General features: G+C 46.7%; 3 protein-coding genes and 1 pseudogene across 5 annotated transcripts; 2 read left to right on the forward strand and 2 right to left on the reverse strand.

The window, feature by feature from the left end:
* Positions 1-18083: 18083 nt before the first annotated feature.
* On the forward strand, positions 18084-45896 carry LOC144165303 (chymotrypsinogen A-like). Its single transcript, XM_077695420.1, has 6 exons — positions 18084-18590; positions 30235-30433; positions 32181-32316; positions 32929-33073; positions 42167-42306; positions 45539-45896. Exons 1-6 carry the CDS (start codon positions 18419-18421, stop codon positions 45743-45745), a joined length of 999 nt encoding a protein of 332 aa, XP_077551546.1. The 5' UTR covers positions 18084-18418; the 3' UTR covers positions 45746-45896.
* Positions 45897-59692: 13796 nt separating this feature from the next.
* Positions 59693-87654, forward strand: LOC144165305 (chymotrypsinogen B-like). Of its 3 annotated transcripts, none has more exons than XM_077695422.1 (6): positions 59693-59897; positions 63110-63302; positions 70712-70841; positions 80457-80595; positions 83022-83161; positions 87306-87654. In XM_077695422.1, exons 1-6 carry the CDS (start codon positions 59819-59821, stop codon positions 87513-87515), a joined length of 891 nt encoding a protein of 296 aa, XP_077551548.1. In that variant the 5' UTR covers positions 59693-59818; the 3' UTR covers positions 87516-87654. The 3 variants fall into 3 exon arrangements, with proteins under 3 accessions (XP_077551548.1, XP_077551549.1, XP_077551547.1); XM_077695423.1 differs by having other exon boundaries at positions 59750-59897; positions 63031-63302; XM_077695421.1 differs by lacking the exon at positions 59693-59897 and adding an exon at positions 60078-60142 and having other exon boundaries at positions 63042-63302.
* A 2072-nt stretch (positions 87655-89726) lies between these two features.
* Positions 89727-100994, reverse strand: LOC144165127 (chymotrypsinogen B-like). The gene is made up of 7 exons (XM_077695233.1): positions 100845-100994; positions 99614-99685; positions 98691-98871; positions 97830-97959; positions 96418-96562; positions 91743-91867; positions 89727-90014 (listed from the first exon to the last, which is right to left on the reverse strand). Exons 2-7 carry the CDS (start codon positions 99672-99674, stop codon positions 89805-89807), a joined length of 852 nt encoding a protein of 283 aa, XP_077551359.1. The 5' UTR covers positions 99675-99685; positions 100845-100994; the 3' UTR covers positions 89727-89804.
* A 15721-nt stretch (positions 100995-116715) lies between these two features.
* Positions 116716-117722, reverse strand: LOC144164934 (uncharacterized; annotated as a pseudogene).
* Positions 117723-126210: the final 8488 nt, after the last annotated feature.

Consider the following 126210-nt stretch of genomic DNA (forward strand, 5'->3'; position numbering starts at 1 on the left):
GTACGCATCAGTACTTCTATGTTTACATGTGCTTTCGTAACTTCCATTGTTTGTCCCACCATTCTTATTGCTTTAAAAGCAATGTGCCCTTCATTTAGTCACAAATAGCTCGTTCTGCAAGCTTATGAGTTCAGCCTAATATGTGTTTGCTTTTGCCGGCCTCCGCCAATCGCAGAGCAGTCTGGGATGACATCATAGGTTCTCTCGCGGGAAATGAGCGAGTGGGTCGCATGGACATTCCCTTTTTTCCTAATTATATAGGTTCTTTGAGCGAAGTTTACGTTATAACTAGTGCCAGTATGATTCTAACGAGGCCGTCTTTTGAATGAACCAAAGTTGGGTTTTGTCTTCATGGCTCCTTTAAGGAAGACTAGAAGGCTAACAATACAATACGGAAAGAACAGTGGGGAATCCAAAACAGCCAAGGTAACCAAAAAAGAGGCAAGGCAGATGGAAGCGAATAAATGAAGAGGAAAAATTGAAGCTAAAATGTCGCTAGAGATGTACAGGGTTGAGAAATTGAACATCAGAAAGTAAAATTTCTACGGTAATTCCCAGAGCAGTGCTTTGCTTTTTGAGGTTAGAGCAGGTTGCTTGCCAACTAAGAGCTATGTGGGGACGTAATCAAAAAATTATGGTGTATGCGTGGTCTGCGGAGAAGAAACAGAAACTATGCGGCACATAGTGTTAGAATGGGAAGGTGTCCATCCAAATCTGCATGAGGGAAATGTTCTGCTTCCAGAAGCCCTAGGATTTAAGGGTAGCACAGAGGAAGTTAACTTCAAGGCTGTCGAGACGACAAAAAGAATATTAGAATGCTGTAGGACAAAAAGCAGACAGGTGAATATTGCCTAGGACAGTTACCACCCGTACGAGAAAAAAAAATATTTTGGGCGTAATAAGCTTTTTGTGCCTGCCCTAAGCAGCGCTATTATTAAACCAAGAGTATAAAACGTAGGTCTGTTATTCCTTTATGGTAAGATGACAGGTCATCACCCCGCTACAAAGGGGAAACTAATAGCAATCATCATCGGTCATGAGTGATCGTGGGTGACGTGGAAGAAAAAAAACGCTTCCCGTGGGCGTAATTAAACCCTGGTCCATCGCGTTCTGAAGCCAGCGTCTATCCAATTGGTCCATTTCGATATGGTCGAAGCAAATGCCAAGCAGCAGGTACCTATTCGCGCAGTACACCGCAAACCCGCACGTTAGGCTTACGGAGTGCACATCCGAAAGCTGCTGCGGGTATTCTCGAAAAGTGATGCGTACCTCCATAGTAGCACGAACTCGCAGTGTGGGATTCGCCAAGCAAAGAAAACATCACGAGAAAGCTTCGCACTAATGTTGTGTGCAGTCTTCCATTGTTTGTCTCAAAATGCTTGCTTTCTATTTCTCCCAATATTTTTATTTTATGCCTTGCTATTATTTTCTCCTTTCTTGAGTGTATTTTAAATCTTATGATTGCTACGGGCAGAAATTTCATGCACTTAGGTTCAGCAGGTTCACCAAGGAAAGAATTATCGACATGATTTTCTTCTATTTCAGTTTCCAAGCGGTAGGAAAGACACAACTGGGGCTCAATACTTGACTGCCTTGCGTGCAACATTTAAGCGGATGTGTTGTCTGCCCTTGTGTGTCCGCGCAGCAAGAGCGGTCCGAAGCAAGGAAGTTAAGGTCAAATTGCAATACATACGAAAGGGTGCGGAGAGGCGACAGCGCGGGGCAAAAAAAGAAATGGGTGGCTTAGCTTAGTTCCTGTTGCGCCTCTCAGATATAGATATCAGCTGCGGGAGAGCTACTTGGCGGCACGGCGTTTGCGGCGTAGCGCTATCTAGTTTTACAACGTAAGAAGCAACGCTACTTTTCCCCGAAAATATTGCGACCTTCTGTACGGCCCCGAGAGACATGCAGCTATGCAATATTTTGACATTTTTGTTTATAGTACTTTACAAGCCTGTGGTAGGAAGTTCATAAAGGGGGTATACCGATTTAGAAAGGAGGGGCACAAATAAAACAAATTTATGCGCTAATTTTTCGGTATCTTCTTTTTTTGGTATACTCTAATTGTTTGGTAAACTTTTTTTGCAAGTTTACGAGGTGAGCATACATTAGCTGGGAAGAAACATGCACTGCGGCAGCGAATGACTGCGCACAATGGGACCCCGAATCGTGAGCCGCGACGCAGATATGTCTTATTACTTTAGACGTCTTGTTTGCTTCTGTGATTCGTTGTCTCCTGAATTGTAATGCCATGGTACATTCGATGCGTTACTTCGAAAAAAGCTTAAAGGGACACTGAAGTGATATGTAAAAATTGCGGGATTACTAGCGCAAATTGTAGTCCGGAGTCCCCAGGCCATCTTTCGACCACTTTGGGCGTGTTTACGCAATTTTATTTAGTAGAAAAATTATTCGAAAATCCTGTCCTCCTCTTTTTACGCTCGCCCATTTTCTGTGGCGTTTTCGTGTGACGTCGGGAGGAGCCGAGCTCGCAATTGGCTGCGCTACTGCACGGCTCCCCGGCCTTCAGACAGAGTCAGTCGGCCCAGCGTTTCGTTCGCCGGCGGCCGGCCACCGACGGGCCGTCGCAATTCGTTCGCTCAGTTGAAACGAAGCCAGGACACGTTTGTGAATGAAAGAATGTGCCTTTCTTTACTTTGTTAGTTTGTACACTGTATCTAGCTCCAAGTCGAGCCAAGGTCGCATCACACAAGCGCTGAAGAAGGGCACATGCGACGCTTCGCTGACTTTACGCTAGTAGGAAAATCTAAGGCCACTTGAAGGCGGGAGAAGAGTCAACGAAGTCAATATTGGTACTAAGAAAATACAATCAACTGAAACTTTTACTGTACAGCGCAAAACTAGGGAGCAGTAAGCACTTTTTTGCGCTAGGTGAACAAGCACAGCGATCAGCAGCACGACCGCACATCTGCGAACGCTTTTCCGTCCAAGAAATGCAATTGCTAGACGTGAGATATTCTGGAAGTTTGGGGTACGCTTACTGCACGGGCGCTATACGACAAATAGTCACCTGAAGTACTTGAAATGATAAAAGTGTAAACTCCTTATACATTATCTACCTTATATATCCAGCTTCGCAAGAACTGGCCTGTGGCCTCGTAACGTGCACCGTGTCCCTTAACACATACACGGCTAAGCAGAACTCAAGTACCCGATGGCTAATGAACTCCACAGTACTTAAAAACGAGACATTTGTCGAAAAGACTAAAAAAAATTGAAGCACTTCGGTCGGGAACCACTAATGTGGAAAAGTGGGAAACGTTTTAAGCACGCATAAAGAATTTTGCAGTCACCATAGGACGCGAGGAGGCCGCAGGAAAAAAAGAAAAAAAGGGCCGCCTCACGGAGACTCTCTGCGCGCTCATTGAGGCTGATGAAGAAAGACCAGGGGAGTTTAAAGACGATATCCGGTTACTTAAAGAAGAGCTCCGGGGAGAGCTTGAGAAGAGTTTTTGGGGAGCCCTGGTGCGGAGCAGGAAGCAAAAGGTAGAGTTCGAGGCAAGGCCATCGAAGCTTTTTGCAGCCTTCGAAAGGGAGAACTCGGCACAGAAAAATATCACGGAGGTCAAACATCCCGCAGGCGTGGCAAGAAGCAATGAGGAAGTCGCAAGAGCTTTCGCTGAATATTATGCAGAACTATTCTCTCGACGGTCAGTCCTAGATGCAATCCCAGCTGAAGTGCTAAATCAAATTCCCAAAATACCTGAAGAAACCAAAGATTTGATCAACACCCCCTTAACAGAAGCGGAAATAGAGCGTACCATCAAGAGCCTACCGCGGAACAAATCGCCTGGACCGGATGGTATCATCTCAGAGTTCTATATGGCCTTTAGAAAGGAACTGAGCCCCATACTAGCCATGGTCTTCGAAGAAATAAGAAAACAGAAGCGCCTGCCATCCTCCATGCGGACAAGCCACCTGGCCTTAATCCCCAAAAAAGTACCCACCGATTCTATCCCCGACGTCGCCGATTACCGTCCGATCAGCCTTCTCTCAACAGACTACAAGATCCTGGCCCGAGTTCTCGCCGGACGGCTGGAGAGTGCACTGAGCGCTGTAGTTGGTCCTCACCAGACATGCGGTTTCAAGGGGCGGTCCATCAATTCCAACCTACATCGCATGAGGGTAGCCGTCGAGGCGGCTGAATCAGGTCTGCTACCTTTGGCCATCGTTCAACTGGACCTGAGGAAAGCCTTCGATCAGGTGGACCACAATTTTCTACTGGATCTCCTCAAACACTGCGGAATCGGTGACACAATGATCGATTGGATCAAAACTTGCTACGAGGATATATTTACCTGCGTAGTAACAAATAGGTCTGTGGGAACGCCCATAGACATCCACAGGTCGGTGCGCCAGGGCTGCCCCATGTCACCCATCCTATTCACCCTCTATCTTGAGCCACTTTGCCGTATGGCCCTTGCATCCGAGGTCATCAATGGCCTGAAGATGGGAGACGAGGAGTTCCGTGTTCTCGCCTATGCGGACGACGTGGCCTTCATTTGCACGCGTGGATCACAAGTGGGCGAGGTAATTAAACTAGCAAACCAGTTTTGCCGCTTTTCGGGAGCAGAGCTAAACTTACTTAAGTCGAGGGGAGCCTGGTTGGGTGATTGGGCCTCCAAACCAAGTTGCCTATTTGGAATGGCCTGGGAAGAGGAGATGTCCAATTACTTGGGCGTCGACCTCACCCGAAGCGTCGCAGTCAAAAGTCGGTGGAAACCCAAGCTGTCAGCTGCAGAAAGAAAGCTGCAACCATGGAGAAATAGAAACATCGCTCTGTTCACGAGGGCTCACGTGTGCAATGCGATTGCATACCCCGCAGTGCTGCACGGGGCCCGCATAACTTCCATCGACGCAGACACCCTGAATAGGCTGCACCGGTCCTGGGCGGTGTTTCTCTGGCGGTCCACATTCGAGCCCATGCGCCGCTCAAACCTCTTCTGGAGCCTAGAAAAGGGTGGGTTTGGGCTCGTCAACGCTGAGCTCAAACTCACTGTCCAACGGTTCTTGTACTTTCTGGGTCTACGCGATCCGTTCCTAGTGTCAGCCACGCAGTGCCTGGGCACCAGAGATTTGGCCCCGTGGCTTGCCACGACAGCATCACTCCGCTTTGACACGCGCGGAACGAGGTTCTACAAAGAAATCGCGCTAGCCTTAGCCCTGCTCGAGCAGCATTTCTCTTGGGATTATCTGCTGAAAACAAAACCCAGAAAACTGTACTGGGACCTCGTGGAGAAGGTCCTGCCGCCCCCTCTCTACCGACAACCCCCCATACCCAACGATGTCTTGAAGCGAGTAAGACGACTTCCTGTGCCCACCGCCTCAAAGGACTTTTTCTTCCTCCTCCACATGGGGGTGCTGCCCGCAAAGGCACGTCTGGAGGATAAGGGTTTCTTTCTCCATGGCGGCGCGGGTTGTCTTCTCTGTGGAAAACGCGAGACGGCAGAACACGTCCTCACAGATTGTAACGCCGCGGCCGTCTTCTGGGACGAGCTGCAGACCGCGTACACCGAGCGATGGGACCTGTCGTGGTCAGGCCTCCGGCACCTGAGTGCGCCCACAGAGAACAAGGCGCTTCGGGACTGCGTGCTTGTCCTGGGGCTCCACTCGCTGTGGAGGGCTCGAGTGGATGCAGTGGAGTGCGCCAGGAACCCAAGGCCTACCTGGTGGCACTTCACGGCCAAGGCTGAATTGACAGTGAGCGTGTTGGGGGCATCAGATTCTGACACGGAGCTTTGCGACTCACTGCAAAAAGGATGCCAAGCACTGCAGCGCTTTAAAGAAAAAGAGATGCAGCGCTGGCAACGGCTGTGATCTTGCCTCACCAGAACTTTGTAGAGACGCTTTTCCCCCCTGAACAGGCTTTGTACATCCTTGCCCAGAGTTTACACTCATGTGTGAACATGTTACCTTTACACGATTCCCAGTGCATGTACTCTGATATAACACTGTCTCAGGATGTCATATTTTCCTGCTTGTTTGTTCGTTGTTGCCACCGCAGTCCCACTACGTTGCTTACTCTGCGGCTCAAGTTAGGGCAAGCCTAAAGGGATTGGAGTCCCTGTGGCAACAGTATGTACGCGTACCAGCACTGGTCACCGCATCGAGCGCGCCAGTGCATTATGTATATATGTATATCCTTGTAAATAAAAATATTGTGTTTCGGAAAAAAAAAGCCTGTGGCCGAGTGGTCTAAGGCGCTAGGTCACCGTTTTGGAAGTCGTAAGTTCGAATCCCCAAGGGTGCATCGTTTTTTTTTTGTTTTTTTTTTACAGTTGATTTTTTTGTTTTCGGCCGATGTTTTCTAAACTAAGTTCACCATTTTTGGGCCGTAACGTTCACTGTTCCACGAGCGAGTTTGCAGAACACGCGCAGACTGCCACTGACGCTCTAGCGAGTTCTCGTTAGCGTGCTCTGCTTGCGGGCAGTGGGCACAGGCCTGAATCAGCACACCCTTGGCCTGGTGCGAACACGCTTTTTACGATACAGGCATGAGTGAGGCAAGCTCCGAATATGAGGGAAAAGCGCATGGCATTTGAGCGTCAGCGGTGACGCGGAGGGCGTCATCCACTGCCTAGGCTTCGGCTAGTGATTTCTACGATTCCAAGCTGTCCTGGGAGGCTTATCTCAGGCATTTTTGCAGCCGACAATATGGCAGAAGGGCGGTACGGCGATTACTGAGATATCGAGAAGGCCCATCCAACGATTCCGTCGGATGTCAAACATGTTGTTTTACAGAACCGAAACCGAAACTTGTTTGAATGCTAACCTCGGACATCGTCCAATCACGGTGCCATCTCCTCGCGACGTCACAGCTTTAGTTGGTGCAGCCGCCACAGCCCGCGCATGGTAGTTTTTCTTTTTTGCCGTTTTAACCGGATAAACGATGAAAAGTGTGCTAATTTGAGCCAGTCTAGCAGTGCAAGCAAAAACGGGAGCTTGACAAATTCACTTCAGTGTCCCTTTAATACCGCCCAACGTGCTTTCACCACGCTATCACTTATCGAAAATACTTTTTCTTTTCAAACAAATCAAGAAAACAAATAATAATTCTCATTAGTTCTCGTGCAAATCACAATCTATAAATTTTTGAATTGTGTTTTGTTTTACAGCAGTGTAACCCAGACTTCCCGAAAATGTGTAGTTCCTCAAAGTTGTCCCCCATTAACCACACATATGCGCCTATGTGCCAAGCTCATCTGATCTTGCATTGTGTGTGTGTGTTCGGTTGCGTAAAAGACCCGCAAATAAAATGTATAGATGAAAAATTAATAAGAAATGTAAATTTCGTGTAAACAAATTTTTGACGAAAGAAATGAACAAGGACCATGAGTTCCAGTTGTCTGTTTTTTACTGGAGGCACTTTGAATCGGCAAACGTTTTCAGTTCACTCATTTTGTACGTTGTGCCTTCGCGTCGATAACAACTTAGGGCAAAAACATAACCATTTTCTAAAGAATGTGCATATGCAGGACGCGTCAAGTCGACGACTTAATTATTCTACCCAATAAATGTTGAGACATCGCTCCATTCTGGTACTGGTCCATGGCAGCGCGTCTTTCTCTGGAACCTCCCCGGCAAAAAAAAATTAGTCAGAAACCATCTCCCATGTCAGTTGATGTAGCGCAATCAGTGTTCTTCTAGTTTTGTGACGCATTTCTGATGGACAACTTCATCCTCCGTTCAATTTGCGAATTCCCCCCATTCTCCAGTATTTTCCAAGTCACCTTTAAACCTCCTTTTTCGGCTTGAACGGGAAATTGCCATGCAGTCTTTCCCCAACGCTGTCCCTGCATCCCTACAGTTCCTTCCACCACAGCTGCATATCTGCACCCTGGTTTTATTTGACAGAGAAATTCGCACCCTACCCAGAAGAAGCGCGTACACAAATGCCAAAACAAACTTTCGGAATGCCAAAGAAACCATCACAACAGAAAATTAATTAGTGTATGTTGAGGGAATAAAACATGGAAAGTGTGAATGTCGGCTGGCTGCACTGCCGCTGAGTAGTAAGCGCTGCCTTTTAAAACTGCGTTTCGGGGGTCAGATATTTCACGAAGCATCGGCGAACTCTCTAACACGACAGCGCAAGTTGGGCTATAGTTGACAAAAAATTGAAAGTGAAAGGTGCACATTAACAAAGGACCGACAGAAAGAATAGAAACAAATGCTTAACCAGCGCCTTCCGTCCTCTATTCGTGAGGGTTTTTTACTTAATGACAATTTCCCTCATATGAACTGATTGCGATTCAATTGAAAAGTTTATTTTCAGCATTGTCACTACGTTGGCATTCACGTTGGCGACAGCCTGAACAAACCCATTCACTAAACTAGAGTTTTTTAACTACACAGACACTGTCACATAATCATTATCTCAGTCACCATCATTATCAGCAGCCTATCTAGGTTCATTACAGGATGAACGCCCTTCCCGCCCACTGCACCTGCGCGCACCGCATGCTTCAACGAGTTCCGCTTGACCACCTGAGAGGACGGCTTGATGGCTGGCGGAGTATGCAAGGAGACGGGGCCGTGTTGCGTTTCTACCAGCGTTAATTTCGGCGCACGTTTAAGATCCCCAGCTGGTCAAAATTCATCCCGAGTCCTCCAATACGGCACGCTGCATTGCCTGTGCAGCGTCGGCGTGCTAAATCCCCTCAATCGATAATTCAATCAGTCAATCTACTAACGTTGAAAATGGGCTGCCATGTAAAATAAGGTCAAGGTTATATCGTTTTTTTTTAATGCAGTTTACGGTCACAAGTGGTTAAGGCTAGATTTGGTTACAGCAGTCCTCACAGCGCTGGGCCTAGGGTGTGTAGCGGTCGGCACAGTAACGACCGCTGTCAGGAGGCAGATCAATTGCGCAGGCATGTGCGCTACAGGGCGTGCTTCTACGGGCTTACGTTTATGCACGACTAGGCCGTTAATTACGCGCCTTCGTGATTTGATCTGTAAGTGCTCTAAGCAAAGCGGCATGGCCAGCTTACTTCAGGTGTCTGCCTGCTATCACTACAGGGAAGAAGATGCCTCCACTGTGCCCTCATGTTGCCTCTGGATAAGGATAAAAGCAGAAACAAAAAAAAAACAATAAACAATGCAGCAAAGATAAACTAGAACAAGAAGCGAAACATGATAACACAACAACGAAAGAAGAATTGTAGGGCTCCAAAAATGGAGCACCTCTAGGCTGGATAGCTGGCGGCAAGGTAATGTGGAGCCGTTATGTCTACACTTTGCCTGACACGGTGGTATAGTTTTGTTAACATTTTGTAAGCCATTATAATAAAATACTCACTGGGAGGGAAAGCAGCCCATGCGCACGCAATCATTGGAAAAAGGTCTATTACAAGCATCAAGTACAAAGCCCCATCCCAAGCCCTCAAGAGCTGGGAAGGCGCACGATCCCTTGTTTCATCAAGAGGGCACACAATCACACCGTGGTATCCCCGATATGCACCTCTAACGAGAAATTTGAGGCACTGAGAGTGTTCAGTACCGTTGAAGCGCTCATCCAGGAGCCCCGCACAGGGCACCTCGAACACCTCCCCAAGGGGCCTACCGGCAGCCACCTCCTTGACCACGTATACGCATCCCCTACGAGAGTTAACTTTCGGAGAAAAGCAGTCCGTCCCAGCAAACTATGTTGTGGGAATATTGAAGTATACAAAGACGCAGTGGATTAGTCCAAATGTCACATTTATTATCCCCACCAACGGGCAAGGGGATACCATGATGCTTATTGGGGGCCATAAAATTTAAGAGTGGGCCGTCCAGAGAGCCCAAACAGGCCTTTCCTCTGTGGCTCCCTCCTTACGTCTGGTCCCGCGCTTTGTACATAAAAGCCTAGCGGTACTTATAAACGATCTCTTTTGTCGTGCTTGCGTCTCTCCGCTGTTGTTCATCCGTGTTTCTGCTCGAAATACACCGGCAGTTCAAATGGCGACACTTCACGCTAGAGCTTCCCCAGAATCACAGTCATCCGTGGCTGACATACACCTGTTCTACTGACGTGTCGTCACCATGGCTTTCACGCTATTTCACGGCTCCGCCCTACGCAGGAGGCTAACTCTAGATCCGCCACGGGCAAACTGTTAGGCAGAGTGGTGTCAGCGCACTCGGATCCTACTTTGCACACCCTGGTTCAGTTTCCTTAAGAATCGAATTGTTTTCTTTGCTATTTATAATGGCAACAATAACGCCGCTTTTATTTTGCAAAATGGCTACTGGGGCTTTCGACCCAAAGCTAACTGTTGTGCAGCGCATACAGCAATGCCATATTAGGGGCCCAGCCCCTTCGGGGCTCGTGTTGTCGGCGTCTTATATCGTCGTCTCATGTCATCGTCGATGTAGTTACGGTACTAAGCACCGGGGCACTCGTTTACGCCTCGCGCTAGTACGTAACGCGTACTAAAGGAACACACCGGGACACTCGATTTTCAACGCCTCGCGCTAGAACATTTTCATCTCCCTGGGATACGTCCCAACGGTTTCATCTCCGTTGGAAAAACGTCAAGGCGCCAAGAATACACTAATATGCCATATGCTTAGCCCCTGCCTAGGTTCACCTTATGGGGGATGACCCGAGATTTTTTTTCGTTTCCGCCCTCTTTCGACCATCTCTAATCAGGACAAAACTATTAAAAGGTATCGCGTATGTGCCCTATTTCCGATTGATTCGAAGCATTAGGTTCAACCTGGTGCGTAATGTTTGTAGATTATTATCTTTCTTTATACTTTTTCTCTTATTTTTTTCTACATTGGGGTGTAATGATTGCAGTTCTTTTGGTTTTTAAGCCTCTTATGGTTGTGCTTTTTTTTTTCTCGTGTGGTAATGCATTGTTTGGGGTTAGTTTTTGGTATGCACTTTCCGTTTTTAGATGTTGCATTCATGTACAGCATCTACGCTTTTATTCTTGTGTTCTGGCGAGGAAATTTTCGGTACTTGCGTATGCAACCCAACTAAATTCTGCCTATAAAATGGCCTCAAGAGGATTCAGGGTATATAATAAAATGCAATAAATAAGGTAAGGCGAGTTTTGCTGTTTCAACGGCTAGATTTTAGCACCAACAGTCATTACTTATTTCGCATGCAATATGCAGTAAAAACATTGTGCGCACTGAACTCAACTCACTGTAAACAAAACTATTCCCGTGAAAGGGAGACATACACCAACACTTTTGTAAAGTAATGTTTTTTATGTTTCACGCCATAGTAGTACCCAGGCCCAATGATTTTATTAGAATAACTCAAAACCAACAAAATAAACCACAGTTCCCGCAACAATTACTGAACGCACGGAAAAAGTGGATTTTACCCGATCTATTAAAAGTTAAGGTTTAGTGCCCTCACTGATGCCGCTGTACGCCAGTACACCCTGCAGGAAAGCCAACTTTCTCTGACGATGATGATGTATGATCGTGGGTGAAGCGAAATAAAAAGACGATAGTCTTTATCGACTTTTACCAAGTAAATGCCTCCCTTGGCTTTCCCGCTCACCTCTCATGTTGTTCCTCTTGCGTCGCGCTCCTCCCAAGGTAAAGACGCCAAAGGTTTGCTTAAATCCTTTTAAATTTCCCGCGTTCCACTGCTCCAAACCGGGTGCCTCGATGCCAACGCTGCCGTACGGCGAAGACGCGTGTGAATCGAGGCGCCCTACTTCAACGTTTATAGAACCGCGTTTCCCTAGTCCACGTGCGTTCCAAGCAGAACGTGGAACCTATCTAGTGGAACCTTTCGTAACTCTTGCCACTTGACTTCTTCAAATGCCGCCAGAAGCTATGTTGCGCGGGTGACAGCAGGCGACGGCGGGAGTGATATTTATTTCTTCAGTTGATGAAGTATTTAATCTCGCGAAAATCAAACATGTAGAATTTTTTATAAAGGAACGCTGCAAATATCACTTCTGCATTAATTTGCTGTCTTATATATGCGTAATGTCTTGTTGTTCTTCAATAATATTGACAAGTATGAACATTACACCGGACACCGGACTTAGACGGGCACATTTAGCTGTGACTATATAAGACTATCGCGCAGACATTGTTTTACTTTGGCCGGGTGGCGGAATCAAGTCACAGACAGACAGACGGACGGACAGACAGACAGACAGACATACAGACAGACAGACATACAGACAGACCAAAATATCTGAGTTTAAGTAGCCCAAGAAAGACTATCGTCTTTAAAAAACGGTTCCCGTGGTTGAAATTGAACCTGCGCACCTCGCGTTATTAAGCCAGCGTCTATCCGATTGCTCCGTTTCGACGTGCTCAAAGCGAACGCCACGCCGCAGCCAGGCGCGTAGCCAGGATTTCTTTTTTCTTTTTTTCTTTTTTTTGGGGGGGGGGGTGGCTAAAGTTGTTCTCAAGCCCTCCGCCTCTCTCCCTCCCCTCGAAAGAAAAAAGCACGGTAGTTTGCAAGTGCCCTTAAAGGCTGTGAAAACGATATACGTGTTTGGTTTATTAAACACTGCTTTGTCCCGAAAGCAATGATACCAATCTTATTGCCAACTTCAAAGGAATAGTCGAGAGAATAAATAACACATAAGAAGCAGTGGCGACTACCCAGCCACTGTCGGGCGATTTCTCTGACATCACAGGATCTCCTTTGTACGATCGGCGCCCGACGACATAAGTTACCGCCAAAAAACATGATCGCGAGATTGTAAAGGGGCCTCGCCTTCTATTGATCATACCATTTGAATTCTGAAGTGAAGTTAACACATTCAGAGTTACGTTTTAGTACTGGTCTATAGTACATCACTCCTTCCCGTATTACGTCCCTGCAGCGCGAAATTTGGAATTTTTTTGCATTTTTTGCATTGCTTCGGTTGAAAAACGTCTTCTCTGATTGCAATGGGGCTGAGTGAGTTACGAAAGTCTAGTTCTTTCAAATTCAACGAAGTTGTATTTTGTCTTCAAATGGGCCCTTTAAGGTCTCTTTCTTGATATTGGTGTTCATTTCTCTTTTTACAGTTTCTCTGTTTTGCTGAAAATAAAGTATTATGATGGTATTTAGTGCCAGATGAAGTTTTAAACTGGGAAAAAATCCGCAGACCGCGTGGTGCAAATACGCACCAGTGATACGGGACGTATACTGCACGCACGGCACCTTGTGCAGGCATTGATTGCAATAAATGATCATAGTTTCATGCGATTACTTGCTTTATTTCAACGCGTGTGGTATAATGAGTGTGGTCTCCGAAATAAAATAACGTAGACCGTAAGAATGCGATTTTTTTATTGAGTTTGTGTTGTCCAAAATGCAAAAGAAAACTTTTTGCTTATAATCATTCTACGCCCGTCCAGCAGCTTCCAGTGTAAGGCCAATGGAGCTCATTTCGTGCGGTCTACATCGAATCAATGCACTTACGTTATGTGTAGCGCAGCTCTTATCTTTAAAAAACGAGAGGCTATGGATTATGCATACAAGAAGCGTTATATCCCTAGTAATCATTTCAGAAAATGCCAACCCTAGACACACAGACATTATGCGCAAGACTCGTGCAGTCAACGGCGGAAATTACACGAACATCGAAGGATGAGCTCTCACGCAAAACGGAACAACTCAGCCACCCGTATTTGTAAAGCCATGCCAATTGAAATTTTTGCTTCTGTTTCGAGTCTGTAACGCAGTCTACCTCGTAGCTTCTAAGAACGCCGGGAGGGCATGAAAAGCTCGTGCTTTGTAACTACGTCAATCTGGTTAACATTTCGGTACAGCCAAAATCTCGACTCTGCTGTGATGAGCACCCCCTTGGTTGGTATTTTAAAATTCTTGCATTATTCTCTGTCAAGTTTTCAATGCTTCCAGCATAAATGCCCTACAGCCTGCCAGAAGGCGGGTAGCTTGCCAGTAAATTTTCTGCGGTGGCCATCCCCTTTATTTGTATGAACCACTCCTGGATAAGGTAGAGCAAGTCAGTGGAAATTTCACTATTGAATGCTATATAGAACTTCAAACTTAGCAAGAACAAATTATAATGCAAAGACGGCGTTGTCTAACCACACTCTTGCGGTTGGACACGTTCTACGCAAGTTGAACAAAATCTTGCTGCGTTCGAAATTTTATCGTGAGATCTGAGGAAGGCATTGTAATGAGGTCCTACCATTCTGGTTTGAAACATTAATGAAAGAACGTACTTTTTAGGGTATGCATGCGCTGCTTTGTTCAGCCGAGTATGCACTGCCGGTTTAAGCTTAACGATAAAAAAGCATGGGCGGCAATGTACAGGACGCATAGGAATTTCGTAGTTTTGGTTAGCGACACGGGAAATGGAAATTATGTTGGGAAGCTCCTTGGTCCACCAGAAAACGGAGCATTGGGCAGTTGTACAGAGCCAGCGTGAACTTCGGGCGTCGGTTGATGCTCGAAACCAGTTAGCATTTTGTTGCCCGCAGTGCACCAAGAAAACATGCGTAAGGGCATGGCCTCGCGTACATAAATGCTACAGACTACCGTGTTTCAGCATGAAATGCACAGTAATGACACAGTTAAGGTGCTCGTTTTCGTAGACAGCGACCGTGATGTTCAAACTGAAGCATTGTTTGAGGCTACGACATAATAGATCGGCAAGAAATCTCAAAGTTGTATAATGTGATACTTCCGGTCATGTTGGTTATTTACGTAATGCTGACTATCGCTCAAAGTTTCCTTCAGGCGTCATTTTAGGACGTATAACAGTAGTAGATACCGGCAGAATCACATCAGCGCGCACCCGTAAGTGAATACGGGGGAAGACGGGGGGGGGGGGGGCGGGGGGGAGCTCGGAAGTGTCCTGGTGTTCTTGAGAGTGCTTGTGGTCTGTAGCCTGTTTTCTTAATTACGACATTCGATCATCATACCAAATTGATTCAGCATTGATAGAACAATATCCTTGAGCCCACAAAACTTCAAAAAAAAGGCCAGAACGAGGTAAAGGAAAATTCTAATAGAAAGGCACGTTCGTGTCTTCGCCACACGTACGAAGGTCCTTCACTTGCGCACGCTGCTATGAGGATTTTAAAATTGGATGTAGAAGTGGATGCACGCGTCGGTATGAAACGGAGTAACAAAAGTCGCGATAACGGGCGCATCAGGCGACCGCGGCTATTTTTCATTGAATAGCGCGCCTGTAAATAAAGCAAACTACTAAAACTGCAGTGAAAACAATTATTTTTATCTCTTTATGTACTTTAACTGTTCATGCACTTCACGGACAGCGGTAACTTTCCATGTACTTGACGCTGTCCCGATACGCTTTCAGTAACCCTCGCCAAATTTGTGCATCATAGGGTATTGAGGCGTTTATTTGAGTGGAATTTACGTTTTGCTCTTTCAAAGTTACCTACACGCTTCATAGCTGGCGCTCCTTTCAAACACCAATTTAAACGCAAACATTGCGTGAGAAATGGAACTAGATATAGTTTTTTTTTTTCGGTTTGCAGACATAAAGGTACTGTGACATCGTGTAAATATTAAGAAGCGATTATTTAATTTTTAAAAGACATCAGTGATCACGCAAGGATAAATCAGTGGTCAGGGGAAGAAAATGACTTACAATTGAGGCCTCTTGCGTGTATGAACTGCGAGTGTGAGCTTCCCAAAGCCAGGGCACTTCGGTCCTTGCGCTGTTGTTGCGGCTTTGGCCCTGAATATAGACTGCTCTGGGCAGCCGACGCCCAGAGAAAAAGCGGCTGTGGACGCAACGGAGGGGCTTTAGTTGGGACCGAGGTCGAAGAAGGCCATCGGGTATTTGTTACTGTCGCGACAGCCGTGTGCCTATGGCAGGGCTGGTGACCGTAGTGCCACGGCCGGTCCATCTCCCCCCTTTAGGGGTAGTTCGAGCGGCCGTGGTAGTGCCTTTACGTTTAGGACAAAGTCTGGAACTAGCTCGGCGAGCCCCAGTGGGCCCTTTTTGCCAACTCCCTGACCCACAGTTTTCTAGGTTAGCGAAAATTACCACCGAACGAATATGCCTAATCGCGGAGGAGAACATGACTGTCTACAACAACGCTTTCAGTAGGGAACACGCAGTGCACGCAAGCTGAGCCCATACAATTAACCCCCGCCAACACCCTCCCAGGCTCCACAGAAACGCGGAAAAGACTGAAGGGTTGACGCGCGAAAGAGGGGCGTACTTTGCTGTGCGCCTCACCCGCAAAGGCCCTCTGCCCATTTATCCCACATTCATCCAGCTAAAGCATGCGTTTCGCCAAATACGCAGACCCATCGCTTTCTTCAGTTAACTTGGCTTTCTGACGCCGTCGCTTGCACGTGGTTCTGCTTACACACATAAAGATCGTCTTTTCCCTTTCGGCCCTTCATCGTACCAGTCTTCACCCATCAATGGCCGGTGGTCTCTGTTTTGTTACGCCGCCAGTTAACCCGGCCGTACCGTGACGAATCAATTCCTCTGCTAAGAATGACTCAGCGGGACAATTATTCTCTGTGTGGTGACATGCCACACTCAAAGGGACGAAACGCACGCCTTTCGCGTCCCGTGCGCTGAGTGTAGCAGAGGGCTGCCATAGGTTTTGGAGCTGCACCATTCCGACGCAGTTATCCGGACCCGCGCGCTTCCTTTTGTGTAAGCACCAATGCGTTAGGACAGGCATTGAGTCCTGAATTTTTTTAAGTGCGAATGCACTTTATAAGCGACCCTGAATTCCGGTGACCGCCGTCCGTCCACATAGCAACAGCTGCGGGTGCGCGCGCTCCTCGTCTTCCTTGGCAACGGGGGGAGATGGGCGCGCGCTGCCTGGCCGCTGACATGGCACATACCCACGTGGGGGATTGGCCAGGAATCGGGCGTGAGAAGGGCTAATGCACCCGCTTAAAGGAGTACTGACACGAAATTTCAAAGCTGAGATCCGCTCTAGCAATCAAGTACAACGACAACACAAATAGGTGTCTGTGAATAAATGCATCTTTCTTTCTTTGTAGTTGTGTGTGTGTGTGTGATCTCTCTTTCGCGAACATTACCGAACCGCGCAAATTCAACTCCTGCATTCGCACTTTCACATTCTTCCCCTCGGGGAAATGCGGGGAATTTTTTAATAGTGGCAAGTCCGAAGGATATGCGCCTTTGTACCAGGCATACAGGCAACACGGTGCCGGCTGGAAAAATTTCGGTAGGGAGGGGGGGTCTGAATCTCTGTCAGCCCCCCTCTGGATGCGCCACTGGCCACAGGTACCGATTCAGACCGTACGCCCCAAATCCAAACGTTAGCGCTACTGAGTGCAAATCCAAGAGTTTTTTTTTTTTTTTGCGATAGACTGCCCGTTGGCATAAAATAACTTATTTACAAATATACATGGGCACCCGTCTCTCGAAGAAAGTCAAGAAGGGAGCGGTGGTGGGGTCCCCAGAGCCACCGCTGAAGGTCGGGGGGTCTTCCAGGATGGAGGCCTGTGCCTCTCAGGTGTCGCTTTCTGGCTGAGGCCAGTGAAGGACACGCCCATATGAGATGGTCCGCAACAGCTTGTGCGGCCGGAGCTGTGCAGAGAGTTGCTGTGGGTGTTCTATAAAAGAGGTGCGAACCTGCAGAAGTAGCGCATACTCGCAGTGTGGGATTGACCTACCAGAGAATGGAGCGCGAGAAAGGTTCGCGTTCAACCATCGTCGTCGTTAGACAGAGGGGTGTAATTTTTAAACTGCTGTTCGCCCTTAAAGTTATTCGATAAATTTGATACTTTGAAGCACTTTCACAAAGCGTCGCTAGAGGAAGGCAAACGCAGGGTAAGCGTTGTTTCGGCTAACCATTCCCGAATATTCAACAAGTATTCTGGAACCGGCGTCACTTAGACGGACATATCGATGCGAAAGACGCGTCACTGACTTGCGCGCGCGCTCCTCCGTGCAAGTATTTAGGCTTCATCAGCTTCAAGAGCTCCTCACGACAATAAAAGAAAAAAACAAATAGTGTGCGCTAAGGGTCGCTCATTCTCCGGCGTCATACAGAACAGTCCTTCCCCCTCCCCTTTCCGACACTTCCTCGGCGGCCGATAGGAGCGGTTGCACGCGCGGGCCCTGCGCCGGCTTCGAAATACGGGAAGGCGCCAAAGCCCGCGATCCCACTTATCTCGACTCTCTCAAGACGCTTCGCCAGCGCGGTATCGCGCCCCGACCTTAGTTAAAAGCCATAAGGCTCGCAACCAGGGAGGTCAGGCCACGCGCCGAATCGCACCCTCCAGACCGCGCGAAGAAAAAGGCAGCACGTAACACACGGCTCACGAGGGCTTTCATTCTGAGGACCTGCTAGGTCACCTCGCCGATATCTGCTCTTCTTTTCTCTTGACCACGTAATACACGCCGGGTTTTTCTTCCCTCGTGGGCGCAGCTTTACATTGCTTTGGCTTCCGCTTAAGTGACCCGCTGAAAGTAATTGTCATTTTTTAAGAGTATTTTCAATGGCTAGAAGGAGAGGGCATTGCTGCTTGGCACGAACGACGTTTTCTGCCGGAGTGTTCGCACCGGCAGCGTTCCATGTGTTGCTACTGGCGTACTCCACTGGCCAAGTTCAAGCTGCCGCCGTGATCCCATCTCCGGCATCCGAGATGTCGACGACGGAGCAGGCGACCGGTGAGTGTTTCTTGACAGGAAACCCTATACTCTCTTATATTTGCAAGTCAGGCAGTGACTCTCGTGGCTTTCCCCAGTAGAGAGGCGACGCTGAAACCTTAAGAAGCACGCGTCTGACATGATGTAGGCACACGTGTTCTTCACGTGTTTCTTCAACGGGATAAAGTTGTTCACTGGGTAAATGTAAATTGCTTTGTGAGCAACTGAAAATAGACGCTACCTCAACAGCACGCGAGATATGTAATATATTTTGGATATATTTCCTACATGTTAGAAAAACGGCGCAATGGGAGCGTGCAATGGGCAATATTTATTTGTAAGGAACATTGAATTAGCGCTGCCACTGCTATGTTAAGGATGTTTATATGCTGACGAGAAACCAGATTTTTGAAAACCTTGTATGATGCTAGGCGCTGTAATCAAATGAAAAACCTTGACGCTGTTATACACGGAAGTATTTTTAAATGTGCTTCTTTTGTGCGGATTTCGTAGTGAAATCCGCACTGTGGGAAAAAAAGAACATGTAGAGCACTGCTGACAAAATGAATCACATTTAACGTGAAGTGCTCTAAGCATTTATGAGTCAGTGTACCTTATTTCTTTTCAGCATTTTTATTTCTATAGCCTATAAACTTCATGCAAACAGAAAAAAGGCATTCGTTATTACGACGGAGGAAACATGACACGAGCCGTCCGAAATAGAATAATAAATTGCCTAGCATATGGTGGTGGTACATGGTGGGGGTTGTTGGTCTGTGGGATCAGGCGGGGTTAGCCTGGCTGGATATGCCGCTAGTTGCTCCGCCCATACCTATCATGCATTTATTCTGCATAGATTCAATATACCTAAAAAGAGCGAAACCCTCTATTCTCATAATCAGTGGCCCCTATATTCCCTTGCACAGCCTGAACCAACAAACAAGTCGTTTATCGAAACCTTCCGCGGAATATATATGTATTAGCAGTTGGGTATTTCACTGCATGTTGGCAGAACTTTATTCCCAAAAGGTTGCTTCAAACTTAAGTCTAGAAATACTTTATGGACCTATTACGTGCAACACTGCGACAGTGCAAGTGGAGCTTCAATTATTTTTTTCTTTAACAACGCCTTCGATCAAGAAATGCATTGACATCTCTCCCAACAACAAAATTATTTTAACCTCTGAAGTGTGCCACAAATCTTCGCACAATGCGTTTTTACCTACCAGAATTGTACGTAGGCCAGGCTACAGGCGATATGAATTAAAATCATTCTGACATGCTGTTTCGAACTTCGAAATCACACAAGAACAGCAGGCGTCGAACTTGTATCCGGGTAAATATGCCTGTGCAATAAGGTGCAAAAAAGTTGAGTTAGCACACCAAAGTATGGGCAATAGGTCCCTCAACTAAATGTAAAACTCTTGTGACACCTGTTTTTTAACTATGCTGATATACCTAGTTTCTAGCGAAATTGGAGAAACCAGTATAATCATACTCACACACTAACCCAATTTAAAGATTGTTTCGCCATTTTATAAGCAGGGCATATTAACAGCAAGCGCACTTTTTGCGTTCTTTTACCACGTGTTTTGTGGACGTTGCTTACCTGAAATTAAACCCTGTTGGTTTCAAATTCTTCAATCCGACTACGAGGAATCAGCATTCCTTATTTCATTAAATTTTTAATGCAAAGCTTTCTAGCTCTACCAGCCAGCGGTTCTTTCGTGGCATGCGGGACAACAAACGCCCAACGCACCGGAGGCGGCGACGGGGGGGGAGGGGGGCGAAGGGTTTCACTCACGGAGCACACTGTAGATTGCGCGGCGAATTACCCAGCGTTCCCCGCGCGGAAGTTCCTGCTCGCCGGTGGTGGCGTCGGCGGTACGGCTTTGTCGTCTGCTATAGCGATGGTTGTTTTGGGCCTGTTCTGGCGCAGCTTCCCGTCCATTGAGCGCTGCCTTTGCACGGCTTGATTCACTTCTTCGACAGCACCTCCAGGGTAACCGGCACCCGACGGAATTAAGTATTTGTACGACAAACATACGTTTAGTATTTGTCTGCAGGGCGGGAAAACCAAATGTAAAAACCATATACAGATATCTGACCGCTAGAGAAACGCTACCTATTGCGTACTGCTTGTTACTAATGGGGCTCCGTTTTCTAAATTGGTGAATGCCATTTTAGTTGTGTTTTGAATGTAGCAACTGGTTTTGATTAATAACGATTATAAAAGTTCCCTCAGCTTTTTCCCAATTCTCAAACTTACTAAACTAACTAGTTTAAATTGGTATAATTGGGAATCACTAAGCTCACATGCCGAATTGTTTCGGTGTCTGTGCTTGGGTCGCGCGGTGGTGTAGCCCCAAGCTAACACATCAGGATGGCTAGTTTCCGTGGTCTCACCCTTCGAAAGACGCTCCTCTCCGTTTTCTTTATACAGACTCAAAGCGGTGGCGTCCGTCGCACAAGCCCGGCCATGGCCGACGCCGCTGCTGTGTTCGGGGTGCCGCTACCGCGAATTCCAGTAACGGCTGCCACAATCTCTGGTTTCAGTCTTTGTAGAGCCATGTGTGTGTGAATTCAAGTGATGTCGCATCGGCAACTGTTGGGGGTGTCTTATAACTCTTTGCTTTCCAACCACCTTCACAGCCTGGATTGGAGCAATTTTTTTTTCCTGTAGTACTAACGTGTAATCTCTTTACACTCACAGCTGTTCGAAGTGAATGCTCTTAATGCTACAAAAGACGTTGTCGCAACCATTTTTAGCGCGACAAATATAAGAAATGAAACGTCTGTCCGAGGCAACTTAGCACAGGTGATTGTGGAAGCATTCATGTGTCATTAAACACCCATGACGCTTTCTTTCCACCTCGCGTTCTCGATGGGCTTCGTAATCTTGCTACTTGAGATGCTTTGCTTCAAGATCTCCCTTAACGCTCTCGTGCGGCTTTGACCTGTGTCCTACGAGTAGCCTCCGTTCCTTCAGCCCTGTAATAGGCGAGATGCTGCTCGGCTGTTCGTTTGTTTTGCTGTGTTATTTCGCCACCTTCATCTGTCTGGTTGTGAGGCCTACGGCCACCTCTCGCTACTTCCGTAGTTAAGCTAGCGTTATAGAACGCCGATGCCCATTTATCGTTCGATAGGTCACTTATTGCTTTTACAAGAAATGTATCCAAACCAGCTTAGAATAACACGTCTTCTGTACTAGTTAAACTCATGAATTCAAGCACCTCGACCACAGTACGTTGCAACAATCACTTCCGCACCCAAACCTGACAGGCTATTCACCGCGTGCCCGAGTGGCAAAAAATGACAAAGCTGACAGTGCGAATCGTCTAACCATGCGCGTATCAGTCCAGAAACACGCGTGGCGGAGCTCTGTTTATCTGCGTTATAAAGGTCGACGCATTCAACAGAATGCCCCGGTCAAGGTCGGCTGATTCAGCGTCGGAATCGTGGGACAGAACACGATCTCTGTGGGAGTAATGCGGCCTCCGAAACATGATGTGGCGGTCAATGAACATGCATATTGCATGTACATTCATCTGGACTGCGCACAAAGCTTCAGTGTCACTGGAGTGTGTCAACTAGGAGCTATATGCAGTGATTACAAAGCGGCCCTTTCACGCCGAGCGACTGCAGCTAAACATTGCTCCACTGCTGAGTCAGCTGAATGAAGTGTGCTCCTTGTTATCCTATGATCAATGTGGCGGAGAATATCTGCTTATCCATCCTGGAAACCATTCATATACAAAATGCCTGGGTGACATGCAAAAATCATATGGCCAGCCTATCCTTGACAGTAATTTTGATTTTGGCGAACACCGCTCTGTGTAGCTTTATACGGCTTTTTTTCACTCTTGCTGTACTCTGCACAAGGATTGACAGAAGGTTATTATCTCCTTTTTTTAGTTAAACATTTTTATGATAGGAAATTCTCGTTTTGGACTTGGTCGAGAGCACAAAAATTAGGCCGAATTCAGCCTATTAGATGTACTGGAAGCGCTAAACCAGTTGACAATGGTAAAATCAAATCAAATGGTTCCCAAGAATGTGACAAAACTGAATCTACATCTCTAAACGAAAATGACGTTACCAAAATTTCTATAAAAATTGCGTGCAAGAAATCTTCTCCAGCAAAACGTTGGACGATTACACAAGGAGGGGCTTCCAGTAGATCTACGTGCAGCTATGTCGCAATGAACTTTCTCTGTGGCAATGGCATCGGAGTGTTGTATAATCATTTCAGGTGATAATAATAAGGAACACGATTCTCGCCTTAGAATTATTCGCATCACATCGAGTTGAAGACCATCGAGGGCGCGAATGGTTTAAGGACCGGGCGACTATAATGGCTTAAGGAGCGGCTAGGCCTTTATGAAACTTCCAAGAGGACGGGATGGAGCGCCGGCAAACATTTGTTCACACGAAAAATGAGTAGTGGGAAAATTCACTACAGACACCACTTTCAAAATGATGGTAATCCCCGCCATCATGATGTGTTGTTCAAATGCCTTTCCAAGCACAATTTTTGATGCATTTAGTTCGAGGCGTTACCATTCTTCTCCTATTTTTAGTCACCACCCTTGGAAGCCATTTACTTCCACTGGTGGCCCATTGATTATCAGTTGTCCACTGGACATCACCATTGAATGCAATATCTTTCTCTTTATTTGAGTTGCGATATCTTCCATCCAAGTTTGCCCTCTATTCAAAGGCACTCGGTTCGTATCTCTAAGGGCCACTCTTATCATTATTATCTCCGTGAGCCGTTGAAAGAGATGCTGTAATCAAAAGGAGGGTATCTTTTATTACGTACAGCAGGAGGGGGTATCGGTGGAAGACCACTTACTAAACTTCCACCAAGTGGACATCACCCCATTGGAAACGGCCGCAAAGTGCATGACCTCTTTATTGCAAACAGGCCCTTGTCGGTTGTATGGGCACATTCGAACTCTGCCATTACTGCTATGTCAGTGGAAACTATAACGCACAGGATATTCAGTTTGCCTAAAGGGAGTACACACTAACTTTGTAAAATACTGACCACTCAAGAGAAAGAAAACTTAGGGAGAATTTTGCAGAGTTATTAGGGTTCAAGAGGACCTTGGCAGGTAATTTGTAACTAGAAGGGAATACTGGATTACCAACTGCGATCCTGCAACCACGCTCTATGTTGTGACCCCGAGACAAACAATTGATCAACGCAGAAAAAAAAGACTTGTTGGCAAAGGAGTCTTCACGCGAGCGCTTTGTACTCTTGGTGGCTTTTTTACCCTCGTCTTGCATATTCCTTGATAGCTTTTTATTATCCCAAGGCAAACATTTTGTTCCACCACTATAATTTAGCGCATATTCTGCAGGAAACATCATCGTCAGAATTGTTAAGACTAGGATGGTATGGTCTGCCGTTGCCCGACCCCACAAATCTAGTAGATCTCCCTGTAACGCACATTGTAATGCACATTATGGTCAGGTAGTCAAACAAATAAGAGTGCTAGGAAATTTCGAGAACACAATTTGCTCCTGCATGTAATGTCCCAAGATACACCTATTTTTTCACGAATAATGCTCTAGAGAAAAGTTTGTTTCACGTCACAACAAATTCAGCGTATTTTTCGGCCGTTTTCCTCAGATATACACAACTTCCTTGAAACTTTAAGATGGCAATTTAAAACTTCGGTACCCTACTAGGGATGATTTAGAAGAGATTTAACACCATTTGGAGGAACTCGAAAAATTATTTGCATTTTCATTATTAAAAATTCCGAGCCATGTGTTATCACACTGACGCTTGAAGAAACGCTGGGATGAAAATTAAACGGTATTTGCCCAGGCATAACCGTTATGTTATGGGTATAAATTATTCACTGTGCCTTGTACAAGCACTTTTTCCGGCAGTGTGTGTGTGTGTGTGCTTTCTTTTGTTTCTGTGGACCTCGTCTGCGGCTGCGAAATGGACCTAAAAACGCAAATAATATTGGCCTACATAAGTCCAGCTGTCAATAGCTTAACTAGACATCAATATTTCAAAATAGAAATTCTGCAGAATTATGGCCATATTTCAACACCTTTATCGGCTAGAATATAATGACATTTGCAGAGCACGTTTTTTAGCTGGAAAGCTTTCAGACATTCTGGCCTGGTTGAGCGTTTCTTCTTTTCACCGTTGGTAAAGTAGCCGCACGGATACCTCAAACGTCCAGTAAATCATAAGTCGCAGTTTAAATGTGGGTGATTGTCCAGAATCGCCGCCCGTAAATGTTCCTGTTTTATCGTTTTATTGTGGCAACATCTTATAGCCACTACAAAATTTTCACAGCTAATCTTTAGGGAACTGTAGACATCTCTAAACCACAGGTTTATCTTGCTTCGATTTCGACTTATTACGAACCATAAAATTCAATTCATTTGATACATTTCAACCACTATGCCTAATTTCAAAATGTAGGGTTGGATGTAGACATAAACATTTCCCAGTCGTTTTTACTCTGAGCATAAAGTTGGTAAAATTGGCGCACATTTCGCTAGTGGTGTAAGGCTGGAGGAACAGCAGAGCTGCGAGCCGACCTAGCTTATCCGCACGCTGACAGCGGATGCAAGGAGAGAGATAGAGCAGCCGTACGCCAGCACTGCAAAGTCGTTTTTGACGGCACTGTAAAGCAAACACCGATAGGAATGTACAGGGATTTATTCAGTTGCAGTCGTGTCCATCCCTTCCGTCTTCGTCGTCCGACGGCACAGCCAAGTAGGGCAAATCCTCTTGTAGTGCGTCCTCACACAGAGTTTCGTGCTAATCTATACTAGAGGGAAATCTGGCGCCACTGTCTGAGGGAGCCGCGATTCGGCGGGCGTTTCGTCATGTAACGCGCAGGCACGTTGCACTTGTCCTTGGCTTGGCTCATGAACAGGCTGAAAAGTTGGCTCTGGCTACAAAAAAGCAACAATATTACTGTGGAAGGTTCGTCAAATTTGTTTTGTTATTATAAAATTGAACCTCCAAAGAGAATAATTTGTTAGTGATTTTGTTGAAGCTTCATGCACAATGAACAGGAAAAAAATGTTACCCTTTTTTGTTGATGTCGGCTTCCAGACAAAAAAAATTCCCTCGCACTTCCCCGAGGGGGACAGTGTGTAAATGCGAATGCACGGTTGTTGATTGCGCGATTACGGTGGATATCGTGATCTTGGAGTGGAGAGGAGGCGCCCAACACCCGCAGTCACTGAGCGGAGAGAGGAGGAGGAGAGTAGCGCCCGCCGTTACGGCGAGGGCTACACGAGCGCCCTCACGCGTCGGAATGCGGAGCGCCCGCTACGCGAGCGAGAGCTCTCCCGCCCGAAGTGGAGAGGAGGCGCCCAACACCCGCAGTCACTGAGCGGAGAGAGGAGGAGGAGAGTAGCGCGCGCCCATCTCCCCCCGTTGCTAGGGAAGACGAGGAGGAAGACGAGGAGCGCGCGCACCCGCAGCTGTTGCTATGCGGGCGACGGCGGCGGACGATTCAGGCTCGCTTAAGAAGTGCATTCGCACTTAAAAGAAGCTATAGGGCTAGCTAAGCCAAGTAAGCCAGGAACCTCGCTAGCGGCAATGGCGCCACCCACGGCGGCCCGCGACTGCAGCGACAGATTTACCTCTAGTATATATTAGTATAAAACTCTATGCGTCCTCGCCTCGGTACACATCCACTTCTTCGTCAACTGGTGCGGTGGAAATTTGCTTGTACCGATTCAAGCCACGAAATGACTGTTCAGCAGATATAATGAACTGCAGAAAAACAGTTGCTGTTTAAGTAGGTACCGGTTCCTTTTGTTCAAGCAACTCCATGATGAACGTAGGAAATGGGGGGAAAACTACACAATCAAGGCAAGTAAACGGATGCTATACAGCACAAATCAAATTTCACGATAACCCCCCCCCCCCCCAACTTTGACATTGACTCATCCTTGACATCCAACAAAAGGGATCGGCATCCTAAAGTGTGGGCATACTTAGGTAGCAAGTTAATATAGGCGACAATATGGGCAATCTAATGCACACAACAATATGGTCGTCCCCCAACGTAACGCTTGCAGCAGTTGCTCAAGATCATAATAGTGGTTCCTACTAGAACGATTATTATTATAATTCCAGGGTAATTATTAGGGCCCGTTCACACTTGTGACTGGAGGGACAAAATAGAGGCGATTTCTGTCGCTCCAGCCACCCACCATCGTTCCTGTGGCATCGCTCAAGCAGCTGTTACCTACAGGTCTCGACCAATTCTTGTCGACGTGACACCTGCGACTTAGCAATGCGAGAAGAGTGCGCAAATTTGCGTCGCTTTTGTCGCTCCAGTCGTAAGTGTGAGAGGGACTTTACAATGACGGCTGATTTTATACGGCGACGACAATCATATGATCACGATCTTGACGATAAGCATGAAAGCTGCTATTGGTGCTTCAAGTATACAACTGTAGCGATTTCCAACGGCAATTTAGAAGGCGTACCGAGAGGGTGTATTTCTGATGCAGGCTTACACGAAAATCACCTGCGCGTAGGAAATCTCGGCGCATATAGAATATATCCAGCGGCTCAAAGCAATCCATCGCCGTCCACTAATAAAAGCCTTATACAGGAGTGTAGACTTTTGACACCACCCCAGCGATTGTACTGAATATGAATTTTGGAGGCACCGGCCAGTTGAGCTTGTGAACACCGACACTGTATGACGCTATTTGTCTAATCAAACATGATACAATTAGGCTTCACATGATGTATTTGAAACGGACAAAATTTGATTATCTCCTTTTGACTTCCATCATGAAAACCACGTCTGTGAAACGGCAACCCCAAACTCAGAGCTTGCTTATTTAGGCAATACCAGTTTCCTATCACGCGCCAATGCGCAGGCTGAAAAAACGGTTTGTTTTCGACCTATATTTCTTAACATTTCTTAATGTTCGCTACCATTCACCTAATACGCGTATCAGGTGCTTTTTTCTTGAAATTCCAAAAATGTACGCAATACATTTACACGTACGTTTTGTTCCAAATAGTACGTGTAAATGCTCTGTGTACATTTTTGGTATAATCCGCGAACTTGGAAAGTAGCGTTTGTAATTAGGGCGGAGTTATTTCTATACGGTGCACTGGGGGACTCCATCTGTGTGTTGTTTTTTTAATTCTTCGCTATCGAAGTTACCGCGCCATTAAGCGCGAAAGGGACCAAAACCGATAAGATAAAAACGTGAACATAATATAATAACCGCAAAATTTTTAGCCAGGATGAGTGCCTCCGACAGCATCGTCCAAATGCCCGCAGCTACATTGAGCAGCGCCCTAGGGGAGCCGCTGTATTGCCTAACAGCATGACACTTGTCGCTAGGAGAGCAGGAAGGCCTAAGGACTTCTTAAGAATTAAAAGCTCCAATTAGCGAAAAAACTTTCCTTGCTTTTCTCGTTGTCCGGTATGGAAAATGGCCCCGCTGTCAAGACCAAAGAATTACACGTGTGATCCGATGGAATTTGTACCCCGGATATGCACAGTTACCAGCCCTGCGCTTTTCAGACTGTGCTATCTCCGCACGTTTACAGCGCAGAACAAAGTTGTTGTCGTGATTGTTTCTTTGTTTGTTGCATGCGCACGTACACGCACACGCACACGCACACACACACACACACACACACACACACGCATGCACACACACACACTTAAGTGTTGGCGAGGAATCGGCAGGTTTGAAAGGTAGTATTCACGTTTTACAAACTTCACAAAAGTATGCATTGAAATAAAAACCACTTACATAACCACTGTTCTGGCGCGCTTTTTCCCAGCTTGCCTTGCACCATTAACATCCAACCATCATCACCATAAACTGTGTAGAATAGTACGCGACGCGTGACACCTGAACGTGGTGGCACATGAGTAGAACACGTTAAACCCAGCCACGCAGAACCCTGATTCCCAGGAAGCTGTGGCACGTGACAGTCTGCTTGCTGACGTAATTCGTGCTGTACGACGAAAAAACTAAAGCGTAGAAAGAGACCACACACGGCACAGAACGACAAAAAGCCGGTAGAAATTATTTGCACCAGAAGGTAAACAAACAAAAGCGAAGAAAGAAATACAAAGACGCTGTACCAGTAAACAAGTTGTTAGTAAGCATCGACAGGCATTCGCCTTCACCGCACATAAGGAGACTTTTGAGTCCGCAGAGTTTTTCTTTTTGCAGGAGATGTTGATTGTAACGGCGACCTTGTTCATACAGTGGAGCCGGAGAATTTGTAAGAGTGAGCGTGTGATAAACCAGCGCAGCTGGCCAGCGATATCTCACGACAGTCGCCAGCCCAAATTGTGACACTGTGCGCGCACGCAATCCTGCTTATCAGCAAGATAGCGTAGTAAGTTATGCAACTGACGTCAGCCTCACAGCCAATTACTGGAGATTATAATCGTGAATTTTGGCACATGGTTATCAGTAAATATCGCTGGTAGTACCACGCCGTGGCATCTGGCGTCTTCACCGTCTTACACATTTTCACTGCAGAAAGCCTAATCCTGTTCAACTCAGTTTGAAGCACACGCACACGCTAATATGAATGGCTAGTTTCACAACAAAGCGCCACTTTAAATCAGTTCGCTTAGTCATGAGTAACTGCCCTTCATAGGCGGCTATTTCAAAAGAATTGCAACATATTTTAAAACTTTTCATCATCTATAATGCTTTCTGAATGTAATCAACAAGCGCATCTAGTGGTTAGGGTAGGAAGTCAGAAAGTTCCCAGCAAAGTACTACTGCCCATTTCGATCAGATAACACCGAAACTTGATTAAAATGTTTCGTCTTTTTTTCGATCTGGGCATTGTTTGCAGTCTCGAATGACGTGATTTAAGCGATGTCGTGGCTATTGGGCATGTTGCTTTAAGCTGCAGCAAATAAAGCATTCCACGCCACTTTAAAATCGCAACAAAAGCAAAGAAGAAACTTGAAGACGTACCAGATGTGACAAGAACATGACGCAGTGTCGCACCGTGCTTGCGATAACTGTAGCTTTCATAGTGCTTCCAGGTTTGGGAAAAGTAGTGGAAGCGTTTGTCGATGGTTTTTCAGTGTCCCTTTAATTGTGGCAACTTAGAACTACAATTGAGCGAGTATCTCTATTCCGGCCTGTCTAGAAAGAAAGCGAGACAGGAGCGCAACACATACTGAAGTGTTTATTTATCCTTGTCGTATAACTGAACCCCTTGCTACTTCATATGTGACATCACAGTAACGTAAAAGTTATTGAGCGCTAGAAGAAACACGGCATTTGAATGTGCAACGGGGAGAGAGCGCATTCAGTCACACATATCTAAACAGATTCTCTCTTGCATACGTGCTTCTCCGAGAGGTCATCGTGTAACTTTCACGTATTTGTATGGATTGTTTGAGCTAAAGTTCAGCGAAATATATGCCAGCTGTAGCAACATCGCATCCGTCATGCGCTCTTATCACCTAGGCACGCACCCAAAGTAGTTTAAAGGTACCCCCACAGGCTGAATCCTTCATAGAAGCATGCAAGTGCTTCTGCTCAAATTACAATAATATTGCCCTGACAATATCTGGCACAACACGCATATCCTGCTTTCTAGGTCCAACAGGTACAATGTGTCGTCGTGTTCCACCGCGGTCTCTCTGTTCCGCAGACGCAGCCGCACAGGCCCTCTGCGGGCGTCCCTCGGTAGAGCCACAACTGGAGCCCGAAGACCGAATCATGGGCGGCCAGCCTGCAGTTCCAGGCTCGTGGCCCTGGCACGTGGCCCTTCACAAGCACACAACGGGACACAGCTGTGGCGGCGCACTCATCACCAACCGACACATTATAACGGCTGCCCACTGCGTCTGGTGAGATAATCTCCCGGTCGTGAATGACGTGCCCGGTCTTTGGGGCGACCTAGCGCATACACCCCTACGAGGGCCTTGAAGCCACCATTTGTATTTCGGCCAAATAGGCACAGGCTGAGGCACATATACGCCTTTAGGTGCATAAACAGAAAAACAGCGTACAGTCATGGACAAATTGAATGCGGACACAAAAACATTAACCAGAACACGCAAAATCAACAAATACAGTTCGTGGAGGGCCCAAAATTGTGCACTGTCGGTTTAATTGCAAAGCCGCATTTAGAAACTTTATTACCATAATTAAGCCACGGGACAATATGACTTCATGCCAAGAAATCGCCTTATTTGTGTATTCTGCTTCACATTTTTGTGATCGCATTGCTTTTGTTCATGACTATGCAAAGAGGCGCAAGACGAGAAAGCAGGCAACTCTGATGGCCCCTGAAAGTTTATATCCTGAAACGTGGGTTTTTACATCAGTGGATAAGATATGACGTTTTGTACTAGATGTGGCAAAGCATCGCCGACCGATTCGCGCACACGTGGCTCGGAAAATTGTCGAACTCTCATCATATATACGGCTGCATTAAGCCAGCTAATGTTCAAAGATTGGCTATGGCTTCAGACCTGGTTTTCTTTCGGCAAAATGTTATTTTAGGAAATATTTAGTACACAGTTTTGACGCCTTCAGCCGCACGTTATATCTCCTTCCGTGTTCGCTTAACCACCTCTCACTAAGTTTTGTGGCATTATATCACATGTACTATGGCATACTTTCATAAAGCAAACAACTAGTAATTAGTTTCGTCCTCGCATGACGTCAACTGCAAGAACTAACGAAATTTATTAGAATACACTGTCACCAGTTTCTTTCATTCGCACTTACCTTGATAAAACGGCATTCCATGCTGTTTAATTTATTTGGCAATGTTTGTGCCTGTATATTTGTAATGGCCAGGCTCAGGCTTTTGTTGAACCTGGACGTCTTTGATGTAGACATCTCTCTCCCTCTATATCGAGGAACCATAGTGCATAGCAACTCGGCGGGTCTGTCAGTTCAGGAAATATTTTTCTTTGCCGCCAAAAAAAAACCGTCTTTTTAAAGCGAAGCTTCCAGCCTCTCACTGCCGTCGTCTGTACTTCACCCAAACCCACTGCATGAACACCAAATTTCTTTGACAGTTTTGGTGGTCGTGGGGGAAGTGACGAAAATTTTAATCGATTCCCGTAGTCGGAAGAGAACCTGGGTTCGTCACGTTATGAAGCAGGCGTCTATTCGACTACGGAATTCCGGCTCGGTCGAGGCAGTTTGGATATGTAGAGGGGTCACAGACATACAAAGTTAAAAAAATGCATCTTCCCGTCCAACGACGACTCAGGTTCAAAGTGAGGGAAAGCTACAAAATGTGTTTATCAATAAAGCACTAGAGAGCGTAATCGCAGTGCAGTAAACCTTCCGATAGAAAATACCTTATGTGTGTGGTAAGGTGGTGTGATGCGGGTCTGCTCGTCTCTGGGTTGGTTTGTTTGGTGTTGGACTTGATCTTGGAAAGCTTCGCGTTCCCCCATCGTTATTGATTTGATGGAGAGCAGTTCATTTTTAATCATAAACTCTTCCAGAATACGTGAGATCAGAGGTCTTTCTTCGCTTGATAATTACTGACACCTACCATTGTCCGCTTTCGAATCATTATATCGCATTGCTTCGTGCTCCTGCGGGAGTTTCCATCTTAGTGTTTTTTCTCAGGGCGCCTCAGCCGGGCCAGCAGTACATCAAGGTTCACTTGGGTGCCCACAGCCGGGACGCTGTCCAGGGAAGTGAGATGTGGGAGGAAGTCGAAGAGATCTGCGCACATTCAAGCTTCAAGCACAACCGGAAAACAGTGAGCTATTCGGCACGAACGCTATGTGTTTTAAATGAACGTGTAGTGTAAGCAGGAGGGAATCAGCCCAAACATGCCGAAATCCGTATAAATTAGGGCACAAGATTGGAAGCCCCAGTCGAGTCGTGTACGCGTTTTGATGGTGATTTTTTTTCGCCTTTGCCCACGTCCCTTCTTCCAGTTCCGTATACGTAATGCAAAATATTTTTGTAGTGTTAGTTTTTTCAAGCATTGTGAAACGCAAATGTGAAAAAAGGCTCTGGGTTACACAAGTAAATGGAAGTTTTCCGTCTGCTCTCCAGTTTTTATCTCTTCTTTTGATTTCGTGGCTCTTGTTCGCGTTTTTTCGCCTAAATTAACACCTATTTCAAAGCATTCTTTAAGTTTGACAAATTCTTTAAGTTTGACAATTTGTTCTTTTCAACAATCCTCAAACTGTTGTTGCTTGTTTGTTTTCTAACTTAGGGCACGCGCTCACCGTACTGTATTTGCTCTGACATTGTATACGGTCAAAACAGGCACATTAGAGCACTGGAATTTTACGATGCCTGTGTAGTTCTGTTGAGTGCCTTCCCGCTCATCCATCACCTCCACCCCGTCGTTTTTTCACAGAGTTTCCGAGGTGATATTGCCATTCTGAAATTGAAGAACAAAATCAACTTCACCAACGTGGTCCATCCCGTGTGCCTGCCGGTGAGCTACGAAGAAATTGGTGATGGCTCTCACCTATACGTCACTGGACGGGGACTTACAGGCCGTGAGTAATCCTGCATAGAGCAGATAAATTTTAGCATGCCCGTTTTGTCGTTGTTTCGTGGCTTAGTGGACTAACGTGCATGCAGCCCGAATACGCAGAGAGGTAAAGTAGTCGGTGCTTTCGGGCACTTATGAGCCACATTCGTAACTTAATCCAAACTAGACGACGACACCAGTTAGGAATCGAGCCAGCTCCACCCACCCCCAGGCATATTGTGAGCGCTTACTTGTACACCTGTGAACTGCCCCACACTGTGCCCGTCCACCGTCTACCGGTGTGGTCAACCTCTCACCTGTCCATAACCATTACAATCATCAATTGTACATAATCATCATCACAGGTCGCTTGGATGTGGAATCGCGATCTGGAACCTAACGGACGGAACCGTTCGCTCTGCTGCCTCCCTGAGCGAAGCGTCCTGTCTCCTTACAATATTTACACTGAGAACTTCAGTATGAGAGACAGTACGAGCAAATAGCAAGGTAGAGTGAATTACGGCCTGCAAAACAAATAAAGGCGAATTACCGGCGCTGTATTCAAACAGTAGCATTTGGTGGGACGTTAGAACGTAAGGTTATGTTGATAAGTAACCATTAAAATAAAAAAGAAGCCACACCATACGATATCGCGACATAAAACAAAAAAGACAACCCAAGTTATGGGCATTACAGCTGTTGTACGCCTTTTCCTAAAAGCAGTTTCCATTGTTTATCCTCACTGACACGCTGAAATATTGTTCAAATCCGACCCACTTCGCAGCGCTGTGAGATTTATTAGCATCCAAGCTCTTTATGCTCACTTAAACAAGCGTGAGGATACGCAAGTTTGACTTATAACACGCATCAGCTACAAAATGACAATTTAGGCACTCGTTAAAGACAGCATGGTAATTTAAATTAACCCTTAGGTGTTCCAGTACGAGGCGCCGCAACAGCCTCGGTAGGCAGCGCATCAAAAATATTTTTCGGAGCCCAGCATGCTTTTGATTATCGAACCGCCTATTGTCCTGCATGTGAACAATACTTTACACAGGAATGAAAAAAAAAATCACCCATCGTAACTGCAGCAGCATCGTGGCGGAGTAGCAAAAGCACGCTGTTGGGCTTTACTTGCTTCCGCTCATTTGTTTCTCGAACAGAATTATTTCGTGTAAGCAAACGTTGGTGATTCGTTGCGGGGTGCATATTTCTCTATACGTTTAGGCATGAGAGAAACGCTCTCCACCATAATTCATCCTTAGTTCTGTCTTAAAGCGAGACGGCTACGCGAAAGAAACATCCTGCGGTATCGTGTACGCAGAAAATTCTTCCGGTGCAAACCCATGCGTGTGCGTGAAAAAATGGAGATGTAGCGGAGTTAGATATAACGGGGGCAGATATAGCGTGGTTTTGTAGATGACGTCGCTTCATAAGAAGGACGTGCTACTGGGCGAGTTGGCGTGAACTTTGCGACATGGTTTTAGCGTTAAAATGGATGAACACAAGACGTTAGAGCGTAAGGTTACATTGATAAGTATCCATTGAAGTAAAAAAGAGCAAATCCGTACGATATCGCGACATATAGCAAAAAAGACGACCCACGTGAAAGGAAGGCCCGCAAGAGGAGCGGACTAGCGCCTGTTCTGTCCTCTTTCTTGTGTTCGTCATTGTTTAGCGCTAAAAAAACCACGTCGCGACGTAGCTACACTCTCACATCTGCCGGCACTGGTGAGCGAGAACGGCGCGACAGAGACAGCAGCACTGAGTCTCTCTTGCAGGAGAGCGCGCGCGAAGCCAGATAAAACGCGAAGCAGAGCTGAAGCGACTACGCCGGGCAGAAGCGGCGGTTGTTAGATCGTAGCAGCGCCAACCTGGCAATGACACTGCAGCTTTTCTGGTTAACTACCTATGCGTATTTTTGCTTTTTGTGTGTCCCGCTGGCTGTTATGATGATTGATTGATTGTAGGGTTTAACGCGCGGACGCAACGCAGGCGATGGGGCGCGCCGTAGTGGAGTGCTCCGGATTAATTTTGACCACGTGGTGATCTTTAACGTGCGCCGAAGTCTAGTAAACACGGGCGTTTTTGCTTTGGCAGTGGCTATTTTGCCGGCAGCCGGCAGATTAGCCTGGGAGAAAAGTTGCCGGCAGTTCCTTCCCATTGGCTGGCACAGACCACGTGATTCTTCTGCCGGCGCATTTCCACGGGGGCTATTTTGCCGGCTGCCAGCACATTTTCAGGGTTGCTATTTTGCCGGCTGACGGCACATCAGCCCGTGAGAAAAATTGCCGGCAATTCCCAGGCAATGCTGCCCCTGGGCGCCAATTCTGTGGCAGCCGGAGATGTCAACTTTAACCTACTTTAACGTTGGGGACAAGTTTTCGAGCTTTGCCGAGCTTGAGGAGAAGAGTGATTGGTACTGTTCAATGAATTACGTCAAGTTATAGATATGAGTCGGCAAGATTGCGGTGGGCAGTTGAAGTTTGACTCAGCCCGACGCGAACTTTGACACTTTGATTACGGACAGTGAATGTTCCTTGGTGTTTCCTTTGTAGAATTTCAAGCAAAAGTCGCACAATAAAGAAATGATCAGCCAAAAAATCAAGATTGCATGGCTAGAATTCACCACGGTTTATTTCAATGCTATGAAATTTTAAACACGAACTTCAGTAAAAACATATATTTCTGCATGGAAATATGCAAAGCAGGCAGACGTCCAAAAACATCTAATTTTGCGTTCATATACCAAAGACAATCAGACAGATTAAAAACAGCGACTTATGCACAATCACCACACTGCCAAACTTTAGCTCTCGGCTGCTTGCTGCTACGCACACATCGCAAGTGGCAACAAGCACAAATCAAAGTGTCAAAGTTCGCGTCGGGCTGAGTCAAAGTTCGACATGCCCGCCGCAATCTTGCCTACTCGTATCTATAACTTGACGTAATTCATTGAACAGTACCAATCACTCTTCTCCTCAAGCTCGGCAAAGCTCGAAAATTTGTCCCCAACGTTAAAGCAGGTTAAAGTTGACATCACCGGCTGCAGCAGAATCGGCGCCCAGGGGCAGCGTTGCCGGAGAATTGCCAGCAACTTTTCTCACGGGCTAATGTGCCGGCTGCCGGCAAAATAGCAACCCTGAAAATGTGCCGGCAGCCGGCAAAATAGCCCCCATGGAAAAGAACCGGCAGAAGGATCACGTGGTCTGGGCCAGCCAATGGGAAGGGACTGCTGGTAACTTTTCTCCCAGGCTAATCTGCCGGCTGCCGGCAAAATAGCCACTGCCTTTTGCTTTTCGCCTACATCAGGCTATCATGATGAGCTGATACCGAAGACATAAATGGCATTTTTCCTGTGCTCCCAATTTCATTCATATATCGGCGATTCACTAGCAACATCAACGTTTGCATTGCACTCTTGTTGTTCTGCCCATTGCCCAGAATGCTTCCAAAAATCTGGGCCAAATGGTATGAAGGAAGCCGTAAAATCAAGTGCATAAAAAATAGCCTCGTTCTCACCGACATTGCTCGGTTGCTCATTCGTACATTGCTCAGCTTACTGGGGGAGTAAATAAGCATAATGATTAGAAAAGAAACCACCCAAGGAGTAAGAAGGTATTCTAGGGTACTTCAGGCATTTTCGTGCTCGCTTGTTTTGAGTATGTCTGACATTTGTGTCGTGTTAACAAACTGCTGCAGTGTGGAAGCGTAAATCGGCTATGGTCGCGGGACAGACTTCATTTACCGAAGTTGCGAAAATAGTTTTCTGCTCCCCTTTCACGTGCACCCTTGTCTGTACTTGGACCCATAGCTAACTGCCTCACGACCAGCCTTCCTAGTTTTCTAACCATTGATATCTGTGCCATAAGAGGCTAAACGAAAAATCTATAGGCGGAAAACTGCGCACAAGCTTTCTTTTTAAATTTTTTTGTTCTGTTCACCCATACGAGATATTCATACAAGCAGGAGATCCGAACCTATAATTTTCGCCAAAACCTACGTCCCTATGAGAAACAACATCAGCACGATTGTTATTTGATGTCATTCAGTGCAACGCTTCTCGGGTGCGTAAAAGCAAGAAGAGGAGAAAAAATGGGGAATGGAGAACATGAGCAAAATAAGCAAACTTTAGATCTACGAATTTTTTGCTCGCTACACAATTAAAAAAAAAGCACTGTTATTCCGTTATGATGATGAGCCAGTTTTTTCAACCATTTTGTAACCTGATTTTCGGACTACTCAAGACAAACTTCCGTTTATTATATTAAAATGCTGCGAAATTCACGTTCGATGTTTTATCTCGCAATCTTCCCCATCACTCTCATCCTATCTGTTTTGGTTCCTGCGAAGAAAGTGAGCTCGACATTGAGGACATCAGACGACGTTGTTGACACAAGCGTGGAGAAGGGTTTCACACAACCTTGATCTGATTCCCTAGTTAGAAATGGGGGCACGACATATTTGGCCTGTTTGCGACCTCATCGCCACACACTCAAGAGTAACAAAGATGCAAGGGTTGCCTCCATGGAATGCAACGAGACGTTTCAGTCCCGCCCAGTCTGATAGCGCGCTCCTCATCTTCGCGAATGGGTGCTAATGTAGCGGCTCCTAAAACAGGAATACGCCACAGGTTCACCCAAAACGTAGGATAGAAAGCAAACATTGTCAGCATGCGTTCCAAGCCCCTTACGTTGGCCATGAGCAAAACCGTCCGCACTAGAGGATCTTTTTATATTTGAGTGAGTGTTCTTGTTTTTACAGCTGACTGGGCAGAAGAACCCGATCCCTGAAGCAGCAATGTACTACTGTATACATGTATAATTTGGAAGTTGTAACTCTTAATTAAGTCGGTACAAGACATTTTACGCACATTCCTCTGCAGAAATTTATTCTGCAAAAGCAAGACTGCTGTCCATTATAAAAAAGAACTAACGCACCATAGGTGGGAACCGTTAGTATTTACAGCCTGATTTCAAAATAATTTCGCTATTTTCATTTTCTTTTGCCTGTTGAGTTGTAAAACTGGAGGCACGCTTCGTTCTAGGTAATGTTAAATATAATGAACACTCCTTAGAATTTTATAAAGGCGCCGTGGCTGCACAACGACTATTAGATTAGGTTCATACTAATGCAACTTTTTTTGGCATGTTGAAGACTTCATAGAAGGAAGATGGTTTCGCAGCAGAACGTTAGCGTGTGTAATACTGCTTGCAGCGATGCTTATTCAAGTGAGACACACGATTACAAGTGTTAGTTGGAATCGCAGTTTTGCCTTTTTATGGGAGAGCCTCTAAACACAAATTACTGCGCAGAAAGGTGAGAATTTTGCACAGCCACTGCATTATGGAATAGAATTGCAGCGACAAGCATCATGCGCATCCCCTGTATATCTCCTCACTCCGTGGCAGTTGCCCTTCTTGTGAGGCAAAGGAAGGCTTCTCAAAAATAATGCGTAAATGTACTACGTTGTACGGGCTGATAAACATATTACTAAGAGGTAGGTAACGAAATACTTTTAATGCAATGGGCACGCGTTACAACAAATAATTGCATAGCAATAAAAGCGGCGCCTAGTGCACTTATTACATCTGGAGCTTCTAACCATGTAAAAACACAAAAATATTTTTGAACACAAAGGAAGATACCAAATACTCACCTCCGAAATTAAATATTTTAAGGTTGAACGGTGTCTAGGACAAAGCTTATAACATACCTTGATTTACGTTATTTCCTTCTGCAGTCGAACCTCATTATAATGAATATTGATATGCCGAAATATCGGCTATAGCGAACTAAATATAAATGTGGTTGGTCACGCTTCATTTAAGTGACACGTATCCTTTTTATAACGAAACCGGAACCGCCATAGCCGAGCGCGATATCGGCTATAAGAAAGAAATATTTGGTTGGCGCGGGGCTCCCAACTCGAAAGCTAGCTTTAAAAGCCAAAAAACATAATTAGAAGATAACTGTTTGTAAAACTGCAAATGCAGAAAAGGCCATTTTGTGCACTCACACTGCAGCAAAGTTCATCCTGCAGCGCTGTGAAAATCTTTGAGGCGAAGATCACGTCCTTCTTCAAATAATTACGAGTTCAGGCCTGCATTTTCAAACGAACTTTGATCTGTTGTTTCGGTCCATATAGTTTGAAATGCCACAAGGTGGCATGTAAGAATTACCTTGTTTATAGTGGCTTCGAAGCATAGAATAATGTGTTTTTGTATGGAGACTTTCGGCGACAGTCATTATGCCGATGTGTTAGAGCCGATTTTTATATCTACTGTTACAACGAATATCGAATATAAGGAACTAATTTACTGCCCCGATATTACTTCGCTATGACGAGGCTCGGCTCTACAAATATACGAATATTTCGCCGCATGGTAAGAAAAGAACTATCACTTGTGCCTTAGCTTGCCGAGAAGGAATTAAAAACCGCAATAACGGGAACAGTAAACGCACCACGTTTCCTTTATTTATGATCATGAATGAGCGCGATAAATAGGCTTTCACACGAACAGCTTCGTAACAAAAAGACAAATTATGTTAGTGATAACAGGAACATAATGAGTGATTGAACCATTCTTAACTCGCCATAATTGCCTATGACATTCATGGCAAAGTCAGAAAATCTCGCGAGAACTAAAGGAGCAAGTTAAACTTCCCGCGTTTCCCCGCCCTGAATAAGTGAAGTCAATAATTTTTTTCGCTATGTGACAACTGCTCCGTAAACATTTCGAGCTACTAAAAGTTGAGCCAAAAGCAGCTACTAGCTTTATCCGACAGCCGTTGCAGTCGGATGTTACTCTGCTCATTCTAGAGATTGTAGGTAAGATACCATCATGTGTTTCTAGAAAGAACTTCAAGATATTATTTCGCACGCTTCTGTCCTGAATAAAATTTGTTTGTAGACAGTAGGGGCATTCGCTGTGAATGGCTGGAAATTTAACTACGGCTTAAAAAATAAGCTTCACCCAGTAAGAATATTTAGCACTACTTTAATAACTGTAACGAAAGCCTGTTTGTGTTATTTTTCTGGGCAGTAACAGCAGGTTTTGTGCAGTAAGTAGAACCAGAATATCTTGTAACAGTATAGCACTTATATCTGTGTAACGTGCAGCTGACGTCACACAGTGTTTTGATATGAGCTCCTCAGCATGAGCTTGTTTCTGCGATGTATAAACTAAACAAAATTTGCTGGTTCAGTCAAGACTGAGGCTCCCTTTGGCAAATAAGGCCAGCAACGATGCAGATTCAGTATTGTGTTTGCGTAGCTGGAGCAGCTCAACTAGTTTTGTAGCCCTTAATTTCGTAAACATGAGGATTCCCTTAAAATTTACTTTGCGGGTTGGAAATACTTTTACTCCTCAGAGCTCCCACCTCCTTTTATCGTCAGGCAATTATAACGTAAATCACTCCTAAAGTTCTCCTTCTTTCCTGAAATTTTTTATTCTTCGTATTGCACCGCTCTCACCTGCAATTCTTAGCAGATGTACTTCAGGCATTAAACTACTCCTTTTTCTGCACTCGTGCGGGACATAGTAATGTTAGGGGAGGACACGATATTCCTACACCGTGGGGGAGGAAGGCGCAATATATTTACACTATTTACAAGGCATCCGCGACTGCCGCAGGATCCAACGTCAAAGCCGCTAGTATGAACCACTGAGGCCCACAATCAACCTTCGTCAATCAACAACCTTCGTAAACCTTCCTCTTTGTTAATCATCTGCTGGACGTCGATATTATATAGAGATAGAGGACTGAGAAGGGACATTGAATACCTTACTTGGGAAGTTCATCAGCGTGAGTCGTAGCCTTTCAAATGCACTGGCTTGCATATCAGCTCCAACCTCAGTTCAGCCCAGCTTGGCTTGATCAGACAAAAATATTGATATAAAGCTGTGATAAAACCAGTCACGTAGTTTTGCGACATTACAGTCATGGAATCCCCTTCACCTGCTGACAACCTCAGCAAGATGTAAAATTTTCAGTTCTGAATGTCAGCGAGTACTATCAGTTCATGGTGGTCGAGGGATGCATGCAGACATTAAACAGGGCAGGCGGATACTACATACCGATATTGCATACACGCTACGAGGTACCGAGAACCTTAAGTTGAACATTTCTCTGCGGCGTTTAGATAATCAACACAAAGTTCCACTGCTAAAAGTTACGCGTTTCACAATCGCGGCACCCTCGGCGGTTTTTATTTTTCTTTCCTTCTTTGGAATGCACCTCAAAAATTAAAAATGTATGACCGCCGTCATTCCCGCAATACGCTTTATTGCAAATATAATATTGAAGTACGGGAAAGTTTCCTGTTTGGCGTGATTACCTATCTTGTACTCGGCAGAAGAGACGAGCGGACACAACTTATAAATCCTGCCAAAAGGTGCGAGGTTGGAAGACAAATGTTCGCAGTATTCTCCCAAATATTCATGAACATAGTATGGTTGGCAAAGCAGAACTCACGAACAAATTGCCTTCGAAGAGTCACTTTAGCGGAAGCTATGTGCAGACACGATTGCACGCACACGTGCATGCCTAATGAAAGATATGAAAACGCGGGATTGACATATCCGCAACGCAGTTACATTACTAGTATACGGTAAGGTAATCTGCCCATTGCCTGTGCGGACATGCATACACAAGACACATTTTCCACGATCTTGGTTTTCCTCGTTTCAACGTGGTAACTTTGGCATAAAGTATGCCCCCGGAGGACCATCGTACTTGTAAAGCTGCATGTGAATAGCTATCACTACTACCACTGCTGGTTGCGGAACATTGAGGTACTGTTAGTTGATTTTTGTAGTATTGAAACTTCTGAATTTGCTCTATTATTGAGTGATTACCCTAGGGTTGTTTCACCAGTCTCAAACCCCGTGAATATTTTAAAAAAGTGGTTTTTCTAAATGCTTAGGGAACCTGCCTCCCTTTTTTGTGGCTAAGTCGATAAAATCAAACCACTGAAAACTTTTCTTGGGTAACTTATCACAGTTATTTCAATTGCCCTTCAGTACTGCTCTCACAGTCAATCATTTTTGTACAGAAGCGACGACAATATCGGCGCGCGATGCACCGAATTATTCCTGTTTTCGTTTTCCAACAGGTCCTGGCAAGACTGAAACCACAGACCTAAAACAAACTTTAACGAAAGCCATGAGCACAGAAGCGTGTCGAGACCACAGCGGCCGCAACGTTCCACCGACAATACTCTGTGGAGGACATGATTACGGGTCATCCTGCGATGTGAGTCAAAACGTGGTTCCTCGTCATGGTTTCGGCTGTCAGCCTTTTGTCTTTCGCGATGGGACGCTTATCGCGTCTCAATTTCTGTATGTAGATTTCTCCAAGTTGCTCACAATGATTTATAAAGATTCCAATATGAAATGTATTTGCTAGCAACTCTTAAAACATCGATGTAGCGACTCTACCAGACGGGACTTGCAACTCATTTTAAAAACACAATATACCGCGCTCGTGAATTATCCATTTCGGTGAACAATAGGCGACTAATCAAAACCCAAGCTGATTCTCGTAGCATATTATTTCGTGCAGCAATCCCTGTGTTTTAGTAAGTAGAAACTTTGAAGTGTACGCATAGCTGTTTTGTGCCTGTAAATTACGTGTATATCATTCCAAGCTGGGAGTATCGAAACAATTGCCGCCTGGCTCAGTACTGTGTTCGTCAAGTTCACTACAACCCAAATAACTATTGTTCATGGATTCCATTACGAAATTTAAGACTGTCTCAACTCCCGCCGGCATGGTTTTCTATCACCATTACGTCTTCTTTAGAATGGACAAGGTGCTATCCTGTTGTGAGTTCGGATAGTGTTACTGGGTTACTGGGATAGTGTTACTGGGGATGAGTGTTACTGGGAGAAGTAATTCGGGGCGCCAATAGCGTCGTCATTTGGGAGTACGCTATATACAACCCACCTACCGTTAACTTCTCCCACTGACAATACTATCATTGGGCGTTACCTTTGAACGATGAGATAGGAAGTACTCAGGGCAATGCCGTTGAGATGTAGTGTCAGCCGCGCTCTTCACCCTACAGTTTGCTTCAGAAAATAAATCTTGCATTGTAGCAAGACTTACCAGTTAGTACCAATTAGTGTTGCCAACTGGTGCTGTGCCAAATAGTACATTATTTATACAATAAGAAAGCGCAAACTAGCACGAAAGACTGTAATAAGCAAAGTGCAAGTGCTCTATCCAGGCGTCTTCAATCTCTGGATTTTCTCCTGGTGTGCAGTCTTTCATTAACAGCGGAGCTGTTTAAGCTTCAGCTTTCTCGCGTGCCGTTAGCAAAAAAAAATACCAAGCAAAAAAACTGCGCCGCCTGTAAAGGTTGTACCACCGCAGGTAGGGTATTATAACAGTGAAGATGGCCTTCGCGCCTGTTTCAGTTGAAGCACAAGTGGCATATGCGTAAGCGCACCCATTACTATAGCATTCAGAAGCGACAGCCTTTCTTTGGCTACTAAAACAGAAAACAAAATTATGCAGCTTACACTAGTGGTGCAACGTCGGGAAAAATGCGGGGCTGCGGGCCGACATAGCTTCTTCCCGCACAGTATCTGCTGTCAGAGTAGGAGGCACACTGGCCCAGCCTTGTAAATCATGCTAAACTTGGCCTGACGCCTTGATACTTGGCCTGGCTAAAGCCCGTACTACATGGAGCGATTTCGCCTGCGAATTCGCTGATGCGGCGCCGCTCGTGCGGCAAAACCACCTTTTTTCGTTGCAGCGGCAAAGTGCCAAACATTTGCAGCGGTCGAGCAAACGCCGCTCGTGCGGCGTGTGCGGCGTAGAGGGGCCGGACCTGCGGCCAATAGGAGCACAGCTCGGCACCACTTGCACGCTTGGAAACCAGATTACGTTACTTGTATGAGCGCGACAAAAGCGCGGGCACACCAAAACGTTTGTCTTCTCTGCTGTGTGTGCGTATATTGATAAAGAATTGGCGATTCTTATATAAAACCGCAAATAAACTTATATTTACCGCAAACCAGGCAGAAACAACTTGCCAAGAAAGTAAAATAAAACCAACCTTGTTAAAATCACAACAACCTTTGCTGGTGGCAAACTTAATTCAGTCTGCAAACAAGGCGCATCTGAAAGGCGAAAATCGCGGCGTTCGCAGGCCCCATGTAGACGACAATTCCAGGCATTGCAAACTTCGCAAGTGCGAATGTTCGTTCCAGCGGATTCGCAGGCGAAATTCGCTCCATGTAGAACGGGCTTAAGCAAGAAAACCACAAAACCTAACAAAACTTAGCGAAACCTAGCAAAAGTTATCAAAACTTCGCAAAACCGGAAGAAGCTAGGCCGACCCCTAGCTCCACTGTTCCTCCAGGCTTGCATTACTAGCGCAAGCTGCGCCATTTTCTTTAAATCTAGCCTACTCCATAATTACGAGATCTCACTTCTACTTTAAAATACAAATAATATAACACTTCGGACGTGTTACCATTTTACGCCATGACTGTTCATCCTAAGACTGTTCATGAACATGTTACGATGACACGCATGTTGTCACGGTACAAACAGTTATCACATCATCGTCAAACTGTTTTTACGCGAGCTAGAGGCAGACGCGTTTCTGCCTCCGTGCACCAAAAGGTTTCTCTTCTCTGCTCCCAATTATTTCGATTAGGCGAAGCCTAATAACTTTTCTTGCTAATAGCGGCAAATCCCAAAAAAAAACCTGCGAATTTACTTCTTTTTTAGGAGTTTGTAATCCCCATCCGCCCTGTCCGCTTAAGCCAACTGAAGCGTTGGGGTTTTCTGCATGGCGGGGGATGGTCGCCGGTGTCAAGGCGTTGACCGTGGTCAAGGCGTTGAACGCCTTCAAATAGGCTGAGACTTCTTCCGCACTAAATAGATGGTGCCAGTTAAACTGCCCCAGTTGCTGAATGGAAATATTAGACAAGCAAGTTATTCCTTCCACAAACTTCTTTCTTAAAACGTTACATATCCTTGGGATGTTTCCAATAACGAACTTATAGGTGGATTGAATGTCCAAAGAAATTACCTAACTACCAAATTTTGAGCTCGTTTTTTTAGCGTGCAGAAAATTACTACTCAAAAGCAGTTTCTAAGGGTGAAGCATTTTTGCACAAATCGTTCAAAGTTTTTCTACAGCCATTTAGTAAGAATCAGGAGCATCGATTTTCTTTAAAAGTGCGACCATTTGTTTGTTTCGAAGCGCGTTCATCATTCGTTCCTGTCATAGGTAAGTGCAAAGCAGTAAGGTTCAGTTTCTGACCATAACCTTGTTGAATGGTGCTCCGGATAAGGTGAAGGACTGCTTATCCCCTGTTCCTCAGCGTTGTAAGAGCAACAAATTTTGTGATGTTCATTTCGGTTTGTGCCGCACCCACCGTGCGTATACAAAAAACCTTGCACATGCATTTCCGTAAAGGCTTCTTATTGTTTTCAACATACTTTTCCGGCTTTATTCTCTCCCTAGGGTGACAGCGGAGGCCCCGTTGTGCACAGGAACAATGGAACGTGGACACTGCATGGCATCGTGGTGGGCGGGCCACAGCGGTGCGGCCAAGAAGATGAGCCGCTGTACTTCGCCAAGGTCTCTCACTATGTCCGAAATTTCATCGACGTCTACGTGAACGCCAAAACGAGCCGAAAGACATTACGCAAAATATGCAACTTCCTCTAGGTAGTGAAGATGGTGTTTTTGTTTATTCGTGCAATATTTGTGCGCGGCTTCGACGGGCATATGCATTTTTGTGTGTGAAGTGGTATTACATTTTTATGTTTAAAAAATCACCCGCATTCATTGCTAATAAAATCACCAACATCAGTCGAAACTCTCCGTTCCTACTTTATCCGACACTCGTTTTCTTACGTTGGTAACGACCAGTAAAAATAATGAACAGGGCAAGTTTACTCAGGCTGACTTGTTGATGCATGATGCATCATACAGCCGCCTTATAAACAAAACCGACGGACGAAAACGAATACATTCCGCTGTCTTTTTCTGTTGCGCTCGCCTCTTGAAATGATTGTGATTATGATGATAGTGAGAATTATTATGAAGATGATGGGAATGTTCATAATGATACCGTAGGTGCTTTTGGCTCGTACCCATAAGGGCGGATTGGTCAAGCTTAAATCATCGACTTTACATCGATTGAGCCTGAAAAGATTAATTTATTCTCCAGAAAAAAGGGAGGGACACAAATTTTGCTATCATGAAACACCAAATTACCCAATGAATATAGATTCCTTAGCAATTTAGCCGACGTTTACAAGACTGATCAGCCTAACTGCATATACCAATCTTTCGTAATGCCTGCCAAAATTTGTTTTCCCAAAAATTAAGCTGAGGGGGATGGGACTGGTCTGCCGCCTATGCTCAATGGGCTCCTTCAAAAGCACCTGTCGAGCTGCCAAAAATCGGGGGCAGTGGAAAAGAAAACGTTTCCGGCACCTGCCGCCGAACGCAGAGTTTAGAAGCTGAGGGTCGAGGCTGAATTTATGTCTTTTTATATCAGGAGTTTCCGCTTCTGGACTGTGTGTACGGTGGCTCTCCTTTAACACCGGGATGGGGGCTCGGCCGGTAGCGTCGGGGACGGTCCTCACACGCTTACAAAGAGAGGGGTAGCCGCCTTGCTGCTGCCAGTGCCCGAACCGCGCCTTCTGTGTGGAGATTCTACACCGCCACCTCAATACAGAGGTATAAATTGTGCTCGAAAGTAAATATTTCATATCAGAGTAAATAATTCTGTGCCGGCACGAGATAGGTGCAGGTTCATAGCAAACGGCACAGCCATCCGCTTTTACCATTGATATGACACGCAGCTTAATTTTTATTCAATGTATCTTCAAATAGCGCTTCAACAGCTGAATATAACTGACAGCAGCAGCTACAGCTCCGTGGGTTCTCTCAAAGCTATGACGTCAGCGCCCGGCCGGTGACAACGAAACCCGCCCTCAAATACCCATCTTCCATCGGCGTTGCTCATATTGGCATCGCGCAATTAGACGGCAACGCTCCATGTCCGACTCGCCATTTAAACGCCTTTTGGTCCCTGCTTAGAGACGACATACTATTTCGCACGTTGTACAATTAACTTCGCAGTCCGAGAACCAATTTTCTACAAACACTCTGGCCTGGGCACCCAATGGTGTTCACGCCTGAGGAAAATAAAAAGTGCGTTCGTTGTTTTCGTCCGTTATATGACGGCAAAGTGATTTAGGAAACTTATGCCTTCATCGCAACACATTTTAAAACCGAAGCTACTTCCTTGTTCTGGATTACAAGTTGTTGATGAAACAATTGCACAGAGATACCTTTAGCACAATCTAACCTATGTTTAAAGTCGTTAGCGTGTATGCGAGATCGTGAAAGGACATTTTGATTCTAAATTAGAATTTTTGAACGCCTAATGTTGCATGTTGAACCGACATCGCACAGTTTTACAATCCGGAGCTACCCGGTGGAGACGATGTTAGTCTATACATTACCTCGGCGCCCCTTCAGAAGAGGCGCCGAGCCGAGTCCACCGAACCTGTGCCGAGAAAGTATTGGCTGCAGGTAGCGCTACCGCATCTGTGCGTGTTTTCTTGTGTTCCCGTGTGTATGCCTCGGGGTGTGTGTGTGTGTGCGGGGAAGAGGGAGGTTGATTATGTTCATGCATTTTTAAGCGTCTAAGCTTTTCATGCGGACTCACCAAGGAAATCCGTCCGTCCGTCGGTAACGTTTGGTATTTGACACTCTCGCTACGTACGAAACAGCTGTAAAAGTAAATATAAACTCGCTATCTGGGAAAAAATCTATGCCTCAAAATTTGCTTGTTATGCTTGAAAATAAGGTTTTAAAATTTTCAATGATGTGATTCGTACCCGGGACTGCTGTGTCTGAACACAGACTGCGGGGTCATTCTCTTAGGCGGCGCAAAAGATAATAGTGGTTGCACCGTTGGCTGCCAAATGCGGCAACAATGATACAGAACCTCGCCGCAGTACACAGGAGCGACATTGAGTCAAGCGGAATCATACATGTTTCAATTCCGAGCGTACTGGTTCGTGACTCGCCCCAGCCCAGTCGGGCTTCACCTTAGCGTCCCTCCGCGGCACACAGCTTGTTCTATAACTGAAACGTTCCATAATCTGAAGACGATCGCCTTTTTTGGCCACTTAAGCCAGAAAAACTTGGTGTGTATGTGTCTGTCTGTCTTTTAGAAAGAGTAAATTTGACAATACGCACAAAACCTTACACTACAAACGCACAGGACACAGAACATGCAAGCACGATGCATACAGGTGCATAAAGACACTGGAATGGCCAGAACAATTACGTTAATTAGCTAAGTTCAGTATAGGAGGAATGCTATTCTATAACTATACAACCATATATGTCACTGTGTCTCTCGATTCAGCCTCCAGGTTAGAAGTTAAATGAATACTTGAACGAGAGGTTTATATATGCAAAGCATTTCCAAACAACAGAATCTGGAAACGCATTTTATGCTTGCCAACATTGTTTCGCAAAACGAAAACATTAGGCATAGTTGACACAAGCTATCAATACACAAGTGGTATTCTCAGTGCTCTTTCAATTAAAGCACTGGGCTGCTTCATTTTTGCGATAGCAAATAAAAAATATACGTTAAAAAGAATGTTTTAGCTAAAAAATGCAAAAATGGCTAGCGCTGAAGGTCGGACCTTGTGGCGCCGTTCCAAATACAACAGTAAAGTTCCAATAAGTGTCCAGCAAGCTGTGGAACGCGGGAACATCGAATTGTCTTCATCAAACCTCCTCTGGATTATCGTGCGAGGAGCGAGACCAGACGCGAAGAACGTCAGAGGTGGGGGGAGGATAGAAGGGAGGCATGTACGTGGCAGATGCAGCAGAAGACTGTCGTCTTTCGGTGACATTTGCAGCGATGCGAGCAGATACGTGACCCATTTTTTTTCACCACGGTGTTGCGCAGTGGGAAAAAGGACATCGCCGACTCGCGTTACCAGCGAACGCACCCCATTGTCTACCACACTAAGCCGCCATTGCTGAAGAACCAGGATCCTGAAACTGGGAGAGAAAACGTGCGTGTCCGGTGCTGAAGAAACAGCAAAGGGAAGAAACGCAGGGTCGAAGTAGCTGCCAACTCTAACGAAGCAAAGAAATATGAGGGCAGCATTGTAACGCATTCAGACAGCGGCGCTACTCGGAAAGCCGCCATGCACCACAAGCACTACAAATACGATCGCGTGGTTCTGACCGCCGTAGGCAACAACAAAGAGTTCAGTTGTACGATAAACAGGACGAGACAAAATGCCACAACTACGCCTAATGCCCCCGTCAGCAACGCCGGACACCCGCCATAAGAAGAAACAACAGTGATAACCCACTTACGACAAGTTGTTTGAGGTCAAGTTCCTCGAAGACGAATTCAAATAATTGTGTGAAGTCAGTGGTACATTGTGCTTTTCTATCGAGCGGTCATGGGCGGCGGGGACACGAACCGTACGCGTGCTTTAGAAATGGGGCACGAAGGAAGTGAGCACGCGGATATGCGCACAGCCTCATGGGAAAGCCGACAGTGCCACGAGTCAAGCCAGCGGCAAAGCAGTCACAACCGAGCCAGGCTGCTTTTCGCGGCGGAGTTTAGTCAAACACTAATGTTTTCACATCCACAACTCATAATATATATATTGGATGGCCTCCGAAAATTTTGTTGGTTGCTCTTCGGCATTGAGGTTTTAAAGCAAAGTTTTACGAATCTTGTCGAGCGGTTTCAGCGTCGCTGTAAACTTGACCGTCTTATCACCGCAGCTGAGCAGCACATTTGGCAACGCATCACGTGACTTGCTGGCCGAAACAGCAAGTCACGTGACTTGCTGTTTCCCGTTGCCTTGGCGCATGCGCTCTCCGCAACTGGTTTGCGCCTGACCACGTGACTATCCGCATGCATGTCAGCTTTGCAATGAATGAGAGCGGGGCCGGGCCATCTTCTCTGGACTCCAAGCGGCGTCTGACCATTACGCGGAGTACTCCCGGCATGCCGCTTCAGTTTTAGTTTCATATTCAGTTTACTATTGCTCGGAAAACACCGCAAGCGGGACCACAAGTGTAAAAAAAGTGATGGTTTGGACAAATATTACAATAATACAGCTAAATTGAAGGTTAGCCAAATAAAACCGAGGCTTAACCCGGCCAAGCCAAGCTTTAGCTTTTCATATCCAGGGTTAGTTGAACTGAGCCGCAGCGTTTTCTAAGTGCCGAGGCCGAACAGGCGAAGACCTCACAGCGGATGTCAAGGCGAATGGCGGCACCATAGTACCACGGCATCACCTTCGGAAATGTCAGCAATACTACCGACAGCATTCAACTCCAATTTTCGCCGAACTGTTTCTAAAGTCCCAGCGATTCACCACCTTTTGTGGGATTGCCATGGCCCCACGAAAATATGACCAAACACCTTGCATGTGTCACCACTTTCAGGAATGGACGATACCAACAGCGAACACGATAGCGAAATTGTTAATATTGTGACACTTCGATTGCGAGGCGGCCATAATAGCACCTAAATAGTTGTTCCCTTTCTTTTTCCCAGCAGTCCAAAGATCATTGTCAAGCAAATGCTACCCCTCTTTCTCGGTGGTATGCATGTGTGCTTCATTACCGACCACAAAACTTGCGTCAAGTAGAGTCTCACGTGCCATATCCGCTTACCACCAAAAAACAACGTCATGGAATTGTGGGTTATTCGCAGTATCAGCCCTCACACAATATAATGATAAAACACCAACATCAGTACGTGAAGTAATACCCTTCAGAAGGAGGATGTTTTAGTAATGTGGAATTATTCATTACTGTTGTTCTAAACGGCACTGACGGCAAAAAATTCAAAAGAAACGGTACTTTGCTGTACTGCTTTGCTACCGTATTAAAAAAAATTACACAAGTTTAAGTCAAGGTGAACGCTGTCAAGTGCTGAGCAGTGATTCGGCAGAGGGGCTGTGGCGCCCTTTATTGACTAGTTTCAATATCAGTTTGGTGTTGATACCGAAAATAGACAACATAGGCCGCCGCAGACACTGAAAATGCCCATAAAGAGGCCCTAAAATGAGTTTTCATTTAGTTGTGGTATTCGTGCGTTATTAATGATATTTTCGCTATTTTATACTATTGTGCACTTATTTGTGGCCTAGAAACATCAGCATTCGTGGCAACGGCGCAGCACTAAGATCACCAAACATTTTGCATATGAGCAATGTACACCTCTCTGACGCAATGGGAGAAGCATCGGTTTCGTAACGCGAGGGACCCAGGTTCAAACCAGACGAGGGGAAGCGATTATCTTTTCGAAGCCTTTGTTTACGTGCATGACGTTGTGACCACGGACGAGCGACGACGACAAGCCGGGCCCCTAAATTGCTTCGCACTCAAAACAACAATAGGATAGCAAGGGTTCCGTGTATGAGTTCCTTATCTGCGAATATTTTGCGTACCGCTTGACATAAACTAGCATACCGCAGCACTCCAGTAACGACGCCATAGAGAAAGAACGAAACCCTCTGTCTGGAATACTCGGGAGTTTTCAAACTCCCGCCTGTACTTGCCCGACCCTGACCGGCAGCGCCACTTACCCGTTAACATTACACACTCGGATGCCACCTTATTGTGCCAACTGTGGATAGGGGTTGCTTTCACCAAAGCTTAATCATTCACTATCGGCATGACTGACAGCCCTGCTTGTGACGTGCGCGCTACGGACGAGACAATAGAACGCCTCTTATGTCACTGTGCCCGGTTTGAAACGCAGAGACTGCACCAGTCAACCGCTCTCCGGAAACTCTACAACCAGCCATTACCTGCGCAGACTGTTTTGTCTCACAGGCGTTGCCCATCACAGTCCCAAAAGGCCACAAAAGCCTTACTTCGTTTCTTAAAGGACACAGGCCTGTCTGGACGATTGTAGAGACACTGTGTGCGGTTGTTCATTTGTCATTTGGTTAGTTTACCGTTTCAGTTTATGCTTTATTATCACGCATTGTTTTGTTTTTGTAGTTATCTTTAATTTTTTTTTCTTGCTCCTCAAGCTCTATACCCTGTCTCTTCAATACACTTTCTTTCTCTTTAAATCCCTCCTTCCTCACTTCCCTTGCGTACGGTAGCCAACCGGACAGTAACCTGGTTAACCTCCCAGCCTTTCATGCACTGTATTATTCTTCCTTCATTCCTTTCTCTGTCTGCCGTGTGGCGAATAATGCGGCCTAACTGGCTCTTTCAAAAAAACACTGAGTGGAGTAGAAAAGAGTGCCTAATTACCATAGCATAATATCCTATCGGATGCTTATAGTCGAAGTATTAGTAGGGACACTGAAGAACTTTATCTTGCAGATAATAGATCTGTTTTCTTATTCTAGGAGCCCTAGTGACAATGTGGCAATCTCTGCCCCGGAGTGCAACAGATTCTAGGTGCCCAGGTCATCACTGGTCGTCAGGTTTTCATACACAACTCCGGAAGAGAAGAGAGAAGGAAAGAGTCCGGAGGGCTGGGTGGGCTCTATAGGGATGCTTAATAGGGTGCCTGGCTGAGAATAAAATTCACCATCTGCGAGATACTGGGTTAAATTAAAGGCAATGTAGCCATTTGGGGTGAGAAAAATTGGTTCTGTGAATTGGGCAAGAGTAGTTTCTTCGTAGTTCAACAGGTTATAATGAGAAAGAGGGTGATATTGCCGCAGGGCGTGCATATGTAAGCTATGTTCACACTTGCTTCGGCCTATTTACCCCCTTTTGAAACAAGATGCGTACGAAAACAACGCTTTCCTCGCACTCTCCTCCCCGCTGATGTTAACACGTCTGTTATAACTACGCACCAACCTGCTTCCAGGGGTACGTTTAACCTAATGCTGCCACGTTCGGCCATTACGGTCTGTGCGTCAACGAAATAAACGTCGATATTCAACATAAAGGACATGACATCAAAATTTTGGAAGCTGAGATCCAAATTAAAACGACATCGTTAAGGTAGTCGGCGTAGAAGCCACGAACTGCGCATGTTGTTTAGGCTTCTGCCACCAATTGCATATAGGCAAATTTTGTACAATTCACCTGAGCAGTCGAATTATTTATTATAGGAAAAAATCACGCCATATCCACGGAATGAATGATGATAAGTGGGGCGAAGCTCGAGAGGGGGAGATCATCGGTAACCGTAACTTTCCCGTGAAAGTTCGCCCATTACATCATTAAGAAAGACGTAAGACTGTGTGCGTAGATTGTACAAATCAACTTTTATTTTCGGAGTCAATGCTCCCAGGCGCAGACCTGGTGAAAGACCCCGCGCCATCGAAGACTACCCCGCACCTCCACCACAATTTGTCACGTAGGATGGGACACAACGGTAAAGAAAGAACTTTTATTTAGGGCGAACTTGTGCCCGAACAAGACGAGAGGAAACGAGCAAAGGTCCTTCCGTCTCGTTCGATCTCCGAGAACGACTGCCTGCGTTCGTGGCGTGATCTCTTGCGTGATCTCCCCCTCGCAGTGCACGTGCGCTCGCGCCTCCGTTGGCGAACACAGAGAAGCTCGCGCTCCCGGTGCCGAGTTTGCGCCGCCGGTTGCAGCCGGTTCTTGCGCGTGCAACGCGGCCCACTTTGCGACATCTCCGAAAGCATGCGGCGGTCATGTACCACGAGACACAAGGAATGGACAGACCCATGGCTTTAGGAGCTTCGCCCCTAAAATAACTATACAGCGATGCGAATGACAAGACAGAAAAATTCACTTCAGTGTCTCTTTACGTCCCTAGAACACATGGGCGTCTTCATATTTTCTCTGGTTCCGAAATTGCGCACATTGGGACCTGTTGGGTTATATGGAGAGAGGTTCCATTCCTCACTGCGACCAATTTTTCATTTTAGATTTTCAGGGTTTAACGTGACGAAGCTACACCTGCTACTGATTACTGACCACCTGGGATCTCTAAAGCACGCCAAAATCCTGAGAGCAATTTTTGAATAGCGACCCGGGATCTAACTACTGGCGCGAGTATAGGCCCCTTTAAACACTTCTCTGTAATGTAGACTCGGTCACCCGGTTACAGTTCTTTCCCTGTCGCTCTTGGAATACCGTAAGCAGAAAGTGCTTGCTGTAAATAAAGAGCGGCACAATCTGCAGAAAGGTACAGGGAATTCTAGTATTCCAAGCCCCTTCGCAAGATTATCGAAGCGTTATCATCATCATCAAGAACTAAATAGGCTTTTCAACAAATAGCATTAGTTAAACAGGGCGTAAAGACAAAAAAAAAGTCAAGCCGTTCCACTCAACGTGAGTTGTCGGAAGTGCAGAGTAGTGATTCGCCATAATGGGCTGCTGTACCGATATCCGCTCACTGGCACCATCCATCACGCTTTTCGCCGCCTTCTCTTATTCCTGTCTTGATGGATGAAGCAGAGGTTTGTCCAATGAAATTCAAATTACCCGCCTTCACAGTGCTCGCGCTTCCTCTGCCTGAAACTGCGCCAGCGTGAGTTCTGCTCTTTTTGTGCTTGCTGTTCCTTCCGCACGTGCCGGCGTTGTACTGCCACTTTTTTCGCTTACTGCCGTAAGAACAAACCCAACGAGCGTTCCTAACTAAATGAACGCGGGTGCTGCCGCCTAATTACGTATATTTTGCCTCAAATCTGCCTGCAGTTTTCTTTGCGCTAAACAACGGGGTATGACAAGCAGCAGCGGTTGCCGAGTTTCGAATGCTTATGACTATATAAACCGCTTGACTTTTGAAGCCTCTGTGGGACGCCGCGACAACAGAACGCCGTCTGGCTTCACTTAGCTCCAGCGAGCGAGCTACGATGACACCGCGAGCCCCTAAAGTGCTCCGCACTTAATACAACTGTCGTAAATTTCAAAGAAGTCGTCTTTTGTAACTCCCTCAACTCCATTCTAGCCACGAAAAACCAGTAAAAGCAAAAAATACTCAATACTTGTCAACTTGTCAAAGTGACGTAATACGGATAGGAGCGGAGTAATATAAACTAGCACTAGAAACGTAGTTATCAGTGTGTTAAGTGTCCGTTAACATTGAAGTGACACAATCAAAGGGAAGTAGAAATTACCGTACAATTACCCTTATATATTTAAAATTTCTTGGGAACCTTCACTGAATCATGTGTTTTTTTAGTATCTCCACTATTTCTCTCAAATTTGCGATCAAATTACCATCGATATAATCGGGACAAATCGGTCTAAAAAATAACCAAATACGGCCGAAATTACCGAAGAAAATGACCCAAGAACAGCACACAAAGCATGGTCGACTGCCCAAAGACACGAGGTTGCCTTCCTTTTGAAGGGCTCTTGGAGCGACGTTTTGCCCGGTGTCCTTCCCGTCAAGGTGCGCGCACATCACCGGCCGTTCCCCTGTTTTGTTTAAGAGGGGCAGGAGGAGGGGGATTACATCCGTGAGCGTGAGCTGGCTTCACGCGCTCACTAAAACCTTACGGCCTCAGTACGGATACTGGATGAAACGCTCAAAGTGCGGCTTGCCACTTGCGCAACATGATACAAGCGTGCTAATTAGACTGTTTGCATTGGGCAGGTAGTAAATTATGTCCCCTCTAAATGTCATCTTTGCTTGGCAATGCGTATGCGGGTGCGGGCTCAGTTATTGTGCCCGAGACAAGAAAGAGGCTAATGCTGTAGAAGATTAAAATAACAATTAAAGGGCACGCGAGGTCCCCAATTCGTGTTTTCGCAATCACTACAGAACAAATAATGTATAAAGAACCATGCAGACAAAACACGTTTGGTTCATTCGAAAGGTTGCCTCGTTAGAACCATACTGACACCACTTTTAACACACACATCGCTCAAATTAGCTATATAATCAGGAAAAAAAGGAATGGTCACGCCACGCACTAGCTTATTTCCTACAACAGAACCTATGATGTCAAATGCGCCCAGCTGCGCGATTGGTGGAGGCCGGCAAAAGCAAACGCAAATTAGGCACGGCGCACAAGCTTGCCTAGTTCGCTATTTGCGCCTAAATGTAACGCATATTCATTTTACAGCAGTAATAATGGTGCCGTAAACAATGAAAGTTACGAAAATACACGTAAAAATAGAAGTACCGATGCGCACTGCTGTTGCTACTGGGCGAGCTAAGCTGTTTTAGCTGCACAGCACTCCGTCGCTTTGGAGTTGTCTTACACGACACTGGCCCACTGGCGTAAGCGACGTTGTCTTACCTGACCCTGTTCATCGAGGATCAGGGTTGCCACTGGTGGCGACTTTTCGCCAAATTGGCGACTTTGAGAGGCCCGTGGCGACCGAAAATCACAAATGGCGACATGGCGATTTTATGGCGAATTTCGGCTTGGGACTCTCGCTCCCCCACTTCTCTTTCTCCGTCCGTCCCGACGGCTCTGCCCAACGCCACCTAGAGGAAATTATTTGCAGTCTGGGTGGCGTTGCTCTGCCTAGTCGGTGTTGCTTTGACACGGCCGCAATACCTCTGCCATGACCTCTGCGCGTGATGCGGTCATGCGGTGTTCGAAAGTTTCAGTCGTCTCTGTTCAGTGTCTTATCGGTCTTATTTCGCCCGAGGCGTGGTCATGTCGAGGCGGCGGCATGGGGGTTGTCATCGGGGGTCAGAAAGCGGGATCGTAATGTCGATCGTAATTCTGGACTTCCGAAGAAAGTCGCGGCCCAAAATCACGGGGACACTCTGGCTTGGCAGGCGGATAAAACGACATCGACTCCTCCGCCCGTACCATCGAACTGTCAACCTTGCGGCGCCGCGGCACGCGCAACACCGCTGGCAAGGCTGAACGCAGCTCGGCACTCCCTGAGGCGAACAGAACGCTGTTGCAAGACGTACAACATTTCGTCTCCGAACAAAGCGCTAGCTCTCGTGTCCAATAAAGCCGGGATTCTCGGCCCGCAATGACGACACTGATGAACGGAGCAGGCCCTCCGACGTGGTAACCCGGGCGGCCTTGGGAGGGGCCAGAATCCGCCTCTTTCATTGCGGTGTGCTGCCGAACTTCGGCCGAACGGGCTTTCCCGCTCGGCCGTCACCTGCGTTTCCCAACTGCGCCGGCGGCTGGGAGCAGTTGCGCTTCATGTGGCCCTCTTTTCTGCAACGAAAACAGCGCAGCCCACCACGGGTTTTCCCGCGATTGGCATCCCTTGGAGTGTCTCCGCCTGCCGCCGGACCTGAGAGTTCAGGGCGGTTGTTGCAGGCTTTTTCCTGGCATTGGCCGTGTGGCGTCCGTAAGTGTATGGGTCCAAAGCTCGTTCACTAATTTCCAACAGACCTTTGTCTTCCGCTCCGATTGCGTGGGCGGCGTCCGGCGGGTGGCGAGAAAAAGAGGAAGCTCCCTTCCACGCGCAGCGGGGCTCAAGAGCCTCGCTCGCCGGAGGAAGAGGGCGATACGCTAGGGAAGCGAGTATGTGGCCCTGTATCCGCTTCGCCTCAGCGGCTCGCTCCTCCAGGTCGCGGAACCGAGCGCCGCGCAGGTACGCCGCAAAAGTGGGTTGCGCCTGCCTGATAACCCTCTCGACGCGTTCATCGTTCAGGGCTGCCGGTTCGGCGATTTGATATAGCTTCTCCATACTCCGCACAAACACTAGGAGGGATTCCTAGGGAGCTTGTGTGCGCAGCTCCAGTTCACGCCGCGTCCTCCGATGGCAGTCCACTGGAAGAAATTAGCGACGGATTGCCGCCTTGAGTTCAGTGAACGTGGCGGATCGGTGACCGGCAAGCTGGTACCACTGCGCTGCTCGCTTCGTAAGCACGACTGGCACGACACGCGCGAGCATATCGCTGTCGCTGAGTCCCATATAGTGAAGTCGGTCACGCTGATGGTATCCTCGTAACCGCGGTAAACTGATATTTCCAGCCTCACCAGTGGCCTTGACAGCTTCGGTGCCTCCAGGGAAACCTTTAGAGCGCCTGAAAGGGACTCGATCAAGCTACTGGCTTGCTGCAACAACGAGATTGCATCTCGGGGAGCATCTCCGTTAGGAACGACTGCGTGCGCGGCGAGGGGTCGGCGGCGGGGCGAGAAAATTCTCGCTGGTCGTTTGGTGGCTCGGCGGCCGGATTGTCCGGAGATTTCGTGCGCCCAGCCCGCTGGTGTTGGCGAGTGGCGCTTACCGAGCCTCCGCTGCCCCCGCTGCCCCCGCGTAGGCTACGACAGCGTAAATGGTCTACTGCCGCGTTGCTCCCGAAAACGGGTGGCCTGTGCGACAAGAAAGCCTCTCTAGTGCGACCCAGGCCTTCAGCGGCGACGTAGCTGGCGTGAAACGGCGCGGGGCCACCGCGCGCCCCGATAGTGGCGAGTACGGAGCGCACAAGAGTACGGAGAGCTTCCGCTCGAGCCTCGAAGCAACGTTACTAGAACAAACTCCCTGGAGGAGCGCGCTCCCCAAGCTGTGGTTGTGCTGGTTGTGCCACAGTCTCACAGAACAGGGAGGATTGCTGCACCGCGGCCGCGGCCGCCTGCGCGCAAACCGCTGCCAAAGTTGGCTTTTCCCGCCAAAGTGATGATGATGATGATCAAAGGCCTCCCCTTTGAATCGACGTAACGGCATGCGCCATCTAGCCTATCTTAGTAACTTAAATTTAGTTGACCCTCAACTCAGATTTCTTTTCAATTCTGCCCTGCCGCTACCCCTGCTTGGGATGACACTTTATCGACTTCTCTGCTTTTTTTCCGCCGCTGCTTACTCCAGAGTGGGCTTTTCCTGCGGCGCCGGCTAACGGCTAGTCGAAGAACCAGGCATTATGAAGCGTACCATACGACTGGCATTGAAAAACATGAACGTTGCTGATTTTTATGGGGTTATACATAATTGGGAGCTTTTATTATTAGGCGTTGCCGTAGATATTTAGTGTGGCGGCACTGTTGGCGAATTCTAAAGCGAAAATCGCCGGCGACATTCGGCGACTTTTTGCTGGCCGTCTGGCGATATTGACCCAAAACTCAGTGGCAACCCTGTCGAGGATACCCCATGTTTCACGAAACGGTTACTTCGCCCACTAACAAAAACAAGCCGGGTGCAAATACGGTCAAAAACAAAGCAGCGGCAGACGACGGTCCGTGATGATGATGACTGCAGATTGAGGACTGGCGGCAAGCAAGGCTGCAGAGCCGAATGTCGCAGTGGAAGTTCATTTGAATACACGCACTGATGACTTGATTTCTGACGTCGCGAAAACACACGATGTGGTGGGAGTATCAAAATTTTAATATAAACTGGTTAATTTGTCAGTGAATACAGAATCATTTTCTGCCGTAGAAGCGCTTGGGGCGCTATAAAACACGAAATCTTTCGAATAAAACAAACTTCTATTTTTTCCGCATGCCCCCTTAAGTGTTCTGGTAATTTTGAGCTGTTTTCAGCAAAACACGCAGAAAGATTTTGGATAGGTACTGAGTGCGTGTGTCAAAAAATCAGTTACATAGCCGCTAGCCAGAGGGAGGGAAGGAGTCCTGCGCAATAGAGATATGGGTTGCGCATATCTCTGGTCACTGCCTCCCAGGGTGGTTCAAGTTTCAGCTCCACTACGTCAACGCCGGGTCAAGTTCCGTTCTCGGAACTTGCGATTAGCGCTCCTCGGCGATTGGCGCCACCGGATTAAGTCGGAAACGAGTTCACAGGCGAAGGAGCCGCGCACAGGGGGTTGCTTTGAGTTTCCCAGTCGCTCCGCAACCCCGGCGTACTTATTGGGCTTGTTGACATTAGCGTTCAGCGCCCTTGGCCATCGTCATGAATTTGTTATCACTGACGATAGCAACACTTTTCGTGGCTCTTCTTGGCAGTAAGACTGTGTCATCGCAAGAAACTGGTAAGCGTCACTTACGCCATTGCGTGCTTTTGTTGATGTAAACGCGTTGGGCTGACCTTTACTTGCAGGGGTTACGCGTAACGTCCGGTTCAGACAGTTGCGCGGTGGTCGTAATATTGTAAAAACAATGACGTCATCTCACGCCCCAGCCAACAAATTTGCAGAAACGCCATGTCCTACTTTATAGCTTACGTTATGTCTGAGGCGTCACTAGACCGATCATCAAATAGGGGAGTTTGCGCATGGTATGTACATATTATCACAAAATCTTCCTCATAGCTTACGCAAATGGCTGCTTGCCTATCTAAATAGGCTTTCGAAAGCGAGCGATATGGCTGTGCAACCAAGGATATTGGGCAATATTACGTCCTCCGTTCCGTTGTGCTTAGATAATGGATGCCGAAAGATTACCGGCATCTCAGGTCACAAGATGAGAGGCGCCTGCTTGATGCTAGATAAGGTCGGTAACTGCATAGCGATTTCCGCACATGACGGTTTGGCGAGTTTTAGTGCTGACTTCCCGGCTACAGGACTTCAAACTTTTTATTATTAAAACAGCAGTTTCTGCGCGCATTGCGACCACGGGTGGGAGTATTCTGACTATCTTTTTTACGGATATGATGGAGAAACGCCTCTGATTTTCAACTATATTGATTTGGTGCTGTGCCTTCACACCGCTGTAGAAGCCGTACGCTACAGTTCAAACGCCACCAAAGTCGCTCTTATTATCGTCAGCCATCACGGTGAAAACAAACCTATAAGCTCTTACGCGCTACTGTTAGAAAAAATGTATTTTTATTGAGCTTTGTGCACTATCGCTTGCTCCTTATACGTTTCGGAATGAGTTTCAGTACAGAAGAAAGTGCAATACGGGATATTTGTTAACCGCATTCACCCCATTTGTTCAGAGAATTGGCGTTGCCCACTCTTAGGTGAATTTTGATGTTACCCAAGCAACAAAAATGTACAGTATAAATTGTTTCATATATTACAAAATAATCATTACAGCAGAGTGCCACAGTGCCACAATACAGTCGAAGTGCTGAATTAGAAAGCACAGTATTTCCCGATTGCCATCTGTATGACCGTTATTCTGTGATCCACTACTGACTGCCGATCGAGGCTTTTACGGGGAGCGCCTATAGCTTATCTGTCCAGGCTGTTTATGAGCAGAGTATCCCGGCTGTGACTGTGCATGAGCAAAGTTGGGGGGTCAACTGTTTTACTAGAATTCTTCAATCTTTACTGCAATTCCCAAGCTCCGTTGAATTGCAACCCACACTTTTTCGCACATTTAACATTATTTTGGGAGAATTCAGGGCAAAGCTCATAGGCACCCCACACATTATATTGTCACAGTGGTCCCATCCAAATTACAAAAAATTCTCGCCTAGTGAATAGGCTTTGTGCTCGCAAGCGTAACCATTTGCGCTACGGGACTGCAGCTGTGAACCAATCCGAAGTACCTAAGAGATTGAGCCATTGCCTTTATTGGAGGCAATGACTTCAGACGGTTAATTTAACTTGTTGAAATATATGCGATCAACCGTTTGTGTTTGCAGCAAGGATGCAAGCAGTATTCCCCTAGTATAACAATTGAGGTAACGCGTAAGAGAGAGCAATGTTTTATGGACTGCGCGGTCAATACGTCCAATGCTTTGTCTTACACGCGTACAAAAAAATCGCGTCAGAAAAAAATGTTATGATTTATTTTTATCTAAACGAAGTTACCTCTTGCCTAATTACACAACTCCATTGTTCCGATAGCACTTTCTAAACATACATGGTTTACACGTCTAAAGAACACACATTCTGATTTTTACTGCTGCAATTCACCTAACAGCGACAATCTCCAAGAGGGCAAGCACAGTAATTTCCTGAAGAACAAAAATTTGAACAAAATTACATTATAGGCTCTTCATTTTATTCTCACTGGTGTTTTTTTACTTGAATTACGCTGTTCGAAAATATTCGGGATACACTGGGCACAAACATCACGGTACGTTAAATGTTCAGAGGAAGTGGAAAATGAATTGCATATCCTCCAAGGTCAATCTGGTTGTGACGTATAGCGTGATAGTTTGACTTGTTTGACCTTCGCGTGGTGTCCCGCACTGCAATTTAGTTCTATTTAAATACCATAGCGTAATTCGTGCTCAAACGAGCTTTGTATTATGGCATCTTCTTACTTTTCGTATACGTAACACATATAATTCAAAATGTCGCCCCACAAACCCCTTTTACAATCAAAAATCGAAACTGTGTGGTGTGTTTGTGTTGCAGGTTCCTATATCCCGACACCTAGAAATTTTGCTGATTTTCAACAAACGCAAACTGCTGTTCAACACTTTTTAGCAATAGCGGGCTACTTTCTGGCATAATGGGGTCACTACCGCCTCAAGCAGAGTGCTCATCTCTAATTAACCGAGCTCCGTTCTTCGAAGTCAGACTCTAGAAGGTCAGAAGGACAAACTGAGTGAGTTGCTACTGGTTCCTAGTAAAAAAAACTGTGCAGAAAAACACACACAACAGAAGAAGAAACATACCTGTGTCGTATGTTTCTTCTTGTGTTGTTCGTGTTTCTCCGCAGTTTTTTTTTTCATTGAGGAGTCCGGGTCATATTAGTAGTTTAAATTTAAGTTTTTAACCTTGCATAGAGTTCCCAGTAAAGGTTTGTGACCCGCAAATATCAGAACAAGCAGGGAGGTTATCTCTTTCAAAAAATCTCGGTAACTGTCTTTTGGTCGAAATTCTTGCCAATGCCGTTCGATGAAACGCTTGCGTGAATCCGGTGTGTTGCCTTTGAAATATATACCGACAACATTATAGCTCCAGGCTGTAGTGGCCGTGAATTAGGTACCCTGCGTCGAAACAGGTAAAAAGACGCATAGACATCCCGAAATATTTAAAACGGAATTTACACTCATAAAACTAAAGTTCTGTTTACTATATGAGCGTGGTAATTGTTACGCATTGAATTATGGTGGCAGATTATATCCAGGGTCGCCATTTTTATCACAACTGAGTCAATCGTCCAAACATATCGTGTTTCATACATTTATTGCGAACAGGTGCGCAGGTGCCAATTGGTACGCAAGCTCAAATAGGACAATTTAGCAAAATTATGCTGTAGCAATTCTGCAGGCATGCTACAAAATGGAGAGCATGGATCAGGGTACGAGCCCCGCACTGTGGGCGCCTTGTTGGCGCAGCCAGCGAATGCGGCCGCCCTGTGATCACCACGGACAGTACAAGGACCTCCACCAGTGCTGAGCCGCATGACGCCGACCACGGGGTCTGGCCCTGGATGGCAGCCCTGCACCTGAACGCGCCCTCACAGAGCCACTTCTGCGACGGGATACTCATCGGCCAACGGCATGTGCTCACCGCCGCACATTGTTTGCAGTGAGACACATTCTTTCGAACTCTCTTGGGCGAAGAAAAGTTGTTTGGTCGGCGTTTTATAATCCTTGTTATCGTGCCCACTGTAGCTGAAAACGGAGTTGATACCAGCGTTCTTAAACATAAACCATTTGCGAAACTCCGCTTCGGCGTCCGGGCCGTAGGAGTAGACCTGCTTCGTCATTGAAGCTGAGCATGGAGGAAAGAAACTCAGGAGAGGCCCCTAGCATTCCAATGCATTGCAAAAAGTGTGGAGGAAGTGGCGTCATTTTTATTGAGCCCATGGACAGTGTTGCTTACTTGTTTCCAACTGCGGCGGCCAAATTTGGGCAAATAGAACGAACAAATTTTTACGGCGCTTGGTATGTGGCTGCCTCGCAACGCTTGCAAACCAGTACAGTCGCCACGACAAACGTTTTTAGATTAGGCCAGTTTGAAAACTCCGCCGTCGGAGGCGGCTTTAACTCGTATGCGTTCGCCATCCCGCGAGCCTGTTGCTATGACGACGACAAACGCTACTTTCCCAAGCTTAAGAGCTGAAAAATCGTCCTTCTATCTCAAAAACGAAGGCCGTTTTTTGATTGAAACTTTGGGTGAGGGTTAGCATGGGCAAATTGAAGGCGAAATCAACATCTTAGAACATGACATCGCACCGAGGAATTAGCGACGAAGCTGTTTTCGCTGCGAAGCGGGAGGGCAGGGCGACGCCACGTTAGTCAAACCAAACCGGGGATAGCAAAGGATGATGGGATAGAGTGCTGGGCTCAGTGGGCTCAAGTCATGGCGGGACTCGGCTTCACAAATGTGACGTCAGGGCCTCTCCTAACCTTTTCTTTCCTCCATGAAGCTGAGGAACAAGTGGCGGAACCTAGCGGGCCAAAACTTAACTTTGCTGAACATTTACTTATCAACACAAGTTAATCAAATAAAGATTGCGTTTAAAATTTAGAAACATTACATACGGTTTCGTTTGCTTACATGTCTCCACTGTTTTTCTTTCATGATTTTCGTACAACTTCACCTTCCTGTCGGCAGATGGCAGGCTTGTCAGCTTGCGCCAGGCTTCTACTGTTTGCCCTGAGTGCAGAGGACCAGCCAAGGACCGATTTTTCATACATGGGGCCTACGGGAAGTTTCGCAGCTGGTGATATTGAGTTACTCCGACGCAAACTCCCTCACTTCCTGTTAAAAATCAAGTCCGATTGCTTTCCTCACAGCAAGGCGCCGCTGGTGCAGCGCTGGTGCAGCGCATTGCAACCTTTCAACTACAAAGGTATAATGCTGTCACAAAAAACTAGAGGGAGGGAAAATTCTTGTCGTTAAGATTTCTTGCACCCGTTTTCTTTGTAGTACACGCGGAAAAGCGGACGTACGAGTATACGTTCTCACAAGATCCTGCGAGAAGCAGCCAGCGGTTCTCACTGGTCGCTACGGATGGTAATAGAAATAAGTGTCAAACAGCGCGGCAGTTAGATGGAAAGTTTTTGCTCCGGAAGACGGCCACATTGAAGTAATCAGGGTCTGCTCGGTAATAAAACATGAAGGAGCATTTTTCCTTGATAAGGGGCTGACTAATTCAGGACCCGCGGACTTAAAAACTAACGTCCACCAATACGAAAAGTTTTACGGATCCATGAAAGTGTTCTTAACGGCCTATGTGCCTATTTTCAAAAAGCATTACTGCTTTTCTGGAATAAAATACAAACAAGAAAGACATTAAGCTAGTTCTATTAAGCTAGTTTGCAGTGCATGGACATCACTGTCAAGCAAGCCAGAGCTTTTTTATTGATGATTGATTGATTGATTGTTGGGTCTAACGCGCCGACACTTCACAGGAGATTGAGCGCGCCGTAGTAGAGGGCTCAGGATTAATTTTGACCATCCGGGGATCTTTAACGTGCGCCGAAGTCTCGCACACACGGGTGTTTTTGCTTTTTGCCTCCATCAGAAAAGTGGCGGCCACGGCCGGGAATCGAACCTGCGTCCTCTTGTTCAGCAGCGCTTATCGTTTATTGAACCACACAAGTCATATATTTTTATAATAAGAGAACTAGGCCTTTAGGAACATTTTCACACAACTGTAATTCTTTTTGTATTGGCGCACAATGGTTTTTCGTCCCTTGGGTAATGAATTAGTAAGTCCTGTAAGAGTGTGATCCGGTGAGTTCTCCTTAAAATTATGCGCAGAACGGTTTCTAAAACAAGCGTAATCCGTTCGCGTCACCCTTCCTCGCTTGATGGGCGTCTCTGCTTTCCCTGGCGCTACATCCTGATATCCCTTAATCCCTAGTTTCTCTGAAACGCTTATTAAGAAATGTGCCTGAGGTTTTTCAAATCGCGGCGAAGCCCAACCAGGTGTCCGAGCAGTCGCTGTGCGTAAGGGGAGGCCGACGCACTTGCCAAAGGGAGTCTGAGATAGAGAATTGATGGGTTGCCAGTGGAAATGCGTCCCAAGCTTGAACTGCACCAAGCAGTGTACGAAGGCTGTTGTGCCGGTCATTTTCTTCGTTCCGCTGGCGCGGCTAAACTGTTCACCTTTCACTCTAGCCCCAAGTGTCCATTTACGTCTAGCTTAGTAATTCCCCTGATTGTATTCAACCAATCAATGCTCGCTATGTTCCCCAGTTAATCACGGGGCACATCCAAGTAATTAAAAATTTAGAACTGACTCTATCACGACGTTCCTATGCACCGCGTGATTTGAGCAAAAAGGCCAGCCGTAGTACACTGCCACAGATTCGTTTAATGGCATAGGAATCTTGAGCAATAGGCGATCTCTGAGTTCAACCTCCAAGAAAAAAAAAAACTCCCCCCACCTCCCCGAAGGGTTTAGGGCGTTTAGGGTGTGTTGGAGCCCCTCCAAACCCGACCGAAGCCGGACCGGAGGAGCCCCAGTGCGGAAATGCGAATGCATTGGGTGCACCGATGAGTGCGATGAGTGGCACTTCCCGCCACAGCTTTCCCACAGGAAATTCAACATCCTCCTCTAAAGTTTTCAGTTCGTCGTTTCCGTTGACGTTCAGCTTCGCGTGCCTTCGTTGTATCAGTAGCTTCTTGACGTAGTTTGAATGAGTGAAGACCATAAGGCACGTTCGTAGCACATGCTCCCGTCTCGGTTTGTAGCGCAGTGGGAAGAGCGCCACGTACCTCCCGTTGCGGCTAGAGAGTCGTGGGATCGCAACCGGGCGCCGCCTAACTATTTCTTTTATTTATAGTGGACTGCGCTGACGTCAGGCCAAACGCTGATGGGGCTGAAGAGACGCGCATGCGCAGTAGAGTGCGGACGGCGGACAACAACGGCAACAATAGAGGGAGGGACACAGCCCCGAGCATGAAATGCTTCCCATCTAAAAACGCACGATACAATCCTACAGCACCAAGATGTTGCTTCAGAACCTGTTAATACTATTAGCACAATTTTAACGCGTTTGTACCTTCCTAAGCGATCATTTCAGATTATCTTTTGTTCCGCAGTACCCAACTCACAACCAGCGCAAACGTTCCAGCATGGCACACGCTTGCCGGCAGTGCGAAAACGTGTAAGCATAAAAAAAACGCAATAACACAATCCATCTTCTTGTCTTTTCCGTCGTAAATTTTTTATTCTGTGCAGTTTTTATTCTCATTGGCTCTGTATTTATTTGCCCGCATCGAAACTCCGGTGCTCTTTTCCCCTGTAGTGGGCTCTAAAACCAGGCTACACCAAACTTACTTACCTCTATGTGGTCATAAATGCTGCCAAAGGTAAATGCATTTCTCACACAGCACCATTGCGCAACTTTCCTCTCCAAAGCGTTAATCTCACCCAAAAAAATTTTAATCTTGATCAGAACGTCATATGGTTTCACCAAACTGCGATCTGCGTGCTGTCGCGGGTGGCGTTTTAAAACACTCGTGATTATTCGTATATCAGAAAGAACGCCCCTGCCTCGATGACAAACCACCATTAGACGCTTCAACGAAAAATCTAAGCACAAGGGAAAGATAAAGTTACGCCGTGCACGTACTTGCGGAAGCCATACGTGTTGTTTTTCCCTTGCAAGACTACGCCACGAACTCTGAGTCGTGAATTCGCGAATAGGCGCTACAATTCAGTTCTACTAGCCCGCTACTTCGCACTGTTGTTAAACTGCAATTGGTGTGCGTCGTTTGCCACTCATTTATTGATATCCATATGACGTCTACATACACAAGCTGCTGTGACATCTCTGCGAGGACCAATACTTGACAACATGTGACGCCACAATCAAAATTTTCCTCCAATTACTTCCAAAGTCAGTGGGACAAACAAATTCTCTTATATTACGTGCACTCACTTCAGTACCGAAGGAGTAATGCCCAAAAGTACTTCTCAGAGCTCTAATATGTTTAAAGACAGCGACTTAGGCTTGCTGGTATATTTTCACTACAGTAACTATATAGGAACGAAAAGAACAGACACGAAATGACGTCATACCTCACCTAAATTCAGCTTCGTCCTGAGTCTTTTCTTCTTGTCCCCGTACAGCCTTTTTCTGGTAATCACGCCGTACTTCGCCAATGGTTCGCACCTAGCTGCTGCCCACTCAGCAGGGTGCGCGAGGAAGGCAGAAACACACTGTGGACTAGACAAACCACGCTATTCGAACAATAAGACCAGTAGCTTTCGGAAATACCAAAACTTAAGGAGTGCCGCCAAACCTCGACGCTTCGGAAGCACTGCACATTATGCCTTGCTGAGGTTTCCCAACCAATCGAAAGTCAGAAATAAAGTATAATTGGAAGGAGAACCAGTGAGCGCACGGATCCATGCCGAATGCCCGTTCAATGCAGGGAGATGGGCTGGTGGCTCAAACGACGTGGGCATGTTAAAAAGCGCGACAAGACGGGGACACAAGAAGGGTCACTTTCCGGAACACTTGGTACTCGTCCTGTGTAACTCTCCCTTCTTGTTTTCCCGTTTTGTCGATCTTTTTACCATCTCGAATTCCAATACCCATTCTTTCCCCATCCTTGCTTTCAGCTGCATCCGCCCAGTAATGCACACCCGGCTCATATCAAGGGAAGTGCGTGCGTGATATCCTTATGAATGACACGTTGGTAATCAAGACATACGCAAGCATTGATGGAACCTGCAGCCAGAACTGTAGGTGGCCCTGGTAAAATTTTTGAACCTTGGCGAGGTCCCGCGGAACAATTTGATCTCATGAATTCAGCTATGGTATTTGTGGAACCCCCTGTGATTTGTGAACTCGTGTGAGTTCGAAGCCCATATTACCTCTGAGCACCTACGAAGTGTTAACCTGCGTATTTGTGAGGTTGCAAGAGTTCTGAGTTTACATAAACTATGAGTTATAGGAGTTCTCAATGCATATGAGTTCTGGAATAATAGGCGTTTTCATCCCGTTTGCGTTTGTGCCAAATGAATCCATGAGAGTCGTGAGCCTACGATGAGTCCTGAGTCCGTATGAGTTCTCGGAAATTCGATAGATCGCCCCGGCCTCTCAGAGTTGGAATGAGCGTATATGAGAGTGACTTGAGGGCTTGAGGGACCCTGGTGTAGCTCGCCAGTGCTGAAACTGACAATGAGTGAGATGTAACTGAAAAAGCGGGAAGGAGGCAGCTTCATTTTTTCAAGGGTATATCTAAGGTTGATGACCTGCATAGCATGTTCAATCATACGAATGTTCGGGTTCTGCTTTAGAGAGGGACACCAATTATCCCATTAAGCAACTACAGCACAGGATAACCTTCACAATACAGCTACATCAACGCCCACAAATAACACATCAGCAGATAATTACTTCAATATTGTTTTAAAGTACAGTTGAAGAGCTGCTGTTGTTTCACGCTGCTGCCCTAGGGCACCGAGCAAGAACAAGACAGGAGGGGAAACGGCGCTTCCTATGGCGGCCGGACAACGTCACAAGCATTTGGCCCAGGTCAAGCTAGCGGCATCTGTCACGGGAGAAACAACTTCGCGGCCGCCGCAATCGCCACTTCACTGCACTTCCCGGAATGAATTATTGTCGCTATTTTATCGTCCATCAGGTGCCATTACCCTCTCCTTCGCCGGCGCAGCCACCAAGCTTTGTAGTCCGCGTTGGGTTCCATTGTGCCGTCATGTGGTCGCTCGCTCACGCCTTCCGCGCTGGGTCGTTTTGGCTCGTATATATGTTGTTGTAAATTCATCTTGTCGCATCTCTGTCACTCAGAAAGTTGGTATATATTGAATGCGTTCTTCCGGTAGTGACGTACGGGGCAGCAACTTGGGGTCTCAGTAAGCAACTTGAAAGGAAGCTTAGATCGGCCCAACGAGCTATAGAAATAACAATAGCACTGTGAATTATGGAACAAAGTCGTGTGCAATACATTCTAGCTCAACTTCAGCGAAGGAAATGGGCATGGGCAGGTCAAGGCATGCGCGTGAGGGACAACAGACGGGTCATCCGTTTAACGGAGTGGCTGCCAGTAGACCGTAAACGCAACAGGAGTTGGGAAAAGGCTCAATGTTGGTATGAGCTACGAAAGTTTGGGGGAAAGGGGGGACTCAGCTAGCAACCAATAGACGGAGCTGGTGATCTTTTGGAGAGGCCTTCGTCCTACTTTGCACACAGTCATTCTGATGATAATGATGATGATAGTGGGGGTGGTTGTGGGGGTGGTGGTGGTGGTGAAGATGATTTATTCTTGCTTCGTGGCCCAATGCCAACGTTGCTTGTATATGCAATTTAAAAGTGCAAGCTCAAGATGGACTTAGCTTTACTCACGTAGTTATTGTGAAGCAACCCAAGAAGAAATATGCTGAATGAGCAATGTTTTGATACGCACTTGTCGCAGAACCTCCCACTATTAAAAATTCTTCTAACGGCTCGTTTTCTATCATCCAAATAACGAATCCGAAATCGGTATTTCGACACTCACAAGTGATTACGATATACATATTAGCATTAATTACAACTGCAACTGCTTTTTCACACCTAACCTACAACCCACCTGTCAGAAGCTTTCGTGTGACAGTTACTATATTTTTAGATCGTCCTCGCAGTTTGGTAGCAAGCCTGGAAACCTCATACATGAGGACAGTTTCGCATCCTTAAGTCTTAAAACACAGTGCCTCGACGCCTGCGGCTTGAGAGCATGATTTCGCAAACCGCAGCACTCCCAGGCCGCTACGCAAACTCGGTGAGTGCCGCGGCAAACTGGCGCTGCCTATATAATCACGTCAAACATGTCCATCGAAGTCGAACTCAATAACCACCATCAAAAATGCTCGGCGACAAAACTCTGAGTGCAATGTTGTTATGAAAATGTCACGCATATTTCCATACTTTATTTTAAAGGTCTCGTGATCATAGTTGTAGTTTTGATTTGACTAGAAGGATGTATTGTGGTTTCCTTTTCAAATAGCGTCTGGTTTTTCTCTGTTCCAGCGGCAAGCTGTCCAGTGAGATTCGAGTCCACCTTGGCTCTCATTTCACCAACGTCAGGCTACCTGGCGAGCAGGTCATCGAGGCATCGGAAATATGCCTGCACAAACAATTTCGCATAGGACAAGAAATGGTAAAGATAAATGCAACAACGCGGTCCTTGTGGTCGATTGTTTACTCTTACCCTCACAATATTATCTAGAATTCTTCCTTGTTTTCTCACATACGAATGAGCTCACCACAATCTGATCCTATTTAGAACAGTATTTTAACTTTTAAGTGCGCTAAGGACCGAATTTAAGTTTTGTATAGCCGCTTCAAAACTACTTTGGTTTTTCGGTACTGAACTCGTGAAGTTCTTCTCGCCGCTCAGTTTTTGTGATTTGCAAAGAATGACCTGCATCGGGTAGAGTGAACTTTATGTTCCATATTTTAAATTTTAAACTTTCAACGGTTGTGAATAATTTCAATAGTAAAACGGATTCGCAATAGCATAAACACTGGTCGCCCCCAGCGCTATCGTTAAACTAAAGCTAGATATTGTCACGTAGACAAAGACAAATAGGCCTAATGGAACAGATTTATTTGGGGCGCACTTGGGCCCGCAGACAAGAGAACAAAAAAAATGGCCGCGTATCTGCTCCTTTCGTTGCAAATGTCGTCAAAAGATGATAGTCTTTATCGGCTTTTGCGAAGTAAATGCCTCCCTTCGCTTTCCCGCTCACCTCTCATGTTGTTCCTCTTGAGTCGCGCTCCTCCCAAGGTAAAGACGCCAAAGGTTTGCTTAAATCATTTTAAATTTCCCGCGTTCCACTGCTCCAGGCCGGGTGTCTCGATGCCAACGCTGCCGTACGGCGAAGACGCGCGTTAATCGAGGCGCCCTACTTCAACGTTTATAGAACCGCGTTTCCCTACTCCACGTGCGTTGCAAGAAGAACGTGGAACCTATCTAGTGGAACCTTGCGTAACTGTTGCCGGTTGATTTCTTAAAATGGCGCCAGAAGCTATAGTGGCGCGGGCGACAGCAGGCGACGGCGGAGTGAATTCTTTTTCTGCAGTTGATGAAGTATTTAATTTCACAAAAGTCAAGCATGTTTGAATTTTTTGTAAAGGAACACTGCAAATATCACTTCTGTATTGATTTGTTGTCTCATATTTGCGTAATGTCTTGTTCTTCTTCAACAATATTGACAAGTATGAACCTTATACCGGGCATAGACGGGTAGATTTAGTTCTGACTATATAAGACTATTGCGCAGGCATTGTTTTGCTTTGGCCGGGTGGCTCAATCGAGTCACAGACAGACAGACGGACAGACAGACAGACATACATACAGACATACAGACAGACCAAAATGTCTGGGTTTAAGTAACCCAAGAAAGACTATCGTCTTTAAAAGTAACGTTGCTCGCTGCTCGGCGTCTCACACAAAACCCATGCGCCCAGCGTCTTCGTCAACCTCCGTGTCGCACGTGGCGGCCCAGTCCACTTGGGTATCATGCGAAGGGTGGCCGGGTGTAGAACCGATGGTTCGTGCGTCACGTCAACACCGGCGTGCGCCTGTGGAACCAGCTTAGCTCTGACGCGATTGGCGAGCATGCGGCAATATGCTTGCTTCTTGCTTTTGTATATTATTTAAAAAGAATCTGGGAAGAAAACCCACGAGCACGTTTCTGGGATTGCCGAAACGTGGTTCCAAGGTTTGGTCAGTGAGTGAGTGAGTGAAGACTTTATTAAAATCGCCTGCAGGCGGCCTCCGTTACCGAAGCGCCGCGATGCGGCCCTACGTCTTCCCGGCTGGACTCTTTACTAGGCCGCTCCCTCGCTACTCTTCTCGAGGTCCTCCGGCCTGCCCGCGCTGGGTGGCCGGGCCCTCTCGGCTTTCGCTCGGGCGCTGTTGTTCAAGTGCCGCCAGGATCTGCTGGACAGCCTGCAGCTGTACGTCCTTGTCATTGCTCCGCGCCGCGGTCAGGTACCACGGCGGGACCTTTGTCTCCATTGACGCTTCTGTAGGTCTTGCCGAGAAGTCTCACAGGATGTGAGCCATCGTAGCCCACGCACTGCGGCACACTTTGCACGTATCGTGCTCGTATTATTCCGGGCACACATGCTTCATGATGACCGGGGTGAGTAAGGAACCCGTCTGCAATTGTCTTAGTACCACCGCTTGCTCCCTGGCCAGGCTATTTCTCTCCTCATCCTATGGTATGTTGTGATTTCGTTATATGTCCCCATCCTATCTTTGGTTTCCCCTCACAGTTCTGCAGACGGGTTCGCTCCGGCCGCGCGGCCCGTTAACACTCGCGCGGTAGAGTTCGCCATCTCATTGTGGTTCAGGTATTGTTCTGACCCCTCGTTCCTCGCGTGTGCGGGAAACCACGTCACTGTCACGTGCCTGTTCGCGAAGTCCAGCGAGGCGAGCAACCGCACTGCTCCACTACACACTCTCCCATTGGCGAAGTTCCACACGGCCCCTTTAGAGTCGCACAGAATGGTCCTGTTGTTTGGGTCCGCGATGGCTTAAGCTATAGCCACCTCTTCGGCACATCTCACCTCACGTGCCCGGGCACTTGCCACGGTGACTGTTGAGCTGGTCTTGGCGTCGATGACTACTGCCGCGTACGTCTTCTTGCCTCGAGTAAAGGTTTGGTTCGTTATTTCTTGCTTCGATACGGCGATGTTGTGGCATGTAGAAGACTTCCGATGGTCTGCGTTGGTGCCTGATGGTGCACTGATGACACGACGACGATGCGAGTTGTTAAGGGTTTTTCAAACTGTATATTTAAGCGAGAGACATATACAGGATATTTACAAACTGAAGTAGACAAAGAAATGAAGTGGGATTCCTGGTCAGCTAAGACTTTGTGCACGCGGCACCCCCGTCAGCGATGGACCCTGACCGAAGAATACCCAAGTGGTGAGATCCTCTTTAGCATGACCTGGCTAGCCCGGCAATACGCTGGCCGTGCATAGCACATTAAAACCCTGAGGATTCGACCTCGAGACCTCGTGTCTCGTGGTTTTAATGGGTCAGCTAGTCTCCACCCCCAATACACAGGCCAATGAGCATCCCTTGGCGATCTGATTGGGCGTGTTACCACATCCGGGTTTAAACGGCGGTGGGCAACGCCCTCCGTAACCCTGAGACATCGGTCACCCTCTCTCACAACAGGAAGAATGAAAATATCAAAAGCAAACCAACAAACACAACAAACACTCAGAAACCCACTGAGACACGTGCAAGCGGCCGTGAACAAGCCTCTACGAATGCGGCCTGCACCGCCCATTCCCACGATTGTCGTCCAAGACCGGACAGCCACCCAAGCAAGCTGAAACCCATAAACATCCGTCTTAACGACCCGGCGCGTCCCCAAGATTCTCCGCCGTTGACAGGCGATGCCCTATTAATTGGACCGTGGGCCAGAAGCAGCGCGTAGGGACAAAAGGACTCGGCGGCCGGCTCAGACGTCACCTCTGCCGCGCCCATCCCGGGCCGTAACGCGCGCACCCTCGCACGCCTCCACTCCGCGAGCGCACGGGCCAACACAAGGAAAGTTATCGCCATAAATCGGCCACTCTCTAACCACAGTTGACAGCTCCACGCTCCCCGTCTCCAGCCGCTCGACGGACCAAATGGTTTTACAACCTGCTAATGGAAACCACGGTGGGCCCCGAGCCAGCTGCCGCCATGCCCCCGAAATGCCATTTGAGTCGCCAGGCTATCAATGTTTTCCCACGGCTACACCACGCACTCCAACCAAAACAACGCGACACCGCAGCTGCGACCCCAGACAATGTGTCCTCCCGCGAGCGGCGTGACCCAGAGACCGCTTGCTCTTAACGAGCTGGCTGTTATAAAGACATTCATTCCCACTTCTCGGAACCGCCGCTCCCTCCGCGTTAGACACATCCTGCGTCGCTGGTGCCTGGAACCCCTACACCTCGATACTCTGCCGCGTCCATGTACCTCGTGCACGGCATCTCGGCGTGCAGCTCGACCATGGCCTTGGCTCGAGCCTACCGCAGTTCTTTGTTGTGTTCAGGGTCCATGTTCTTTGGAACGGGGTAGACCCACATTCCCCTCTTGATGCTTTCGGGTACCTCTTCTTGCCAGCATAGCTCTTCCTCTCTCATGCCGGGGTCGAGACCCAGTCTGGCGAGGATGACCCTGCCCGTCTTGGTTTCCCTGAGCCTATCGATTTGGGCGGCTCGCTGTGCTTCTCCGATCTCCTCGAGCGTCTTGTGCACGCCGAAGGCCAGCAACTTCTCGGTGCTCGTGCCATCGAGAAGTCCGAGTGCGGCCTTGTGGGCTTTCCGTATCATCGCGTTGATCTTCTTTCGTTCGTCTAACCGCCAGTTATGGAAGGCGGCGACGTACGCCACGTGGCTCATGACGAACGATTGAACTAGCCGTAGCAGGCTGTCCTCCCGCATGCCAGCCTTTCTGTTGGCGACCCTCTTTATGAGGCGTGTGACCGCGGTGACCTTAGCCGAAAGGCGATTGATGGTTTCGCTGTTCGTGCTACGATTATCGAATAACATGCCCAGCACTCGGATCTTCCCGACCTCCGGGATCACCTGTCCGTTGCTGGTTCGAATGGCGATTTTGTCTTTTGCCGCAGCTTCCTCTTCCGCCGTCATCCTTCTTGCGCCCTTGGGTGGGAGCACCAAGAGTTCTGACTTGCTCGGGGAGCATACCCGTCCTGATCCGTCAAGTTGGCTCTCGATGGTTTCCACTGCTTGCTGTAATGTCGACTCTATGTGCCCGTTGCTGCCACCCGCGACCCACAACGTGATGTCATCGGCATAGATGGTGTGGCGCACATCCGCCAGGGGCTTCAGGCGCCGGGCGACCCCGATCATCACCAGTTTGAAGAGCAGCGGTGAGATCACCGAGCCCTGTGGGGTCCCTATGCTGCCGAGCTTCTTCTCTTCGAGCGTGATGTCGCCGACGTGAATTTCTGTCGTGCGTTTTGACTCGCGCACGTAGTTGTACGTCTGGACTCCCATGTTCAACTCGCATATTTGGGCCAAAACCGCCGCGTGCTTGACTTTGTCGAACGCACTCAGCAGGTCTAGCCCCAGGATGGCCTTGTTGTCACGCGTCTTGGTCTTGTCGTCGATGATTTCAGCCTCGAGCTGTATCATTGCGTCCTGTGTGCTCAACTTGATCCTGAAGCCGATCATCGACTCCGGGAACAAGTCATTGTATTCCAAATACTTTTGCCAGCCGTTCATCAAGACGTGCTCCAGCGCCTTCCCGACGCACGAGGTCAAGGAGATGGGGCGGAGGTTCTCAATGCTCAGCGTCTTCCCCGGTTTTAAAATGGGGATGGTTTTTGCTGCGCTCCACATTTTGGGTAACCTGCCCTCCCTCCAGTATTTGTTGAAGAGGGCTGTCAGGCTCGCAATCGCCGCCTCGTTGAGGTTCTTGAGTGCTTTGTTGGTGATCTTGTCCGGGCCCGCATCTGATCAGCAGTTGAGCTCATGCAACGCTCCCGCACCTCGCAGACCTCGATGTGCCTGTCTAATTGTTCGTTTGCCACTCCCCGATAGTCTGAGTGCGACTCCTCGGGGCTTGCTGACAGTTACTTGTTAATTCGGTTGCGCACTTCCTCTTCTCCTAGCTCGCGCAGAGCCTTGTTTAGGATCTTGGCTAGGCTGTCCCTCTGGTGTGATTTCGTTATCATTTCGTCGAGCAAGTGCCGGAGCATGGCCTATGTTCTTCCGCTGTGCATTTGGTCATCAGCTGCATTGCACGTCTCGTACCACTGCTGCCGGCAAAGCGTGCGGCAATGCTTTTCGATAGTGCGATTCAGCTCGGCCACTCTTTTTCGCAGTCTGCGGTTGGTGCGTTGTTTTCGCCACCGTTCCTGAATTGATCTTTTCGCCTCCAGCAAATGGGGTAGGCGGCTGTCAATTCTGTCTATCTCCTCCCCGGTCTCGATTTCCTTGGTTGCCCCCGCAACTTTCTCTAAAATTTTGTTTGTCCACTCGTCCACGTCCCAGATCTCCTCTTCCTCGGCCGGTAACAGGCTTCGGTAGAGGTCCCAGTCCGTGATTTTGTGGACCCGCTTTTCTTCCGATGTCCCCCTGAGTGGCGCCGTCACCTCAATAATAAAGTGATCGCTGCCCAGGTCTTCGCCGGTGTTGGTCCACTCGGGTGCGCCGGGTCCTTTACGAGGGTGAGGCCCGCATCTGCGGCGTCGGTCAGGAGATCGCGTCCCTTGGCGGACGTCTTGGCGCAGCCCCAGGCCTGGCACGGAGCATTGAAGTCGCCGCAGATGACTAGGTTGTCTTTGCTTCCGGCGGTCTTGCAAGCCTTGTGTAGGATTGACTTGAATTTTTGTTTGTTGTGCGCTGGGCTGCTGTAAACGTTCACGAAAAATGTGCTTTTCTCTTCCTTCTAGTTATTACTTCGATCACCGTGTGTTCGATCAGTGAGTTCTTGATGCCTTCCCTCTCCACGCAGTTGAGTCCCTTCCTCACCAGGGTGCAGACGCCACGTCCCTTGCCGCTGGCGGCTCGGCTGGGCGGGCTGGCGTGCGTCCTGTACCCGGAAAGTCTGGTCTCTTCTACGAGGGTTTCTTGGATCATTAGTATGTTTGGTTTCCTCGCCAACTGTTCTATGTGCTGCTGCAAGACCGCCTTTTTGCTTGCGAACCCGTTGCAATTCCAGTGCCACGCCGTGTGGCTCTTCGCCGTTGTTCTCACTGTCTTATTTGAGTTCCGATCCATGCTTGGATGTTGTTCATTTGTTCCGTTAGTTGACGAACCACCGCGGCGGTCTGGTGTACTACTTCCGAGATGCTTTGGCGCGTCTGTTCTACGCTCGTTACACGAGCCGTCAGCTGCGTCACGTTGCCTTCTAGCTTGTCTATTCGCTCAGCAAGCTTGCTTTCGCGGAGGTTTTCGGCCACCCTTTTCTTCAGTGCCGGCTCCGAGGACGTTGTTTATTGCCTCGCGGTTAGCTTGACCTCCTCTTCTGGCTTTTCTTGCGGCTGTTGCTGCGCCGGCGGCTGCTGCGCTTGCTGGTGACGGGCGTTAGCTCTGATGAGTTTCTTGAGTTCCTCCATCGGTCTGTTGTTCCTTTCGGTTGCCGCGCGCAGCTGCGCATTCTCCTTGCGGAGCACTTCGATCATCTCCCGCATCGTCGTGATTGCCTCGCTCTCGGCGCTACTATTGGCGCTCCAGCTGCTAGCCGCACTCGATGCGCGTGACTGTATCTCGACCTTTCCTTTCCCGCCACCGTTGCCCCCGGCAATCTGAACCGAGCTCACTCTTTCCCGTGATTTAGAACGTCCTTTGCTCGCCGCTCGGCTGTTGCTCCCACTGATAACCTTTCCCGCTGAACGGCTTTGCGACTGTGACGTCCACTCTTGACTTTTTGCCCCATCGCCATTCCCCAGCACCGGGAAGCTGCGCGGTGCAAGGTTCTCTTGTTCTTGCATCGTCCTTTCCTGTTCAGCCATTTTCCTCTCCCATCACCTCTTTTTGGCGATGTACGTCGTCTTAAATTTATTTTTACAGTCCTTGCCGCCCGTGGTGTGCTGGCCATCGCGAAGTCTGCATTTTGGTTTGCAAACCTCGGCGAGGCCTTCGCCGGGGTTGTTTGCCCCGCAGCCGAAGCACACCCCAACTTTCGGCGTCGGACATACATCCTTTCTGTGTCCAACTTTCCCGCAGGTTTCACGCACATCGAAGTGTTTTCGGTAGAGGCTACACTTCATCACTGCTGGCCCATAGAAAACATAATCCGGCACATTTCCCCCTCGAAGGCCACGATAACCGTGGTCGAGGTCCTAATTCATTTCGCTCCTACCGCCGTCGGGTTTCTCTTGGTAACAACGCTTTTGTCAATTTCTGTTGGCCTGTGCTCCGTTGGCACCCCTCGTATTACTCTGTTCACCCCACTGTCGGGAACCGTCATGTACGCTCCCACCTCGTGCATCTGTTCTCCGATTTTTATCTCCTGAATCCTGTCATACTTGCGCGCCCGAGAAAGATCAGGGGTACTCACGACCATGATATTCTGCTCGTTGTTTGGCAGGAATGTGTCGCCCGCCGCTTCTTTTCCCGGGATATTGGCCTCCGCGGTGACCGCCGCCGCCATGACTGCGATGGGTGTTTTCGCAATACACAAGCCGCCCCGCGCCTGCACGACGATCTTGGTATCTTCTTTCGGCAGTACGTCGGGCATTCTTGCCGCCATCGTGGCCGTAGCTGCTGCCTTCTTGGCGAACGTCTTCGTCCTCGGGCGCGGTTGGTGCGTAGTCACCGGCACGCTGTCCTTCCTCGGCTTTTTTGGAGCGGCGAACGACTTCCGTCCAATCCGCTGCAGCCGCGTCGTCTTCCCCTGCCATGTCCTCGCCGTTAACCTCGACGCACATCCGGCCCATGTCGTCAGAACTAGGGGTCGGTGACAGGTCAGGCGACGTGGCCGTTTCATTGCATCAGCCGTGCCTCGGCTCGCTAGGCCTAATGGCCCGACGAGTGGTTAGGCTTGGCGCGGGGTGCTGCCCCGGCTCCGAGCAAATCGGCAAAAAAGTCCGAAATTCACGTACCACTTGGTTATACTTGCTATCAGCGTGTGCGCGGTACCTTCCCGGATCATCTGGTACTAATGTCGCAACGATACCAGTTTATTGACGCTTCAGTAATTGTCGTTTAAGCAGAAGCCGATGTGAGGCACGTCCGCTGACCTTGACGATCGCAGCGCCACCTTGGTCAGTGAAAGTGCGATTTGATATCGTTACTCATCGAGAAATGTTGATAAGGTTATTGTTCCGAGGCTATTCAGTTTCCCAAAAATTATACTGAGCGCGAGTCACTAATAGGAACCAGTACGCCCACCATACTTGTGGAAGGCTGCGCACCAGCTGTTGACGGCAGCCATCGACTGGAAATTTCTAAATAATGAGTTGGTCGGTAAATTGACCCGGCATTGTTCCTCCTCAGATTTTATTCTTCAAGCTTGAATCTGAAAACGTTAAAATAATTATCGCATAGCTTTCTATCATGCCACGGGTGTCCTGCCGCTCGGTAGCTTTTTATAAACTCATTTGTGCCAAATACGCAAATTACCGAAACATTTTTATGGAATTGATTACGGGCCGATTGAAAATGCGTGAAAGAATGCATGAAACACTTTAAATGTTCAGGGTTTTGCAAAATACGACGAAGAAAGCAGGATAGCGCCGAAGATTGTCACATCGCTTGGGACTTACACTGACACTAAAATGTTCGAACCTGGGTTTACACCAGGCTGTTTTAACACTTTACAAGTAATTGTCTCCAGACAAGCCCGCTTATCTTCCTGATATTCTTGTGATGTTCTGCTCATTTCTGCGAAGAAACGATGTCGGTGTGTTCCTGTACTTTGCAGCCAGTCTATTTAAGGTGTGACGTTGATGCGGGGCGTTTCCCCAACTGATTATTCAAAAACCACACTGCAAATAATAATAAAATTACTCGGTTCTCATAATCACAAGTTCACCGAATAAGGGCCGCAGACCTAGATCAATAAAACGTGATTAGGTCGAACCACGATCGACGTAAGATACTCCTTCCTCTTCAACTTTCTGGCATGTCAAGAAGTCAGACCAGTATGAGCAACCATCTCATCCACTGATCTCCCGGTATTTTTCAGTTTTATATCAAAGTTTTCTAAAAAGGTACCAGCGATTGATTCTTCTCTTGAATACAAAATAAGGGGTATACGTATTTGCTTTCATTTTATCTCTTTCAGTATGACATAGGCATGCTAAAACTGAAAGAGGAGGCCTCCTTCAGTCGCACAGTTCAACCCGTATGCCTACCTGGAAACGATGAGGAGATTCCTGACAACTCGCAGCTCTTCACAACTGGATGGGGAAGCGCACCGCACTGTGAGTTCATTTCAGCCCTGGAACATTAAAATAAACTGCGCAGCTGCTTCGGTTTACGCCTTCGTATTATTCAAAGGAGTCGTACGCTTCTCAACGTAGCAAATGTGTATTGCTCTTCCGAAATTCACAACGATGTAAGCACTTTCTGAAACGGATCCGTGTAGGTCAGGAAGACAAAAAACTATCGGCATAAGCTCACTTCTAAGAAATAATATCTCTAATGACGTCCCCTAATAGTTATGTAAAATTTATTGAATGAAACAGCATGTATGGACGAGGCAACGGGTACAAAACATGCCAACCACGCACTAACTGACGATTTCGGGTTAATTAACCTCCGCAATTATTAAAAAATTGCCTCCCTTCAATCAGCAGAACTCAAGCATCACAAGAGTTGACAACTACGAACAGACACCTTACAAAAAAAGGCCGGCAAGATGCGAATGAATAACGTTTAGTCTTCCTTTTATGCCCTGAACAAAACAAAACTTCCACGGGCATTTAGGTCTGCTTAGGTGTTTGAAAGCGAAATCAGTTGGTTTCCCTTGGCTATACTTGTCGAATCTTCGTTTAGCTGCTACATCAGGTGTGAGTATTTTTATTCGTTTTAATTTCTTCGTCTTCATTGGGCCAGCTAAATCAATCCGTTTAGTGTAGCTGCTCCACCTGCCTTATCTCACGCCTGTCCTTGTTGTGTGACAAGTAATTCCTTTGTGTGCCTGGTGTCCGTAATATTCTAGACGCTTCAGCAATGTGTGACCCCCGCAGGAACCACTGATGGGGGATATTTTTCTTGCCGACTGTTTCTTTGAGGGGGAGCTGCACATCTGACGCTTTTTTCATACCGTCGCCTAAGTTTGGATTTGACTGCCCTGTGCACATTTCTTGCTTCACACCTAAGACAACTGGCTTCTATGTGACCACAACAATAGATTTATGAATACTGATAAAACGGAATAGCGACACAAGGCGCAACACCTTAAGTTGAGCCACTGCCCCTAACCTCAATTATCCGAGTAAAGTAGACATAGATTAACTTCCTTGTAATGAATGCCCTGTTCGCATTTAGTGTATCAGAGCTGAGACAATTAGCTCAAATACGGTTTCGCTGTATGGCACAGAAATATGACTCGAAACATCGTCCTTTCTTATAGGCTTACCATCGTTCCCTACCAGGTATTATCACTTTGTTCGAATTTTATTTGCCCTTGCGGCAGCGGCAGCAGCCCACCGTTAACCAGTAAAATAAGGCGTATTTTGTGTCGTAAGCCGCATATTAGCGTGTAACGTGAAGCAGTAAGCAGTGCTCGAGGCAATTACAGCGAGCCCTCAGCGTCCCTCCCACGTCACACTTATAGGTCCCTTCATATGCCCATTATACAAGTGTATTTCAGGCTACGTGAGGAAAAGCGAAATATCTATTTGAGTTTTCATATGTTCAGCCATGAGACCAGTGCGAAAACCGAATAAACGCTGCGTCTGTGCGGTAGTTTTGAGTTGGGCATTGCCCGCGTTGCCAAATTCCCAAAGTTTTTTATTACGCTAAGAGAGCCAATACGTCACACTTTATGCTATTGTATTATTTACACGCAAGTGGGGCAGAATTTGGACTTTCATTTTGGAATGATAAGAGTGCAAAATGCGGAAATGAGTAAGAAGGCAAACAAACACGATGCGACCAAACGAGCCAGACGATAAATGCGCTAGGTATGTCAGCAAAGTTCGAAGTTGCGCGGAGTACAGCGAGTGAAATATATTCACTTCTTTTTGGACGATGCCCGAGCAGGGCGGCCAGCGTTCGCGGAGTATTACGTACACAAAAGCCAAAAAAGAACAACTAGGTATCTGAATATTGTTCCTTGCCGTACAAATAAAACACATCCCGAACTTTTGTGTATTTGGTTAATCATAAATTTTCACGTTCGCGACAATTTTAAGTTTTTTCTTCGGTGTTCCTAGCATCATAGGTTAAGTTTTGACGATGGAGGATGGGTAAATTATTATTTCAATATCAATGTATTTACCATTCCGATGGTCATTACAAAATTACTGTAAAAGTGGGGTAACGCTGGCCAGTTGGGACATAATGCTTAAAGAGAAAAACAACGCCAAATACAGGACAAATTGCAGCGCTGAATGCCAACTAAAAATTTATTCAAATGAAAGCGGCGTTTTAAACAAGTGTATTAGAAAGAACGTATACGAAAAATATTAGCAGTACTATTATTATATAGTGACAGCTAATCTCCTTTTACATTAACTCCAACGAAGGACTGTTGATGCAATTCTTTTCCCTTTTGGTGTATGACTCAGGCTTCGAATATCTCTCTCATGCAAGCCTTGTCTTCCCCTTGTCCTGTTTTCAGCACTGCTTTCTGTTTGAACAAAATTACTGTTGAATATTGAAGACTTACCCAATTTTGCAGGTTCCAACTGTTCCCGGGCCAAAACGCTGAAGCAGATGACAACACATTCTATAGCGAACAGCCGCTGCTTAGATTACTTCAACAAGACTGCAGATCCAACAATCCTATGCAGCACAGTGCAAGAGGTGCCCTCACTTTTTGTAAGTGCCATCAGACTCCCGTGTGCACAAAAAATGAAGCCTGCGCCCATCGAGCCCCCCAAGTTTTTACGGCGTTGGCGGTCTAGGCGCCAGTTAACACTGTAGTTTTAGGGCTGTGGCAGCTGTTTTTGTCGATAGAAACGTGAAGTCACGATAGAAACATTGACAGAAACCTGACATAAATCCCCACATCTTCAGGAGAAAACTTTTGCGGGCACGTGGTTCATGTAACAACAGTTTCCTTTGCAGGTAACCTCAAGTTGTTTTTCGTATCCGCACCAGTGCGTATCCTAAGGGAGGTTACGAGGCTATAGCCACACCCAGCCCGACTGGAATGTGGTCAGAAAATTTTCAGCCGGAAAAGTTTCTTGAGAATAAAACGTAGGTCCCCTTCTGCTCGACATGTACCGGGGTTCAGGACCGAGGTGCGCAAGACGGAGGTTCGTACACCAGTGGCGTATTCGTCGGCAGATGAGAGGGGGAGAGGGCAGAGGAGGCCTCACCCCCCTGCCACAGAAAAGGGGTGACTAAATTTTCAGGCGCAGAGTTTACGCAAAAACCGAGCGTAGGTCCACTTCTGTATCTCACGATAGATTGCATGCGAGGGAAGGTAGAGCGGAAGTCGTGGTCATCCATACAGGGTAATAAAACTTAATTCGGCCACTCTTTTTTAATTGGGCGCTTAGATCTACGTGGAGACAACCCTTAAAGTAAGCTTATTCACCCAGGGGGACACAGAATGGGGTCGTATTTATAATGTTGGCGGCTTAATTAACTTAAATTGAATAATTAACTGTTTAGTTGCTACAGTGAGCAGGCTAGTTTGTACAAAAAAGTTGGACCCAATCGTGTTTCTACATGGTTTCCTTTGGAAGAATTCTTTAATCACATTCGTAATCGAAGATATCGAAGTGCGACGTTAAATTGCCCTCCCCAAGACTGCGCATGCAACACAATTAGGACCGGGGCAAAGCTTGACCCTTTTGTGGCGTGTCTGCTGTGTACGGTGTTTTCTACACAGCAGACCTTCACAACGGGGTCTATGCCTCCACAACGGGGTGCGGTACATGCAAAAGTGATAACTGGCACCCTTTCAGTCTTGGCTTGCCTAATCGCAAACTGCAGCACTCGGAACCGATATCGAAACACGGAACCGAGCTGCCTGTAATGATGGTAGGAACGCCACAGAAGCGAGGTGCATTGCCCCGGTCCTCATTACCTTGCATGCGTAGTCTGGCGAACGGCAATTTAATTTTGCAGTTCAGTATCTCGAAGTACGGATGCGATGGAAGAATTCTGCCAAAGGAAACTGTGTGGAAGCACGATTACGTCTAACTTTTCAATACAAACATATCTGCTTACTGCCGCCACTAAATAGATAATTATTCAATTTTCTACATATCTACTGAGGCCTACAGGAATAATTCATGCGTGCTAATTACGCAAGTAAAAAAGGACGTTTACGCTGACAGCGTATATGTAGAGCGAACGACGGAGATAGCCCAAGCCGTCCCATTACTTAACCAGAGAGAAGACATGAAGTCAACGGGAATTGATGAGAGTGATGATAATGAGCGAACACAATACATCGGTACTGTGTCTATTTAAATGTACCCTCGGCGACAAGTTATGATTTTATGAAGTTACAATGCCTTCATCATCGGATTTCCTAAACTAAAATGTAATGCACTCCTATTACGCACTCTAAGCAGTCCTACGTATCACTTTGCATTTTTTTTCTTACGAACTTGTTAAAACAAACTGCACCCTCATGCGCACGTCGTTTAGTGTGCAGTGTCCGTGATCGTAAAGCTCAGTATAGTGGCAATACCACGGCAAAAAAACTACAAATCTCGGCATCATGGTCAACAATCTTGTATATAAGGCGGATATTCCTTTGACCCACAGTGACTAAATAAGACTATTGCACTACTCGGAAGTCGCAGCCAACAAATTCACTCATTCGGGGTTATTTCGAAGAAGAGCAGCAAACAGTTTTAAGATTGTTGACATTGAGGCTACATATCAGTATCTGAGTAATAGCCCCTACACTGGCTCGCAATCCCTGACCGAGCTTAAGCCATTCAATACAAGCCATAATTACGCATCTATTTCAATGGGCCCCCTACGTCTTATACAATGCAAGATTTAATTCATGGTTCTGCCTCTTAGCACATGACAAAAACACGCCTGCGTAACAAAAAAATGCCGGGCCATTTCAACTAACGGAAAAACTGGGGACGGGCGAAGCGTGCAGTGTATACGTGTTTTCAAAGATTGTAAGTTTCTCTCTCGCCACACGGCGTGAGCTCACTGGGCGCCGGAGAAGCGCCGGTGGGGAAAGCAATCGCGCGCTTGCTGAGGCGGCGGCGCCGTGTCTTGTGTTGAACCAGATTTAAGCAATGAAATGAGAGACAGACTGGCCGTAAGTTGCCTTCGTGTCACACGCCGCAGCATGCTAAGAAGTATGCTAAGTAGCGCGAGGTGTTGGGAAACAAACGACTGTCCCGGGGTCCCTTTCAGTACGCGTTTTTGTCCATGGATATGAAACGTTCAAGCGCGAGGCCTCGAAAAATGAGTGTCTCGGTGTATTCTTTTAGTACGCGTTTTCTCCCCAAACATTATAGTATGAGCCGTTGAAAAACGAGTGCCCTGGTGTGTTCTTTTAGTTGCCGTACGTTCTAGCGCTATAGGTGTTGCAAGACAAGTGTCACGGTGTTTTAGTACCGTAACTACTTGAGACGCCCGCAGCCCGAGCCCCTAAGGTGCTTCGCCCCTAATACACCGCCTTTGCGGCGGATGAAAAATGGGGTCGCGCGTTGGCGGTGTGAGGTAACACAACACTCGGAGGAGCTTTCATCTGTCTACAGTCCCTAGCACTTCTTGATGCCCTACCCCTGAAAGAAGACACTGCTTCGCGCTTAAAGCGCTAGGTCCATCCCCGCGTGCGGTTGCTTGTTCATACTGCCACATTCGCTGTTGCGACGGGATTTGCGATACGTCTCGGTTATGCGACGATACATCTGGGCCATGCGCTGCAACTCCAGGTGACGAGGAGAATGCCTCAACATGTCCGCCGATTTGACCGACCAAAGAGGAAGGTGATGCGGGTGACGTGGTTGGTGATCGCGTGCTCCCGACTGCCAAAATATACCACTCCCCATCGCTTGCTTCCCCGTCACAACATGCTGTTAAGCAAAGTGAACAGGTCCTAAACTTATCCGTCAAGCAAAACTAAGGATAGCGACCTCGCTGTGGGTAAACAGCTTATAAGCTTTACGGTGGAAATGGGGGATTGATGGGCGTTTGGTATATACGACAAGCAACCCCGTCTTTATGCAATTGAAATGAGCACAAGGACCTGAGTACTTACTCGAAGTTCAACGCACAGTCTTTCACGTTTACTACAACATGGTTCGCGGGAAACGTATGCCTAGACCGTTTTCTGCTTTCCTTAAAATAGCTCTTCTAGTGGTTACTAAACCTCTGTTTCTCCTCTTCTCGCCTGCATGCAGCCATGCGTGTCTATACAGTTCCGGAAAAGTGCTAGAACATCGAGATGTTCCTTAATTTTTTTGTGCAGCCACCCGTGACGAAGGGCAAAGGCCAGATTCTTAGTGGGGTTGATGTTGCCCTGCGAAAAAAAACTAATGCATTTTTTTCATATACCAGCTTGTCGATCAAAAAGATCTGATCAAATCTCTGGAAACACGGCGCGTGCGTGAAACCGGTCTTCCACTGGGTGAAAATGGTTACTCGAAAATTGCGAAAAGGGACGGCTCTAGATAGGACAATACGCGCACCCCTCATGATGAAGAGTACAATAGCATACCATTGTCTCATAAACCAAGTATTGGTATATGTTTCGATCATTCGTAGACGCGTTTTACTGGTGCGCGAAAAATCATGTAAATTGGCTCGCTCTTCGCTTGAGATTTGGTTGTTTGAAGGTTTGACGATCGATTGGACGCACTTTTAGCGACGGCTTTCATGCACGTTTGATGCACTTTTGATGTTAGAAAGCTTTCCAGCTTCTCTGAACTTCCTTTCGGAAGGCGTGCTAAACAGTTTTTTTTTTACCTAATTCAGCTGTACTGCACACGTGCACGCTGTCTTACCTGAAATACTTGCAACATGTACGCAGGGTGACACCGGCAGCCCTGTGGTGGGTTTTTGCGCTCCGAACTACTGGGTGGTGTACGGCATTGTGTCTGACGGTCCGCATCAGAGTGACTTCGAGCACTTGCCGCTCATCACTACAAAGGTTTCCCGCTACATGGAAGAATTTATTCAGCCGTACCTGGATGCCACTGACCGCGCACACTTCCGTCGACTTTGTGGCAGTGGACGTTAAGGTCATGTGTTTATTTCTGTTTGTATTAGAGCTGCCTTCTATAACTTGCCCCAGTAAATTTATCTTGACGTTATCAGACGGCCGAGACTTGAGGAATAGAAAGGTGTACACCCAATAAATGCAAACTACGAGGTTGTCACTTTGCTTCTTCTTCGCCAATTGTATACGAATGTCATTACCCTTCCCATGAGCTCAACGGCTGCGCAAATCACGCCTGGTTAATCATGCAGCAGCCTTTTCGTAGGCTCCTGTATTACCGCGAGAGCTCTGGATTCGTCGTCTGTGGAACCTTCTGGCCGAAAGAATACAGAGCCTGCAATGAAAGTTGACGGCGTGTCTCCATTGCTAGGCAACGCCCAGTTGCGTTGCGCATGCGCAGAGTGGCCCACCTGCTTAGCGACATGAAGACGAGCTAGCAAGAGAGAGGAGTGCGAGGGCGCGCCTTTCGTTCCAGGAACTGCACTGTGAACTCTCTTGGCTGTCTCTCTTCGCAAGTGTACGTGTTGTGCACGTGTGCAGTGGTATTGGTGCAGTAATGAATAAAGCAAGACAAGCAGAGCAGCGATGACAGCGGCCGCCACGTTCGGGGCAGTCTTTGCTTCTTGCTGCACCTGTAGTATAGATTGTTTGCATATGCATTAACCTAGAACAAGGTTTGTGCTGTGGAAATTTCGTAGCTAATTCGTGCTTACGTAACTACCTTTAACACAACTATAACCTTATCTAAACAAGAATAATCAAGAATAACGGCGCCCCGCTCTCAACATAATTTCAGAATCACCGTGGTAAACAATTCTAATTTTTGTCTGCCTCTACCCCGTTAATCCCAGGAAACCAAGGAAAATCTGGACTGTTATACTCTTTGGTTATAAAACTTCACAATACAGCGTAAGATGTCGCATAGGCAACGCTTACGCCACTCGGGAGTTCCCAGCACCAGCTGGCGAACGAAGACGCAACTGGAAGTGCGCGCAAGTGCCGTCACGGTTGCAACGCGTTGATATGGGAGGTTGTAGTGGTGGCACACTTAAACGAAGATGGCGCCTTCTGTGATGTTATCATATGTGGCTGCGGCTGCGCGCTCTTCGCTTGCTGTGGCAGCAGTGCGCATTTGCTATTTTCTTTTGTACTTTTTTTTGTATTTGATTTTTATTTCTTGGCAACACCAAAGGGAGGCTGAGACTAAAGGTGGACGTGGCCTGACAGGGGCCTCAGCCACCCGATTTACAGCGTACATAATAACACGTCTGTTCACAAATTACGCATAATAGCACAATCGTAATAGAGAAATATCACAAAGCAAAGTCATTACTACATTTCCTATGTATTATACAAAGCATAGGTGTAAAATTCGCAGAAGGATCATAGTGTACACATAAAAGCAGTAATTCGTACCCGTGTAGTTTCATCAGTTACACTACTATTACGTATGAATGTATTTTTGTTTGTAATTTTTTTTTTAATTTCTACCTTTAGGGGAACATGTCGACATATATTTCAAACCTTTAATTATATATCAGTATTACAAGCGTTTTGCTTAAGTAAGACTAGATTGACCTGTTTTTTAAACGTAAGTTCACCTGCGTCGACGTTTAATTTTTCTCCCAATTTATTTAATATTTTAGTTGACTGGTACAGGAAAGATTGCTCACCATAGTTCTTTCTTACTTTTGGAGTGTGCCGTATTGTATGCCTGATATGGTAGCTTGATGTACTATACCTGAATTCATTGTCTGTCAGAAATAAATTGTATTTATCTTAACTGAATTTAATAGCTGATTAATAAAAAATATAGCTGCTAGTATTTCTTCAAATAAAACCTTTTTATGTGACGTAAAGAAAAAAACAGCACACATGTTTACAGCAGCCGATCGTTGGAGCCACGCTCGTGTCTTAATTAAACGTGAGGCTAGCCGAGGGTGCCGCCTACTGGTATACTATTAGCAATATCAGGGACCAACAGAGGTCACTGCCCTGCCTACGTGCCGACCACAAACGCTATCACCTGCCTCACAAAATGTTGCTTCATAGGTGTCCAATAAGCCTACTTTCTAAACAAAATATTTACTCAGAAATTTCACTGGCTTGAAAAGACTACTTCTGCGAGACGATTTATGCGTAAGCTGCACAGCTGTAACCAGGACTCCAATATTACTTCCATAAGCAAAACACCGCAGTAACATAGCCAGTACACCATACTGAAAAAACCGGTGAAAGAGAAACAACTGTTCCGATTCTTTTATTCAGATTGGGTCGGGGAAGAGACGGAGGTATTGGGGCTTGGTTAAATCAGGATAGCCTACACAACTTGCCAATTTCCTTAATCGGAGTCTTAGGATTTGTGTAAGGCAAAATAAACTTCTCCATGTAGTGGGCCACATCAGCAAAGAACATTGTAGACGGTGACGCCCTGGCAGCCGTCTTGGGAACCCCGATCACGATACCGAAAATGGTCCAGATGTCATTTCGGCGATGCACCACTGGACCTCCGCTGTCACCCTTGAGAAGCAAAAAAAATATTTAACTATTCTAGAAGTTCTTCCTTGCACCTTTTTTGAAGGTTATGAAATCTTATTATAACATACCGTCAGCAATAAAGCAGACCGACGTCAAAAAATGTCATTGTGAAGCTGTCTTGAGAGGCGATAAGCCATTAGCTTCCACTACGTTGTCGCTCTATAATCGTTCTTATGCTAAAATGGCAGGGTAATTGGCAACACCGGGACAAAAAATGTCGTATCCACAACGTTCAATTTCTTTAAGTAAAACTTTTGTGGAACGTGAAAGAATTAGGCGTGCATTTTGTAAGATGGTTCCCTACCACTGTGATTGGTGAGGCCTACGCTGCTTTAATTTATTAATTCACGAGCGTAGTTATTGGCACAAAAGTAATGTTTCTAAATTATAGAGTCGTGGGCGTGTTCTTTTAAATATTCACCACCACAACAATCAATCCGAATAGCCGACTAGGACCCTCTTTCCCACGAATTGTTTGTTTTGGTTTTACCTGCCAGTAGTCAATATCGGCTCAAATGAGCCGTCAACTTGAACCAATAATCATATTTTGTCAAAGGAATTTTCAAGCCTGCTGGCCTAGAAATCTTTCCGCCACCAGTTTTGCACACATTCCTTGTTCAACGAAAAATGGGAACCTGGAGATATAGTAAATAGATGTAATACAATAAACCACACCAAGCTAAAGCGAAGAAGCTGCAAAGACCACGTGGAATTCTTTTGGATGAGCGAGCACTATTACTTTTAGGAATGTAGAAAAGCATATCTCAAGTAGAAAACAACCCTTCGTGACAACGGCATAAAAGCTCTTTCAAGTAAAAAGAATAGCCCCCATGCATATCAAGCAACCTAGACAGATTTTTCGTCTCTGTTGAGCGGCCATACTCGCTTTTAGCAAAAGTTATAGGGTTACATTATTAAAACGAGCAGTCCTCAGCAGTGCTAAACTCATGTCCCTTTATCACCATTCGGCGTAACCCCTTCAAGCAGAACCGTTATTATTTGGGAATGTGAGCATCTGGCTCGCAAGCTCCTACTATTAATGGCGGAGAGAATGCGGCTGGTCACTTATGGCCGGGGCTTGTGCCCCTTGTAACAATTCTTGCAGCGCAGTCAGCAATGTCTGTCCCCCACGCCCCCGTTCAACCAATGAAAAAAAGCCTGTGAACCATAAATAACACGGCGAAAACGCAAGGCACAAAACTTCCAGCGCAAATCCTTCAAACTAGAAAATATGTAGAAATTCCCGAGTAATGATTGTCGCATAGAGCGTGAGCATTCCCTTCAGGCGTTAATCTCTGAGCGAACCCCTCTACGTTTGTCTGGGGGCCCGAGACCCTAGGAAGCAAGGCATCAAAGGGCCTTGTTATAAGTACTCTATATGTCCCGCATATTGACGCATCCTGTCACGCGTTCTCTGCGTACAGAGGGACCGATTTTCGGGAAGCAGTCGCCTAGAATGATAAAACATTTAAAAAAATTGAGAGTTTATTTGATACACCGCTAGTTGCAACATTCTCTTTTGTGAGGCTCCGCTACCTTAAGAACCTATTTATTACGCGCTTCCTTCCTCAAATTCCTTCGACAGAGTAGGAATCGCTCCTTCGTGGCGTTTAGACTGTCGTAAAAATTCTTAGCTGACTGCAGGTGGCTGAAATCTAGGCCCTGCTAGAACTTTTTTTTCATTTGGCGTCATGATGACGCTGCACTCACCAGGCCAGATGATGCGTATGCACGACTTCCGCAGAGAGCTCCCGGATATGATCCGCCACGAACACATGGCACCACCTCTGTTAAGCCTTGCATAAGCTCTGGTGACTTCTCTGATTCAGTATCAGCTGTGGCAGAAAGAAATATCGATACATTCTTTTACCACATACCAAAGTTCCTCAGAATATCATCTTAGAAATATAATTGTCCCAACTTCACTTTGAAACATTGCAAGCGTAACAAAGTAGACTTTGTTACTCTTCCTGGAATTATTACATGCAGCTCTTATTAATCTGTGGCCTCGTGAGATAGTTTCTCCCCTTTCAAAGTTAATCTTAGCAGCAATATATAAGAGAATCAACATAAGCGGTTTATTTTCCGGCAGGTTGCTCTGCACGCAAAGATACAGTAATAAGCGTCGTGCAATGAAGAAGCTTTTTTTGAACTGTCATACAAATTAAGTATCAACTGTTAGTTGCTTTCTTTACTTCAGCTTACGGCAGTTATCTATCGCGATCCCCTTCACAGCGGGAGCAATATAGATAGGATATATCTGGGAAATTTATTACCGTCAAACAGTCAACACAGAGCAAAATACGAACGAAGAACGAGCGAGTAGTTCTGTAGAAGGTCAATGAGAATTTCCCGAATTAATCAGACAGCGCCCTCTTACTCTCTTAACAATCTCCAATTACAATCCGCACTCTCTTAGAAGTATCTTTCTATTAATATAACAAACAACCGTTTACGACGCCTACATTTAAAAAGCATAGCATCCAAGGCTAACCAAATTCTAGGCTACCTCTAAAGAAATTTTTCTCTCCCACCGTTGTCGTTAAAGTTATTTTCATCCACAACACCCGTATGCCCTAAATAGAATATGTAGCACCTATTTCCGATACGGCTCACACAGCCTTAATACATCCAGTCAATATCAAATAAACTCACGCAGACTGTTTTATTATGTGCTGTTACCATAGAACAGTTCTCATCTTCTTCTTCTTCATCATCTTCTTCATCTCATCTGCCATCTAACTTTCTGCCGCCTCTGCCACGCTTGCCTTCTATAGGAATCCACTCTGTTACCCTTAATGAGCAACAGTTATGTTGACTTCGCATTACATGTCCTGCCCACGTCCATTCCTTCTTAATTTTTACTAATATGTCCTCAACACGCGTTTATTTTCTGACCCACTCCGCCCTCTTCTTGTACCTTAATAGTACACCCATCATCTTCCGTTCCATTGCTCGCTGAGTCGTCCTCAATTTAAGTTCAACCCTCTTAGTGAGCCTCCAAATTTCTGAATCGTAGGTTAGTACCAGCAGAGTCCTTACATTTTCTTCTTCAGGGACAATGGTAGGCTGCCATTCATTATCTGATAATGCCTGCCGAATGCACTTCACCCAATTCTTATCCTTCTGATTATCTCTGCCTCATGGTCGGGGTCCTGGGTCACAACTTGGCCTAAGTAAATATATTCGCTTACAACTTCCACTGCCACACCACCTATCTCAAACCGCTTTGCTCCCCGGAGTTATTGATCATTACTTTGGTTTTCTGCATATTAATTATCAGGCTCACGGTTCTACTCCATTTGTCCAGTGCGGTAAGCATGCTTTGCAATTCGGTCACCGAGTTACTTAGCAAGGCAACGTCATCAGCAAATTTCAGATTTCTGAGGTGTTCTCGATTAACCCTGTTCCCAAATCAATTTGCTGAATGCTTCTTGTTAACATGCTTTGAATAACATTGAATATATTGTGTTTCCTTGCCGGACGCCCTTCCTTAAAGGTATTTTACTACTGTCCTTATGAAGGGTGATCGTAGCTGTGGACCCATTGTAAATATCATCTAGTATTCTTACATAATGCTCGTCTACACCCTGGTTCCGCCATGCCGGAATGACTGCTGAGGTTTCGACCAAGTCAAATGCTTTCTCATCATCTATGAGGTTAGTTTAGTAACATAGTAACAAATAGAAGTTAGTTTGACACAAATACAAATACCTAGGTATTCCGCACCTTTCGGCTCGCCGTCACAAATATATTTCCATACCTTCACGTTGCGTAATTCATTGAATTATCCTGTACCTTACATATCAGCTCGACGACGCCCCACACGTAAAATACATCTACCTCAATTTAACACGAGTCATGCATCCAACATCATTCTTTACAAAAGTTTGCAAGAACTTGAACAATCTACCGAGCTCATTGCAGCGCATAAAAGACCCTGTTCGTTTTATAGCTGCTTTAAATGATGCAGAGTAAGTTCGCCACTGTGTGGCTGAATTGTACTTCCTTTAGTACTCTGCGTGAGTGTTCTGTTATTGTTTAATTACCTACAGCCATTTTGTTCATTGATGTCCCTTCTGCACGATTCCTACCCCGACGGAAACAAAAAAATGAAATGAAATAAAATTTATAGCGCGATTAGCCGAGCCCCGAGAGTGATTGGGGACATAAACTAGCCGGACCTCGCCCGAAGTAGGGCCATTGGCGGGGCGGCGCTGCGCTCCCAGTATCTATGGGGGCGCCAAGTGAAAGCTGTGCCGGCTGGCTTCTCTCTGCCAGGCACGTCTATCGTGCGGCTTCTCGACGCGTCCAACAACCACTTGTGCACGTTGTAACATGGAGTGTGTTTCATGGTCTCTTTTTTTTACTTCTCAAAGCAGCTGTGAGCTGCTCCAAGCAGCTCCGTATTTTATTTGCCCATAGAACTTCCATGTCAGGAGCAGTTTTGGGTTCCTTAGAGCTGGTCAGAGCTGCTTTGAGCAGGTAAAAAAAGAAAAGTCTATTTCACCCTTGAGACGGCTTCGTTGCCGTCTTCGCTATATTAAGCCCCGTTCCAACTCGAACGAAGCCGTCAACGAAGTCTGCTTCGAAGAAACAGCATCGAAGTCAGCAACGATGCAGGAAACCTCCATGCCTTAACCACTAAGTGACGCCAGCGCCACCTTTTTGTCTACTAATGTTGCGACTAATAACCTGTTATTTTTATTAAAATATTCAGTATAATTTAGTAGCGGTGAAGATGCTTTTCTGCAGTTTTTAAATCCCATAATGCTTGTATAATACCGGAAACATTGTTTGCGAAACCTGCGGCTTGCGTTCCTCAACATGTCTGCTACAAATTTGTCGTCTGCGTCGGTGACCGCTGCGCCTTTCCAATTCTTACTTGAGACGTCTAATTGGACTGCATTGTAACCTGTCTACCAAGCTCTCAGCGAATTGGAACGAAGCCATGGACTACGATACGATTGCAGAGGTCATCAGACGACAATACATGAGTGACCAGAAATAACGGGGAAGGAATTCCCATACTGGTGGACAACAAAAGGAGCGACACGGAGGGAATGTGGCTGCTAAAGCGAGTAAACGTAAACACTGAGACGGTTATAATTCAAAGCATAGTTGGCATGGTGTACAGGTGGATTAGGAGAAACACCGTGTTCCGGGCTTCTAAAGCCGGAGCAAGGCCTGTGCATCGGCCGGGTCTCATGTTATCTAGGAAGATAAATAAATCCTGACGTCTTTAAACACAATTGTCTTTTTTGGGCAAGTTAACAGGACAATGTCACAAGAACGTTATTAGGGCAAGATATTTCCGAACAACCGAATATAGAAATTTCTTAATACTTGTCAGAATTGTTGGGAAAAAAAGAAACATAGGCATCTTTGAGGCAAAACATCAACACATAACTGGCACTAGGCACTGTTCTTTTAACTAAAACTAGATGGGTGCTTGACACTTGTGGTCGAAAATAGCAAGGAACGTGTTGAAACCTTGTTTTCGCCGAAAATTACAAAAAGGGTTTGTGCCCCAATTTAGTCATCATGGCGGCATTTCAAGTAAAACAACCACGAAAGGTTCTAATAGATGGCGCGCGAGCAGCAGAATGCGGAAAAATGCATTGACTTGAGCGAACCTTCCAAGTAGCATGGCAGGAACGATACGCGACGCTAAGAGTGTCCAAAGTTGGCGGGGGCAGAAGAGAAATTATTGTTTTTTACGAAGAGAGGAAGACGATTGTCTTTCGACATTTTCAGCGGAGTGAGCAGATATGCGGCCATTTTCTTTTTAGATATCCACCAATGAACCTTGAAGTAATTTTTGTACATGCGAGGCTTTTTGGCAACCAGCAACTGCTCCGTTTATTCCACTGCGCAAATTTGGGGAAACGCTTAATAATTTCAGTGTAAGTGTGATGAGAAATTACGGGAAACAAAAAATTCTTATAACGCTCCACGTCACCAATATCTGCGTGTTTCCATCGCCGGCGCTTTTGGGGCCCTTACCCCCAACTGTAGCTCTGACTGCACAACAGACCGCGAACCCGTGACCAACCACAACTATCACGTAGTCGCATGTAGACGAGAACACTCATTTGCAAGACTACTTCTGCGCTTTATTCTCAGTTTCGTGGGTTTTACTTTGCCCGAAGCTACATTACTTTTACTTTTAGTTCATAACGCTTTAGTTCATTGCATTAAGACACAGCATCAGACTTTAACGGGCACTCATATTTAAGGGGAGAATAGAGCTCAACCAACTAGGCCAATATTGAACCTTATTGTACTAGCCCCCAGCCTTGCTCGGAGCAGATTCTCACGTCATAAAACTAACCCATCGAACATTCGTGCAGTTTGGTAACAAGATTGGAAAATAAAAATGCACCTGCGGTTGCTCCCCATCCTGTGACGTAGAGCTTCGATCCGGCAGGAAGCTTCTCTTGTTTTCTCGGAAGGCAAACTGGCGATATGGTGCTTGTGTAGTTGACGCTCTCCTGCAGCTTTATGATGGCGATATCATTGGCTGGCGACTGCGCCATAGAAAGGGAGGAAACATACAGACACACCCCGTAATTTTTTTTCTGAGTACTTCTGCCATACCCTGCGGCGCATCTACCTAGGAAAGCAAAATCACAACCCAAAGCCCTCAAGTCACGCTCCGTTTTGTTTGACTGCCTCCCAAAATGCGTTCCTAAACTAAGGAATGGGGTGTTCATAGAAAACTTTCGACCACGAAACTACACGAAATAAAAAACAATCCGGTCGGTTTTATCTCCCTACCAAAACATTGTGTTTTTCCCACGCATTAAATACATTCATGACTGGATACAAGCTACGCGCCAAGAGGGACTACCGAATGTACGTTATTTTTTATATAATTCAGCGACTTACTTCCAACCCGCGGGCAAGGCACTTCACAGGGCGAAAACTTCTTGAGCACAAACAACAATTAAAGGTCTTTTCGTAAGTTATACTGATGACCAGCGGTGCTAAAAGTAGTGCAAGGAGCGGGTAAAACAAAACACGCTTCTTTGGTATTTCTGGTTAAACATACTTTCTAGTCAACAAGCTTAATGAAAGCTGGAAGAACTAGATTCATGTACTACACCACAAACAAGAGGCTGCTCCCTTCCCTCCTGTAGAAGCCCGTGTACTGACTGCAGGCGGAAATTCCACACTATTTACAACTTTACCGCGAACTGCGTAACCCCGTGCACAGCCTTTGAGCTGTCTTCCTGGCTGGTTGTCGTATATATATATATATATATATATATATATATATATATATATATATATATATATATATATATATATATATATATATATATATATATATATATATATATATATATATACGATAGAGAAGTCAAACTGAAAAACATAACAACATTTATTCTAACGTTTCGACCGGGGGCCGGTCTTTTTCAAAAAGACCGGCCCCCGGTCGAAACGTTAGAATAAATGTTGTTATGTTTTTCAGTTTGACTTCTCTATCGTACAGCAAACCTCATAGCCAGGAACCTTTTCTCTTAAATATATATATATATATATATATATATATATATATATATATATATATATATATATATATATATATATATATACATATATACATATATATATATATACATATATATATATATATATATATTTACATATATATATATATATATATATATATATATACATATACATATACATCCGTTCCTGTATACTAGACTAAGCCAGAAAGAAAAATCTTCAAAGTTTTCCATGGCCAAAACTGCACCCGAGTGGCGTAAAAAATTTTGATCTTACCCTTTTGGCACCGTATTTGTAACCCGGATGAGAACACACTTCTTTGACTTTGTAGACCACTTCTGTATCGTCCGTGGCCAAGCGTGCGTATGAGCCCAAGTGAACCCGCAGAGTTTTGGACTTCTTCTCTCTGGAAGGTCATGGTATAAAAGTAGAGACATCTCAACATTCGCGAGAGGGATCCGCGTAAAAGGGTAGCTTCCATTCGTTTTAGCAACTTCAGAAACAATGCCCGCTCATGTACCCGCTGTCTCTTCCCCGAAGCAAAACAAATTATCCTATCATCCCGTAAAGTGGCATTTTAGCTAGAAAGCTCAATTTTTCTCAGAACTTACAAGAACATATTAACAAGAAAAGAGAGGCACATTTATAGGTTTCACGGAGCATCATTTGTTTTCTCAAGGAATCAGAATTCAGGTGACACCCTCCGAGGACGCGGGTTCGATTCCCGGCCGCGGCGGCCGCTTTTCTGATGGAGGCGAAAAACAAGAACATCCGTGTGTACGAGATTTCGGCGCACGTTAAGATCCCCAGGTGGTCAAAATTACTCAGGAGCCCTCCACTACAGCACGCCTCATCATCACCTGGGTAGCGTCGGCGCGTTAAAACCTACAATCAATCAAATCAAATCAAATCAAGTTTTGTTTTTCAACATTGGTACAGTGGACAATGTTTACAGACCACTTCAATCAATCAATCAATCAATCAATCATTCAATTAATCAAATATTGCAGTGCCCGGTGTACAAGAGCTTATAGCTGAAGAGGGATTCCAGAATGTCTTGAGACAAACAGCCAGTTTGTAATTTTGGCAGGGAAAACAAGTGAAGGAAGCAGTGGAGCAGTAAAGCAGTAAACGTACCCCACGCAATGCGCTGCGGTCAGCACGTGCCTGTCGTCAATGAGGGCGCCTCCGCAGAAGTGGTCAAAGCGGTGCGTGTAGATGCCCGCCTGCCAAGGCCAGCTACCAGGCACGGCGACTTGCCCGCCGTAGATGCGGTCAGCTGAGTCGAGTTCAGGTGGAATCTCCGGGGCTCCGCATCCTAGCGGACAATGAGTATTGTGAAAACATCTGTTACCCGCGCGCATAAGATCCGTGTGATGCCCGCCCTGCCGCCACTTGGCGCATGGTTTTTCATTCCAGCATCACTTGATGCTGGGAGGCGTCAGAACTCGTGACGGAACCCATGAATACTATGACTCCTACTGGCGCTTCCATACGACGCGATTCGAAAGCAGCAAATATCACAAGAAACTGTCGTTCGGCACATCGCTTGCCCTAGCACAAGGTAAGTGAAGCCAATCAGGCCATAGAAAAATCTTTATCCGGTGCATCCAGAACTGATCGCTTCAAGGCGATCGCAAGCCACGTTAAATTGTTACATACCAACAGCGTCCCCAACGACATGGAACTGCTCCTCCTCCATCCAGACGATGTCACTATCTGAATTATGACTATGATAAAAACAAAGACAACGGCGACCAAAGAAATAGCTACTATTGAATTTCTTGGGCAAGGTAAAGGTATTGCACTCCCATTACCGCGGACTTAGCACTCTAGTGAGATTGTTCATAAATGATGTCATACTCCTGTCCTCTACTATTTTCTGTTTTTCCTTGACTTTCGAAAAACAAATACAATGGTAAAAAGAGCGTAATAAATACTTCAAACAATCCATTCCAGTAAAAAAAGTGAACGTTGCTGTGTACCGATGCAAGACATCCCTTCCTATGAGTTTGAAATAAGGAACTCCCGTGGAGAAAAAAGCACAAAGACGCCCTTACCAGAGTTAAGTCCCAGACCTAGAGCAAGAAGGGAGGCCAATATCCCAAGTAGCGTCCACATGACCACCGGTACTGTTGGATGCCAGAAGCCAGAAACAGCCCGTTTCAGGTGATTGCAATGAATACTTCGATTTGAGGCGCACTTATTATAAATCTAGAAACACAGCCTATCGGTACCACCCACGTCGTTTTCAACAGACTGCTCTTAATGGAGCAACGACGTTTGCGCAATTTAGTTTTACCTGCGCCCCATATAAAGGGCCCGCGTAAGGGATTTATGTATTGTTCGCAGAAGGTAGGGCTGATGATAATGTGACGACGATTTATTGCAATCTACATTCTGTAGATTTGCACTCTGAGGGGGAACAATTAAGAGATAAAACTTTATCATCTACAGCAAAAAGAATTGACCTCGTTCTTTCGCTCACGGGATAGCGATCACAGCAGCATGTCGCACGATCGAATGTCCGCAGTATCTTCATGCCCTATATGAGTGCCTCGCATCGCTAGAACCTCATACAATACGGGCACAATTTCTCTGCCCAGAATGCTGCTCAAAAGGCCAAACATCAAGGGCTGCTTTATTATTTGGGGCAATCATCACCTCGTCTTTCGCGAACATCCAGCGATATATTTATTCAACTATGCCTTGAAACTCACCACATACCACACCGTTGCGTCACACCTAACCAGCTCGTGTAATTCATGACCCTGACCACACCACAAAGCACTGGTCGCATTTGTTATGAACTGAGCTACACCATAAGTGCAGGAAAATCGTCAATTACGCACAATGGCTGTTGCCTCCAGAGCTCTGATTGCGCTATAGCTGAAGATGTCTTTATAAACTGCGTCTCTCCCGCATTACAGTCAAGCTGGTCGCTCATAATTGGTCAGTATCTTCTGCGCGCCTGCATGTGCGCAAAAACACGCCGACTGTCACATCTCCGCATTGCAGCACGCACTCGTCTAGTGTGTTGATTAACGCCCTCCTGGGATTTTTTTACTGAGGACCTAACCTACGGCTTAAGGTTTAACGACAATAACTTGCACACGCGTCTTGGCAAGCAAAACGTTTCACGTTGCTCGGCCCATCCTTAGGCTAAACGTTACGACTAACTATTCTTGGGTATAACAGGGGCCATTGTGAATACACATACAGTCGTATTGGCTAACGCTAACCACAGGAGAATGATTTGAAATGTTCGTTTCGATTTGGTTCCCTGCTTACGCCGTGCAGTGCGCAGAGTTTGGGAAGGGAGGTCGGTTAAAGTACAGCAGCGGAATGCTGTCGCCAGACACGGTGTGCTTCGGACCGTCGGTATGGACAACGAAGGCTGCGAACACGCACTGTCTTCCACCTAGAAAGAAAAGCAGTGGTAAGAATACTAGGTGCGGCTCGAGGGAAAGGAAAGGGAAAGAAAGTGCACTGGGGATAGTATTGAGCGTGCTAGAAAGCTCACCTGCATACAACCCAGTGCGAGGGAGGGGGCGTCGAGTGACAAGAAAATAATAGAGCAGGGTGCTGAATATATAAACACGGAGAGAAGAATAAAAAGGTGGGGCTAGACAGGCTAGCACATCCGTCTGTCCGGGAATTTCAGACAGTACCACGTCAGTCCAGTCTACAGCCTTTCCGTCACCGCTGCTCTCGTGGCTGCTCTGTTTTATGCCTCGGTTACATTGAAATCCATCGCGGTATTGCTTATTGCTTATCCTCGAGAGGTGGAACCATAAGAGTGACTAGATGACCAGATGTGTGACCAGATGAGTCCAGGACCAGAGGAGTCCTGGCTTATGTAGAGGTTTTGAATTTGTACTTCGAGTTCTTTAATGGTCCCTGGGGTGTTTTGGATTATTTGCGTTAGTGGATGGTGATATGCCATTTTTTTATTATTTAGAATCGACCATGTGTCGGAGTATGGCCCGGGTACGACGCATGAGAAGCTTACCCCATATTTGATCGCAGAATTTACCCGATTGCACTTTTGTCAGCTCTGCGGCTGGAGTCTGGATGTTTTGATGAAGTTGTGCTTTTTTTAGATGGATACGCCTATTGTGTTTCAATCTTGCTCTGCTTAACAGCCATCGGCAAATCGGGCAGGTCCTTAATCAGCGGCTCAACATCTACGCTGACGACATTAAAGTCGGTGTCTGGGGCAGTGGCTGTTCGAATGTTCGAAGACACTGTTCGAATGCTTTCCTAAAGTATCACTGACGAAGCTCGCAAGGTTGAATTGCAATTCCCCCCTCAAAAGTCATAACTTGCATAAACTTGCGTCCCATCCAAAGCACGGGCAAAAACGCCTGCCACTATAAGATTCATATTAAAAATGTAGAAGTGTCGGAGCTCCCAAGCATCAAAATTCTTGCACTTAATCCATAGCGTAACAGCGCGAAACCCTGCCAAATGACGTACCAGGTTAACGTACCAAGTACCCCGAACTATTCCCATAACACACAGAAGAACAGCTAGAAGCAAAGGTCCTAAATAAGTTGACATTATCTGCCTAATTGACGCATTTGTAATAATTCGCACCTCATACTCTTCGCCTTACCTCAATACCTCCCAAGCAGAGTTTGCCAAAAATTAATTGCTCCATTCCCCCGATAAACAATACGGGTTTCGAGGTTGTAACAGCTGGGCGGCGTCCACAAGACTGCAGAGGAATTAGTCAAGGCCCATAGACACAACCAAGAGAAGCGTCTGTCGACAACGGCCACTGTGTCGACAGAATATGTTGAAAGTTCGGCACAATTTATTGAATCTACAAAGCGTGCTATTACCTGATCATAAAGACCCCATTCCACAAACAATTTATGCACAACTCTAGCTCCCTCCTCTCCCACGCAATCCTTTCCCACGGATAATTGGCCAGAAAGGAGTGATATGGCACAGACCACCAAAACAACCACACACATTAGGCATTTACAGAAGGGTAAGACGATGCACCGCTCTCCGAAATCCCCGGTCCTGCAACCCTCCCAGAATCCTACACGGATGCCCTACACCACTACACAGCCTACAGCGTGACCTTCCCCATCCTGACCCATCTGTTTTCACAACGAACGCGCGTATTTTGGCATCGGCTAAAAAATTCACACTATAGCCACCACCCCCAACTTCATGGCATCTCATCCCTCTCTTACTTCAATGACTGCCCAATGACACTCCTCACACCACTCACCTCGTACCACTCACCTCGTACTACCCGCCAATTACCCTTCGCGCTTTCCCTTCACCCCCGAACATTAGGAGAGATTGTGCACAGCAGCCGTATTGAGGACCAAGATTTCCCAATCTCTCGGCCAAGGCCGACTGCGCAGGAACACGTCATACAGGACAAGGATGGCCACCCACATCATATTTCCTTTCTCCGCCCCTTCCCTTCATTTCACTAACAGTCTTCACCACCACCACGTAGACCGTTGATCTGGCCCCATCAGGCCATTCATGTTCCAAACGTGCGTCCTGTGCGAAGAAAGCGCTATTAACTCACTCGCGAAGCACAAAACCGGACCAGGGTCTGTATTGAGCTTTATGCACGCGTGCACATTATCGTTATTACCATTATCATTGCCACACTTGTTGACTGTTTATGTTTCCCTTTTTTATTTTTTTTTCGATGCCTCCGTTTACATCTATCAGGTGTAGTAAGCTTGGCGACTTTGGCCGGCTCACGTTGGAGGCGTCGTTATAGACCGTTATCCTCTCCCTCGCTCTGTTCTTCGGATCGCCACCTACTCTGCTCGACATGAGCAGCTTTGAATAAGATTTCTCTCTCTTCATACATCTCTCTCTCTTCTCTCTTTGCGTGCATGTGCGTGTGCGTGTTTTTGCGTGTGTGCGTCGTGCGTTCCTGTGGATGCGTGAGCGCGTGTGTGCATGAGCGCAGCGAGTGTGTTGCATCATTTGATATTGGCTGTAGATAAAATTGAATGACCAGGAGCTTCAGCCGTTCCCGTCGCCTTATTTACATGGTTTTCTCAGCCGCCACAGCCCTCCGGACGATGTCAACCGTGGAAAACTCCTCAAACCAGCCAGTAAAATGTAAGAGCAGCAGCAAAGACAAAATCGTAAGCGAAACAGGTATAAAATACCAGTAAAATTATCACTACAGGTTGAGCCGACTCAAGTACCCTGCACCACACTCTGCCCTCAACTGATGGCTATCGGTTGCGTCGAGGCGAACACAATCCAACACCTTCCCCGACCCCGTCCTCTAAAACCGACGTTTCCCAGAGTCACAATGTTAAAAAAAATGCAAGTTGTGGGTATTTGTCTCCCCTATCTACACCATGTTTATTTATTTATTTTTATTTATTTATTTATTTATTTATTTATTTATTTATTTATTTATTTATTTATTTTTATTTATTCATATATTTATTTATTTATTTTCATTTGTTTTTTTATTCTTTTTTTTTGAAAATGCGGAAGCAGCGGGGAAAAAATAGCGCTGTAGCCGGATGTACCGGCTGCGATCGGGACCTAAATGTGGGGGACAAATTGCCATAGAAGTCTCACTGGCCACAACTTCATAAACACTCTCCGTGTGCGCGGTCTCCCGCAATGCACCGCTTTCCGCACATTGAGCGCGACACGGAGACCCGCACCCGGCTGCGCTGGAACGCCATTTTACTACGGAAGAATTTTGCTCCAAGTACATCGGCAAGGGTGACTTTTTCAGAGCGTAACGGGAGGCTGCCGGCAAGCGCAGCCTAGTGCACAGCAATCTGCCTCGGCACGCTTTTTGTAAAGCATGCCTCATGTTGTGTTTACACGGTGCGTGAAGATCGTCGTGGTTAAACGAGTCAGATCGGAACGGTGGCTCCCACATTCTTTTCCAGTCCTTGCTAATGCATATCAGTTTTTGCACGGAGTAAAAAATATCTAACCTCGCGTTACTTAAAGGGCACCAAACGCCTGTCATCGCACTGCCGGCGTTTCCAGAGTGCCGCACTTCGGCGGTGCCGCTAACCCATCCTTCCTATTCCTGAGGAGCGCACAAGCTTGGCTTAAGTAATATTTCATGTGTTTCATCGCACTGCATGCCTGTATTATGCATGTTGGTGCAACAATGGAGCGAAGCCGTAGCGGCTATTCCCTTGCGCCGGGCGCTGCAGCTTCGAAGTTATTTCCAACTCGGTTAATATTCCGTGTGCGAACGAGTCCGTACATTCTCATGAGATAAAAATGGGCGCCAACCACCAGCTCAAAGCCGTATCATTTACATCAGGGGTCGGCAACCTTTAGAGGTGGAAGGCCGAGTTCCATGACGCCGACACTGCAAAGGCTGGATGGTCAGTCGGGGCGGGGGGAGGGGGGGGGGGGGTTGTACTCGTGCAAAGACACGAAGTGAAAACGTTATGTGGCTCAGTTTGAAGATGGGTGGCAATGCCAACTGGAAGCGATCTTGCTTTGTTCCTGTCTAACCTAAATTTATCTTAGAATTGCCATGTCTGGCTTCAGATAGGAAGTGACAAGAGGAGGGGGGGTTCTGACGTCGTGCGGGGAACCGCATCATTCTTCCCCGCGGGCCCCAGGTTTCCGACCATTATTACACATGGTTGCTCTGCAGGTAGAAACAGAAAAAATGACGCCAAAAAGCTATAAAACGCGTGACCAGGAACTTAGGCGATGGGCGCCAATCAGATCGATGCCTGAAAAAGCTTTATGGGTTATTTTTCGGGACTAGGTAGTCTCTGAAGGTTAGAACACAATATTTCGTCATCCCATAAGTGTCCATGCAAAGTGACAATCGAAACAAATTGCGAAATTCGCCCATAAAGCCGCTCAGCTTTCGCCGCGGTGCCCTGGCCTCATGGAAGGCCACGGCGACAAACGCGTTCTTCAAGGCCAGCAATGGCGAGTGACGTCACACCATTCAACATGGCTGCACCGAGGCCGCCACTCTTTAAACTGTGTATACTTCTCATACCAACACCAGCACTTTCCATGTGACGAGAAAACAAACCGGTGACTAGCGTTTATACAGAAAGCGGATAAAAGGGGAAAAATATAAAGAAACTGACAAGACTCCCTTTGTTTCGACAGCGCATGCGCAAAACAGAACAATAATTATATGAGCATGCCCACATAACTCTCACGCGCGTACTGGCTCATGAGGCATCAGGACACAAGAGAAGCGGGAGGTCGCTTTGCTTAGCTCGCACACCGACTGACAGCGACCACTCGTCCAACTGGCAGACGATGCCGCCAGAGCCCACGGGCTCATGGCCGCCATCTAACAGGGAGAGCCAGAGGACTCACACCCTCTCGCCCTTTCCGTCTACCGCTGTGGGCTAAAATACGGTGCCTACTCTCCTTCTCTCCTTCTCTCTCTCTCTCCCCCTCTCTCTCTCTCTCTCTCTCTCTCTCTCTCTCTCTCTCTCTCTCTCCAGTAAAAGGATGCCCACACGCAGCTGAACGTTCCCTTCATTGCCAGTTACAGGGCAACCACAGGCCGCGTCAGGAATTTACCCACTCAAAACAATCACAAAGCGACGGCTTCGTCTTTAACAGTAGAATATGTTTGTTTGACCATAGCAATAGTCTAATTTTATCAGTTGTCAATTGATTGCCCTGTTAAGCTCGTCATGTTACCGCAACCTGTCGTCGTCATTGGGTACTAAAGCCGAGTACGTACGTGCCGATTTACTGGGGAATGACTTCTGGTTCTCTTCGAATCCAGGTTGAGTACAAGTGAGTACCGATTGAGTTCGAGTACAGGTGTGTACGAGCGAGTACAAACTGAGTACGAGTACAAGTGTGTGCTATCAATCAATCACGATCAATCAGGTGATAGATAAGTGCGAGGAATATACTGAACCCCTATATATAACCTTCATTGATTATGAGAAAGCATTTGACTCGGTTGAAACCTAAGCAGTCATTCCGGCATTACGAAACCAGGGTGTATATGAGCATTATGTAAGAATACTAGAGAATATCTACAATTGGTCCACAGCTACCATCATCCTTCATAAGGAGAGCAGAAAATACCTATAAGGAAGGGCGTCAGACAAGGAGACACAATCTCTTCTGTGTTATCCACAGCATGTTTACAAGAAGTATTCAGAACATTGGATTGGGAACAGGTGGGAGTAAGGGTTAATGGAGAATACATCAGTAACCTCAGATTTGCTGATGATGTGGCCTTGCTAAGTAGCTCGGCGGACAAATAGACCTTATGCGAAATTGCTTGGTGATTTAGCAACACTCATGTAAACGAGAACGTCGGCCATATTGGTACGGGCGCCGATCGGGAAGTCTCGTGTTGTTTATGTGGAAGAGTAGGTGACGGTAACGCGGTATGGCTCAAACTGGACGGCGTTTTCCGGCTCCCGACCGCGGATTGTGGACGAAGGACTTGTCTGCGCTGCCGACTGTGTCTGAAGACTCATACCACTCGGGGTGCCGCGCCAAAGACCCATCCGAGCGGCAGCGGAGCAGGGCATGCCGCCTAGCCACCGAGGCGCATTGCTCGCCTTCATCGGTGCGGACAAACACGTGCGACTCGCAGTAAGTAAATCCTTCTTTGTTTTTTACTTGACGCGAGTTAACCGGTATGAGCCTTTATATAGCACTTTGTTCACCGTTGTTTACCATGCAAATGCGTAGCGGCGACCTTGTTGCAGTAACCCTGAAAGAGGAAAGCGACAATCGCCAGACCAGAAAATAGGACGCAGCCAAACTCTAACACCGGGCGAACGTAACTCCGATATATCATTAGGCAGTTTTAGCATATCGTTACCGTGTTTGCGTTACCGTTTACCGTCTTACCGGAAGCCGCTGGCGACGGTGAAGCCTGTGCCGGTAAGTTACCGTTCGCGGTAAGTCTCGCGCTGCGCAGTCGACTCCCGAAAACACGGTAAACAGTAACGAAACACGGTAACGATGTGCTAAACCTCTCTATTAAATGCTGTACATCGAATTTACGGGATGATTTTTGGCGAATATGTTTACGGAAAGGTTGCGGCCGTTTTCCGCGACGGTCATCCGCCCGCGCGTTTGCCGCAAAGCAAACGCGCTTTGCTGCGAAGTCCACTACAAAAGCGCACATACGCCTTGAATTTTATGTTTTTGTGTGTTTTCATTATTTATTGCGCATGTTCTGCCGCAAAAATCTGTTTGTGTGTCTTTATTCTCCTTTTTTGGCGGTGGGGTGGTTGTGTTTGTTTCTAAAGCGCATTTTTTGGTGTGCACGAATAGATAATACAGTAAAACCCCGTTAGCTCGAACTCACTGAACTAGAAGATTTTTTTAATTCGATTGGTCATCCGTATAGCCCGAATGTTTACCCGTTTATCTCGAAAGGTTCTGGAAGTGAGTTCCAGATAATCATAGTATTGCTTGCTTAAGTTATGACGAACACGATTATGCGGGTACTGGTATCATTACCCACAGTGAGGTTTTTAAATGTTAAACTTCCTTCTCTTGAAAATGCATTAACAAAGCATGCAGAGATACTTGCACGCTCGAACTTGACAAACAATGTTGACATCATCGCTGTTTGAGGTGTAGGTTATTGCCCTTACAACAGTGTTAAGCAAGACACAAAATATGGTCATTTTGAGTCTGTTCCTTGCGGCCACTTCTTTCTGCTATGTCCCTTTACCTTAAACTGTAGCGGACTAGTCCTGTTCTTCCCTGAGTGCTATTTACTGTTACTCTCTCTGTTCTTGCAGGTTGGGCCTCATCCATGTGCTCAGCAGCTGCTTTCGCTCCCAGAAGAAAAGTGGCCGGCCCTATGTTGTGTGCCTCACGTTTGAGATGGACAGTGGGGCGATTGTGAGGCAGCGTGCGATTGCCCGGCGGGTTGCAGTGGAGCATGGAGTCACATCCTGGCTGCTGTGCACCTATTCGCCTCTTGCAAGCCGAAGGTTTTAAGAGGCGCCACCGGAGCTTGCGTGCACTGAGCTGCCACAACAGCGAGGACGTCCGAGACAGCAGGGCATCAAGCCAGCGAGTGTCCAAGACATTGACATGAGAAGCCCGCGAGAAAATGGCCCCTCCCTTCCCTTGCCAACTCGTCTGTTCGATGCACGTCGAGTACAGGAGCAATGCGAGCAGCAACAAAGTTTCGTGCAGGCGCTTGGGAGAAAAGTTGGTAGCCTTGGGAATGGGTTTTTTGCCCCAGTTGTGCTGGCCTCACCCCCACAGTGACAGAAACAAGATCTGGCATGGCACCTGAAGGGTCCCCTATGAACTACCAGCAAGCATTCATGCCACATTTTGCCGTGGTCATCTCGCGAGCACGCAGAGGCTGGGCAACGTCGTGTTTACTAGACCGCGGCATGCAGGGGTGCGCGAATGCTTCCCTTTGTTCCATTTATATCCACAGTTTGCTATACTGTACGCGCTATAAATCAGCGAAGTAGTTTAATTTACTGATATTTTAACTGTGGATACAAAAAATCCAAAACCCCTCAAGCTGATGCGCGGCGGCCTGATGCAACTCTGACCGTTTTCTTTTTTTTTAATAAAACTTGAAAATTGTCTCAGCTACCTACATCAATGGCCACTATCATTACGCCGGAGGCATGCATGTGACAAACTAGAGAAGTGAGTGTGTATTTTAGTCGCAAAATAGTCCACAGTAAATACATCGTGGGGGAAATGACAGTGGGGACCAAGTTAACTTGACATAACAACAAACATTTCAGCTCGGCAAATCTGGAACCAAGTGCAAAAGCTCGAATTTTCCACCGTTAGATCAGCATAAAACAGTGTACGCCACTTCTGCAACGACAGCCTCTCCCAAAGATCTCCCCCGACGTCTATCGAGTGCCAGCTCAGTCCATGCTTCCCTCCAAATTTTCGTAGCTCATCTTGGCCGACACCTATTGTATTTACGGTTTATTGGCAGCCACTCTGTTAACCATGTGCGCCCGCCACAGAGGAAATTTTCAACCGCGCCGTGACGGCGTAGTGCGGCAAGAAAAGTTTGTTTACAGCCCTAGGTAAGATAAAGGGTCATGTAGGAGCTAAGCGGCACCATTTAACAATGAAATGAAGCGGGCGCAGAGCCACAGGGACGAGTAAAGAAACAGCCTAATTTTGGCAACGTGTGGTACTGTTTTCCCGGTTGAGCGCCGCTGTCAGTCGCATGAATAGGTAGCGCACGCTCAGGCTTCATTTAGAATACAAAGGCTGGACCACAGAACTCCAACGCAGCTGTATTTTTCATCCGGACAGCGACTACGGAATCCCGTGCTTAGCGAACCAATGACAAATATTCGCTCCCAGCGCACCGCGCCCAGCGTGTCACAAAGGTTGCTCGCGCCGGCATAGTTCGCGTCAGAAAGTTCGTTCAAAAGCTTGGAACTTCAGGTACCTTTTCTCCATTTGGACTGGTATTTCCGCATTGCGTGCACTGCGGCACAAAGCAATGCTCCGGCATTGCAGTCCATCACCAAGAGCGGTCAATGCCCGCCTTCTATGTTTTGCTGATTGGTTTCGGTTTCAAACTACCGTACAAAAATGGCGGACCTAGTTACTGGAGTCGACGTGAGATGGCGGGGCGCATTTTGCATAGGGTCTATTGCAAAGCATGCTTCCCGCACTGGAAAAACAGAGTAGAACAGTGGGCCTGAAAATTAATATGCGGAAAACCAAAGTAATTATAGATAACCTCGGGACAGCACAGCGGTTTGAGATAGATGGCGAAAAGGTGGAAGTGGTAAGGGAATATATCTACTTAGGCCAAGTTGTGACCCCGGATCCCAACCATGAGGCAGAGATGATTAGAAGGATAAGAATGGGGTGGGCTGCATATGGCAGATATTCTAGGATAATGAATGGCAGCCTACCATTGACCCTACAGAAGAAAGTCTATCACAGCCGCGTCTTACCGGTACTCCCCTGCGGGGCAGAAAACTGAAGATGATAGGTGTAACATTGAGGGACAAGAAGAGAGCGGAGTGGGTCAGGGAACATTCGCGTTTTAAGGACATATTAGTAGAAATTAAGAAGGAGAAATGGACGCGGGCAGGGCACGTAATGCGAAGGCAAGATAAGCGTTGGTCATTAAGGGTAACAGAGTGGATCCCTAGAGAAGGCAAGTGTTGCAGGAGGCGGCAGAAAGTTAGATGGGCAGATGAGATCAAGAAGTTTGCGGGGATAAATTGCTCACAGTTGGCACAGGACCTAGGTAATTGGAGAATAATGGGAGAGGCCTTTGCCCTGCAGTGGGTAGATAGGCTGATGATGATGATGATGGTGATGATGATGACAAGTGAGTTCAGATTGAGTACGAGTACAAGCAAGTACAGATTGGGTGCGAGTACAAGAGAGTATAGCTATAGATTGAGTACGAGTACAAGTGAGTCATGATCCGTCTGTGTCCACTGCAGAGGACAGCCTCTCCCAAAGATCTCCCCCGACGTCTATCGAGTGCCAGCTCAGTCCATGCTTCCCTCCAAATTTTCGTAGCTCATCTTGGCCGACACCTATTGTATTTACGGTTTATTGGCAGCCACTCTGTTAACCGAGTGGTCCCCCTGCTTTTCCTCATGAGTATGACCTGGCCCGCCCATGCCCATTTTTTCGCTTAATTTGAGCTGCAATGTCTTCCACCTGAGTGAGTTCCTTAACCAGCACGGCAATTTTACTTTTGCTCAACGTGACCCCTAGAATTCTCCTTTCCATAGATCGTTAGGCCTATCTGCGTTTACTTTCAAGTCGTTTAGTGAGACCTTAAGTTTATGCCCCGTACGTCATTAATGAAAGAATGCATTGATGAAATACAAGGTTTTTGAGTGACAATGTTTTCAGCGTAAGCTTACTAGTCAGGATATCAGAATTCTTACCAAAGCAGCCCACCCCATGCTTATTCATCTCGAAACTTCCTTTTTATGGTTGAGCTCAAAACCTATGACTTGCGTAAGGAAGGCGTAATCGCTTGTTGTTTCCAAGACTTTGTTGTCTACCTTGAGGGCACGTCTCTTGACATGCTGACCGAATATTACCATCGATTTTTTTATTTATTTTTAAGCATGTAGCCATACTTTCCGTGCACAATTGGCAAAGCATGCGCTGCTATTTCCGGCCACTTTGACTGAACAAGACAATATGTCGTCTGGAAACCATAGGTCGCTCAGATATTCCTCATTGATTTGAACCCCGGTTTCCATCCACCTAAGCTTTCTGAACACGCCCTTCAGACAGGCTGTAAATAATTGCGGAGGTTGCAAGTGAGTACAGATGAGTTGAGTACGAATGAGTAAGAGTGCTTGTAGGGGAATATGAGTTTGAGTACCGGTGAGTACGATTGCAAATGGTATGTGATGAATGAGTCCGAGTGATTTTGTGTGCGGACAAACTTCTTGATTCTGAGTTTGAGTGAGCGCAGCGTGAAGGAAAAACATTGATTGACTTTGAGTGAGGTCTTTCTGTTCGGCCATCCTATGCTAGAAACATAGGTACGGTTCCTAAAGGAAAAACGTACATTTGTAAATCCCGCGCACTGACAACTGTTTCGTGCAAATCATGTAATAACATAAGTAAAATAACTGCAAGAACAAGGAAATTTTGGCGGTAGGGCAAGAGCTGAAGCGACTAATACCTAATCTAACTGTTAATATTAGGCTTTCATCAGAGGCAGGCTACGACAACGTTAACAGTAAACTCTTAACGAGAGCTATGAATTTTTTAAGCCAGATTATACACCTAGAATTTAAACAATCATATCAAGCTTGGTGCGCACCACACGATTGGAAGGATGCCAAATTGCTCTTATCTTTAAAACCGGTAACCGCTCACTAGTTTCTAACTACCGCCTGGTGCCCTTAACATATTTTCTTCCTAACTGCCTAATAACATCATCTCTTCTAATCTGATGATGAACCTGAATCACTCCATTATTTTTATCCTCACCAACATCGCTTTCGCGTATGCTACTTATCACAGACCCAGCTTGAACAGTTCACGCACAACGTAAACTACATTAAATTGGACAGAACTTCAAATGGACTCTGTATTTTGAGATCCTTAAAAGCGTTTAGTCGTGTAAGTCATAACCATAAACCACTTACTCGTAGAACAATCGTTCCTAAACACTTCATCTTTCCTAAACCCATTCCGAAACTATATTTCCTAAAAACTTCAGAACTATCTGTCCTAATTTCATGGTCGAACATTTCCTAAAACGACGTACACAATTTAGCTTTCCTAAACATCACAAGTCTTATTTAACCAACATAACATCTGACGACTTGCCAGATAACATTACAAGAAAACTCACTTTGTGCAGACGGCAGTTTTTTTCTGCGGATCCATTTGCGCCACCGATGACCATTATAACTTGCCAATAAACGTCGTCCAACAACTGGCATCGGGCATTGAACCTAAAAAAAATCCTATCACTGTCTTTTTTGCGGGAACAATTCCTTCTCAGCGCACCAATTGCATCAACTCGGTTCCGATAAGTTCTGTCACGTCTTTCAAATACCTCGCAGAGCTCTTGACCTCATTGCTAATATCGGTAACGCTAATCAATTTCATTTGTTCTGAGACATCCCGCGCACTTAGGTACTTTGACCACAATCCAAAAATTTCTTATCACGGAATCAAAAGACCAGCTTATCTAACCTTCGAGAGTGTAGTACTGGAATACGCCACAGTCATCTAGCATTCATAACAATTATACCCAAATTTTCAAATCAAAGTCATTCAAAACCGCAACCGCACTCTTTACCACCTCACAGTACTCAAAGTATGTCAGTTTCACCAGCCCCATATCTCCTTCCCGGCTGTTCATTCACGGAGCGCCATGTCCGTTTATGCCTTATTCACAATTTCTATCACTGGCCCCAAAGAAGGCATGCGTTACTTAGGCCTTCTCCCAAGATCTCACCTTGCTTTTAAATCCCAGTCATTGAATAGCCCCATAATCGGCCGAGCGTTAGCATTCAGGTCATCGTTGTTTTTTTTTCCTAAATACTTAACATTATGTACCTCCTTACCCGAAGACATAGTCACGTGCCCCGGAAATATTTGTTTGGAAACACTTAAGATCAGCCTTGAATCACCACTATTATTACTACAGGATGCTATTGTTGTTTCAGCGTTGCTTTTTTTTTAAGCGAAGCCTTAGTCTTCTCACTGATGGCGTCTGTAACGCCAATACGTCCTACAGGAAAGCCCAATTTTTCTGACGATGATGATGGAGGATCATGGGTGAAGTGAAAAGAAAAAACAACACCCGTTGGCGGAATCGAACCTCGGACCCTCGCGTTATGAAGCTGGCGTTCATCCGATTACTTCATTTCGACACGACCGAAGCGGTTTGGATTTGGAGAGGGGTGCATGAACGGGCAAAATTAGACCGCAAAATCCTGCACCCCACCGCGTAAAGATGAAAGAATCCGTCACGAGAAAGCTTCGCGTTCAGCTTTCATCGTTGTTAAACGTTGGGCTGCATTATTTTGTTCCAAATATGTTTGTTTAGTATCTGTTGCTGAAAGGCGTTACTACATTGTAGTACCTTTAGTTATTTTATTGGTCATTTTCGTGGTTGTATTTTTTGCGATGTCTTGTTTTCATTACTATTTCTGTTCAATTTTACCCCTGCAAACATTTTTTTCTGGTCTCGTATCACTTATACCTCGAACAATGAAGGGTATAATAAATGGAATTAAATCAAATATGCCGGATAATTGGGAAAGTTTCATGCCGTTTGTAAGTGCTGCATTTGAAACGATTCTTCCAAAAACCGCATCTTACGTTAGGTAAGCGCGGTAGACGGGAAGCTGACAGGCTCTCGTTCGCGCCCGACAACTTGGCAAATGCTTCGAAAATCTCCCAAGTAACGTTATCCTTCCACAGTTATAAAATGGAAGTTTTGACAAACGTGGCTTGCAATGCGTGCGGCTAAGTTTTCTGCTGCAGCCACTTGCTAGCACGCATTCCGGTGCATACCTGTGCATGCCCAAAAGAGCCATCACAAGTCGTACGAGTCATCACAACTCATACCGGTGCATATACCGGTACAGGCCTACATATGTGCGTTGTGAATCATGTGGGCGTTGGTGGAACCCGCAACTTTCGCTGCTCCCATCTCTAGTGGTACCAAAATCTACAACCTATGATGGAGTTTTGCTATGCTCAAGGTTTCATAACAGGCCGAGCCACTACACTCTAAAACTTCTCACGCGTAGTAAGCGTGAAACACGCTCCTTCGAGTCGTGAACTTCGCTTTGAACACCATGTGACTCAAAATACTCGTTGTTTTCTTCCATCCAAACATGAAGCGGGTCGAAAAAAAAACCCCGTTGGCTTTTTTTTTAAAAAAACCTGATGCAAGATTGCACGCGTGTGAACCGGAAAACTCACGCTTAGAAAAATCCCGTGCCGTCTATCACGCCTATCTTCACCACGCATATACATACCATGATCCATATCCCCTAGGGAGTCATGCGACGTCTTGCTGCATGCTGCTGTGACTTCGCTTCTTTTCTTCTTTTTTTTCACGCGAAGGCATTGAAAGGTGTCTTTGGCGGGAAAATGAAGTTCTAGTTGTTAGAGGCATCGACTGAAGCAGGAGCTTCGTGAGTCGTGTCTGCCTGCCATTGAAGTGTATGCTGTGCGGAGTGCCACCTTTCTTGTGGTAAAAAAGTGGTGAAGAAAGAACAACCTGATGAGTAATTTGACATCTACTGCCGTCGTGGTGTGCCGCGTAGTAGGTGCGAGAAGACCGAGCGTCGTCTGCAGGGAATTCTCGCACGACACGACACCGTAAACTTTTCCGCCCGGATGGCGTTCTTACAGTGGGCAGTCAACTGTCATGCACCGTCCCTTGGAGTACGCAGGCAAGCAAATTTATTTCCTTATGTCCTTGCTCATTATATATTTTAGAACTATATTCCAAATAATGACGTTTTCAGTGTATTGTGTAGCTCTTCTTATTGACCTCGCAACATCGTATTAGTGTCCGGCCTAGTTCTATCTGTTGTTTGACACGGGTCATGCGGTCGACCGGAAAAGATGACAAGAAAAAAATTACACGAGCTTCCCGTAGGGGAACCCTGAGTAGTATGCGAAGCAGGCATGGGGTCAATTCAAGTGCCCATTAGCTTTCAGTTCGTCGTTTCCGTGAGGTTCAAGTACGTAGCTACCGTCATATTTACTGTTTGGTTTCCATGGTAACTACCACACTTTTCTCTTACCGGAACTACGAAATGGGAAATTGCGTTGACCCCATGGCTGTTTCGCATACTACTCAGAGTTCCCCTACGGGAAGATGGTGTAATTTTATTGGAGGGGGTGGGGGGTGTTAGAGGGGAGAGGCATTAAAGAGAGAGAGAGAAAGAGACGTTGTACGTGGTATGAGTTTGTCTATATTTAGGCATTATCATAATCATGTTCAACGTAGGTGATGTCGAGCTGTGGTTGGCGTTCCGCTTTGACTATGACCGCCTTATAGTCTGTGAAATGTAAAGTCAAGGGCCGTTGTAGTGGATGAACCCTACAGTTGCTGAAGGTGAGGTCGATGCACGTTCCCCGGATGGTTGTGGACTGCTTGAAACCACGGCCCGCCGAGACTCACCCACGCACGCCGCTGCCGACAACGATGAAACGTCGAAGGCACTCGTCTCGTGCTCGTCTCGCGCCGGCCCAGGAAGACAGCGGCAACACTGTCGCTCCAGGAGCCATAAAAGGGACCGGGCGTTCATCAAGCCGCGCATGCGCAATGGGGGTGTGGATGGCACAACAACGACAACGACAAGGGAGGGACATAGCCCCGACCATGACATGCTTCGCATCTAAAAGGAATGAATTAATTTCTAATTGTCATGGCTGGCAGTCGGTTCTCTCGTTCGCCTTCCGGTTTCCTTCAGGCTCGGCGTCTTTCGGTCCGCATCTTTGGTTCGCTGGCAGTAAATTTTGCCTCCGTGCTCGCGGTTTGCGTCGTTGGCCGTTGTCGGGCGAGGAGGCGCAACACCGCCGGTGAAGGAGCCGCCTGCTCTTTCCGTCCTCCGCAGAGGACCTCGAAAATGACCAGAGAGAGAGAGAGAGAGAGAGAGAGAGAATTAACTTTCATTTGCACCCGTCTAAAATGACGAGGAAGAGGGTATTAGCCTAGACCCCCGTTAATCCCCTAACCGTCGGCCGGAATCCCTTGGGATTGAGTGGCGGTCAGGGCCAGACCGATGACTTTGCGTTGCTCTTCTGCTTTATGGTTGAGTAATGAGAACTCCCAGGATTTCACATTTCTGTTCGGGTCGTTATAGAAAGGGCATGTTCAGACCATGTGGACTAGGTCCGCAATGCTATTGCAGTGAGTGCACTTAGGAGTAAAGACTTCCGGATGACATTTGCTGTGAAGTTGAGGGTTCGGAAACACCCCGGTTTGCAATTTCCTCGACATAACTTCCTCTTTTTTGCTGTGCTGTTTATCCGCCGCTGGATAGGTCTCGCGACCGAGCTTATAATGAGAAATGATTTCTTGGAATGTTCTTAGTTCGTCACCTGAAGGAAGGGGTTCCTTGCGTGGAGGCGGTGAGTCAGCTGCGATCGACCGGTAAGTGAGGCCTCGGGCGGACGCATGCGCCTTCTCATTCCCCTGCAGACCCTGGTGGGCTGCGCACCATATCAGTGAAATTTGATCTGCTGGTACTTGACCTTCTCTGAGAATTTGGCGGCTGCAGCAGAGACTCTGCCCATATCATAATTCCTAATGGCTGCCTTAGAGTCGATAACAACCACCCTTGCACAGGTTTGTGCTATTGCTAGAGCAATAGCAACTTCTTCTGCCTCAGTTGCATTTGTGTTTTTGACGGTGCAGCACGAGACCGGGTCTCCACTCTCACGAACTACTACCGCTGTGTGTGCGGTCTTGTTAGTGTCGTATTCGGCAGCGTCAGTGTACAGCACATCAGACCTCTCTTCAAATTTGGCCTGCAAGGCGATAGTCCTGTTTTTTCGTCTGCCTTCGGGAATTACCGGGTGCATGTTTTTAGGCAGCGGTATAATCATTAGTCTATTCCTAGTTGGTCTAGGTACGATATCAGTCTGCTTAGAACACTGAGATGGTTCGAATCCCAGGCGCTCCATGATGTTCCTTCCAGTTTTACTTCTCAAAAGTATTTGATGCTGAGACACCATAGCGGCTTCTATGAGCTCATCCAGAGTGTTTGAAACACCTAGTCTTAGCAGCTTTACCGTCGGGGTGTTCGGAGGAAAACCTAGTGCGGTTTTGATCCCTTTCCTCAGTATGATTTCAATTTTATATGTCTCGGTGTTGCGAAGTTTGAGATAGGGTGCAACGAATAGTACACGACTTATGACGAAAGCCTGAACCAATCTCAAGAGATTGGCCTCCTTCATCCCCACGTGCTTGTTAAAAATGCGCTTAAGTAACCGGCACGTCTGGCTGGTACTCGCTTCAAGTCTCCTGATAGTTTCAGTGTTTTTTCCATTTGTTTGTATGCGCAGCCCTAGGACTCCAATACTGTCTACGGTCGGAATGGCATTTTCATTCACTCGTAAAGCAATGTCGTAGCTCTTGCAAGGGGGACTGTTCCTTTTCCTCTTTGGAGATGGTAGAAAAAGAGCTTCGGATTTTTCTGCCGAGAATTTAACCCGATAGGCTCAAGATATTTCTCTATAGTATCTATGGCCTTCTGAAGTGTACGTTCAATTTCACCGTCGCTACCCCTGTTCACCCACAGCGTCAAGTCGTCCGCATATATGGTGTAATTCAGGTTTGTTATTTCGTCCAACCGCCCTGGAAACCCTATCATTGCTGCATTAAACAAGGTCGGAGAGAGGACGGACCCCTGCGGTGTTCCTCTATTCCCCAATTTAATATTTTCGACCGACTCTCCTCCCAAGCTGATGGCTGCAGTCCGACTGGAGAGAAAATTCCTTACGTCTTAACGCCTACGTTTAGCCAAATTAAGATTCTCGAGTATTGCTGTGTGTTTTACATTAAAATACTGTATAAATATCGCAAATTCACACAGTCGACGCGCCCATTACGAAGCGTTGGAAATTGTGTCCCATTTTGTAGAACCGCCGCATTAAGGCCCCAATCCAAATGTGTGTTTGTGCTGCACATCGCGGCAGCAGTTTGTGTGTTGTACGAGAGCGCGAACGCATCACTATACGTATTATATTGAAGCCGCTTTTTATCTTTGCCAGGTTTCCCCCGTGGGCGTCGGTTGCCGGTGCACTGTATGAGGCGACGTAAAGCAGCTGGTATGTGGCAGACCTCAGAGAAATTGTGAAGTTCCAACTGGAAGCGCCACTGGAAAAAGCCTTGGTTCTGTGTATGTGCGTGTGTTACATGTAGGACGTTACGTATCCGTCTGCTTCCGTGCAGTTGCTCGGATTTGTTCGGGAAGTAGTTACACGTGATGGCCTCGACGAAATTCCACGGGCATCTCAAAATGCTCCGAGCTTTGTTGATGAGACTACACTTCGTCTGAGTTACCTTCATAGCAAAGTTCACGGATGCTTTAAAGCAGTATCAAGAGTTAATCTGGAGCCTATTTTACAGTTCCTGAAGTTCTTTCTCGTATTTCTCTGCATGGAAGCATTCTGGTAAGTTATTTTGAATAAAAAGATTTACACAAATTTAAATTTTGTTTATAATTCTTGCTTTGTGTTGTTCCTTAGCTTTAATTCAAAATCTCAGCCTTTGCGGCAATTCTCACAGACTTCTTCACCTAATTTTTTTTTTTAACAAACGTATAGGCAATGGCGCCGACCGAATGAACATCCCAGGCTTAATTATATGAGTCTCCGCAGGTCCCCTTTTTGAAGATGATTTATGCACGTTTGTCTTGAATGGTCTTCAACGGCGCTTGGGTTAATCACAACCGAAATTCAGACACAATAGTAAACCCCCTTATTCTGCTAACACTGCTAACTTTGGGGCAGTGCATAACGAAGATTTAACGGTGCATTCGCAACGTGAGGCTGATCGATACGTGACTGGCGGCTATCCTAACGCTTAGTGAACGTGAAAAAAAGGGTTTGTCCTTACTCGATCCGGCATTCTCCAGCTGTGTATAAGACGCCTCTCTAACTTCAGAAATCATTTTAAAAAGCTGGAAGAAGAAAACGTTTGTTTTGCCATATTTAATGGACTGGTGGGTGCTCCAAGATACCCAGGCCATAAATTTGGCGCGGAAACTATTGTGTTCTTTCATCTTTCTTATGAAATGATTTCTGACTGTCAGAGAGGCGTCTTATACACAGCTGGAGAATGCCGGATCGAGTAAGGACAAACCCTTTTTTTCACGTTCACTAAGCGTTAGGATAGCCGCCAGTCACGGATGGCAAGCGCGAGCGCTTAGCGTGGTAGTTCACCACGACTGAAACAAGCGTGCAAAAAATGTCCTTTACTACGTTTTGCAAGTGTTACTCATCCCGCGAGTCAGGCTAGGAAGCGGGATTTTTCAGCGTGTTACGAAGTTGCTATTCGACCACTGGCAACCAGTTCTTACATTCAGGAAGGCATCCCCAAACCTAGTTCCATCACCTCCGTCAGGAGAGGTAGCGTGGTGGTGAGCGGCCAGCAAGGGTTGCTGCCTTGGTGACGACGACAAGAAGCCGAAGGCCAACTCAACTGGTTTACTGCATGGCGAGAGATTAGCCGAAGCAATACAAGAACTATGCCATTCCGGGCGAGGTTACAGTGCAGGACACAAGCGGAGCGACAGCATTGTTTCGCTGCTAAAAAGCGAATGAACTATCCGCCGAAAAGGCGGGTTTTATACAATCACCGTCACGCATCCGCGGCTTTTCCCAAAGCTTTTATGCAAATGGCACGAACATAGTACAGACACACAGAACACTTTTTTTAGAGTTCGTGAGGGGCCGGAGTAGCGGCGCACGCTGAGTCTGAGAAAGGGGGAGAAGAGATCTCGGTTGCGGAGTCCGCCTCGCCGAAGCAGGTCTCAACAACCCGCGTTTGCAGTCGCCGGAGTTTGAATCACGCCGACAGCGAGGCGCCCGTGATCCGGCCGTTCCCAGGCACGTTGCTACCTGTCCTAGGCAGCTTTCTTGCACACCGGGGGATTCCGCAAAACTTGCAGCAAGCGCGAGCATGGTAGCGGGGCGCAGAATCGTGACAAGCGTGAAAGCATATCACGCTTCGACCAAGCGTGCAAAAAATCGTTGACACTCATTCTTGGAAAGTGGGAAAAAATTATAGTGTAGGATATATGGAAACCCCAATTATACCGCCTTAGCAGGGTAATGGTTACGAAGCTTCATCAGGCACCTGCTCCGGCTGGAATGATATTGACCCTTCGGGCCCTTTTATTTTATTGGTAAAGTTTTCAACCATAAAGGTAAGAATACTTGGGAGAGACCTTGACATCAATTTTTCAATATATTTCTGCAATGTTAGAACGTCCACTGAGCCCACTATCCTTCCTGATTCTGGGCCGGTTGTCCATGCAATTTTGACGCAATCCTTCGGGGGGGATTGAAGGAGGAGCCTGCGCGTTTTCCCTGGAATGTTACCTGCTTTGTATGCTCGGCATGCTGCTTGACATACTTGGATAATCTCTTTCGAGATTTTGATGATAGTAACTTGGTAATCGATAATAAATACTTCTAATAATACTTTCATTTTGTGATTTTTTATATAATTAGTTCATTGCTATAGCTGGAACAAAGACTGTGTCTGACTACCTTTCAGCCTGTAAGACGCCGCGGCCGGATGGACTTTCAGGGGTTTTATAAGATATTTAGATCCCTTTGTTGCATTCATATATCTTCGTTTTACCTTTCACGTCAGTCCCCGTTTGCGGTCCTCAACTTAAGAACAACGCAGTATCGTAATCCCGGAGGTGGAGAAAAAAAACTGCGCTTCATTGATATATTATGGAGAACCACGTTGTCGAATATTTATAACAAGTTTTTTTTGAAGCAGCCTTATTCAGTCAGCTCCATTTCACTATATATGTCACAAGCGGCAGTACACGACGATGCCTGGGTGGGCCACTACACCAATGATACTAATGGGTATACACGTGTTCAGTTATTTCTTACCGTTGCGCTCTACACAATTCAGAACCACCACCTGCTGTGGGTGGTTTGACCTGGGCTTTATGGGAAACGACTAGAGGTGTTATATTACAACTATCCTGATCCAACTTGTTCCGAGATAGTCAGCTTAAGCGACAGCGTGCCCATCCCGCTGCGCTGAAATGGCCATGGTCCCACACCAAGTAATCGCTTTAGCAGACAATCCATCCCTCCCATTAGTTCTCCGGGATAGTAAATGGAATCGTTTGGTCGATCGGATCACAGCTACAGAAGCAGCTCATTACTCGAGCGGCTGAAGACGTAGAGATCCTCTTGGTGGCCCTAATCATCGGTGTCAATAGAAGTTTTTCTCTCTCTCTCTCTCTCTCTCTCTCTCTCTCTCTCTCTCTCTCTCTCTCTCTCTCTCTCTCTCTCTCTCTCTCTCTCTCTCTCTCTCTCTCTCTCTCACTCTCTCTCTCTCTACCCATGGCAAGTGTCATTCCAGTAGGCGTGATGAACAAGCATCCCGAACGATTCTATAAAAAAAAATTGCAGGGGCTCCTACGGGAGGCGTGCGGTTAACGAAAGTCCACAGAGAAACCGCGCCATATTCTAACGCGCGAAAATTCATCTGAATTCCACTTCCTGGGGGGCGCAGTTTTGTAAATCCCGCTCGCTTTCTTTGTGCTTCCGAGGACGAAATCGTGAAAAAGGTTTTCGGAGATTTCAACTGGCAGCATTTGTAAGAATGAACGATTTGAATCTGTCAACGGGCTTAATATTATTGATCAATCTGTAAAAGCGCATTATCTTTCTAAAATCCTGCTTTTTCCTATCAGCTGGCTGCAACAAAAAATCTTTAAAGCAATTGTTAGACATTTGTGTACATTTTCTATATCAACAAACACCTGTTCAAGTCTCAAAGGGCCTGAGGTAAAAAAAAAATTGTAGAAAAACTACTTATCGCTTTTATTTCTCTCAGGGGTTTAACTTAAAAACCCATCAGCCACGTTGAGCTGCAACACCGTAATAGGCACGTGATACTGAAATTTGAATCTTCTTTAACCAGTAGTTTGTCTGTGCGTCGACATCCCCTGTTAGTCTTTTTCGGCCTGTCAGGGGTGTGATTTCGAGAAATCCGTCTCACGAATTTAGCCCCGCCACAAGGATAAATCCTGAAAACAGCTTTTGTCCATCTGTATGCTTAGCATTGATGAGCAGAAATCAATTGTATGTATCAAACATTGTAGCATACAATGGAAAATTTTAAAAAACACCCAATTTGCTCGGAAATGCAGATTCGCTCCACTACCGTTGGATAAGACAGAACCGTAAAGCTTGCCTTTTAGAGATATTGAAGGGCTACATATATCAGCAAAAGGATCTTCAAAATATCAAGGGGTGAGCGAGATTATCATGAATTTGCGAAAGCACAGTGTCCCCCTCCCTTAGGGACTAATTTTCAGTTATCCCTCCATTGGGAGCCCGTACGTCTTCATAGAAACGTATTCCGGAAGGTTCAAGTCCCTAGGTCCAGTAGTTTAGGCTTGGCTTTGGTGAATCATTTATGCAATCGGCCACTTCATTTTGTAGGTATAGAAGATTGCATATGGACCCCACATCACACATGGGCCTACGCCGCCACTCCAAAAAGACAAATTTGCACCTTACAGCACGGCTCAATACAGTTGTGAACCCACTCTCATGAGCAGCTCGCACAGCGGCATAAATACCTTTCAAGATCATTTTATTGCTTTCACTATTACCTTTTGTTGTCATTGAGGAAGCATGTAAATGTTGCTTTAGTCATTATTCAGGGCGTGCGTCTTTGCTACACCAATAGGACTGCGCAGTTGGTTACTACTGTCACAGAATTGAGCGAGGTAATAATTTAGTGCCCGATGGCTCGGACGGGAGGAGCGACAAACAACTCCCCCTTACGTGTGAATTCGAGAAAGTGGTTCGGACCTGCTAACCGGCGATAGGTCCACGCCTGATTGGCCGCTGGCGTGAGGCACGAGACGGGGCACGGGAAAACAGTTTCAAAACAACGGGCATTTACTTCACATTCACAGGAAATTCAAAACAGACAGACAGGAGGGTTGACGAGTTAATACACACTGCAGTTGACACCCCGTTGGGATCAGAGCTGCCCAGAAACCGACACGAAGTACATTAATCACAATGAAAGAAAAGGTACACGCCGTTACGAGCCCGAGGAGAAGACGACAGTAAATGAAGGGGACAGTAGAGTATACAATAGGCGGGGTTGGAGGCTTCCCCCAACTACTAACAATAAGCCCGCTAGAAACACATACCGCGTGGTGCACTGAAGGAGGCGGATAAGAAGCCCGTGCAGTCCGCATAGGGAAATACAACACAGAAGATGAAAAGCAAGAGTCCGAGGAAAGGTGGAGAAGGGGAGAACATCTTAGCTGCGGTCCGGTTGATGGTCTCGCCGGGGTGACGGAGGCTGTCGGTCGTCTGTGGTGGGGCGCCGCTGATCAGCGACGCAATTTGGGTGAACTCCGGCCGCGCACTGTCGCCTCCTTGAGGAATCTTCGGGGGCCCGAAGTTCACCGCCGTCGTCGCTCGGCCTCCTCAGCACAGCCCTCAAGGCCGACGCCGCGTCCCGGCCGTACGTCCGGCCACCACCAGTTCTCAGCCCATTCTCCCCGGAAACCCCGCGATGCGATGCGATGAGGCTTTGAGGGGGAAGGGGGGGGGGAGGTAGGAGGAAAAGGCCCGAAACTGTCTGGCGAAGGGTGTACCCGCGCTGCACCACGCACACAGTCCACCGGGCCGCGCGTCTTCCGAGAATTCCCGGGGCGCAGCCTTCAGTAGGCCGCGGCACTCTCGCCCACCTCTCTCCCCGAAACACATGGCCAGCCGACCCGGGTGCGACAATGGCGGCGAGAACATTCCTTCGCTTTGCGGTACGGCTCCTCTCGGCGAACGGCAAGAAATGGCGAGCGGCAAGAAAACCCGTCAAGGAGGGACATGAATTTCGCGACACCGCCCCCCCATCAAGAATGTTATCCCTATTAACATTCCAAATATTCAAAGCGAAATTCGGGTACACACACACACAAAAAAAAAATCCATCACCCCAATTACCCGGCCTAGACAAAAGGCGCGAACCTCAGAAGTACAACACATGTATACAATACAAAGAAACTGTGTACCAAAAAAAATACAAATATTCGCACACGCGTACATAACTACATTAAGTTGAGAAAAAAACACACACACTATTCATACATCAATACCTTCACCCATGAGTATGTGTATTGAAGACATAACAAAAAGAACCCCAAAGTACTACCAGAAACCTGACAACAACTAGACCACATAAGGGTGGCACGGGGCACGCTGAACGATGCACCCACATATAGCTTCACGGTGATACAGCCAAACACGTCTCATATTTCAATAGGTCCTCCCGTACATATAAGAGCTGAAGGATCTCAGTGCCCGGAGGCGACTCTCGTCTATTTCCGACTACGCGTGTTCCCTCGGAAACAACTTCCGATCGTAGATTCTCCAGGGTGGAACGCGGCTACTTTTCACTGCAGTAACATCACCCCGCCTCCACTTGTTGGAGGCATCTGTGCAAAGCACCAAGGGTTGGTCGGAGCCGGCAACCTGTAAAACAGGTGCCCCGGAAAGAAGCCGCCTCAGTCCATCGAAAGAGCGCTTCCGTTACCCCCGATACCACCAGTCTCGCTCCTCGAGCGCGGGAATTCCATAAAACAGGTGCCCCGGAAAGAAGCCGCTTCAATCAATCGAAAGAACGCTCCCGTTACCACCAGTCTCGCTCCTCGAGCGCAGGAATTCCATCTCTTCTCTCTTTCTCTACCATATGTCGTGGCGGCCGAACCTTATCGTGTACCGCGATCTCCCACTCAAGCGACTCGCGCTCCCTCTCTCTCACGTCTTCCCGTTGGCGCCCTCGCGCTCTTCCCTCTCTCTTCTCAAAAAAAAAAATTCCTGAAGAGCGCACCCTTCGATGCGCATCTTTACAAAGAGCGACTAGACGCTCCAAATCTCTCATTCTGCCTGTCGCAGAAAGAACACTTGCTTCGTGCTAACCTATGCCTCACGCCCTGGGCCAATCGTGGTTAGCGGTCCTGCCGTGGACGCCAGTTTGTCACAGAATTGAGCGAGGTAATAATTTAGTGGCCGATGGCTCGGACGGGAGGAGCGACAAACAACTCCCCCTTACGTGTGAATTCGAGAAAGTGGTTCGGACCTGCTAACCGGCGATAGGTCCACGCCTGATTGGCCGCTGGCGTGAGGCACGAGACGGGGCACGGGAAAACAGTTTCAAAACAACGGGCATTTACTTCACATTCACAGGAAATTCAAAACAGACAGCAGGGTTGACGAGTTAATACACACTGCAGTTGACACCCCGTTGGGATCAGAGCTGCCCAGAAACCGACACGAAGTACATTAATCACAATGAAAGAAAAGGTACACGCCGTTACGAGCCCGAGGAGAAGACGACAGTAAATGAAGGGGACAGTAGAGTATACAATAGGCGGGGTTGGAGGCTTCCCCCAACTACTAACAATAGGCCCGCTAGAAACACATACCGCGTGGTGCA

The sequence above is a fragment of the Haemaphysalis longicornis genome, unplaced genomic scaffold (genome assembly GCF_048455015.1).
Source record: "Haemaphysalis longicornis isolate Haplotype H1 unplaced genomic scaffold, Haemaphysalis longicornis Haplotype H1 scaffold_14, whole genome shotgun sequence".
NCBI lineage: Eukaryota > Metazoa > Arthropoda > Arachnida > Ixodida > Ixodidae > Haemaphysalis > Haemaphysalis longicornis.

Coding starts and splice junctions, on each gene's coding strand:
- LOC144165127 (XM_077695233.1), bottom strand. CDS start 99,674: ATGTGGACGCTACTTGGGATATTGGCCTCCCTTCTTGCTCTAGGTCTG. Junction 98,872..99,613: donor AGGTCTGGGACTTAACTCTG/GTAAGGGCGTCT, acceptor ATTGTCCGCTAG/GATGCGGAGCCCCGGAGATT. Junction 90,015..91,742: donor CATACGCATCATCTGGCCTG/GTGAGTGCAGCG, acceptor TTGCTTCTCAAG/GGTGACAGCGGAGGTCCAGT.
- LOC144165305 (XM_077695421.1), top strand. CDS start 60,093: ATGTCTGAGGCGTCACTAGACCGATCATCAAATAGGGGAGTTTGCGCA. Junction 70,842..80,456: donor TTCGCATAGGACAAGAAATG/GTAAAGATAAAT, acceptor TATCTCTTTCAG/TATGACATAGGCATGCTAAA. Junction 80,596..83,021: donor ATGGGGAAGCGCACCGCACT/GTGAGTTCATTT, acceptor CCAATTTTGCAG/GTTCCAACTGTTCCCGGGCC.
- LOC144165303 (XM_077695420.1), top strand. CDS start 18,419: ATGGCTAGAAGGAGAGGGCATTGCTGCTTGGCACGAACGACGTTTTCT. Junction 32,317..32,928: donor TCAAGCACAACCGGAAAACA/GTGAGCTATTCG, acceptor GTTTTTTCACAG/AGTTTCCGAGGTGATATTGC. Junction 33,074..42,166: donor TGGACGGGGACTTACAGGCC/GTGAGTAATCCT, acceptor GTTTTCCAACAG/GTCCTGGCAAGACTGAAACC.